General features: G+C 39.5%; 2 protein-coding genes across 6 annotated transcripts; both read right to left on the bottom strand.

Moving 5' to 3' along the window:
- Nucleotides 1-41,993: 41,993 nt before the first annotated feature.
- On the bottom strand, nt 41,994-61,713 carry GAS2L3 (growth arrest specific 2 like 3; the record flags this gene model as incomplete). Its single annotated transcript, XM_079714310.1, has 8 exons — nt 41,994-43,325; nt 45,102-45,209; nt 47,411-47,549; nt 48,260-48,323; nt 52,420-52,561; nt 54,820-54,935; nt 56,093-56,261; nt 61,690-61,713. The coding sequence occupies 8 exons, from the start codon at nt 61,711-61,713 to the stop codon at nt 41,994-41,996; spliced, it is 2,094 nt and encodes a 697-aa protein (XP_079570436.1).
- A 17,607-nt stretch (nt 61,714-79,320) lies between these two features.
- Nucleotides 79,321-134,736, bottom strand: NR1H4 (nuclear receptor subfamily 1 group H member 4; the record flags this gene model as incomplete). 5 transcript variants are annotated; one of them, XM_079715265.1, is made up of 9 exons in its annotated part: nt 79,321-79,559; nt 81,761-81,874; nt 89,541-89,687; nt 94,940-95,039; nt 95,365-95,463; nt 96,956-97,089; nt 99,022-99,174; nt 118,971-119,336; nt 134,475-134,736. In XM_079715265.1, 9 exons carry the CDS (start codon nt 134,551-134,553, stop codon nt 79,321-79,323), a joined length of 1,431 nt encoding a protein of 476 aa, XP_079571391.1. The 5 variants fall into 5 exon arrangements, with proteins under 5 accessions (XP_079571391.1, XP_079571394.1, XP_079571392.1 ...); XM_079715268.1 differs by having other exon boundaries at nt 99,034-99,174; nt 134,475-134,553; XM_079715266.1 differs by lacking the exon at nt 134,475-134,736 and adding an exon at nt 124,808-124,916.
- Nucleotides 134,737-144,179: the final 9,443 nt, after the last annotated feature.

Raw genomic sequence — 144,179 nt, 5'->3', positions numbered from 1 at the left:
TTTTGTCCAAATCCTCGTCTGTGTGTCCTGCATTGCCCTTGTCACCACAGACACTCTATTAAAGCCTCTCAGTCTTCCCTCCAGCACTTGCTCAAATTATAGCCCTCACTGTATCCACTGATTGCAGGAGGAAACATTAGTGTCCCTCCAACTTGCCTTGCAAGATGCTGCTTGCAGATTTGTGACAATGGAGCTTTCTCTCTCTCACACCCATGTGCTCTGGTCCTGCTTCTCTCTGCAGAACTACACTCCCTCTACTCCAGTGATGGTATTGTAAGCGTTCCGTCAGCTGGAGGAGAATTTGAAAATCTTTTTGGCCAGATCTCTCTGAAAATGGATCGCCCATCAAAAAGAAACAGGGCAGGGCTTCCCTGGTGGTGCAGTGGTTGAGGGTCCACCTGCCGATGCAGGAGACACCGGTTCGTGCCCCGGTCAGGGAAGATCCCACATGCCGTGGAGCAGCTGGGCCCGTGAGCCATGGCCGCTGAGCCTGTGCGTCCGGAGCCTGTGCTCCGCAATGGGAGAGGCCACAACAGTGAGAGGCCCGCATACCGCAAAAAAAAAAAAAAGAAAAGAAACAGGGAAGCCACGACACTTCTTTTTTTTTTTTTTTTTTTTTTTTATTAGTTTCTGCTTTATAACAAAGTGAATCAGTCATACATATACATCTGTTCCCACATCCCCTCCCTCATGCATCTCCCTCCCTCCCACCCTCCCCATCCCACCCCTCCAGGCGGTCACAAAGCACCGAGCTGATCTCCCTGTGCTCTGCGGCTGCTTCCCACTATCTATCTACCTTACGTTTGGTAGTGTATATATGTCCATGCCTCTCTTTCCCTTTGTCACAGCTTACCCTTCCCCTTCCCCATATCCTCAAGTCCATTCTCAAGTAGGTCTGTGTCTTTATTCCCGTTTTACCCCTAGGTTCTTCATGACATTTTTTTTTTTTTTAATTCCATATATATGTGTTAGCATACGGTATTTGTCTTTCTCTTTCTGACTTACTTCACTCTGTATGACAGACTCTAGGTCTATCCACCTCATTACAAATAGCTCAGTTTCGTTTCTTTTTATGGCTGAGTAATATTCCATTGTATATATGTGCCACATCTTCTTTATCCATTCATCCGATGATGGACACTTAGGTTGTTTCCAGCTCCGGGCTATTGTGAATAGAGCTGCAATGAACATTTTGGTACATGTCTCTTTTTGAATTATGGTTTTCTCAGGGTATATGCCTAGTAGTGGGATTGCTGGGTCATATGGTAGTTCTATTTTTAGTTTTTTAAGGAACCTCCATACTGTTCTCCATAGTGGCTGTACCAATTCACATTCCCACCAGCAGTGCAAGAGTGTTCCCTTTTCTCCACACCCTCTCCAGCATTTATTGTTTCTAGATTTCTTGATGATGGCCAGCCACGACACTTCTGATGAAGCTCCACTAACATCCCTCAGAGGCCATAGGTCAAGCGGTTACTCTTCAATCACTTCTTGCCCAAGGTCATCTTCTGGGCTCCCCAGGTGTTCTGCTTGCTCTGGAATGCTGTTATCCTAATTAGACCCAAAGCCCTACAACCCAGAGGTTAGGAAAGACAGTTGGAGACATCCTGCAGTTTGCCTGGAGTGTCTTCTTTCAGGCTCAGCTAAGTATATTTCAGAAGCGCGCTGGAGCTGGCTCATATGCGTTCACAAGGGCAGCCTGTTACATTTTCAGGAATTTCGCAGGTCAATTGTTGAATAATTGGTAGCTTGAAATTGGCCTGGTGGGAATATTTACACCAAGGAAATTGGAAAACACTAAAAATCAGTGTCCTTCCTCTCAGCCCCATCTGGTTAAATCTTTACCAGCACACTACTATTAGTAATAGTAACCTATGCAGTCTATATAGTAGATAAGCACACCGGTTTTAGAATCAGGCTGATTTGAACTAGAGTCCTAGCCTCACACTTATATTACTTAACTCTAGTTTCCCAAAGTAAAATTGAGATTAAAAAAAAAAAATACTACGTCATGTAACACTGATTTCCCATTCTTCGTGTTTCCACTTGGAAAACTTCCATTAGAGTCACACTCCTGGTTCTTCTCTGATCCCCAAGGGAGGAGTGACTTACATAATGGGTGAATTTAGTAGAAGAAGCTCAGCATGTGTGACTGCCGTTCTAGCAAATGGCACCAAATGTCATGGGCCAAGATAGTTGCTTGAGCATCTAAAGGTTCTGCACCAAATTCCAATGGTGGGGGTGGGGGGAGGTGTCCCCATACCACAGAGCAGTCCTTAGGCACCAGCTGAGTGGCCTACAATCCAGCTCAATTCTGACACTATCTACCAGAGAGAGCGTCAGATTCCACAGGTTAACGGCTCCATCCCACAGGACCGCCCTCCACATCCGATGCCAATAGCCAAGTCCAGATCCACACCAGTGCTTCTGACTGACTGGCTGTAAACCAGAGGTTCCCACAATCTCCTCCTTGGGCTCAATTAATCTGTTCACAGAACTCAGAGAAACATTTTACTTACCAGATAACCAGTTCATTATGAAAGGATATAGGGGACTTCCCTGGTGGTCCAGTGGTTAAGACTTCGCCTTCCAATGCAGGGGGTATGGGTTCGAGACCTGGTCGGGGAGTTAAGATCCCACATGTCTCAAGGCCAAAAAACCAAAACATAAAAAAAAAAAAAACCCAGAAGCAATATTGTAACAAATTCAATAAAGACTTTAAACATGGTCCACATGAAAAAATCTTAAAAAATAAAATAATATAAAATAAAAGGATGTAACTTAGGAACAGCCTAATGTAAGATATCAGGGCAAGGTATGGGGAAGGGGGATCAGAGCTTCCATGCTCTCTCCAAGCACGCTACTCTCCCAGCACCTCCACATATTCACCAACCTGGAAGCTCTCCGAGCCCTGTCCTTTTGGGTTTTTATGGAGCCTTCATTACATAGGCACGACGGATTAAATCATTGGACATTGGTGATTGATTCCAACCTCCAGCCCCTCTCCCCTCTCCTGAGGTCAGGGAAGTGGGACTGGAAGTTCCAACCCTTGCCCCCCATCCATAGGTGCCTCTAAAAGTCACCTCATTAATGTAACAAAGGACTTTTTTTATTGCTCTCATCACTTAGGAAATTCCAAGGGCTTTAGGAGCTCTTTGCCAGAAGCAAGAACAAAGACCAAGTATATATTTCTTATTATAAATCACAACATCACAGCATCCCTATCATGTACACAGCACAGCCAATGAGAGGGAGGCAGGCAGCGAGATGGGCATGCCTCCTTCCTTTCAGGATGCTTCCTAAACATTACACATGACACATGTATACATCCCATTGGCCAGAACTTAACCATATGGCCATCCCAACTGCAAAGGAAGCTGGGAATTTTTTTATTCCAGCCAGCCACAGGCACAGCTAAAAACCAGGATTTCTTGTAATATGGAAGAAATGAATAACAGATATTGGGAGGGAATTAATCATCTCTGCCACACCATATAAACATTAGAGACAGAGCTTTGCTCACAGTAAGCAGTCACCATAAGGGTTTGACGTTGAAAGGGGAGGTGCTAATTACAAACTTCTTCTAATTCCTTATTTTGCAAAAAGCTGGCACTGAATTTTTAAGAATCTGTACCTTTGCATCGTTCTTCCTATAAAATGAAGCTTTCCCTTGTATTCCTCTCCTTCTTTTCCACTAAGACATTTTCTAGGTGCCTTTCTTGACTCACCCCCTTCCAGCCTCTACTGGATCCTTTACTGCAGGGAGGGCCGGCCATGTGCTATTTGTGAGAACTGGGGTTGTAAACCTCTTTATACCTCTGTTTCCAAGATATAAATGGAGGTAATCATCTTATCTAACTTATAAAGTTGTTGTGAGGATTAAATGAGTTAGAACATGCAAAACACTTGAAACAGAGCCTGGTACACAGCAAGTACCATATACATTTTTTTTTTATTATACTTAACTCTGGCCCATATCACACGGTACTGTAGTTTTCTAAAGCGGGATTTTTGTCTTTTATCAAAAGAATGGTAACAAAATGATAGGTGTGGCCATCTTAATACTTTCTCCCAGGAGATTTTGAGGGTTATTCTTGTATAAGTCATCACCAATATGACATAAATGCGCTAAGCATGACTCAGAAAGTTCCTGGGATTACCTATGTCCATTTAAAATTCTGTAGCATTCTACTATGTCTTTATATAAAGAAAATTCATTCCTTTGTTCATTCAACAAACACTATGCTAGTATTAAAGATATGCTGAGGAACAAGACATTCTCCTTCCTTAAGAATCTCAGTTTACATTATCTATCTATCCGTCTATCTCTCTCTCTCTCTCTCTCTCTCTCTCTCTCTCATCTCTCTATCTAGTAATCATGTAACAGTGAGAAAGGGTCCATTTTGTAGAATCCTTCCTGTTGCAAATGACTGCAACCCAACTCAGACTAGTTTAAAGGACAGGGAGCATTTATTGGCTCATTCATTCATTTATTCAACAATAAATTGCTGAACTATCTAGAGGTAAATTTTTCAAACATTTCAAAGCTGGGTCTGCATGTTTAGAACTCTCTCTCTCTCTCTCTCTCTCTCCCACCCTTAGCTCCACTTTCCTCTGACAGGCTCTTTTCACATGGGCCAAAGACAGCCCCCAGCTTTGTCTGCTAGCTTAGCAACCTCAGCTGAAATACGGAGCCTCTTTCTCAACAGCTCTGCAAAAGTGCTGAGGCTGGTCCTCAGCGGTCCGGGTGAGTCATGTGTCCATCCCTGAGCCACTCGTGTGCCTCCGAACTGGGACTTCAAGCTCAAGCACCCACTCCCTGGTGGAGGTGGAGGTGGGATCAGTCCCACCCAAGCCTTATGGATGAAGAGTAGGAGGAGTGACTTCCTTAATGAAGAGTGGGGTGCTAATACCAAAAGAAGGGAGGCTGGACACTGGGAAGGCAAAAGCAGAAGACACACACAACTAGAGGTCAGCTCTTGAACCTAGACATGAGGTAGGGGAGGTGGCTTGAAAGAAAGCCTCAGGGAAGAGTTGATGCATGAAATTGGGTTTGAAGGGCCTTTGGAATTCAGCTGACAGATCAGGGATTTCAAAGCAAAGGGAAGACTGTGTATACAGACCTAAGCATGTGAGACCATGTGGCTTATTCAGAGGAAATGAGTAGGGTTAGGATATGACTTAAGGAGAAAACAGTGTGGCAGGGAAGATGGGCAAGCGTGAAGCCAGTGTGAAGGTCTTTGTGTGCCCAAACGAAGATAATTTGGGCCCGTGTGTCTTCACACTTAAGGAGATTTCCCCATGCTATTTCATTGACATTAAAGAAATGAATCTAACACAAAAGAAAACTGAAGACCGAAATGATAATTTCTCTTTGTATATCCATTGCCTGGCACATATGGGCCCAGTAAATGTTTATAGATCTGAAATGAAATGTCTTCTGAGCTAAATAAGATCATTTCTCTCCACCCTACCCACATAGCATAGTGCTGGTACATTTTAAGTGCTCAATAAGCATTAGCTATTATTTCTTCATGGTCATTAAGTCAATTTTTGATGATATATACTTAGCTTTCACCATTCCTCAGACTTTAGCTAATTTATTGTTACTTAATTCTCAGAAAACTTGAAATTAGAGTTGGAGATGCATTTAACTCAGCAACAACAACAACAACAACTTAATAGTGCTGTCTGGTGACTTAGAAAATAAGAAATATAAGTCAACTTTTGTATTTGAAAACTGTAAGATATAAGGGACCCAAAAACACCACACAGAGAGTGGGTCTGCAAGATTGGTAAGGATTATTTTTCATTTGAGTTAGACAAGGTCAGTTCACCCTTTGATGAGTTTCTCAATTAATCTCATTTCTTTGCTGGCTAGTCTTCCCACTTTCCCAGAGCCCCTAGGAATCTATAAAATAACAGATGATCATGCCAACCACTCCTCTCGGGGTTATTATTATTATATATGTATAATAACCACAGGGTTATGAAACTAGATGTCAACAAGAATCAATTAAAACATTGAAAGAGGGCTTCCCTGGTGGCGCAGTGGTTGAGAGTCCGCCTGCCGATGCAGGGGACACGGGTTTGTGCCCCCGGTCCAGGAAGATCCCACATGCCGCGGAGCGGCTAGGCCCGTGAGCCATGGCCGCTGAGCCTGCGCATCCGGAGCCTGTGCTCCGCAACGGGAGAGGCCACAACAGTGAGAGGCCCACGTACCGCAAAAAAAAAAAACAAAAAAAAAAACATTGAAAGAGTAATGGTGTAAAGAAATTGGAATTCCATCCCTAACCAGAATCCCCATCTGCCTGTGGCTTCCTCGCCGTGTGCAGTGGTTTGGGGGCAGAGAATTCTCTGGGCATATTTCCCACAGAGGCCTCTATGGGATGTTCCTGGTCCCCCTCTCGCCTGCCCCAGAACCTCAGTTTTGGGTTTGTCTCTCTCAGTCATTTTGAAACCTTATGTTCACACTTGATAGCCTTAATGGAGGGACAGAGGAGAAACCATTCACTGTTAATTCGATAAATATCTATCAAGAACCTACAACATGTCAGGAACGTTCTAGAAACTGGGGTTACAGAATCTCTGCCCTCATGGAGTTTTTATTCTCATGAAGGGAGACACATATTAAGCAAATAAATACATAAGGTGAGATGGTAATAGTATCCAATATATATAGGCAGAGATGGAGGGACAAGGGAGCAGGAAATGGGTGATCAGGGAAGGCATCCCTTTGAAGACGAAATCTGAACAAAGACCTGAAGGATATAAGGGAACAGCCATGCTGATCGTTGAGGGAAGACTGTTCCAGAAACTGCAACAGCAAGTACAAATGTCTTGAGGAGGAATGTATCTGGTGTGATAGAGGACGGCCAGAAACCCAGTGTGTCCAGGGCAGAAAGAAAAAAAGGGACAATAACAGGAGATTACATCAAAAGGGAACAGACACTGCAAGGTCCCTGTCAGGAGCTGGGAATATCCACAATTGTTTTTCTTTGTAGTCACCTTATGTGTCTCCTCTGTGTGCTGTCATTTCCTGCTTCTCTTACCTTTACTCAGCAGACATTGTCCTTTCTCTTTCTCAGGAATATTTGTCCTTCTTACTGCCCAGAATCCCACGCCTCCTTTTCTAAAGCAGCAAGGTGATTTTTTTTTTTTTTGGAAAGAGCATCTCTCCCATTGCTTCTGTCAATCAAAGTGCTCCCCACGGCTGCCTCAGCTCAACCAATCACACTGTCTGTCCCTGGAATTAGAGTCTTCACCAAGATGAACTGAGGCTTAATCAACTTGACTAGGGCTCCTCAAAAAGACTGTCCAGTAGCTTCTGGTCCCTGGTTCCCCAAAGCTGCCCTGGTGTCTGTCCTTTCTGGAACTGGACTATCTAGCTCTTCTTTCAATTCCATAATCTAACCAAGACTTTCCAGTAAATTTATTTTTAACTTAACAAAGCACCCCTAACTTATCATCAACCACCCTGGCTCTTCTTCCTGTCATGACTCATATCAGATGGTCCCCATTAATGCTAAGTTGTGGATTTGTGGGAACTTGTCCTTTCATAGCTAAAATAATTTGTCATTATAACACTAAATTTTCAATCTGAAGAAAATGTCAGCATTTGCCAACTGATTTATCAGGATAGTTGTTTTTCTAAGCAAAACCACTGTTTGCTATGATTTGACACATTAGGAAGAAAAAGTTACCACCACTACAAGGGATAGGATAAAAATAAATAAATTCTTAAAGAGAAGGAAGGGATTAGAACATCACAATGAAACACACAAACTCTGGAATCACACAGCTTGAGTCTGCAGCTCAGCTCTGCCATGTGGCAGCTCTTCAATCTTAGGCAAAGATTTATCTTTGGTTCCCCTAGAAGCAAACCCTGAGACAAGGACTCTAGTGCAAATATATGTCTCGGAAGTGATCCCAGGAAACACCAGTAGGGGAAGAGAGAGGGAAGGGGAGGGCGCCAATAGAAGGTTCTCTATCAATACAGGTAACTATGGGCCACCGGGTACAATCCTATGAGGAGTCTCTGAGAGCCAGCACAGAAAATGCCCCTCAGTTCTCTCCCACCCAAGGATCAGGGGAGCTGGGGTATTTAGACACCAACTCCAGCAGTCATTGGTTAAAGGGTGCTGGGGGGGCGGGGGTTTGTTGGCATCAGAATGGACATATTCCCCAGCACTTCTGGCCTCCTCCAGCGGCCAGGGAAACAGATGCAGACCCTGGCAGTGGAGAGCCAGCCAGTGTCCACTGAAATGGTGACACGGGAGGGAGTACTGACCGCTCCCACTACACTACTTAGCTCTGTAAGCAACAGGTTCCCCATGTGTAAAATAGCATAATAATAATAGCACCTCACAGGGTGGGTATGAAGATTAAATGAGATGATGTGTGTGTAACTGCGTGGCACATGAGTACCCAGAGAGTTTGTACATGTAGAACATCATGAAGGAGACAAAGAGGGAAGCACATGGAAAGCCCAAGAGGAATGATCAGGGAGAAATGGGCGGTGGTGAATGGGGAAAAAAAAAAAAAAAACTTTTATGAATTAAAACATACAAAACAGACTTTGTGAAAGAAGCAATATTCTCAGCACATTCCAGCAGCAAACAGGCTTTCTGCAAAGAATTTTCAAGAGATTTGCTTCTTGAGAGTCAGGAAGCAAGTCTGCAAAGCAAAACCCGCCATTCCCTGAAGGTTGGTAAATACAGAGGCTGGAAAGAGGAAAAAAGGGAAAGGATCTGTTTTTTCTGAAACTATGCTTCTACCTTACTCTCTTTACCCATGAGGAGGGTAATTAGTTCTTTCAATATGACAAGCACACACGTTTCTGCCTTTTCTAAGAAGGAAAGAAAATTAGTTCATAAAGGCATTTCTTTCTTTCCAGCAAGTCCTGTAGCTCCACGTCCATAGGTGAGGGGAGGGTTGGGTAGGGGGAGAAGAGAAACAGGAGACAATTCACCATTTGTGCCTCGGGAGGTACAAAGTGCTGGAGAGAAAACAAAGGGCCTTCAGCTGTGTGGAGGTGGGTTTGTTATTTTCTTTGGGTGTGGGAGAGAAGGCTAAGGAGACTTTTGAGCTGAGACCTGAAGGAAATCAATCAGCCATGCAAATGCCTGGAGAAGGGTATTAAATGGCAAGTACAAAGGCCCTGAGGCAGGAAAGTGCCTAGTGTGTTTGAAGCACACAAAGGAAGCCGCTGTGGCTGGAATGGATAGAACCTGGACACACCTGAAGATGCCTTCCCAGAGGCTGAGGTGGGTCTGAGGGAAGGAAAGGGCAGGGAGGGAAGTGGAGGGGAGGGGAGGGAAGTGGGGGAGGGAAGGGGAGGACAATGAACAAGACTAGTGACATGATCACACTCACATTTTAGCAGGATCCCCCTGGCTGCTGATTTGAGAACAGGCTGTCCAGAAGCAAGGGTGGACACAGGAAGCCCAGGGAGGGAGGTGTCGTGGTCTGAAAGCAGGTTGGAAAAGAATTTCCAGACACAAGGCAGAATGTAAAGAAGATGGAACTTATTAGAGGGAAGGGTCGCTGTTAGAACAGCGGTCCGACTTCCTAGCAGTCTGGGAAAGTCCAGCCTGAACATGTGCTATTGATCAGTTTTTATAGACAGAAAACAAAGGAATGGTCCAAGGTGAAAATTTCGTTTACTGATTGGTCGAGGCACATATACCTTCCTTATATAGGGTGGGAGTGGGACAGGCCAGATGCCTTTCCTTATTTGGGACAGGTCCCGTTGCCCAGGTGGGCATCACCCAGGTGGGCTCAGGAATTTCGTAACCATCGCAACATGGCGGGGAGGGAGCGTAAGAGTCTGGTAGGGGGTGTAACGCTGACACTTTTTCAGGCAGGGTCATCCTCTGTCCTTGGTTGTAATAATCCAGGTGAGTGATGATGTGGCTTGGACCAGGGTGGTCATGGTGGTGGTAAGAGCTATTCATATTCTGGATCTACTGTGAACAGTGGGTCAACAGAATTTGCAGATGAATTGGATGTGGGGTATGAGAGAGTAGAGAGGAATCAAGGGAGTCTCAACTTATTCAGTAAAACAACCTGTACTACGTGCCAGACACTGTCCTGGACGCTGCAAATGCAACAAAAGAACATTTCTGCCTTCATGAAGGGTTTTCTCTAGTGGGGGAAACTGACCATAAAAAATACAAATATTCAGTATGTTAGGTATGCTGGATGGTGGTGACGTGCTAACAAAACCAAAACAAGGATAGGGAATGTCAGGAGTAGGGATTGCAATTATAAAAGAGGGTTTCAGGAAGTCCTTGCTGAGAAGATAAGATCGGAATAAAGACCTGAAGGAGTGAACCGGGTGGTTATCCTGGGGAACAGCAGAGGAAACAACAAGTGCAAAGGCCCTGAGGGTTTAAGCACACTGATTTTGTGATGCCAATTAAGACATCAAAGAGGAGCTGTCAAGTAGGTAGCTGGATGCATATTATGGAGAAGACTTTCTCAGTGGTTCTCTTGGCTTTGGGCTCACCCTCTTCCAGGTAAGGTGACCAACTGTCCTGGTTTCCCTGGGACTGAAGGGTTTTCCAGGACACAGAACTTTCAGTGCTAAAAGCAGGACAGTCCTGGGTGCAAACAGTTGTTCACCCTAATTCCAGGTCATCCTGCATCTTTCTGTCAGAGGGATGCTTCTAAAATATAATCCTAAAAAATAGATCCTAAAAATCCTTCAGTTTTTCCTTCTAGCATGAAGGATCAAAGTTAAAGTTCTGTAGAACTCAGCAAAAAAGTCCCTCCCACACTGGCCTCAGCGTCTCTCCTGCCCCTTCTGCACCAGCAACCCATTATCTACCAGCTGCCCTCACAGCCAACACATCTTTCTCAACAACCATCCAGCACTATGGCATCATTGCTTCCTGAATAAGATGAGCTATTTTAAATCGCCCACCACTGGCTTTCATACATCCGTTCTCTTTGCCCATCCCATCCCCGCCTCCACTTCTCCGTGTCGCTAAAATACTTCTCTTGCTTAAGTCTCATTTCAAGGGCTACCTCCTGGAAGCCTTGCGGGTTGATATAGATAGTGTATCTGCACGTCCAAGGGGCTCGCTGTATCCTGCTAAGGGCTGAATCCAGGTGTGGTGGGTCCCAAATCTTATATAATTTGAGGATACTCTTTAAGAAAAATAATACATGGGCTTCCCTGGTGGCGCAGTGGTTGAGAGTCCGCCTGCCGATGCAGGGGATGCAGGTTCGTGCCCCGGTCCGGAAAGATGCCACATGCCACGGAGCGGCTGGGCCCGTGAGCCATGGCCGCTGAGCCTGCGTGTCCGGAGCCTGTGCTCCGCAACGGGAGAGGCCACAACAGTGAGAGGCCCACGTACCACAAAAAAAAAAAGAAAAAAAAAAGAAAAATAACACAAGATTTCAAATAGAGATTTAGGTATAAGAGTGAATATTTACTTAGAGGGGACACATACAAATGAGGAGTCCTGAGGCGTTGCAGTAAATTGCCCTCTGATCCCACTCTTTCCACCCCGTGTGGAAAATTGGAGGTTCCCTTGTCTATCTCCCTCCCTAGACTGTGAGACCCCTGGGGGCAGATAACTTACCTGCTATGTCTTTGCATCCCAAGTGCCTGGTATGTGGAAGCAGCTCAATGGATGTTTGTTGGCTGCCAAAATGAATGGTCAGGCTGGTGGTGACAAAGAACACTGGTCTGTGAGTCAGATCCTGGTTTTAGTGACACCTGCCAATGACCAGTTGTATCACCTGAAGATAAAGAACAAGGAACTTAACCTCCCAGATAATTAAAAGCCATTAGGTGACCTACCTGTGTGAAATGGCTAGGTAGACTGCCTGGCCAGAAGAGGCACTTAATAAATACATGTTTCTCCTCTTTTCTTACCCTTGGGTTCTGTTTCCCTTCCATCAGTCACAGGCCCCCAGGGCTGGGATACAAGCCAGGAAATGGGACCCACTCTCTGTGAATACATGAACTTGTTTAGCTCCGCTGTCTTACTTTTCAGAATGACAATCAGTGTTGCAGCTGAAATATTTTCCCTGCCGCTCATGAGTTAAGATTATTTAATTGATCTTTTAACCCTCCTACTTGTCTGCAGGTCAGCAGGAACATCCATAATGTGCCACTGTGCACTTGAACTCAGTCCAGGGTCCGTAAATAAGGATGGGAGAGTGCTGTTTCTGCTATTTAAGCCAATCAATGTTATTGTTTTAAAGGAACCAATTTCCTTCCTTGTAAACCCAAGTATATAATAAATAAATAATTCAGCATCCCTGAAATATTTATTATAGGCAGGTAGCATTCTGCTCTCTGAGAAAAGCAACTTGTCTAAGAATTGGATGCTGTTGGGTACCAGCGGCTCCAGTAATCATAGACTCTGTCTGTTGCTTTCCATCATTTGTCTACTGCTCAAAGCAACCTTGGGAGTTAGGAAGAGTGTCTCCATTTTAAAGATGAAGAAACACAAGAGTTATTAAATAAGTGTACAGAGCCTGTAAGTCCAGGAGACAGTATTGTAACTGGTCTCTTTCAGGCACACCTCTACTCTCTGTGCGGGGGAAGAATTACAGTCCACTTTATAAGTGTCAGCTCTTATAAAGGACAACAATCCCTGGGATTTCTTTCCAGATGAGCCATTCTGCTTCTCTGTACTGCCTGGATAGAACCAAGAATTTATTATACCATGCATCACATCTCATTCCCTGTCCCCGGGTCAACAGCCGGCATCCCAAACCAGTCTGTGGTCTCTAAGGCTGAGTCGTGTGTTCGGACTAATGAAGATCTTCAGATGACAGCCCTGTGCATTTCTTTTCAAAATCTCTGCTTTTGAGATGACCTAGCTCACCTTGGTGTTTGCTAAATGTTATTCAGGTGGCTGTTACAGTCAGTCACTGCTTTTTCTTGGATGGAAATCACCTGTTGTTGATGATGATGATGGTTAAAGCTATGATTAACCCAGTACTTATTACATGCCAAGGACTGTGCTGACAACTTTGCAAAACGTCATTTAATTCTTAGAAAAACCCTTTGAGGTGGATGTTAATGTCTTCTTTTTTTTTTTTTTTGCAGTAGGCAGGCCTCTCACTGTTGTGGCCTCTCCCGTTGCGGAGCACAGGCTCCGGACGCGCAAGCTCAGCGGCCATGGCTCACGGGCCCAGCCGCTCCGCGGCATGTGGGATCTTCCCAGACTGGGGCACGAACCCACGTCCCCCGCATCGGCAGGCGGACTCCCAACCACTGCACCACCAGGGAAGCCCAATGTCTTCATTTTTTAACTGAGATGCTTGAGGCCTAAGAAGTTGCAGAAAATAACTAGTTCTAAACCACACAGGTAATAAGTAACCAGCACAACCAGGATTCAAACTGGGGTCTCACCAATCATACAATGGATACCCTGAGCCACTATGACCTCCAGTGGGAGAAGAGTCGGTATTCGCCATTAACTAATGTAAGCTCTAGTCATATTTAGGAGATATCTTTATTTCTAGGCAAAGTGCATCCATTCACCTACCCACCCATCCACTCATCCATCCATCCATCCCTCCATACATTTCCTCACACAGACTATTCCTTTTGACTGGAATGTTGCTCTGATCGCCCCATAACTGTGGAGCTATCCCCCATCTCAACCCTCAAGTCTCATTTTTAAGTTTCACCTCCTCCTGGAAGTTTTCCTAGCCTGACATTGTGTCCCATCTCTGTGCCCTCATGGTGCTCTATTTATCCTACTCAGGGGTGGATCCAGATTTTGTGGGGCCTGAACTACAAGGTACAGTCAAGGAGAATGACTTCCAGGGTAGAAGCTCAAATTAAACAGGGCAACTAGACCTTAACTTCATTTCCTCTTTGAGTTTTGGGTTTTCTGGATATTCAGTGTAGCATAATCATAGCCCTTTAAAACTTAATGTTTAATCCAAGTGTTGGTGTTTTATTTTTCTAAAGTATCAAACCATTTCAGCTCTAGATAGACCAAGGTTCAAAGGATTTAACACTATAATTGCTCTGATTCAGGTTTAAGTTGCTGAGCCTTAGATTCAGCATCCCCACAGTTGCAGCCAATAGAAAAGTGAGAGCAAACAGTGTTGACCTAACCTGAGGCCCTAAATGCCAACACCTGTCATGATCATTTCAGTGGTTAGCTTAATTTGCAACGTGTGTTTATCAGATCTATTTCTGCGTATACAGACTTTGTTAAAATCAGATCACAATAAATATTATATTGTGTTAATAACCCATGCTGAAACTTAGAGATGTTTGCTTCTTACATACAATTAACAGGAACTCAGCAAATTAGTTATTATCCATATTTTACCTGTATGGAAACTGAATCTGAGAGGTGTGATCTCCTTAAGATCACACAAGCTAGTAAAAAGTAGAGCAAACCGAGTTATGATTACAAGTAAATGTCCTTTGTCCATACTGAATCTCCCAAGAACCAAATCATAAAACTAGACTTCATGGCTTCAGCAATCCTGTTAAAGATTTACACTTCTGCATGCAAATTAGTCTCACTAGAGAATGATAGATTGACATGATCCAAAGTAGTCAATATTTCTGCAAGTGGTCATTCCAAAGAGCCTGTATTGGACCTATGGAAGTATTACTCCCTTTCATTTACTTTGCTTTATTTTAATTATGGAATTTCCCCTCTGCTGCAACTGGTGAGTAGATGATGCCCTGAAATCTTATGTTGATTTAGATGGGATCATCTCTTTCGTTAATGTTTCAGCTCAAACCTTCTCCCGAGAATGTTTGCTTATAAATCCCTAGACATTTCTAGAGCTAATGTGAGACTCTTGGTCCTCAGAGGAATTTAAAGGAAAGCTATAAGTTGGTCATCAGAAGTCCCTTTGTGAGTTCCTGATGCTGTCTGGGGCACCAGGGCACCGGATCAGGCTTCCTCCTAATTCTGCTTCCCTGCCAATCAAGTGAAACAACCCGATGTCATCCTCGTTTCTACTCTTCTGTGGCACAAGCTGTTTATCATCAGAATAAGCAGACTTGGGCTTCCCTGGTGGCGCAGTGGTTAAGAATCTGCCTGCCAATGCAGGGAACACGGGTTCAAGCCCTGGTCTGGGAAGATCCCACATGCCGCGGAGCAACTAAGTCCATGCACCACAACTACTGAGCCTGTGCTCTATAGCCTGCAAGCCACAACTACGGAAGCCCGCGCGCCTAGAGCCCGTGCTCCACAACGGAAGAGGCCACCGCAGTGAGAAGCCCGTGCACCGCAAGGAAGAGTAGCCCCTGCTCGGCGCAACTGGAGAAAGCCCGCGCACAGCAATGAAGACCCAACGGAGCCAAAAACTAAAACAAACAAATTAATTAATTAAATAAATCTATTAAAGAAAAAAAAGAAGAAGAAGCAGACTTGAAACTATAGGTGGAGCCCATGGTCCCCTCTCTCCCTTCCACCCCAGGCCACACTTCTTGGGAGTTAAAGGGTAATAATGGGGTTACATTTACAGTAACAAATCATATTTCTCTACATCTCTCCCACTCCCCGGTCCCACCCTGTTTCCCCCAATTAGTTCTGGAAAGCCTGGGGCGGGGCCTCACGGACTCACCAGTACAGGATCCTGGGCATCTTCCTACCAGCCACCATTTCAGCCCCATTGTTGAAGTCTCTGCCCAGGTCGAACCCCAGGGAGCAGGCCCAGTGTGGTACTCCCTCTGGTGCCCAGTAGAGGGCACTGTTTCCCACCACACCACTGCCTGCCTTTGCTCCTGAGGCACTGGGGTCCAGGAGAGCTGTCTGCAGGCCCCTCCCTGTGGCGACCACAGCTGCCGCCATCCTTCACAGTCTCTGCGCTGGCCCTTCAGGTCTCACCATGATGCCGCAGCTGCTTCGCTAGAAGGAGGAAGCGCTCTTTCTGTGCCTTTTGGACCCTCCCCAGGGCATGGCCCAAAGCAGGGCCAACTTGGGTTCCAGACACTCAGAGACGTGTGAGAGCAGCTCTTGGGTTTCTACGGTGGCTTCTCCTCTCACTGGGAGGTGGCCTGCCCTGTACTCAAACCACTCCTGCCTCAGGCCGCGGGGACATTGTTCTTGGGCTGAATTTGTGTGCCTGCACCTCTGTCCTTAGCACCAGTTCTTCCCCAGGAGGACCTAATGGCCCTTCAAGCAAAGAGGATCCTGCTGGGGCTTCCCTGGTGGCGCAGTGGTTGAGGGTCTGCCTGGCGATGGAGGGGACACCGGTTCGTGCCCCGGTCCGGGAGGTTCCCACATGCCTCAGAGCAACTAAGCCCGTGTGCCATGGCCACTGAGCCTGCGCGTCCGGAGCCTGTGCTCGGCAACGTGAGAGGCCCGCCTACCGCAAAAAAAAAGAGGATCCTGCTGGGTCCACCCACCAGCCTTTTCCCGGTACAGGTGAATCCAAGTAGCAAAAAGAGGTGTGCTCAAAACACCTGCTTCCAGCCCTGGGGTTACCAGCACTCAACTCCAAAACATACAAGAACTTGTTGGGGTACTGGGTTGGTTGAATTCCACAAAGCAAGTCCAGCAGATTCTTCCCACTTGACACTGAAATTTTCAGGCATGAGAGGTCACTGCTGCACCCTTATCCCCACTCTAAATACACCATGGACTGGGTGGAAAGTCCACACTGGCCACAAACTCATGCCAGGGACAGCCATTCTGTGTCACCTCCACTGATCTTCCAGGCCTGAAATCAGCCAGGACATCTGTTAGCTCCTGCTTGAGGTGCCCCCTTCTTAGCAGTTGCTAAGGTACTTTAGAGCAAGAATCCAGAAGAATGCAGCAATTGTGAGAATCTTTGCAATTCTGGAATCCCTGCAATATGCCTGCGTTGTGATGGTACTTACATAAACCTCATGATTCCTTCTTGGAAATTTTGATTTTCTGAAAGACTGTTTGCAACTGGCCCCTTTGACAGCAACAAATACTGTGGGCTCTGATAGGACAAACTTCCTCCTGGAAACAGTTGCAGAAAGAGGATAAATGAGGCCAAAACAAATACACATGGTAGCCCCCCAAAACATACCAACTCCAATGTTTGTATTTCCCTGACCCTCGAGTTTCAACTCCAGCTCATGCGGGGAGTGCCTGCTGACAAAAATGTCAGTGCAGTTGCTATCTGTTAGCCTCACCCTTGGCTTCTCTCTCACCTGGAAAAATAATCTGACAAACACGGAATACCCTCAACACATATTCAATGCTCTGTTCATGTTGTTGCACTTATAGGACAAATGGGGAGAATATAACCAAGATGTTGACAGTGAGCAATGATTACTGCCTGAGCAAGCACTGTTCTCAGCGCAGTCTGGTTTAGTCTGGGTAGAGTGAGGGAAAATTCAAGGGCACAGAGCAAACGGCAGAAGCCTTGAGAGATGCCCTAGACTTTTGTACACATTTCTAGCAACCATCGATTCCCTAATATGAGCCAGGTGCTGTGAAGTGCTTACCCAGGTCCCCTCTTAATCTGCACAGCAGGTACCCTGAAGTGTGAATTATCATCCCTACTTATAGCCCAGGAAACTGGGGCTCTTTGGTGACTGGCCATGGCTTTGCCAATGGCAAAGAAAAAGATCCTTGAGATTCTGACCAAGTCCTTAAATCATGACTGCATTACTCAAAACTCAGTTGCAAGAGACAGAACCTCAACTCAAACTAGCTTACGGGGGTGGTGGGGGGAGGAATTTATAGATGATCCAACTTCAGGCATGGCTAGATCCAGGGACTAACATACGTCACATGGACTAACTCTGTCTCTTTTTATTGATCTTTTCTATCTCCACTTGCCACTGCTTCATTTTGTGTATGTGAATTTTCTTCTCCTGCAGAGTTTCCTCCATAAAACCAGGAAGATGACCATAAATGGTTCCAGCCAACATTACCATTTCTCTCACAATTCCAGAGGAAGAGAGAGACTTCCCTTTCAGAATCCATGTGTAATCTCTCAAAGAAGAGGCTGGCTCTGTTCAGGTCACGTCCTGCTTATCCTTAAACCAATCACTATGGTGGAGAGGTTAAGTCCCATGACTGACAGCCAACCAAGGCCACATGGAGAGGGAAGTTTGGTGGCCCACTGAAAGGAAGGTTGCTGTACAGACAACCCATGTGTTAATAGAACTACTAGGGACTTTAGTTAGATGTAATCCCTTATGAACTTGGATCTGCTGGTTTTCATGGTGTAATTTCCTTTTGTTTTACATGCTCTCCATTAGCTGTGGTATACTCATGGAAATGGGATCAGAATGACAAAGGAGGAAGCCCCAAGGTTTGCGTATGTGTTTTAAAATTAAAGAGCCAGTGATTACTGGTTTTCTTTCTAGAACAAAAAGTATGTTGTTAAAATAGAGTTGCTGAAATCTTTTAAAAACTGTTTTAAGAGAATGCAGCATCACCTTGTGGTGTTCTTGCCAAAAATGTTTAACCCAAATTTAATCATGAAGGAAGAATCAGACAAGTGCAAAAAACTGGCTTGGACTCTCCAAAAAAGTCAGTTTCATAAAAGACCACACACACACACACACACACACACACAAACACACACACTCTAAAAGGCTGAGGAACCACACCAGGTTAAAGTGACTCAAGAGTCATGACAATTAAATAATTAAATACAGTGTGAGATCTTTGATTAGATCCTGGATTTAAAAAAAAATTATAAGTGGCATTATTAAGACAATTTAGGAAGTTCAGTACTAAGATCTATATATTAGGTAATGATATCGTTTTCAATGTTGCATTTTCTGAGTGTGATTGTGGTTATGTAGAAGAATGTCCTTGGTCTTGGGAGAACAAGCTGAAGTATTTAGGGATAAAGAGTCAGGATAATGCAGCTAATTTTCAAATAGTTCAGGGGGAAAAAATGTACACATAGACAGGGAGAGATAGAGGTGAGAGAGATGATAGAGTGCGAGAGGGTGAGCATGTGGCCAAATGTTAAGAATTGGTGAATCTAGGTGAAAGGTATATGGGTGTCATTAAATATATTCTATTCTTATACTTTTTCTCTAGGTTTCAAACTTTTCCAAATCAAATATTGTTGAGAAGGGGGAAAAAATTTAGGTACAGCCTCATAACAATCTAAAATCTAACTCCCTCACCCATAATACAGTAAGTGAAGCCCGAAAAACTCACCGTGTAAATGCGGGGTCATTATTGCCAGGTTAGTTAAATGACAGGCCAGTTTTAACAGCCAGAGCTGCAAGAGCCATATCTGTTCACGTCCAGGCCGCTGAGGTTGGCGCCACCTGGTGGCAGTTGTCTGCTTCAGCTTAAATAAGGATGGGGACTGTTCTGGGTCCTCTATCAGTGGTGATTCCAGGAATCACTAGGAAGTAGCACCCATTTCCTTGACCCGATTCGGGAGAGTGGCCAGGAGTATTCTGGAAACAAGGAGACCATTTCGTGGGCAGGGGTCGAGGTGAAGGCAGTCTGGGTCCAGTCTATGTGGGAAGCGCTGGCGCCCGGAGGCTGCCTGGCTGTGACAGTGAACAGCAGGCTTAGCTGCTCTCTGCCTGCAATAAAGTCCCTGGTTATGGGAACCTAATGTCCATCCACGCAGTAGGGAAGTAGCTGGAAGAGTTTGACACAGCTCCGGGCTCAGAAGGGGGTATCATTTAGCCAGTGACAGCTAGGTCATATAGAATGTCACACCAGCAATTTCTAAAAATCAACAAACAATTTAGAAATTATTTGATGCATCGTTTTCACTATAACTTACATTGTTTAAAGCAGTTTTATTAGAGAACAAAAGGGAATGTATTTTTAAATTTTTATTTATATGCGAATTTATGTGACTGTTGTTTTAAACTATTTTTAATATCACGTGTGTGCACAGGTATGTTTTGAATAACCTATATATGTACATACACATGGGTATATATAAAAAATAAACACACACATATATACATACATAGACACCCAGGAAGTATTCTAGCTTGTTTTCTGAATGGAAAATTGGTTACATAGTAATACATGTACCCTTTCCCCACTGCTTCTTTTTTTTTTTAATGCTGTTAATCTTAATAGCATACATGGTGTAGTTTATTTAATAAATCATAAAATCTCAACCATAAAACCATAAATCTTAGCAAAATTTGCTAAGATTTATATCTTGCCTATTTTTAGAAAAGACTTGATGTGATTTATTATGCTAAATCACATAAAACAAGACAATGAAAAATATTTAGAAGACTGAAAAACCATCAAAAGAAGAGAAGAGCATGGGGTAAGCTAAATCATCCAAGTTTAGCTTTGGATTTCTTGGGGAACAAAAAGGAAACAAGATGGGCTGTTGCTTCTGGCTCTGCACCAGGGTCTAGTCTGGCTGGAAGGACTCCCAGGTGAGCAGGACAAATGGAGACAAGGAGTCGCTCAGTGGTAGCAGCTGGTGACAACAATACTAGAGGAGTAGCATTGTGAGGGCATGGTGAGAGGCCACACTCCAAAAGCCACAAGAGCGCTGTGAATGGGCCACCCAAGCCAAGAGGCCCAGAGCAAGGATTGGAACACCAACGAGACTAGGCAAGAGCATTCCTGAAGAACAGCTGGGATTGTTCCCATGGTTTGGGAGGGAAAGCAGTATTTTTAAGACCAGGGATGCAGAGGGCATAGAGATATCTCTTCACCCCATAAAAGAAACCTATGTTCATCTTTCATATAAAGGGCGTTTGAGTCACACGGCGACTCTGGATTTTCTATAAATGGCACAGAAATGTTCTTCCATGAATGCTTCTCCTAATACTCCTCTACAAAAGATAGGACCCATGGTTTTGAAAAGGCTGGATAAGAGCTAAATGCATTTTGTGAGAATTAATAGCATTTCTGCAAACCACTGAGAAGTTATTAAGAAATATAATGAGAAAGAGATTCCAGTTACAGTCGCAAGAAAAAAACATACTTGGGAGTAATTTCTATGAGAAATGTGTATGACCTCTTTAAAGATAATACAAAATTTTGCTTAAAGAGTTAAAATACTTGATTAATGGAAAGGTATACCATACTGGAAAACTAAATAGCATGTCAATTCTTTGCAGATTCATTCACAGATGAATTCCAAGAGAATCACTTTCGTGGGAAAAAAAGGAAAATATTTTAAAGTTCATGTGAAGCAGTAAACAAAGGTAAATATAGAATAACTTTCAAAAAGCAGTAGTAATGTCATTGGTGGTAAAAAGTCTTACATGGTAGAAGATTCTAAAGCAAAATTTGAAATAGTGTGGTAATCTTTCAACAACAGATCATTGGACTAGAATAAACATAGAAGATGGAGATCCTATTACATATAAGAAGTTAAATGATTTTTCACAAAGCCATCACCAAATAACGTAGAGGAGAGAATAATTCAACAAATGGTACTAAGATACGTGACTATCAATTTGGCAGAAAAATAATTATTTAGATTTTTATGTTACACATGTACCCCAGTAAGTTTCAAAAGGATTAAGTCTTTATATACAAAACTCAGACCATTTTTTTTAAAGTAAAATTAAATTAAATTAAAATTTATCAAACTTCTGGGGGCAGTGCAACTTTCCAAGCTTGGGAGTGATTGAAGAAGTCATGAGTGGGAGAGATTTTACTGCACACAGTTTTGAAACTTCTTCACATAAAAAATATAACCAAGGAAAAGACAGGTCAACTGGAAAAACTATCTATACAACAAGGACATAGGTAGCAGTTAATATTTTTTACCTTTAGGTAATAACATTTATGCACATTAGCAAGAAGACCACTATGATTGCTGGGGATAAAAATGAGCAAAGGACATTAAAAGGAGAAATTGTTCAGCCTCAGTAGTGTAGTCAAAGAAATAAGAAGGAAAAGAACCGCAAATTAGCATTTTTCACTAAGTGAGTAAAACTTTAGGGAAAACAGGTTACTACCCAGAGTTGGGGAAGGGAGAGAAGTGATGTGGAAGGTGTGCTCTGATCCCTCTGGTGGCGTAGGAAACCGAGAAAAGTTGTTTGAAAAGCAGTTGGTGATATTTACCAATAAATATAAAAACATGTTACCACTGATTAGTAATCCTAATAAAATTAATTTTATTTCTGACAAATAAAAATATTTTTAGATTAGTTGCACTAAAGTGTTTTTCTTTTGTTTGAAGCTACTAGCACATAATTAAAGTTGATGCACAAACTTTTTAGATATCAAGAAAAAATTCCCACTGCCAGAACCACTCTTCCCTACAGCCCGACATCTCTGTTCTCCATTATGAATGCATTTGCGGAGTATCCTGAGCCTGATGTTAAGTTAGAGTAACTAGTAAATCTCAAGGTGGCTTAGAATTCTTTCTTCCCTCAGTAATGTGACCAGTCTTTCATCTAACAAGTATTTATTGAGCACGATCTGTATGCACACACTGGGGAGGGGTTACATAGATTAGTAAGACTCAATTCGTGCCTGCAGGAAGTTTGGAGCCTGGCAGAGGAGTGTATATGTCATTTCAGGAGCATCCAGGCAAAAATCCAAAGTAGAAAAGAAAAAAATCACTATGAAAAGTACCAAATGCTTTACAACACTTCTGTTTTGAGATATCTACTGTATGCACATCACACCATCTTCAATGCAGGTTTCAAGAATGACATACAGTGCTAATCTCACATTACTTCATTAGTAAGTGAAAAAGCAACAGAAACTCCGTAGAGATAAGCATCCTGAGGTGACCATCCTCTTCAGAGGCTCAGAGGTGGTGAGCAAAAGGTGACCACACACACATGGACCACACACACTGGCAGTTCCAGGAGAGAAGCAGGAGAGGTGGGAAGATGCAGAGAGATACTGAACCTCTCCTTTCCCTCTGGGATTAGCTGTGTGATATCTATTTTGACCTGAGCAGGGATGTGTTTGGTGTTTTAACACATGAATCCACTATCCACAAGAACCAAGATCTGAAAATACACTTTCATAGGCTTGCCAGCCCTGGTCCAAAGTGGAGGGGCTTCTCATGGTAAATTCATCTTCATTCCCCACTCAGAAGTTTGCTAAACTTCTTTCTTCAGTAAGGAGCCACATTCTGCTTTTACCCATGTATTTGTGTACGTTTTATGTATAAAAAGGTGTCTAGTATATAGTAAGCACTTTAAAAAAAGGTTGTTTGGGTAAGGTTAATCCAGGCAGGCTGCACTGAAGAAGTGACTATCAAGGTTCTTTTTAAGGAAAGAAGCTCATGTATAAGGTTATTTTATAAAATTGATTTTTGCTATAAGCTTAATGCTTCACCTTAGTGTTCATTTCTGATGCTATTTCTTTGAACCACTGCATACTTGGTATGCATTGATTTTATTTCTGCTCCTAGAAACTTTAAGCCGTGAATAGAGGTTAATTTATTATATGGTCCACTGATTCTTCTCCTAAGAGAATGGGTTTCATTTTCAGCATTTCCATCTATCAATTGCTACTCATACTTAAATGGATTCTCCTAGCTAACTTCTGTTGATGTCTAATATATTTTCTTTTTTTTATAATTTTTTTTTGGCCGTGCCGCATGGCCTGCGGGGTGATCTTAGTTCCCCGACCAGGGATCAAACACATGGCCCCTGCAGTGGAAGCGCGGAGTCTTAACCAATAGACTGCCAAGCAAGTCCCTAATATATTTTCTGAGTTATGCAATATTCCTGTGGTTATTGTAGTATTTGGTCACGACTGTTTGCTCCCATACCTCATTCTTATTTTCAAACTCCCTAGGGTGTTGCAGACTATATGGGAGGTCTCCAATAAATAGTAACCCTATTCTTTGTCCAGGCTCTGAGCAAGATGAAAACTAAAATAATGAGTAAGGATAGAAGCCAAAATACCAATGTGATTCAAAATAGAAGCTAGATGGGAGGGTAGAGTTTAGGGTATTAACCAAATGGGCCTGTTGACTGGATTAGGCAAATTTAAGTACCAAATTCTGGGCAGAAATGAACTAGAAAATCTTCCCGACTCCCACTCAACCACCCATCTCCCCCATACCTCTTAGAATTGCAGAGTAGAGTAGATATTCTCTCTGGGCAGGCAAACTCCTTCACAAAAGGAATAAGGGGAGAATTCTTCCTAAATTTACCTGTCAAGTAAATTACTACCTCCCCGGGGTGGAGTGAGGAAAGGGAGAGAGGTCAGGAGTTAAACTGATTGAGTGTCCTTCATGGGAAGGAAACATCAGGAGACGAGAAAAAGGGTTCCCCACTAACAAGATGCACGTTGAGAGGCAATAACAAGAAATGGGAAGAGCAAGGAAATAAACATCAAAATATTTGGCATTAATCCTGATTTTCATATTTTCTAGCCATGAAAACTTAAACAAATAAGACCATCTCCCTGAGCCTCAGCTTTCTCATCTGTAAAATGGAGATAATATCTGTTCTTCTTACCCTCCAAAGTTTTTACAAGATGACATAAAATAATGCAACATTAAAAACTGTTAAGCATGATGTTATGGTATTAGCAGATAAAAACTTACACAAAATCCTAACCGAAAATCATAGGTCAAGAGTTTGACCTCTTTGTGGATGGTTTTTTTCTCTCAGCTCTCAAGCAGCGTGTGGCTACTGTTATGTTTCTTAAAAGGCTTCTAAGTTCCTTCACCTTCCTTCTGTGCAGTTCTTACTGTCACTCTAAGGTGACAAGAAATCCCCCAGGGACCTTCTGGACATTTCTGCCTCGGGCCCCCATCCAACTCCCCATACTGTGTGGGCCCTCTGCTTTCCCCCGGAGCCCCTGCAGATGACAGCTCAGAACTGGTTCGTCTAATGAAGCACAAGACTAGTTCCTAAGAGGCTTGTTATACCTGGTCCCTCACAATAGCTTGGTTCTCCCTAATATACAGGCAGGAAATCGGAGGCGAACTTGTTCCTCCTCCAAGGCCCTTATCTTCATGAGTAGCAGCAGCAACTTCTTGGTTGCTAAGCTGAACATCTGATCTGGGCTTCATTGCTGGTTCCTCCAGTGTCCTATTTAACTCTATAAACATGTTTTGATATATTTTTCTGCTTTATCTTTTCTTTCAATATTTGATTTTTAAAAGTCAGATAAATTGGTTTCCAGTCACAATAGAGAAGTAAGAGTACATGGAATCTTTTCATTCCAGCCCAGATACATTAAAATGATAGCTTATACAGTCTCAAATTTAAAAATCTATACTCACAATTTTTAAAAAAGTTATTGTGGGGCTTCCCTGGTGGCGCAGTGGTTGAGAGTCCGCCTGCCAATGCAGGGGACACGGGTTCGTGCCCTGGTCCGGGAAGATCCCACATGCCGCAGAGTAACTGGGCCCGTGAGCCACGGCCGCTGACCCTGCGCGTCCGGAGCCTGTGCTCCTTAACGGGAGAGGCCACAACAGTGAGAGGCCCACGTACCGCAAAAAAAAAAAAAAAAAAGTCATTGTAGAACAGGAAGAGTCATCTAGAGTAATGAGCAAGGGATGAGGCCACAAGCTTACAAACTCATGCAGTAACCCAAACTCAGGAAAGATACTAACAAACCAAACAAATAGAAAAGTTTATTAGCCAAAGAAATAGAAATATAGCAATCCCCAAAGGATTTTTACTTATGTTAAAATCTTAAAAGAGATAAAGGATGGAGGCTGTAATCAAGAGCAAAGAATTATGAAAAACTACTAATAAAATAAAATAGCAGAGAGTAAAATAGCAGATAGTCCAAATTACATCAGTAATCACAATAAATGTAGCTAGATTAAATTCACATAATAGACTTCTAGATTGAATGAAACAAGCAAAATATTTGCACGTGACACACCAAAGTGGAATCATTCCATTGCTTTTGAGCTGAGTGTGTATATATGCGTGTGTATATTATATGTGTGTTTTGCAAGGGAGAGAGGGTAGGTTAATTCAGTCTATACGCTCTTTGCAGAAGATTCTGGTGGCACATAAAAGTTTTTGTTGGTCCAAGTAGCACAATTTTAACTTTTGCATACATTCTTTTACAAGGCGTAATTCAATTAATTGAAATTTGTTTCATTGAAAGTTCATCTGAAATGTGCAAAATACTAATATAAAGCAGATCATAGTGGATATTCGAAAGAGTGGTGTCTATAAGAATGATTATAGACATATAGACTCCAAAATATCAGCTGGTTTATTCACTGCATGAGAAATAGGTCAACATTACCATTTTATTCTAAATAACAGCCATTAAAATCTTAGAGAAAATTTCACATATCACTGATTATTCATTTGACAATTTTAGCTAGAAGCTCTTCATTCTTTCCTGGGGCCTGTGTAAATCAATTGTAACAAACTGTGCAATTATCATTCTTGCAACTGACTGCTTGGGGCAGATTTAAATTCCATTTTGCAAGCGAGCAAAAAACTCTCCTTTGCTTCCTAAGCTCAAAAGCCAGAAAGCAGCTGAAAGATGGTCACTGCTTTGTTCTTGAAGGGGGCTAATTACAGAGTTGTCTGTCTGCCTAGAATGGGCTCTTGCAGCCAGTGTGTAAATAGGGACAATTAGAGCTCTTTTTTCAAGCAGACATTATTTCTAAATAAAGAAACAGAACTTCAGATTTTAATTATTCTCATAGGAATTGTAACATTAAACAGAACCTGACCATTTTTTCCCCCTGACAATTCAGTTCAATGTACATGACAATTCTGTCTCAAGAATGTTCTAATTTTAACATTTCTACAGATGGTTTGGTAGGAACGTGAAGTTTAGTCCTCCCTTCTTTCCTCACTAGATTTATTTTAATCCTACATCACAGTCAGTTTAAAATAATTTGCATAGTATTGAAATATGTATGTGTTTTGTTCCTGCACCTTCTTAGAATCATTATTTTTACATTTAAAAATATTCAACTAATCCATCATTTATTAAACCGTACACAGATTTTCCAAGCATTGCCCTTAATGCTTAGGAAACGTTTTCTTGCTTAGTCCTCCTACCTACATTAGGAGGGTTATTCTCAATTCACAGTTGAGGAAATTGAGGTGTGGTTACTTGACCAAGGTCACATAGCTAGTGAGTGGTGGAGCTGTGATTTAAATCTAGCTGACTTCCAGAGCCCTTTCCTGCCAGCAGAATTTAGAAAGCAGTACAAAACCGCCCCTCCTCCCATTAGGGAACTTGGCGAGGAAGACACCAGACATCAGGGGCCTTAGGAAACATGGTAGGAATTTTGGCTCTGTGTGTGTGTGTGTGTGTGTGTGTGTGTCAGTGTGTGTTTTTCTAGGGGAGGGAGCCCTGCAGTCTTGGAGTTTGGAAGGTTATGGGGATCTGGACTGGGAGAGGATAGTGGTGAGAGTGGTCTTGGCAGATTTTAGGTTATGGTCCAAGATCAAATGACTGACCTTTCTCCTAGATCTGCTAGGCTTGTGGAAAGATGACTGCTTTGAGATGCTCCTTCTTTTTCTCATTTATTTTTATTCTGTATCAGTGTTCTGAACCTGATCCCATTGCTTTACCTCACTGACTTTCCCCTCCTCTCTGTTCTGAGAGGATTTATTATCCACATGACACAAGTCAGTGGTTCATTATGTATTGTTTTAGACTCTGTTTATTTTTATTTTTATTTAATTTTTTTTTTTTTTTTTTGCGGTACGCGGGCCTCTCACTGTTGTGGCCTCTCCTGTCGCGGAGCACAGGCTCCGGACGCGCAGGCTCAGCGGCCATGGCTCACGGGCCCAGCCGCTCCACGGCATGTGGGATCTTCCCGGACCGGGGCATGAACCCGTGTCCCCTGCATCGGCAGGCGGACTCTCAACCACTGCGCCACCAGGGAAGCCCCTCTGTTTATTTTTTTTCAGAGTCATACACCTCTGCTCAGATGGAATCACCTGATCCCTCTCAATGACTCATTTGGTGGGAACAGCAAAACCAGGTGCTAGAATGTTCTCTAACCCACAAAACCCCTCTTGTGGGAAAGAAAAATTATATCATTTTGTTATTGTTCATTAAAAAATAATCAGTGTTTCTCTGTTTCTTTTTTACATCCAGACCTAGAATTCTGTGTAGCATATAGGCTTGAGATTTAAAAATTAACTGGGATACAAGGCGGGGTAGGCAGGTGCTAAAGAAAAAAAGAGGCAGGGGAGTCATTTTACAATTTAACTGTGATCTCAGTGTCTCTCCCTCTCTCTTTCACTTTTTCTTGGAAGGACAGTGTCACAGGTCAAGTTCTCCTGGAAAAAAGACTCTGAGATGGAGATCTGCATGCATCCTGTCTACCGGGGAGTGCTCTCAGGTCAACACCTGGAAGGGAAGGGAAGGAGGCAGGACCGGGTAGAAGAAGGTGGGCTGTGATGCTATCACAACAGACACTTCAGCTGACCCTGCAGGGAGCTCTGAAGCCTGGGTGGCCCTTCAGAAGGGTCCCAAAATGAGGAACGAGGAATGAGCCTTTACACCCATGTATCAAGCAGTCATTGACTGCAGGCTGCCCCCAGAAATGAAGTGTATCCATTCAAACAAAGCCAGTTAGGAATGGGGGAGGTTCAAAACTCAGGTGAGAGTAAGATGCTGAACCTGCCAGCACTCCAGGCAGCTGAAGGAGTGAGTGCTTCAGTCCTGAAAGCTGGGGGTTCATCCATTATAGGAGGTTTGGGAGGGGTTTTTTTTTCTTAATTATGAAATATTTAAGATGTACAAATGGAGAATAACATAACAAATACCCACATACCCATAATCCAGTTTATGAAACAGAACATTACAAATTCAGCTGAATTATACCTAGCGTAGCTTTACACAATCCCATTTCCTTCCCTACCTAAAGAAGTAACCCCCATTCTAAGCCTGATGTTTCTCTTCTTCAGGTAAGGCAACCAATTGTCTTGGTGTGCCTGAAAATGGAGGGTTTCCAGGATATGGAACTTTCAGTGGTAAAACAAATTTCCAGGCAAACTGAGATGGTTGGTCACCTTAACAGGCATATTTTATACTTTTACTATATTTATATCAATTCACAAATAATATATTGTATTATATTCTATGTTTAAACTTTATGTAAAGAGGATCCTTATGCATTATTATTCTACACCTTGCTTTTTAAAAATATTCAATATAACATTTGTGAGATTGAGTCATGTGGATAATTATAGCTCAAGTTCATTCATGTCACAGCTCCAGAAGATTCCACCACCGGGATACAACCACAATTTATTTATCCATTCTGCTGCTGGTGAGACATTTTGGTTGTTTCTAGCTGTTTGTTTCAAACTGTGCTACCATTTAGCACTATTGTTTCTGTCTCCAAGCACATGTCTGAGAACTTTCCTGTGTAGGAGTAGAATTACTGGACTGTCTTATACACCCATCTTCACTTTTACTAGATAACTGGAAAACTGCCCACCAACATGATTGGACTAATTTTCCCTCCCATTAGCTGTGTTTGAGGGTGGCTATTTCTCCACATCTTTACCAAAGTTTGGTATTATCAGACTTTGAAAATAAGTCTTTGAAAATAAGACTTTGAAATCTAAGGGATATGAAATTCTGTGTTGTTTTTTTTTAACAAAATTCTGTTTGAGGGCTTCCTTGGTGGCGCAGTGGTTAAGAGTCCGCCTGCCGATGCAGGGGACGTGGGTTTGTGCCCCGGTCTGGGAAGATTCCACATGCCGCAGAGCGGCTGGGCCCATGAGCCATGGCTGCTGAGCCTGCACGTCCGGAGCCTGTGCTCCGCAACGGGAGAGGCCACAGCGGCGACAGGCCCGCGTACCGCCAAAAAATAATAATAATAATAATAATTAATTAATTAATTAATTAATTTTTTAAAAAACATGTTTCCTCAAATGTCTGAAATCTCTTGTTTTTCTTTCAAGGTCCAGCTACTGCATTCGCTTCTTAGAGAAGCCTTCCCATGACACGTGGAGAGCTTACCACTCATTCCCAATGAACACCTCCATACACTCATGACATTGTGTCTGCAGGTTTGCTTACCAGTTTGCCTTCCTGCTAAAGAGTGAGTTTTTTGACGGCACGATCTCTGTCAAACCGTGGGTATAAACAGTACTTCTATTAGGGTCGACTCATATCTATTTTATTCAGCATTACCCAAAGCTGAGCACATATGTGCCAGTAATAAATCTTTGTTGAAATCATGGAAGATAGAAAGTACTTAATAAATGTTGAATGAATGCATGACTGAACAGGTTGCAAGTGTAAGGTCATGGCAGGGAAGCTGAACTAAATTTTACAACCACCTAGGGATTCATATTTTTTGACTCACTGCCTATTGATTAAAATTTGTAAAGCTAGCCACCTTCAGGAACCCAGTTTATATAATATTTAGTGTCCCCTTTGTGACATGCCTAATGTTGTATGGCTCACAGCCAGACCTTTAGTTGGCGTATCTGTGCTGTTGAAGATGATGATGATATACTTATTATTAAATAACAAGTATCCTCAGTTTGTGATTAAACAAATGGCAGTATCAAGGGGCTTAATCACTAACTCAGTCTCATCCCATAACTAAAGATACCGCATGCCACAATGAAGATCTCGCACGCGGCAACGAAGATCCCATGTGCCACAACTAAGACCCAGCGCAGCCAAATAAATAAATAAATATTAAAATTTTTAAAAAAAGATGTAAAATCTCCCAGTTTACTGCCCTCACCCAGGGACATTTTCCTTCTTAGATGACATTTCTTTTTTTGTGCACATTCCATTAATTTGCAAGCGAGGTCAAGCCATTTAACTTCAAATAAAGCCAGCCAGAGCATATGACCTTGAGATTTAAAACCACAAAATGAGAACAAAGTGAACAATCATTTTGTGTACTTTCTGGATACCACAGATCTCTTTTCAGATCAAACGTCATTACATGGGGTGTTCTCCTGCAACTTCAAAAGGAAAGGGAAACATCAGAAGAGCCCAACAAATTATTCATGTTGACATGCTCTAAAGCCTCGACTCAGTGCCCAGCTCATAGTAGGTCCTCACTTGACTGAATGAATGTTCATTACTATTTGTTGTTATTAAGCTCTCGTATATGGCTACTTTTGACAATCACTGTAGCTGTAAGATTCATTATGTTGTTGTGTGTAGCAGTAGCTATTGCTGTTGTACTACTCAATTTTAAGAATATACCACAATTAATCCACTTGTTAAAAAGCTCTCTCTCCTCCATTGGATTTCTTTTGCACTTCTGTCAAAAATTAATTGGGTGTATTTGTGTGGATGTATTTCTAAATTCTCTGCATTTGATCTACCATTACCACACTTTTTTTAAATTCATATTTTCCACAAATATTTACTGAGCATCTGTTAGGTGCTAAGTACTCTGTTAGGTACTGCAAAGAGAGTGGAGACTCGTTTTCTTGCTGTTTTTTTTGTTTGTTTTTCACTTTGTTTTTTTAGCTTCCATATATAAGAGAGATCAGATGGTACTTGTCTTTCTGTCTGACTTATTTCACTTATCATAATGCCCTCAAGATCCATCCATGTTGTTGCAAATGGCAAAATTTCCATCTATTTTATGGCTGAATAATATTCCGTAATTATAGATCATATATTTATATGGCACTTCTTTATCCATTCGTCCATTGATGGGCACTTAGGTTGCTTCCATATATGGGCTACTATAAATAATGCTGCTATGAAAGTTGGGGTGCATATATCTTTTCAAGGTAGCACTTTCATTTTTTTCAGTTATATACCCAGAAATAGAATTGCTGGATCATATGGTAACTCTATTTTTAATTTTTTGAGGAAGCTCCATACTGTGTTCCATAGTGGCTACACCAATTTACATTCCTACCAACCATGTACAAGGGTTCCCTTTTCTCCACATCATGGCCAACACTTATTTCTTGTCTTTTTGATAATAGCCATTCTAACAGGTGTGAGGTGATATCTCATCTTGATCTTGATTTGCATTTCCCTGATGATTAGTGATGTTGAGCATCTTTTCATGTGTCTGTTGGTCATCTACATGTCTTCTTTCGAGAAACATCTATTCAGCTCTTCTGCCCATTTATTAATTGGATTGTTTTTTGCTATTGAGTTGTATGAGCGCTTCATACATTTTGGCTGTTAACCCCTTATCAAATACATGATTTGCAAATATTTTCTCCCATTCAATAGGTTGCCTTTTCATTTCGTTAATGGTTTCCTTTGCTGTGCAGTTTTTACTTTGATGTAGTCCCACTTGTTTATTTTTGTTTTTCTTGCTTTTGGTTTCCTAATTTCTATTACCAGTATCAAAGATGGCAACTATACAAAAATTAGGAAAAAAGCAACTCTTTATTATGTTTGTAATTTTTTTTTTGCGGTACGCAGGCCTCTCACTGTTGTGGCCTCTCCCGTTGCGGAGCACAGGCTCCGGACACGCAGGCTCAATGGCCATGGCTCATGGGCCTAGCCACTCCGCAGCATGTGGGATCTTCCCAGACCAGGGCACGAACCTGTGTCCCCTGCATCAGCAGGCGGACTCTCAACCACTGCGCCACCAGGGAAGCCCTATGTTTGTAATTTTTATTCTTGAGAATTATTTCACTTTGTATCTTGATTTTGTTTGAAGAGAGTCCAAGCATTTCCTTCCTCTCTCTGACACCGTTATAGCTATAACTAAATTACCTTAACTCTTTCTTTTCCTTTGATAACTTTCCTTTTGCTTCCTGAACCAAGGCCAAATTCTTGAGCCAGGACTTTAGATTTTACATAGGATGGATCCTATTCCCTGCTGTTCCTCTGCAAGCACCTTACACTGTAGCCCAAAGGAACCCTCTGCTATTTCCATACATGTTCCAGACTTTGCTACCTTTGCTCACACAGATGCCTCCAGCTGGAATACTCTTTTGTGCTGGCTGCAGCCGGAGTGGCAGGATTCAGAACTTCAGCTATGGCTCAAGACAGACTCCACCACTTACTGTTGTGTGACTTTGAGTGAGGTACTTGTGCTGGTGACTCACCTGTTTGCTCTCAGACCCACCTCTTCGCTTTCCCCTTCAGGCTGTGTTTCCTAGACTCCAGCGTCAGCCAATGGAAGGCAGCAGTGGGCCACTAGAGGACAGGAGAAGGGGGAAGCCAGAGTGTCCCTCCTCTTCTCAGTGCAGTGGGCAGCATCTCTGGCAGCAGCTCCCTCTCCTCCTTGGCTGTAGCTCCCGCCAGACTGGCCTGCTGTGGTTTCAGCTTCCTAAGGTGGAAAGAGAGGGAAGGAGTCCCGAGGATCTCTGCTGAGCCCCGCACCCTGCTATTCCTGAAGCAGTAAGACACATCCGCTGCAATTCTCATTTATGCGAGCCAAGATATTCTCTTTTAAAACTTAAGCCATTTTGGCTTGAGTTTTTCTACCATTAGCAACAAATAATCTTTATTAATTTAATCCCTCAATTAATTTACCTTCTCACTCATAAAGTAAGTGAAGAAAACTATTCTTAAATCACTATAAAGCAGGGTAGAAAGTGCCATTTGCTGTAGTAGACAGAAGAGAGAGGGTGACTCCCATTGGGGCCTGTGGGGGGAATAGAGCCAAGGCATTTGGCCTTTATTCAGGTTGAAATGGAAGCCCAGGAAGGTTTTTGAGCAGTGGTGTGTCAGGATTCAAGTTGAGCTGTAGGCAGATTACTGTGGGCTCAGTGTGGGCCTGCAGGGCAACTACACAACTCCAGGGGGGGCCATTGACCTAGAATACACAATGAATGATGCTCCTAGAGCTGTACAATGTGCAGCCTTGAGCCATGCAGAGAGGCTGAAAGCGTGGTCAAAGAGCTATTGGGAGGCTATTGTCTTCCAGGAGAGAGGTGAGAAGGCCGTGAACTTGGGAAGTACCACAGAGAGGGGGATGGATTTGAGACACATTCTAAAATTATTTGAAAGATTCAATGTGAGGAGAGGAAGGGATGTCAACAGAAATAGGGGAGTTGGGAGGAAGAGTAGATTTGGTGGAGATGGAAATTTTCTTTTTAGGTAAGAGGTTTTGAGGTAGTAATGGGAGAAGGCTGATGGCTACTGACAGTGGAAGTGGGACTCAGGGAAACTGGGCTGAAAGTAAAGATCTGGAAATCATTCACACAGAACTGGAAGGAAGGGTGGGAGGGAGGGAGGGAGGGGGGAGGAAGGAAGGGAAGAAGAAAGGAAGAAAGAAGGAAAGAGAAAGAAAGAAAGAAAGAAAGGAAGGAAGGAAGGAAGGAAGGAAGGGGAAAGAAAGAGAGAGAGAAAGAGAAAGAGAAGGGAAGGGAGGGAGGGAGGAAGGAAGGAAGAAAGAAAAAGTTAGGAAGGAAGGAAGGAAGAGAAGGAGGGAAATACATTTTGTTAGAAGAGGGCCAAGGAATAAATGGTCCTTAGGGAGTAGCTACATGAAAAGGGCAGAGAGGGAACACAAGTCAGAACACAGGAGTGAGGGATCAGAGAATCATGAGCAAAATCAGAATCGTGTCACAAGGACCAAGGGAGGAATTTCAAAAAGGAGGGGCTGGCCATTCCCATGCCCCTCCTCCCTGCCACAGTAATCCCTGAAGTGTTTGTCAAGCTGGAGCTTCCATCAACCTGGGTCCCCAAGCAACTAAGATGAGCAGAGCCCTAGATGTCCCTGATGGACATCTAGCATGACTGAGAAGTAAAACCTTTGTTTCTATAAGCCATGAAGAGTGTTTTCTTTTTTGCAGCAAAGCCTAGCCCATCCTGACCAACATGTGGTGGCCACTTGGGGATGTGGGAGACAAAGAAGAGAGAAAGTGTGATTAGAGACTTGAGCATGTTTGTAGGATTAAGGGGGAAAGGCTGGGGAAAAGAGAGAAATTGGATGTAAGAGAAGGTAGAGCTGGTTAGCCTTGGCTCTGGAGGAGGCCAAGGGCTGTATTACTGCTGTGCACACCAGCATACCACAGATCAGACACACTGGATACACTGCCAACACACCTAACTAGGAGACACTTGTGACAGGCAATTTGTGACCAGCACACTTCTCTGCCCACTGAATCACTTCTGGAGAAAGCTCAAGAGCTGATGATCAAGTATTTGCTGAGATGATTAAGTGTCAGGCCTTCTAATTTAACACACAGAGGAATGGAAGAAACATCTCCTCAGTGCCTCAGTTTTCTCATCTATAAAATGGGGATAGTAATAGAGTCTACCTCACAGAGTTGTAAAAATTAAATAAGTTACTACACATAAAGCATTTAGAACAGCATCTGGCACAAAGTGAGTTCTATTTAAGTACGATTTCAGAACCCCTTCAGGTTTTAGGATAAGCTCTAAATATGGTGGTGAAATCTACTAATAGTTTTTTTTTTCTTTCCTGCAATCACTTAAACAGCAAGGAAGAATTATAAGGAACAGCAAAGTTCTGGTTTCCAAGGAGGCAAACAGGCATTGATGAATATATTTAACATCTCTACCAGCTGCAAAAATAGTGTTATTAAATAAAAATCAATCTTAATTTATCTTATGCAGCTGTGCCATTTCATCTAATAGGAATTTCTTAGGGAAAAATCAAAGACTCAGCACAGGTAAAAGCCCTTGAATACTTTCAAAGAGTCATTGAAAATCATACTGGGACAGAATTTCAGGGTTAGCAATGATTCTGGCTGAGAAAATACATTCTGGGCATCTCAGACGGTGTCTATAAAATACCAAAACCACCAACAGAAAAAGTCAAAAGATCTGTTGTTTTTTAACATGATTCCCAAGCACTGGTTTCACTGATAGTTTTAAAAAATTGATAAATCAATTGACTGTTTTGACACTGTAGTGTAAGGGCTGGAGAGGCTTCTTTAGAAATTGGGAAGCGAGGGTCTAGAACATTCTCTCTCCCACTCAGAAAAAGGCTTTGAAATATCCCAGAGTGGGCCAATTCAGGGAAAGCTGGTGAGTCTCCAAGATCCAGGGATAAAACAAACATTGCTGATTTGAACATTATTTATACCTGTCCTCAGTAACATCCATGTACTTGAGCATTTCCAGCCATCAAAAGTGCAGATTTGGATTTCGGAGGTCATATTGGCCTCAATAACCTTGAAAGAAAAGGTCAGTGCTGGAAATTGAAGGCTCCTTGATGCAAAGAGACCTCCCTAGGTAGCTCAGGCCAAATTCAACACAACTCTGGGCTTCTTTACCAAGAGAACTGGACAAATCAGTCATGCCTAGCCTTTTAAGGAAAACTGGCTGCAGCTTCTGCTAAGACAAGTGAACCAAGCTATTCCTTACATCAAGGTAGCCATGCTCTAGACCACGTGACCTATCTGTTCACCATGCTGGTTCATCAGGGGGATGGGTATATGGAGGGCAGCCAACCATTGGTTGACTAGTGACCTGTGCAGTGGCCTGGAGCAAAATACTGCCCCAAATAGAACAATGGTAATTAACTAAACCAATCAGATTCTCTCTGGAGACTTTGAACGGGTAAATGGTATCAGGTAGTTTTTGTTTGTTTGGTTGGTTGGTTGGCTGGGTTTTTTCAAAGATGCAAGAAAACCCACAAAGAGGATCAGAAGGTTGGAGGTTGGCTAGAGTATGTTCCTGGCAGAGCACCACAGTGAAGGGGGGGAACTCGGGCTGCAGAAGGGAGATGAGATTACCTGTCTCTAGAGCTCCCTGTGTTTCTCAATGACTCCAGTTCTGACTTCTGTGAGGCTCACTGAACAGATATTTCTGGGTTGCTGCCGGATTCCTATTGCCCTTTTTAGGTTCTGTGTATCCATTAAACAACACAGTACTAAAGAGAACTGAAGTGAATCTGTTTCTTGCAACCAAAAGAGCTGACCTAACACACCAGGTCTTCCCAGGACACCTATGGGTCCCTTGGGGCTACAGGCCAGCCAGGAAGATGCTGCAAAGGCCCAGAAGGTGCTGTTCTGAGTCATAGCAATGCATTTTACAGGGCAATTTTCCTGTCACCTGCTGAGGCAGTAGGAGGAGGCACTGAGATGTCAAATCCCAGGGAGCATCTGCTCGAAGCTGTGTTCCACCAACATGACTGAGGTGGCTGGAGGGAGACCAGCCTTCCCACAGGCAGCTGGTTTGAGATCCCACCTCGGTCTGTGGCACACTTGTTAAGGCCAAGGTGGAGCTTGTGGAGGGGTCAGGGTGGGAGTCAATCCCCACTGTCACAGGAAACATTCTAGAGTTAGAAGAGCATCCTTGTATTAGAGATGTGTGCTTCTTGATGGCTTATCCAGAGAAAGCTCAGATTTCTTTGTTTCCCATCCCTTGTTTAGGACTTGATTCTTTCTGCTCTATTTTCTGAGAAACAGTTGGTGGTGAATGACTCTTGTTCTTAAGGCTCAGATACAAATACAAGTTTTTCACTTTTTTCTATGGGCTCCTGATCCGAAGCAATGAGAAAAGACAGGCAGTTTTCACCAAGGTATCTTATCCCAGAAAGAACCGAGTGGGCTACAGTCAAAAAGAACATCATACTTTTTTTAACCACTTGAATGAAGACTGTCCTCTCCTGGAGAGCAGTGACCAGTCTTACTACTGTATCCCTAGCATCTAGCTTAGTGTCTGCCACAGACACTCAGAAAAATTGTTTGCTAAATGAGCAAATGAGTCAGTTGGTGTTTCAGTGCCTTGTGGTTGAGTAGATTGTTTTGGAATAATCATCAATACAGGTAATACAAGGAATCTGCTGGGCTAGACCCAATGCATTTAGGACCCACTGAAGGGGCCAGCACTCAGGGTAACTCACATAGCTCCCTGGGACCACTGCCTTGACTTCACTCTGCTGCTCACAGGTTGGTGTGACTTCAGTAGCTAACATGCTCTATCAACAAACTCCCTGGGCTGAGTTTCCTCATCTGTTCAATGTGAGGATTGAATAAGGCAGTAGCAGGACCCTTGCTAATCTAAGTCTATACATGATGCTCCGAGTATCTTCTCAAACCCCGAAAATAAATATTTTAAAACAAAAACCTGGATAGTAAGTTGGAAAGTTCCTAACATTTTTCTTCTGTAAAAGTGCAGCACTCTCTGTTATTTAATGTAATGGAAGAAATCCATAACTTCAAGGCCTCTCTTCTTACTGCCCTCTTCCCCTCTCCTGTCCATTCCCCTCCAGAAATAAGCAGGTCATATCTGCAGGCTTCTTCAAACTCTACCACAACATTTCCTCAGGAAAAAATCCTTTCACACACCATGCAATAAGTATTGTGCCTGGCAGAACACAGACAATTCAGAAATATTATATATTGTTTTATCATTGCCATCTCTCAAAACAAATCACTTCATCACCATACATACATCTTTTAAGATAAATCCCAGGTGTTTGCCGAGCATTTTTTAAATTAGTCAATTATCCTCACCAGTGGCTGTGACTAATCAAAAGTAGTGTCATCATATTCAGATATGCAAACTGGCTATAGCCACAGCCAACTTCAAGAATATATCACTATACCTCATGAACTGATACAAAAGTCTTGCTCAACCCAGAAAGGATTCCTGTGGTATTTCTAAACAATGTGAGAATTCAGGAATTTAGTTTTAAGTGACTACTGAAATACACTTTGTTACGTAACCTACATGAAGATAAATAAACCAAAAGGTTTAAAAAAAAAAAAAGGAAAGAAAAAAAAGAATCAACACCTACATCATTTTTTAATGTCTGTATGGTGTTCTATTTTATGGTCGTAACAATATTAATGATGTGCTATGACTAACATCCTTATAGCTAAATCTTTGCATGTATTATTTTTTCAAGATCGAGTCATATTGTGTTTTTCTACAAGAAAACATTATATTTATAGGAAAATAGCTAATTGAATAAAATATGTGTCTTTATATTTTCAGATTTACTGGCAAGTGTTTAATATTTTCCTAATATTCCCCAAAATTTCATAAAATGAACTTGTTTAAAATTTTTACATTCACAAATGATTAGGAAAATATAATAAGAATCTTGATTTTGTCTAAGTGGTGTTTTTGTTTTCATTTGGAAACATCACAGAAAATACATATTTAATTAACTGCTTTTTATAATTGCTCTGATCATGAATATAAGGATAAAATGAATATTTCAAGAATATTCTCACTGTATCAAAGTGTGAAATTAAAACAGAATTGCAGAAATTGGAAATTCCTACTGTCAGTAGCCTTCTGTGAACACAATACTTATGTGATCTATAGAATTCTGCTTTCATAACTTATAAATTATTTCTGTCATCAGAGATTATTAAATATGAGTCTAGCCTTACTGAGACAAACTTCTAGCAGATACAACAACTTGCGGAACAAATACCGTTATTAATGGCAAAACCTTGATAATCTCCTAGGAGCAGTGAAATAAATTCCACAGGTATCAGAAGGGCATTTTAAATAGCAATAAAATTAAAACTATCCTCAAATTATGAATGCTTCATATATGCAATTTCTGACATGAACCAAGTGATCAGAATGTATTCAGAACACACAAAAATGTAAAGTGAGGACTTGGTATATATGTTTAAACTTTAATACTTGAGAAAATATAAGTTAAAATCTGATACAAACACTGCTGGCACAAGAAAATATACACAAATCTGGATTCAAATGGAGTCAGTACATAAACCTGGATATGACTGTATCATGACAACTTGTAACTAAAGCCTTTTAAAGAAGTAACAGATTTTTGTATCAGATATATATTGCAGAAGGAACAGTAATTTCTTTTCTCAAAAAATTTCCCTTATCTATTAAGAATTGTTAACTCAGTGTGGAGAGGAAAGTTAGAGATCATCTAATTTATCAAAGCATTTTAAAGATATAAGCCTTAAACATCTACTGTAAGCTCAAACAATGCAAAAGTAACCAGCATTTCATTTTCCTCTGAAGATTTATTTGATATGTTAGTCACGTTAACAAATTATGAAACGAAAAATTAAAATATTTCATTCTTTTTTGAAAGTACACATTATTTCTTCTTCCAGGTACGTCAGTAATTTAAGCTTAATATTCATTTTACTAAACATTAAACAAAAAGGAACTTAAAATCTTGCACTACTATTAAGAAGAAATGATAATTTCTTTCTAACTTCAACAATGTACTTTTAAAATTGTGGAAAGAATTAGAAACACTAGGTCTTTAAGGGCATTTCAAAATATATTTGAAGAAAGTATCTTTCAGCCACTGCTTACTTTAAAAAAAAATTATTTTGGAAGAGTAAGCTATATATAAATAAAAATTCATCCAATGTGAATATAATTGGAGAAGTTCCCTGATCATGAATACTGGATAAAATGTGTATTTCAAGAATATTCTCACTGTATCAAAGTGTGAAATTATAACAGAGCTATAGGAGATGGAAATTCCTACCATCAGTAGCCTGATGAAGATAGGGCTATTTATGAATTAACTTACAATTTTTCAAAAAAATAAAACCAGTTCTTGGAACTGCCAGATGATACTTTTATTCCTGAAGTTACTGATACAGAATTGTTTGGTCTTACAAAGGAATAAACTCCTTCTTAAAGGTAAACTTATTCCTCTTTGAAAGATGCATTAAATATTTCTCATCACTAAAAATGTAAAGCTTCTGGTACTTCTTGAACACTGACTTCACTTTCCAAAGATGTAAATATTATCTCCCTCAATGCCCAGATCAACAGTGGAACTCAACTAAATATTTGGTGACTATCTCTTTTAAGAAGAGAAGCATCAATTATTTCAAAAACTAGCCTGCATACAGCTTTGATTTTAACTGTATTTCTCAGACAAAAGATAGCTTAGTTTTATACAAAAGTTTCTTGCTTTAAAATCTACAAACATCAGTAGTCAGCTTAAGATGCTTATTCTACGATTGCACATTTGTGTGAACCATTATTTTTCTTTAGAAAAAAGTTTAGTTTAAAATAGGGAAACACAGACCTCAATACTGAATATAATAATCTGTGATAGCTGATAATACTGTAAAGTTATTAAACACACCCCTAAAACTTCTGAAAGTACATTAACAATTTTTTAAATAGTCACAATCTATTAAAAAACATATTATTTATAAATATCATCCCAGATCGATAGAGTCTATATAGTCACTACATGATCTGGGTAAGTTCCTTGGAGAATCTGCCTACAGAACAGAAAACGCTTCATACATACTGTCCATTTGCCATTGGAAAACTGAAGGCAGCATGACTTTATTGAAGAAAATTAACATAATTGGAAAACTAATTAAAATTTGTATTATTGTGCTAAAGAAAAACAGTAATCACATGACAGAATTTTTATGTAGCATCACTTTAATATTCTTTAATATCACCTTAATTTTAAGATTGTTAAAACATAATTCTGATGTTAAACATTATTTTAATGTAAAAATTGATATCTGCACTCACAGAAAATTACATTATTAAAAAATATTTCTAATACGCTAAAAGCTACTAAATCATTGCACAATGTCCATCTAAAATATAAAGTGTACGTTCTTATAAATAATATGTGAAAAAATTTTTTTCCAAGTTTCAATTTATATTTCAATACTTTAATTTTATTTTTTTTACCAAAAATATTGGTAACAAAATATTACCAAGGTTAATAGAAGTCAGTTACAAAAATCAGTTCCTTCTGATTTGGAAAGCTTAAAAAAATTTTAAATAATAGCAATTCTACCAAACCCAGAGTAACAGTAAGCTAATCAGCAGCAGCCATTGGTACTTAGTATTGTTCCATCAGGCAATCCTGATCAGGGAACAAAACAAGATGTCTTTTGTAAGACAAGTGCCAAACCGTTGCTTTTAAACTAAAATGCAATAACTTATATTAAGAGCACCTCTGTTTCTATTAGCAGGTAATAACCTCCATATTTAACACATATTCAAAATACAGTAACTATAGTTATAAACCTAGTAGTGTTATTTGACTTTACATTTCCATTAATGGGCAGACATTAACAAAGATGTCATGGACTGAAAATCATATAAATGTCTATAACTAATAAGAGTCTCCCGGTGATTTTACCACTGTTCACCTTAAAAGGGTACTTTCTGGTGAATTCAGGTGTGTGAATTCTGATGAGTCCCCTCCTCGCCCCAACCTCTACCCCCATCTTATTGTACTTAATGTCTGAACCTATTTGGATAAACACAAATAGAAGAAACTTTTAAGGTGTGCAGCTAACACATTCACTCTCTTTCCTTCCTCTGTTCTCCTAGAATGACACATTATGTTTATTTTCTAGGTTTCTTACTTCCAGTCATAACAAAATAATGATCATCGTCTTCCTTCTTCTTTGCAGAAGGTTTTTTATCTCCACTAACTGCCTCCTTGCCAGAGGAGGGTGGCTTCCTGGTTGCAGCCGGGGCTTTGCCACTTTTGGGAGGACCTTTGGCTAAGCACTGGTTCTTGGTGGCAGTCTGTGCTGACTTTGGTTCAGGTTGTGCTTTGGCAGAAGACTGGGGAAGACTCACAATGGACAGCGGGGTACGGCCCGGGGACCTAGAGGAGCTGGGTCCTGTCTTCTGGGATGTGCTTTTATTCTGAGGCTGCTTTTTGGCAACTGAAACCATATTATCTTTTGACTTCTCTGCAGCTCTTGCAGGAGCAACTGAGGATACAGAAAGTGGCTGGTTTAAATTCAAGGCTGACTTAAGTTTCTGTGCTGGCATTGCCCCTGCTTGCGGAGCTCCAACACGTGGCTGAGACTGTGTTCTCAGACCCGTGGTTATCATTTTAGAACTGGATGTTGTCACTTTTGCAGGAGACTGGAAAGAAGGAGAAGGGTTAGGCCTCCCATGCAGATTTGCCTTAGGTGGCTTTGGACACTTTGATGATGAATTTAAATGTGCAGCTGAGTGAGAGACTGCATAATCCCTGGAAGACACATGATGGTGTTTCAAATGTTTTGGTTCAATTTTTCCAGAACACTTATTTGGCAAAAGTGTAGACTCAGGCACATCTCTTAACTTCTGGGCTGGAATAAGCTTGGCCTTAGGAGTACTGGGTGATGAGATACATTTTCTCAACGACTCAGATACACAAGGCGCAGTTCTTAATAAAGCTGGTGAAAAAGTGCTTTTACCTACTGGATTTAAAGAAGCAGATGAAGATGATGCATCATTTGAAGGAGACTGAGGTTTCTTTGTTACGCCCTTTGAAGATGTGAGTTTGAGATGAGAGGACACTGCTGGAGAATTTGGAAATTTAGAATGGACTGACCCACAGGCCAGATTGCCTCCTTTCAGGGAAGATGCTGGTGGCAACACACCTGGCAGACGTACCTGCTTCTCTTTGCTCCTTGGAATACCAACTGGTGTGCCAGGTTTTGAATTTTGTTTCTGAAACATGCTAACTGCTGACAAAGGATTCATTTCAGGAGGCTGAGGTGTTCTGGTGGACGAATCAGGCACACTTTCATTAGAAACTCCTTTTTGAAATGCTAGAATTTTCTGTTCTAGTGTAGCAAACTGTAATATTCGACAGGGGTCATATTTAAGCAAAAATCCTTGAAGAGTATCCCAGCCTCCACCGACACGGACCATGACATGTTTTCCATGAAGCATCTTTCCCCCAAAAGAAAGTAAAAAATAAAGCTGTAAAATTGTAAGGTGCAGTTACGGTTCATTAGCAGTCATAGTCTGTGATGTCTGTGACTATGAAATTCAGTGTATTTGCCAACAGCTTCACTATAAATTGCCAGTCTCTTTCTTGTATTACTAAAGTAACAAATTTAATTCATATTGAATCATGCAACTAACAACAGAGAATCCTCCAGTTTGTAAGGAAGATATTTACACATCCTAAAAATCCAAATTACTAATACGCAAAACTGCAAGGACTGAATATTGAAGGAAGAAAGGAAAAGGGAGAGTAAAGGAGGGGAGGAGAGAAACGAAGTCTCAGACTAAACAAAAACATAATTACGGAAGAAACATAAAAACTACCAAAACTTGTATGTTAGAATTTAACAAATTACTTTCATATGTATCATATCAATTTAATCTTTCAAAAACTTTGATATAATTTATTACTAGTTCTTCTTTGCAGATGAGAAAATTATGGCTCTGAGAGATTAAGGAAACTGTCCCAAACCACACAGCTTGGCCTGGCCTCAAATGCACCAGGCTGCCCAACCCAAAAGGTGTTTTTGTGTTGACAAGATATATCCTGGGTCTGCCAGCGCAGCCCAAGCTGGACGGACTCAGGCCCCTATTCATTCAGCAGACAAATCTGCACAGTTGTATGTGACTGCTCTGCAAATTTTAACTCTAAATCCCATGCTCTGTGCACTATCACTATATCATACTGCTTAAAAAAAGAAAGCTAATTAAAAGACAAAATGCATATACCTGTTTCTGTATGAGTTGAACAGGGTATGGGGAACTAATGATAATATATGAAATAAAAGAAAATATAGGTGGTAAAATTATATGTATATATATATATATATTTTTTTTTTTTTTTTTTTTTTTTTTTTTGCGGTACGTGGCCCTCTCACTGCTGTGGCCTCTCCCGTTGCAGAGCACAGGCTCCAGACGCGCAGGCTCAGCGGCCATGGCTCACGGGCCCAGCTGCTCTGCAGCATGTGGGATCCTCCCAGACCGGGACACGAACCCGTGTCCCCTACATCGGCAGGCGGACTCTCAACCACCGCGCCACCAGGGAAGCCTGGTAAAATTATATTTTTTATATACTTTTATATTACATTCCTAAATTGGGAATAAAACAGCTCTTGTATCTATAAGTGGACAGAATCATGAACAGGTAAACTTCAATCTCCTTATCAGCAAAGGGGACAATTAATCAATTGCAGATTGCAGATGGGACAAAGGAAGAAAATAAGCATGTATATTAGCATATTATTATAGATGCTGATGCTGTGCCAGTGAAAAAAAGGCTTCATACTTAAGACCCAAAGTCTATATTATTATCAACTGCAATGTTTCTATTTCTTTTTCTTCTTACTGACATTTAATCTTATTAGATGTTCTGGGTTTGCTTTTTTCTTCTTATGATGATAGAAAATTATTCCTCTTTAGGAAATCTAAAAAATGGAATAAGTTACCTGAGGTATTCAAAGATTTTTTTCCCCCAATTATATTCAATGTCCAAATAGTCTTAGCTTAATTAGTTGTTTGCTATGTTAAGCGTGTTTACCTAAACACATTACACACTCTTGAAAATATTCCATATATTTCCTCCTATACAGTGAAATTCTTCCATTAATAACATCCTCTATTCCAATTTTTTAAAAAGTAAAAGGGGAACAAACGAAGGTTGGTCAAGCAATAAATTCAATTTCAAAACAAGATTAAACAGGATGTAAACGGTGGACTTACTCTTATAAAAAGTATTTTATCTCCTAGTCGATACCGTCCTTCAGATAAGTACTCAATAGAAAATCGATGAGAACAACTACAAGGAGGGTCTTCAGCAATGTGTTTAACCTAAGATTAAAAATAAACAAGATTTAGTGCTTGTGACAAATACTATTTTGTTTAATGTTAAAATGCAAGGTTATTTGATAGTTGGGAAAATCAAAGATAAAAATTTAAAGACAGTTCAACTATTTATTATCTCTTCTCTTTTACTTGTTGTCATATATTGAGACTAGACATTAGCTAATCTAATAAAACCTAACAGTGAGGAAGTCTGGAGTCTCTCTCTCTCTCTCTGCCCAAGTGCAATCAGGCTCGTCGTGTACTCACTGATCACCGGAGGAGGTCTGTGAATGTGTACACAGTGAAGTCAATTCAAAACACATTCATTCAGTCATAGGAAACAGTTCGTTACTAAGCTTGAATTGTTTTAAGACTTGGATTAATATATCTGTCAAATCAAAGATGGACCAGTTAGATAAAGTTTAACCAGGAATTTTCACTTGTCCCTTAACACCATGTGAAAGTAATACTGTATGTATGGGGGAATATCCAGATTTGTTCCAAAGTTACTGTTAAAATAGGCAGAGATGCATTTATAGCTATTGGGCTGGGCAAAAAGTTCATTCAGGTTTTTCCGTAACATCTTACGAAAAACCCAAGCGAACTTTTTGGCCAATCCAATATTCACCCAAGACTAGGTAAATTCTAAAAATTTCAACTCAAGAGGCATTTTTCTAAAAGCACTCACTTTGTTTCAATAGTCTGCTAAGGAGATGAGAACTGAGGAGAAAAACCTACCTCTACTCCTCAAGGGGCTTACAGAATTTTTAACTGCAGTAAATATCTTAAAAATGGTAAAAACTGGAATAAAAATTAAAATTCAGAAATTATTTAAAACATGGAAATTAATATAAATTGATTAAATGAAAATATTTGCTGAGATATGTTTGATTTGAAAAAAAAAGTCACATATCAGCCACTATGGAAACCATTTTGTTTTCCTAAAATTATATTTTTGAAAAAGCAAGGCCATGTATATTTTTCTCAACTACTTGTCACACAGAGTATATCTAAACAAATTCACTTAATTGCACTTAGGCATGATGTTAAAGAAAGTCTCTTCAGATATACCCAATTTACCTGAGCACTAACAGAAATTTATGAGTGTCTTAATTATCTACACAAAATGGACACATGTGGATTCACCCAGGCCTGATCAGAAGGATCCTGATTTATCTCCCTACATCATTCATTTAACAAAATAACATGATCATAAACGGAACTGATTTTCATAAGCCATTCAATGAAGTTTATCTTGTTCACAGTCTGGTTATATGAGCACATATGTACACACATGCATACACACACATACATACCACATGCATAAGATAGCTAAAAAACATTCTGAACTTGGGTAAAGAATTTACATTTATTTGAACCATTTACAAGTTAGATAACAAAGTAATTTGAAAGGAGGTAATTATTTCAGTCATTATTTTCTATCCATTAAGGTTTCTTAGGTACACAGAATTGCAGTTGTATATTTCTTAACAGCACTCAAAATAATGAATCAGATAATTGTTCCTTAATTTGAAACACGACCATAAGATCTCAGCAGGTCACATATGTATAGGTGGATTCTGAATATATTCATATAGCACATATATATTTAAAGAAATGTGTTCCTTTTAGTTTTCGTAACAAGCTTGCAGGCATGAAAGGTCACTTATTTTCTTTGTTTAAAATATCCAAATACCACTTATATTCAGCAGTACAAATCAGCACTAACCCACAATCTAAATAAGTTGGTGAGCCTAAAAGGAGTAAGTGCTGTGAATAAAAAGTGTTCTCTTCTGGTTTTAGCTATTGTGTAATTAACATTTTAACATTAAAGGAAATACCTAAAGAAATTAAAATCATCTGTAAAGGTACTACCCTAATATCAATTATTTTCATTCTTCTTGTTCTGATACATACTTTTCACAAAATAAACATTTTTCTTGTTGCTATATAGTCTTCATAATGATTACAAAAAATGATTATTCTGCTAAAATAGTAACTCCTAATTTACCTAGCCATTGCCCAATTTGAGAGTATTTACATTGCTTCCAATTTTTCAGCCTTATAAATAATACTGCAGTAAATACTTTCATTCATGCTACTTTTTTTTTCCCTCTTCAAGTACAATAAAAATGAAAGAGGAACACTTCTGACGAACTATGAGATTCTGACACATCATAGTTGAAACAAAGTGTGCAATTACTTACAGCTTCGTGCAGCTCTTCATGCTGACAGCATGATTTTGGAATGCTGATGGAATCTTCAGGCCCAGAAGTATTAAGTAAGGTCTCTTCTAGCTCAATTTCTTTCTCAAATTTTACTAATACTGGTGGCTCAACCCCATAGCTGAAAACCAATCATGAGATCTCATCAAACAAGTGAAGTCTGAGCCAAGTACTTCCATGTATATCACAATAGTTTATCTTTTATTTTGAAATAGAGTCTGTATGACTCTCTTCTACCAGTTGTTTCACTGGGACATCTGGAAATGCTTTATAATGTCCCACAGATTGCCAAAAATTCAGATTATCATCTTTACATCATAGCATATATATATTTGGGTTACTGGATGCTCCCAATATTCAATCAGGGATCCTAAACGTACCTTTAAAAATCAGCTTGTTAAAAAGAACAAAAAACAAAAACCAAGTCATCTCATGAGTGAAGATGGGGTCGAGCTAGGTATGGAGGATACCAGGTTTCAGCCTTCTGGTCAGACCCTCTTTGTGTCCAAAGGACTTGCCTCGCCTTGAACTGCTTAAAGATTGCATGCTCTTACTCTACTTTTGATCTGAAAAATGTAAGTACCCACTTGTACAGTTTAATACTAAATGAAGGCAAGCTACATGAGCAAGCAGATGTTGACACATGACATGGCTCACGTGAACAGAACAAAGTTAATAAAGAAACAAAAAGAAAGAAAAAATAGTAAATTAAGTTACCTTTATTCCAATCAAAAATTATTTTCATTTATAGAAAATAGTGTTCTAGATAAAATAAAGCAGCTTAAAAAATGTTTATGACATTGAAATTCTGAAATATTGTGGAATACATACCTTGACACAATTCGACCAATTTCAAGAAGACAAAGATACACCTGTCTTGGATCTTTGTGCAAAACTGTGAAAAATAAGACCACATATTTTAGGGGGCAAATTAAATAGGCAAATATATTTATGGCATGAAAGAAGTAAAGTAAAAGAAAAGACAGTAGTGTTACTTATTTGGAAACTTAGAAAAGACTTTTACTTTTTCTACATATTATCATCTTCCCGAAATTAAAAAGAAAATAGTTAACAAGAAGATTAAAATTTACCATGGATGCTTACCTGTGTAGTATTTTAAGTCTAAAAAACTAAGAGCTTAGTAACATTAAATTATTAATATTTCAGATCTCTTAACAGGAGATATTATTGAAGAAACGTATCACTTCAATTTTATTCTAAACTATCTTTAGCACAGGACTATGTGTTAACAGCCTTCTTCAGCTCTTCCAAAAATAGAAGAGGAGAGAGCACTTCTCTACTCATTCTATGAGGCCTATATTACCCTGATATCAAAGTCAGAAAAAGACATCACAAGAAAACTAAAGATAAATATCCTTTATGAACACAGATGTAAAAAATTCTCAATGAAATACTGGCAAACTGAATCCAGCAGCAAGTGAGATTTATCCCAGAGATGCAAGGTTGGTTCAACGTATGAAAATCAATCAATATAATTCACCATATTGATAAAATAAAGGAAAAGAAATATACAATTATCTCAGTAGACACAGAAAATGCTTTTGACAATCAAACACCCTTTCATGACAAAAAAAAGACTCAACAAACTAGAAACAGAACTTTATAAATATGAAAATAGACATCTCTGGAAAACCCATAGCTAACATCATTATTAATGGTGAAAGACTGAATGTCTTCCTCGAGGCTAAGACCAGGGAAAAGAAGGATGTCCACTCTTACCACTTCTATTCAACATTGTACTTGAGGTTCTAGCCAGGGCATTTGGGCAAGAAAAATAAATAAAAGCCATCTAGATTGGAAAGGAAGAAGGAAAACTATATTTACAGGTGATATGGTCCTTTGTTTAGAAAACCCTAAAGAATCTACAAAAAAACTAATAGAGCTAATAAGCAAGTTCAGCAAAGTTGCAGGATATGAGATCAATATACAAAAGTCATTGCACTTTATATATTAGCAATAAACAATCTGAAATGTAATTAAGGAAATGATTACATTCACAATAGCTTCAAGAAGAATAAAGTACTTAGGAATAAATTTAACAAAAGAATTGTAAGACTTGTACACTGAAAACTATAAAATATTGTTGAAAGAAATTAAATAAGATATAAATAAATTGAAAGACATCCTATGTTCATGGATTGGAAGACATATATTGTTATTGTAATACTCTCCAAACTGACCTACAGATTCAGTGCAATCCCTATCAAAATTCCAAAAGCCTTTTTTTTTTTCCAGAAATGGACAAGCTGATGATAAAATTCATAAAGAACTGTAAGAAATATAGAATAGCCAAAACAACTTTTAAAATGCACAAAGTTGGAAGACTCATACTACCCAATTTGAAAACTACAGTAATCAGGACAGTGTTTACTGGCTTAAGGATAGACATACAGAGCAGTGGAATGAAAGTGTCCAGAAATAAACTCATATGTTTATGTCCAGTTGATTTTCAACAAGGGTGCCAAGACAACTCAAAGGGGAAAAAACAGTCTTTTCAACAAATGGTGCTAAGACAACTGGATATCTACATGCAAAAGAATGAATTTAGGCTCCTTCACACCGTATACAAAAAATAACTCAAAATGCATTAAAGACCAAAATGTAAAAGCTAAACCTATAAAAATCCTAGAAGGAAAAATAGGTGAAAATCTGTGTGATCTTGGATTAGGCAATGGTTTTTTAGATATGACACCAAAAGCACAAGCAATCAAAGAAAAGATAAACTGAACTTCATCAAAATTAAAAACTTTTATGCATCAAAGGACACTATCAAGAAAGTGAAAAGGCAACCCAAAGACCAGAAGAACATATTTGCAAATCATATATCTAATAAGGGCCTAATATCCAGAATAAAGAAAGAACTCTTACAAGTCTACAAAAAAAAGACAATTGACTCCCCCAAAAATGAGCAGATTTGAATGGACATTTCTGTAAAGAAGATATACAAATGGCCAATAAGCCCATGTAAAGATGCTCAACATCATTAGTCATTAGGGAAATGCAAATCAAAACCACAATGAGATACCACTTCACACCCACTAGGATGGTTATACAGTTGACCCTTGAACAACATGGTTTGAACTGTGTGGGTCCACTTACACATGGATTTTTTTCAATAAATACATACTACAGTACTATAAGATCTGTGGTTGGTTGAATCTGTGGATTCAGAACCATGGATACAAAGGGCTGACTGTAAAGTTATATCCAGATTTTTGACTGCAGGGTTAGGGGACCGCTACCCCTAGCTCCTGGATTGTTCAAGGGTCAGCTGTAATTTTAAAAAATAATAACAAGTGTTGACAACTATGTGAAGAAATTGGAACCTTTGCGCATTGCTAGTGGGAATGTAAAATGGTGTGGCCACTGTGAAAACAGTTTGGTAGTTCCTCAAACAGATAAACACAGAATTACCATATGACCCAATAATTCCACTCCTAGGTATATCCCTGAATTTAAAACATATGTTCACTCAAAAACTTGCATACAAATGTTCATAGCAGCATTATTAATAATAACCCCAAAATAGAAACAATCAAAGTGTCCATCAGCTGATAGTAGATTTAAAAAATGTGGTATATCCATACAACGAAATATCGTTCAGCCATAAAAAGGAATGAAGTACTGTTAGATGCTACAACATAAATGACCCATAATGCTAACTGAAAATAGCCAGACACAAAAGCTACATATTGCATGATTTTATTTATATGAAAAGTCCAAAGTATGCAAATCTATAGAGAAAGAAAGTAGACTGGTGGTTGCCAGAGGATGGAGATAGGGAGTAACTGGGTCCAACTGCTAACAGGTATGGGTTTTCTTTTTGGAGTGATGGAAATGTTCTGGAATTAATAAGTGGTGATATCTGCACAAATCGTGAGTATACTAAAAACCACTGAAATCTACATTTTGAAATGATAAATTTTATGTTATGTGAACATACCTCAATTTTTCTAAATGCTATGAATAAAAAGAAACCTAATATTCTTAATGATCAGCACACCTGGATTAAAGCAGGGTGCAAACTGGGGGGTAAAAGAGCAATCCATTAGTTTTAATTCTACACTGGATAAGAATATTCAGAGGCATACTAAACAGGTAACAGTGGGGAACAGCTACCTGTCTGCAGGCAACAGGGTGTGCATGGTCAATAGAAATATTTACAATATTAATAACTTAAAACAATAATGAAACCAACTAAAAAGTTGGTTTGCTTTTTATTATCACCATGAACCAGCAAATCTAAGCAATGTCAGTGACAAAATACTTCTCTCTACCAGGGCCGAATACTATTCCCATGACCCCTGCCCTTGGTATGCTACTGCTCTTATCAAAACATTATAAATTCTCTGTGTGTGTGTGTGCATGTGCATGCACACGCACACACACACATAAATACTTTGAGGAAATATATAGTCTAAAACTTAGATAGCTTTCACTTTGGTCACTGCACAGATGTTTCTGTTGACTTAAATGAAATGAGAAAATACATCAATAATTCTTCAATAGAGCATGACTTTTAAAAAGCATTAGCCCATTTAGATAACCAAATTGGCAGCTACTGTTTACGAGGTAAATCTAAACACCATGAACATACATCATTTGGCCTTCTGTTATTTCTGTAATTATCTAGTTAAAGAGAAATTACTAGTAATTTAGACTTGATAGAGTAATTCTTGATGAAAACATTAATTAGTTAAGCATCAGTCCAGAACCTTCCCATAGCCAACTCATTTAGGAAGTAAAATATGTCCAGGCCATTCTAGATATATAGGATCTAAAACATAAATGAAAAGCTTTTATCATACATTGATCTGGAATCTGATTCTCCAATTGTTTACATATATTTAGAGTATAAATGTTTTTAGTAAAATGAGATGTGGCATTTGAGTCCTTATTTGGAAAGAAAAATTAGAAGTGAGGCATACAAAAATATCCTAATAAACATTAAACACAACAACAACACTTACCTAAACCTTCAGATTCAAAGAGGTAAGTCTCATCAACCCCGATGTGCCTGCACCAGTGAAGGAAGTTCGCAGTATTGTCTCTAGCAAAGAACGAACCTGATGCAGCATCCTTCTTACAGGGCACTTTTCTCAATGGAAAATTCTGGAAAAGACAAAAGAATAATTTCAAACATGCATCAAGGATATTTTCATTAAATATCCATTTTAATATTACTAAATAAATGTTCAGTGCATTGAATGTAACTAAAAAGTGCATAGCACTAGAGGAAAAAGGCATCTTCAAAAATCATTTTATTTTGCTTTTCATTAAGCATATTCTAGAAAATGATTCCTAGGAAAACAGTCAGGTCAAAATTAGCAGTAAGATCACACAACTCTAACTTTTCTTTTTAAAATGACATGAGAGTCTTAGTTAAGATAAAAAATGACAGTCTAATAATTCCAAAGCACATCTTTATAGTATATCTCTCCAAACACAGTTCAATACAAACACAAAATTATTGCTATGTTAAAGGTTTACACAGTCTCAATTTTGCTAACTTCCTTATTTGCAGATTCATAAATATGGTTCTGAGTTTCTTGAGGAGACTTTCAAACAAGGAAGTAGTAGCCCATTCTTAATTAAAGTTCTTTGAAAATTGACAAGCTAAGTTTTAAAGAATCCTAATTTTTTATTTCCTGGACCAAAAGTATTCAGATAATCCTGCTGAGGCTGAGGGTTTGTTTGTTTTTTTTTTTAGAAATTATTCATCTCTTTTTTTTTGGCTGCATTGGGTCTTCATTGCTGTGCATGGGCTTTCTCTAGTTGTGGCCAGCGGGGGCTACTCTTCGTTGTGGTGCGCGGGCTTCTCATTGCAGTGGCTTCTCTTGTTGTGGAGCACGGGCTCTAGGCGTGCAGGCTTCAGTACTTGTGGCACGTGGGCTCAGTAGTTGTGGCTTGCGGGCTCTAGAGCGCAGGCTCAGTAGTTGTGGCACACAGGCTTAGTTGCTCTGTGGCATGGGGGATCTTCCCGGACCAGGGCTCAAACCTGCGTCCCCTGCAATGGCAGGCACATTCTTAACCACTGCACCACCAGGGAAGCCCGGCTGAGGGGTTTTTAGTTTTGTTTCAAATTTTTACTTGAATAAGAAATTCACACATATGATTTTTTAAAATGCAATGGGCACAGTAGAGTATAAGTCTTTCTCCTACCACTACCCCTCAGTTCCTTTCTCTCCCTGGAGAGAACCACACTATTACCAGTTCCTTATGTTGCTATTATTTTCTAGGATTACAATAACCTTGTGAGTTTTTCTAGTTGTATATAGGAAAAAAAATCAACACAGCCAAATACAAAGATGGTTAGTATCAACTGAAATCTTCTCATCCACATTTCAGTAAGACATCTCCATACACAAGTATATCTGTACCTACAGAATGCTACATAAACAGGCTATTCTGCAATCTGATTTGTGTATGTGTGCATGCACACTTAATGATAGGTTGCAGGCATCTTTTGGGGTAAAAAAAAATTAAAATAGTCATTTCTAATGAATAAATAATATTCTACTCTGTTTAGGTACCATAATTAATTTTAAACAACTTCTCTACTGATGAGCATTTAGATTGTTCTTAATTTTTTTTGCATAGTTGTTTTTGTGAATTTGTGGTTATTTTCTTAGAATAAATTCCTGGAATTAGAATTATGTTACGTATCAAAGGATGTGCTTTATTTTCAATGTGATATGTTACCCATTGTCCCCCAAGAAAGATTGTACTACTTTATATTTCCACCAGCACTATGTTAATATCTAGAATACACACTCACAGACACCAGATCCCATGAGTGAAAATACCCATATTTGATGAAAAGAGAGGAAATCTTATCTACCTCAAATCCCAACTTCAGGGTCAACGGTAGAAAAGTGTCTAAAAATAGTATTATTCATTCAACCAATATTTATGAATTTACCATGAAGACAATATATAAAGAATAAAAAGATGATGATAATAGCTCTTAACTGTGTGCCAGGAACCATCACAACCTCTTTTTTCTTTTTTCATTTAACTCTCACAGGAATCCTATAAGGAAGGTACTATTATTGTTCTCAAGAAGAACTAGCTATTTAGATATTTACTATGCACCAGGCATTATCTATATAAGCGAACCACTATCTATATATTATCTCATTTAATGCTGCTGAATCCTCAAAAATATATCCTACAAGGTAAATGTTAATATCTCCATTTTACAAGTGAGAATATTTTTTCAGATGCTCAAAAAGATTAAGTAAATTATCCCAAGATTTTACATATAGTTGCGTTGGAAGTTTACAACCTTGTAGAGATGATAAGAAATGTACATAAGCAAATCAATATGTACCAAGGTATTAAATCACTACTGTCAAACATTTTCTTACCACTGGTTCTTCAGAGTTGCATGTTTTCACCGTGTTTTGAAGAACATCAATCAGTTGGCATAACAGTACTCCATTATCAAGTTCTTCCAATAACCTTTCTGCCTTAACTTCAATACCTAAAAACATATTTCAAAGCTAAGAGCCTTCTAGAAACAGTAAATTCAAACAATATGGTTAAAGTTTAATTAAATGTAATCGGATTATAGCTGAAACACTAGACAAATATTAGATCAGACACCGAGCATTCACTCTTAGAAGGTACAGTTAAAACAGCAGATAATATCAAATTAAGAGAAAGTCAACTGAAACAAAAATATCTGTGGTGTAGAAGCACAGAAAAAATAAATGACATCTACTTTATTTCATTTAAAAACACCAAAGTGTTTTATATTTCAAGATCCACTATTAAGGTTAAGTTTTGATTCACTGCACATTACAACTGCTTGCACAAGAAAGATTCTCTATAAGTAAGATGGTCTTTGTTGCAATTTAAAAATTACAGATAACAATGTAACAAGCACTCAGAAAATATCAACTTTTCACCTCTAAAATCCCTTATTTGGAAGCATTATTACATAATAAACTTTAAAGAAATTATCCAAATCTTCAAACTGATATAAGAGTGAGTGTTTAGTGTGTTTTTAATTCTCTTCAAAGACCATAGATGAGCTTTATACATATATATTCCTTTTCACGAAAACCTTACAATGCTACATGAAATTCTGTTATTTAAAAGAGAATTTTTTCTAGGGAGAGAGTTCAGAGCACTCATGTCCTCTAACTGAGTAAAGAAATATGATGCCGTGCATTCTCCAAGCCGACATTTCCTCCTAGGTTTCATATACCTCTGCCCCTCGAAGTCTCAGAAACAGGAATCATTTTAACTACAACAGATATTGCATCCAGAATCTCATGCCTTACACAAGTTTAAGGAGAAAAAAAAATCAAAAAAATACAGACCCCCAAATTAGACCTATACACTTAAAAATTTTTTTAACATTAACAATTAAAATGTTGATTATTCACAGCTCTTATTACTGACCTCTTCCATTAAGCCTCAAACTTGCTTACTATTCAAGCCCCGAGGGTCAGGGTGAATCAGAATATCTTCCCAACTAGAATGTAAGCTTGGTGAGAACAATGACATCAAATATTTCCTTCACTAGAGGATTCCCCAGCCTCTGGAACTATCATTCCTTGACAAAGAGTAAGATTCTCAATAAACATTTACTGAATAAGAGATTACAATTTTGAGCATCTTTGCAAGCCTTACCTAATAAACCAGATAACCAGATTGACAGATCTTCTTGCATGGGCAACAGGGTAGCTTCGTGCCTCACAGCTATCCACTCATCATACTGACAAACATCAGCCAAACCTGGCCCGTGTCTGGGGGTCAGAGGACTCCGTGGACTTAGAGGCAGGTCTTCTCCAAACCACACCTAGAGAAAACACCAACCAAATGAATGGATGCAACCCTGTTAAAAGTCAGCATGCCTAACATTTATATTTAAATAATGAATTACAGACCATATTTAATATACACACATACAGAGCTGCAGCAGCTCACAGAAAGTTATCAAACTAGAAGCAAACTATTAGCCTAGATACTTGACACTTTCCGTATTCAATTCTGTGATAAATGTAAGTGAATCCCTAATTAATGAATGGATTCTACCATCAAACCGAGGGGATGAAAGTCAACAAATAATTTTTTTCTTTCACTTGTTAGCTGCATAAGTTTAACAAGTTACTTGACCAGAGTATCAGCATCTTGGCTGTAAAATGAATTAATAATACCTGCCTTATAAGATACATCTTTGTAGGGCTTCCCTGGTGGCGCAGAGGTTGAGAGTCCGCCTGCCGATGCAGGGGAAGCGGGTTCGTGCCCCGGTCTGGGAGGATCCCACATGCCGCGGAGCGGCTGGGCCCGTGAGCTATGGCCGCTGAGCCTGCGCGTCCGGAGCCTGTGCTCCGCAACGGGAAAGGCCACAACAGTGAGAGGCCCACATACCACAAAAAAAAAAAAAAAAAAAAAAAAAAAAAAAAAAAAAAAAAAGATACATCTTTGTAGAATCTAGCATTGGACCTAACAATATTTGTTGAATAATGGATAAATGAATGAATGCATAGTTGGCATTTTATAAACTTTAAATCATAATAACAGGGTTATCTAAAAAAAAATTCTAAATAATCTGGTCTGTCACTTGATTTTGCATGGCCCACAAGCTAAGAATGGTTTTCACATTTTAAAATGGTAGTTATGCAAGTACCTACATAATAGCTTTGATTCTGCCTACTGACTCACTAAGCTAAAAATGTTTACTACCTGGTCAATCCCTGGTTAAGAATAAAAACTGACAGAAACATGCTATCAAACCAACACTTGCAAAATTCTGAAATACATGTAGATATACTTTTAATATAAGATTAGTTAGAGAAAAGACTGTGTCAAATCTCAACTCAGGAAGGGGTATCAGAGCCCAAGTGAAGTGATAAAGGGGTCCTCACAGGAGGGCAGCTTGAAATGGAGGGTCAGAGCTTGAGTGAGGTGACCGGGCATCCACGCATGGCAACGGCCCTGTGCAGCATCAGACCCTGAGCAGGATAAAGAGGGTGTCCGCTGGGGACAACGGGGGAACATCCCAGTGCAGGGTGTCAGAGCCCAACCTAGCAGAGAAGGGCATCAGCTCAGGGAGGGGTGGCAGCAACAAAGGGAGATGGGTTACAGACACGGGGATATATCCAATGGGAGCCAGGTTTCTCACTGCCAAAGAAAAGAGGTACAACTATGGACTGAGAGAAAACTAGAATGAACCCTATGGTGCTGGAATCGAGTAAGTTTTACCAGAAAGCAAAGAAGTGCTCAAAGAATGATGGGGACATGCAAAGGACACAGAAGTCAGCTTGAAGGGACTTCTGCTGGCTAAATCAAGAAGAATTTGAGCATCAAAATAATGACATAAGTGAATTATAACACACTGAATAAAATGGACAACTCTGAGTCCACATAGATACAAATAAATCAATAAACTGGAATTTTGATGAGGAATGAGATTTCCATATACTTTCAAAGTACTTCCCCAGAAATACCTACTACAAAGAGAAAAAAAGAGTAATTTCACAGTAGAGAAACTCATCAGGCAGCAACTTAACCAAGTGACACAGGTGAACATGATCAACAACGGGATGAATCAAAATCATATGCACCTGACAGAATACAAGGAGACAACACAACATCCCTCTGTGATAGTCCTGCCAAGATGCATAACCTGAATCTAGTCATGAGAAAACATCAGGCAAATCTAAATTGAGGGACATTCTACAAAATAATTGGTCTGTAATACTCAAAAGTGTCAAGGTCATTAAAGAAAGCAAATACTAATAAAGACTAAGGGACACGACAACTAAACGCAACAGGTGATTCTGAACTGGACATTATTGGGACAACTGACAAATAGTTGAATGTGGTCTGAGTATTAGATAGTAGTTCCGTACCAACGCTAATATCCTGATTCTGATGATTTCATTGTGGCTGTATAGGAGGGAGTCCTTGCACACGATAAATGCACTAAAGTACCAGAGGTAACGGGACATTAGATTTGCAACCTACTCTCAAATGGTTCAGCAAACAAATATCTCTACTCTACACTTAACAACCACTTTGCAAGTTTGTGATTGCTTTAAAATAAAATTTTAAAAAGTTTTTTAAAAAAGAGGCATTAAGTATAGGTAATACCAAGTGAATCTAGTTCTGTCTTGATTTTTCAATGTAGATAATTTCCCCCCCTGAAATATATTAAACTTACTGAGGTTTATTTGAGGCAAGTGTTACTATACCAAATCAAAAGCCATAACAACACCATTGTTAATCCAGACAAACATAGAGGGGGAAAAAAAGAGCTGCTTCCAATCTCCTATGATGAGAAATAAACACATTTTTTAAAAATCTCACAGGCAAAGAAAGACAATGAATATATACCACAAGAGGCAAGCAGGAGTAGCAAAACTTAATAAAAGACTAAGACTTTTAGTCTTAGTCTAAGACTAAAGAGACTAAGAGAAACATTGTTATTCGAGGGGCATTATTTCAGAAACTGAGGGTAGAGACTGGGGAATGAACTCCTAAATACATGAGGATCCCATAAAGTTTTTGGAAAAAAACAAGATGTTATTTCCCCAAATTCTCTTAGAATTACTTCAAAGGGAGTACAGCAAAGATATAATATCTAAATCTTCCCTTCATAAGCATGTTGTGCTTCTGTAATCCCAGGACTCAGTATAAGACCTACCTCATGATAAGCAGTCAAAAAAATTAGTTGAATACTTGAGGAACAGATACTACCAAATGACTCTTTGTACCATCAAAATCAAGATGCATCTTACAATAAATGGTATTTTACAGTCAACAGAATGTTATTTGTCCTTTAACCATTTGGCTGAGCTGACAAAAGGCAGAGAAGATGCAAATGTTTGTCAAGGGGGCTTCCCTGGTGGCGCAGTGGTTGAGAGTCCGCCTGCCAATGCAGGGGACACGGGTTCGTGCCCCGGTCTGGGAAGATCCCACATGCCACAGAGCGGCTGGGCTGCGCAGCCTGCGTGTCCGGAGCCTCTGTTCCACAACGGGAGAGGTCACAACAGTGAGAGGCCCACGTACCGCAAAAAAAAAAAAAAAAGTTTGTCAAGGAAAGATGTACATTATCTAGGAAGGTGGTTTTGAAAATATCATGTATGAAAATGGAGAAGCTAAAATTAACAAAAGTCATTCTAAGTTCTTGCCACATTAGGGGGAAGAGTACTTGGATTTTCCTATTATTGCAAGCAGAAAACTACAAAAACCTGGGCTAGTCAGTAGCATATTAATGTTGTTAAAAGCTAGATGTTAATAACAAAACCTGCATGTATAAAGACAGTTCTCAATCATGCTGAAAGCTGTCATATTGCAGAGATTCCTAACCATAGGCAGTCTACAGAAGAACTTGAATCAGTGTATAAACTTAACTTACATTTAGGCAAAAATTTAGGCCTACGTACAAATGGGCCTTTTCTCAGAGAGAGAGAGTTCATAGTTTCTGTTAGATTCTGGAAAGGGTCTGTGACCCAAAAGAGATTAGGAACTACCTAGTTCATTGATTTTTAGACTGTAAGTCTATTTACTAATCAGAATCAGGGACATAAAAAAGGGGCAAGGAAGACCTTCATGGATTAAACGAATAAGAAACCAGCTATCTACTGGGTGTCTCCTCTCTGCAAGGCACTTATGAAAAACGAAGCCTTATTAGCAAACAGGTGAAAATCTGAGGAAGTTCTCACATTCACCAGGGAGAGAAGCAAAAACTTTTGTGAGGGATGTCAAGGGTACTCTTGGAGAAGAATCAATAGGGACAGATCTGTGGAATCTAGGTCAGAGACAGGTTCGTGGAACTATAAGACAACACTATGAAAAAATATCACCAATTTAAGAAAGTATTAATGGCCATTAGGAGAGAAATGAGAAAAACATCGTCAATGTGGCAATGATTAAAAAGCACTTTATAAGGAATAGAGAAAATATAATCAACATGAAACTGATGACATTTCTGAGACTTGGATAAAAAGAAATGAATAGAAGTAATCAGATGAAAAATGGTTTTGAGAAATAAGGAGTTCTGAGCATACTCAATGTGGATTAGAGAGGACCCAAAGGGGAAGAATAAGACCTTTTGGGAGACTGCCATGGACTCCCAAGTCCCCAAAGGAAAACAGTACAAAAGAACTCTTTATTAGTAGAGTAGGAGGATATAGCTGCACAGCATAGGAGGGAGAAAGCAACATCCCATTCAGAATTGTTCTTAACCATTTTATAAATAAGTTATCTTCTCTAGGCTATCACACACTGCTATCTTGATAAGCCTTCCTTCTTAATTAAAAAAAAAAACTTTCACGACACAGTTATAATCTCCAGCTTTACATCCGGATAATTTTGTTGTACCAATGATACAACCAAAGTTCTGAAGTGCCTACTATGTAACAACACATTCCAGGAGGCACTTGGCTCATGTTATCTCATTGATTCCTCACAACTACCCTGAAAAATACGCGCTATTATCCTCACCTCAGAGGCAAGGGAGCGGGGACTCAGAGAGGTAAAATAACTTGCCAGGACCTCACAAGCAGAGTGGCAGAACAAAAATCAGACACAAAATCTGACTGACTCTAAAATTCTCACTTTCAAAGGCAAATTTTTTTATCAGCTGCTTACATCTTCCTAGGTAGACCTTCAAGGTGATTTTTATCTTTAAGTTAAAATTCAGTCATGTTCTATTTATGTCAAAAGAAAGAAAACTTTTAAAGGATCTAAGAATAAATACCAACTCTGGAAATCATTCAAATGTAAGATTATTCTGGTTTGTCTTATTACCTCCATCTTGCTTCCCCTCACCAAAAAACTAACAAAAAAAACCACTCTAAATTTTAAGCTTTAATGCCACATTATCTACAGGCATTAAACGTGTACAATTATCTAAAATTAAGAATTTATATTTGTTTTCATTGAAAGCTCTTTTAACTACAAACATATACTAAATTGTAATGAGAAGAAAATCACAAACTATTCCAATTCTTTTCCCAGGGTAGTACAAATACGATGAACCCACCAATCCTAAGGTATTTTTGATTCTTACAAATATGCAGTATAAATGAAAGCTTAATATTAAAGTCTTTTCAGAACTAGAAAGTGAAAATATAGTACTCCTGTTATTAAATTTGATGCTTAAAAAACCAGTAAAATGGAAAATTTTTGTGATAATTTTAGTTTTTTTCTAACTATTGTAATCTTATTATATTAATCTCATTAACTTAAATATATATTTTCCCAAGAAAACCACTTACTTGAATTGCAGGCAGCATGGTCATCTATGCTGAAATGATGTTGCTGCTCTGAAAATAAAACAAAACATTAATATGCAGACAATGGTAGCTTTCCTACTCCCCCAAACCCTCAAATTACAAGGAATCTGCTTTATTCTCCTATCTGACTGAAAACCTAATACTTTTCTATTTGGAATAATTTGACCATAGGAGAAGGCAATCATACTCCTAATTTCTTACTTCATAAAAGTACTCCTCATTTGAAAGAGGAAAATCTGAAACACACTTTAATATGTAGTTTCTGGCACTAATATCAAAGTAATTCTTGAAGCATCTGACTAGTAAAATAAAACTAACAATAAAACTTAGCTTACCTTAAAAGTGCCCCAGAATTTCCCCCTGTAAACACACTGTAAATATAATGTAAATACAAATATCACAATAACTGATACTGAAAGTCAAGTATCTCTCATCTGATCTTTACAAAGAGATAAGTTCATCCGAACTTTGTATAAATTCTCAAGTTTAACCATAAGCTTCTTCCACCAGATGACAAGGTAATAAAGAAAAATATCAATTTTAACTATGAAACAATACTCAATGCCTTTCCTTAATAATTTTCCATAAGTTATTTTCTCCATGAGGTGCTAAAGACCAAAAAAAAAAAAAAAAGCAATTTGAACTCTAAGGGACTATTCTTGAAACATACAAGAAAAAAAAACACAACTTGAAGTTAGATTAATACAATTCTTTAATGTATTTTCAGAGGAAAGAAAGTGAAGAGTTTGAAAACACTCAGAATAATAGACTATATAAAACCTAGGATTTTAGATTGCTTATAGCAGCATAATATACTAGTCTATTTTTTATTGTAAACCACCATTAAAATATTCTAAGAAAAAACAGAAAATGGCTTATAAGGCTATCAATTTCCAAGGAAAAGTTACTTTCTCCCCTAAGTTATACCAAACATACCTCAGGTACAGTGCCAACTACACATCCCACTTTCCTCTCAGGAACATTTCTTCCAGTACCAAAGCTGAACTGGAGCTAAACCTAACTGAAAAGTCTGATGTTACACATCACATTGTCTTCGCAAGAAGGCAAAGGACAGCAGAATGTCCTTGATGTCATTTTTCCTTCTCTCTACCCTAGCAAAAGGCCAAAGTACAATTGAGCATTACTAATGAGTTTGTTATGCTTCCCACGAGCTAACTCAGAGGGGAATACGTTTTCCTTTAGCATAAATAACCCTTTGTCCCCAACAAAGATCCACAGTAAGAAGCTTCCGAGACCATTTTAAAAAAATACAGCAAAGAAGCTGCTCCCATTAAAATAAGGAGTCCCACATAATCAGACAAGAGCTTGAACAGCTGGAACTGCCAACCCCAAACAAAAGAAGGCCTGAATTATAAGGCGTGTGCAAATCAAGAACAGCGACACAGTCACAAAGAAGCTATCACAAGAATGTTTAGTAGTTGCAGTTTTTATGGAAAATTCAACAAAATTAGTTTTATGAAAGAAATGAAGAATTTGTGCACAACCTTCAATCACTGAACTTTAGCAGAGAGTCTATTTTATATATAGATATATATTTATATATCTCTATATATAAATATATATATATAAATATATCTTCCCCCACATCATTCTTATGTAATAGAAAGAACTACTTTAAAGATAACAAAAAATTAACCACCTGGATTACCTTTAAAAAGAAGTTATTTAATAAATGGTACTCAGATAAGTTATAATATATCTTCATATGTGAAAAACTATCAGGTACACAAATATATGCTTTTATTGGAAAACTTTTATAAACTGATGAGATTGTATCGGTCAATCATCATTAATTCCTGAGTATTTACTGTGTTCCAGATCATAAGAGCAAGTTATTCATACTTTCTAGTCATTCACTATTCTCTTTCCAAATCATTTTTGTCTCAAGCATTGAATCCCAAAAGCAGCTTCTTGTCTACAGTTGGCCCAGTCCCCAATCTGCATCACAATCCCAATTCTTGCTTCTTACTCAGTTTATTACCTGCTTTCCTCTTATCTGTCTTTCCCTAAAAGTTTCAGTCTCTACATTTTTTTTCCCACATAAACCAATTATACTGAATCAGCAACTCTTCATTTCTGGATCTGCACCTTGATTAGCAATTTATTGGCTTTTTTTGGTTTCTGTTTTTGTCTGTCTTTTTGGAGAAGACTACTTTAATTCTGTGCCATCTTGAGAAAGTCTTTTCCCTTGGATTTGGGGAAAAAAAAAAGAGCTCTCAAATGACCAAGTCCAAACTATTTGCTAACCCTGCTTTAACAAGACAAACAGCTTAGGCAGAGATCACAAGTGAATACTATACTTAATTTTTTCAATCTGGAGAAAATGTTAGAAGCACAGAGTGCACTTATCCACCTGAAACTTAAACAGAATTTGGGCCTAGCCCACTTAGAAACAGTTTCAGCCATGAGGTCCTCAAGATTATTTATGGTAAGGCTCTTCATACCAGTTTGACTTCAGATCATGATGGGAAAAAAATGCCAGCCCGTGGAGCTGCTCCTTTGTTCCACAGCTGTAGGTTCTGAAACTGAGTATATTTTAATTCCTCACTCACATTATAAAATGTGGTGGGGAGAGCACAAGGTGGCATGTCTCAGTCCTGGTACAAATTGGGGGCTGACTTGGAAAAGAATGGCAAAAAAGCAAAGAAATAAAGTAAGTTTCCTCAGAAAAATAACAACATTAACTGCCACTGCAACACATATACATTCAGCACCCAGCCGACAGATTACTGCCAAGACACATACGCTGCAGGGATATGATAAATGCCCCAGTTGGCGCAGTGGTTACTGCTGAGGAAGGGAAGGAGATGAGATTAGGATGGAATGCACAGAGGCCTTTCAACTGAACCGGTAAGATTTTAGTTCAAGATAAGCAGTGAGAACACAGGTATTATTATTATGGTCTGTATGCCCTTCTGTGTGTCAAAAAAACATTTCATAATTTTTAGTGTTTCATTTAGAAAAACAGTTAAAGAAGATATCCTGATTTGTTCAGGGGAATAAAAAACAACTTTCTCAGCTTTAAAATTTTGAGTTAAATATATCCTAATTGCCTAGAAGAAAAAATAGAAATGCTGTATCCATACCAAACATATTTCATATTTTTTAATGTATACTAAAATAAATCACCATAAAGGCACCACTGGGGTAGTAGAAAGTAGCAGACCCATCTGCTTTGAGTTCCAGATGATCTTGGGATAGTTCACTTCTCTGAGCCTCATGTGTTCTCATTTGTAAAATGGGATACCACCACCTCCCTTGTCTGCTTGTTGTAAAGATTAAATGAGGTGATACAAATAAAGTACCTGACACATAGCTAGCACTTAACAAATGAGTTGTTATGATGATACTATGATAGGACATAATTATAGTTCATTTAACATAATTCATCAAATTAAAAAGAGGTAAGAAAACAAAGCTAATACTGAGAAATCATTAAATGTAATTCGGAAAGCTTCTTTTACTAACATAAAAATAAATACGGTTGTAAGTGAACATAAAAACTTTAAAATACCAACATCCATACTCAAATATGAATTTGTAACATAGAAGTCTCTTGCTAGAATAAGTCTTAAGATTGTGTCACACATAGGCCCTTTGCTCCATTCAGACTGTCTCCTCACCATCCACCATCCATTCTATTGGTTTCACTCATTTCTGTGGCTCTATCACTGTTCAAGCTATATGTTTGTCCAAGCAGTGTCCACTCCTTCATTTATTAAACAATCATTTATTCACACCCTTTATTAAACTGGGCACCGCAGGCAACAGACGCAGTGATGAACATAACAGACGTGATACTCTCATGGAGCTACTACATTCATTTGTGTATGTAGTGAATACACAAGGTTAAATCATGGTAATTGTTTTGAAAGAAAAAACAGAGAGACAGCAGGGGCCTACTTTAAGACTTTGAGTGATTTAGAAATGGTTTTGCTGGAGGAAAAACATGAACTTGAAGAATGGTGGGAATTAGCCAGGGAGAGAGACAGGGAAGAGTTCTATGCATAGAGAATAATTTTTGCAAAGACTCTGTACAGAAGGGGAGAGAGTTTGGCGCATTCTGAGAACTGAAAGAAGCCAGTATGGCTGAAGTGTGGAGCAGGTGTGGTTAGGATAGGGTTGGAAAGTCAGGCAGTAGCCCCACCACGTGACGCCATACTGAGGAAAGTAGATTTTATTCTAATTGCAGTGGGAAGCCATGGAAGAGTTTTGTGGGGGTTTTTTGTCTTGTTTTTTGTTTTTGCAGTACGTGGGCCTCTCACCATTGTGGCCTCTCCCGTTGCGGAGCACAGCCTCCAGACACGCAGGCTCAGCGGCCATGGCTCACGGGCCCAGCCGCTCCACGGCATGTGGGATCCTCCCGGACCGGGGCACGATCCTGTGTCCCCTGCATTGGCAGGCGGACTCTCAACCACTGAGCCACCAGGGAAGCCCACCATGGAAGAGTTTTAACCAAGGGAGAGACATAAACATTTCATAGTTTAACAGAGCTCCCTGAGGGGGACAGAGAAACATGGGAGTGAAATAGTGATGGGTTTAACAGAGAAAGGGGGAAGAAAACAGAAGGAGAAGTGGGTAGAGAGGTGGGAAAAAGAATTAGCGGAAACACTGAGAGAAGGGGAAGCATAGAGGGGTAGGAACAGTGAAAGCAAAGGAAACTGAGCACACAGGAAGTGAGATGGAGAGTAGCCTGGAAGGGGAAGAGGAGGGGATCCACTGCAGCAGTTCAGTGACCAATGATGGTGACTGGGCAGGGATGCTGACAAAGTATCCACCGGAGAAAAGTGGATGGCTTTGACATCTATTTTGGAGTTAGAATCAAGACTTAATAATGGTTAGAGATGGAGGGTGAAGGCGAGGGAGGTAAGGGCAGAGTGAAGCGTCAGGAACAACTCTTGGGTTTCTGGCTTAAGCAGTTGAGCAAATGGATAGTGGCAGCATTTACTGCGATGAAGATGATGGGAGTCTGAACAGACTGAAGCGGGGAACCCAGCAGAGACAGGGCAAAAGTGCTATGTTTTGGTTATGTCTAATTTGAGAAGCCTTTAAAGACATTCAAGCGGAAATGTCAGGTTGGCAGTTGGAAATACTAACCTAGAGCTAAGAAGAAAGATCAGGAGGAGATAGAAATTGCCAGCAATCCTTGAGGGATAAAACCACTGGAAAGAATGAGATCATCCGAGAAAGAAATGGAGAAAGCAGTGACAAGGATCTAGGAACAAGTCCTGGAAAAAACCAACATTTAGACAAGAGAGAAAGAGTCAGCAAAGGAGATAGAGTCCTCACCTCGACTAATCCAGGTTTACAACTCTTCTGATTTACCTCCTCCCAGGAGCCCTTCCTGATTGGCCTGAATTAATTCTGCCTACATCTGTAGCTCTTGAATTCACATAGCATTTCTCTCAACTACCTGTCCTTACAGTGCTTTATACTATTTTTTCGTTGTTTCTGTACATTGCTTGACCAAGTATATTTTAAGTTCCTGGACTGCTGTCGGAAGTAGTGTTGAGAGAAGTATTCAAGCTGAAAGTTTAGGAAACACTTCTGGTGGGAGATATGTGAACATCTCTAGGAAAAACCAGGTAGGTGAAATGTGACAGCAAAGCTTGGAAATAGCCATACAGCAGACACATGTCTTACAGGAGACTTTTTTGGGGTATTATTTATTATTTTTCACTTTTATTTATTATGTGACCTGATAAATAATTTTGCCTCTCACCAAAAATGTCCAAGGTGAAATATGTGGAGTGGTTACTAGTCAAGGTACCAGCAGGTTAAGTGAGCTGCCTGATATACCAGAGGAATCACTAAGAAAAAAATGACTAAAACTGGTGTATTTGGCAGAGGGTCCAAGTGAACGGGACAGAAGAGCTGTGCCAGTGCGCAAGGACTCTGGGAGCAATGTGCTACTCAGGAATTCATAGGGTTGCCCTACTGGACAGGTACATTTTTATTACGGCTTTTAAATAAATTCCACTGTGGTAGACCACATAATGGTCCCCAAAGATGTCTATGTACTAAACCCCAAAACCTGTGAATATACTGCCTTCGTGGGCAAAATGGATCTTGCTGATTGAGTAAATTAAGGGCCTAAGGAGATGGGAGATTATCCTGGTGAGCCCAATGAAATCACCAGAGTCCTTATAAGAGGGATGCAGAAAGGTCACAGCCAGAGAAGGGGATGTGAGAAGAGAAGCAGAGAGAGTGAAAGAGATGTCATGACACAAGAGGCAGAGAAAGAGAGAGGCTGGAGCTGTTACGCTGCTGGCTTGGAGAGGAAGGAGCCAGGAAACGCAGGTGCCCGCTAGAGGCTGGAAAAGGGGAAGAAAAGAGCTACCCCCCCACCCCCAACCCTTAAAATGGATGCAGCCCTACTAATGTCTTTTTCTTTTTTTTAGCTCATTTCAGAATTTTGACCTCCCAACTGTAAAATACATTTATGTTGTTTTAAACAACCAAGTTTGCGGTTATTTGTTCTAGCAGTAATAGGAAACTAATACACATCTTAAGTGAAGAAAGGAAGATATTCCCAAAGGGTCAAGACGTTTGACCTAGAGAAAGCGATATGTATCCAAACATGGTTAGAAGACGTAGCAAGGCCAATGCATTGAAGCAACGAGTAAAGGACACCAGCTGTATATAGTATACTTAAAAAAAAAAAAAGATGCAAAATTTACAGGTAAAAGCCATTGTGAGTGCTATCGTCATCAACAATGGCCCTGCCTTTGCACATCTGAGATCATTCATTCACTCATTCATTTAAATATTTACAAAGGCTCCTAGCGCTTACTGTCTCAGGAAACAGCACCCACACTCACCAAGTTCCAGGTCATGTGGACTCCTTCCTCTCTCACAGCTCCGCCCCAGGCTCCTACCCTACCTCAGCCAGAGCAATCAGTGGCCATATCTCGTTGTTTCTACCTTTACATTTTCTCTTCAATACCCATGGCCACTCCTTTAGTTCAAGCCACCACCATCCTTTTCCAGGTTTACTGAAACAGCCTCCAACCAGTCGCCCTCTCTCTACCCTTTCATGCCTCCAACCTGTTCTTCATGTACTGCAGCCAGAGTGAGCCTTCACAAACTCTCATCTAAGGATGTTACCACTTCCCTGCTTAAAACCCTTAATGGCTCTCCAGTGCCTTCAGGATGAAGCCTAAACTCCTTGAGGAAGCCATCAAAGCCTTACAGGACCCCCTCGGCCACCTCTGACCCTTACACTCCAGCCATGTTGAACTTCTTTTGGCCCGTGGAGCACGCTGCTCTCTCATCTCTGTGATCCGTCTACATGGAACGCTCCCCCTCCTCCTCTTTCAGACTCACTCCTACCCTTCAGATTCAACTGCTCTAAAAAGCCTCCGTGAACCTCCTCCCCTGTTTAGGTTGTACAGCAATATAGGCTTCTATTTTGCTGTACTCTATACTTAAAAAAAAAAAAAGATTCGTAAGGGGGTAAGCTTCTCCATCTCTTCCACTTGTATGGAGAACTCAGTGCTAAATTTAGCCCTGGAATTACTCCTAAACAATAAGTGTTGTATTTATTACTAAAGGAAATATGAAACAATAATGTAATAAATCTGTGGTATATTCCTTTAAGGTAAAGGTAGCTTCCAAAGCAGATGAAGATTTTTAAGAGAAAGAAATAAGATTCTTACTACGTAATAAAACATCACATGTTATCTGCAAAATATAAAGGCTCTTCATTTGTTGGGAGTCTTTACTTTTTTATTTGAAAATTTCCTTTTGCAATGTTTGGCAGAGATCCAACCTGAATAATTTTATTTTGTATTAGACAGAATTATTTGTCATAAAATTTTGTGGGATATAAAAATTTTTTTTTAAACTTAAAATCCGTTTGCCTTTATATATGATAGACTAAAAGACTCTGGAAAACATACATATACAGTAACAAAGAAATGTAAAAACAACATTAAAAAAAGAATAAGAGCTGTATGTACTGATGTGAAAAGATGTCTATTATATGTCATGCAACCAAAAGCAATCTGCAGTACAATATTTAAGTATGTTACTGGGATCACAGTGTTTTCTAAACTCTGTGTGTGTGTGTGTGTGTGTGTGTGTGTGTGAAAAAGAAGAACTCCTGAACAAAGTTAAATAATTTTTTTCAAGAGCCAATTTTTTTTTTTTTTTTGCGGTACGCGGGCCTCTCACTGTTGTGGCCGCTCCCGTTGCGGAGCACAGGCTCCGGACACGCAGGCTCAGCGGCCACGGCTCACGGGCCCAGCCGCTCCACGGCATGTGGGATCCTCCCGGACCGGGGCACGAACCCGTGTCCCCTGCATCGGCAGGCGGACTCTCAAGCACTGCGCCACCAGGGAAGCCCCAAGAGCAAATTTTATTTTGGGGATCAAAAATATTAACAAGTCATCCATCAAGGGAAAACAAAAGTCATAATGTTTAAAATTCCATATAAAGTGAGTCCTTCACCATAGCTTATACTTTCTTACAAAAAAGTTTATGTTTTGTGAGAGTAGGCAGAAGTCTCTATCAGCACTTCAGCAATATCTAACATATAACTGATGGTTTTAATACTGTAAATCCCCGTGACACTTTCAGCAGCAAAAACAAAACTGCATTTAATGTCTCTGCTACATTTCATACATTATAGGTCTTTGTACATTAGTAATTCACTTATGAAATACATGGCAACATTCTGTTAAAACCACCTACTCTGTAACAACGTAATAACATGATAAAGCTTTATGGGTTTTTAGAAGGAGAAACACTAAAGAGATACAATTATAATTATTGCCTGCATCTTATAAACATTACTCCTTAGGCATTTCTCTATGGCAGTTACATTTCAACTAAAATAGGGAAATGCAAAGTGAGACAACAGACTGACAGACTCAAGTTTCCTAGTCTCTCAAATTCTATGTACACTACATGGTTCATTAAGGATGTAAAGGTATATCTGATATCAAAGTATAGGAAGCAACAAATAATAGGAAGAAAGTAAAACACACATACATAGACATACATACACAGCCATGTTACTGTAAGAAAGCAAAACATAACAATACACATTAACCTTAATCCTTTACTTTCCTCATCAACAGCCAGACTGAAAAAACTTATTGAAATGACTGAACTTTCATTCTTATCTCCAAACTTAAATTGAGATTGACAGGAAAGAAAAAAAAAGAGTGCTGCTTAGTAAAAAGTACAGTAGATGAGCAAAAACTGAATGGGAAAATATAAATTAGGAAACATTACTTCTGATCTGACCAATCATCCAAACATCACTGGACTCATTTAGTTTTTTTAGTATAATAGCAGGTATACTGTTGACATTATTCCCTTATCACACACTTTGATTTACCATCACAAGTTACTTCTCACTATTTTTTAATGAAGTATTCAAAATAAACTGATACCCAGAGCAGAAATGAACCTGGGCCACACATACAACTCTGCAGAAAAATTGCTTATAGCTGGGAATATAAATGCAAGAGTAGTGTGATTTAAAAAAAAAAAAAAAAAGAGGCTGGACACTGAAGACAGTCTAGACTGAATTCTGGGTGGGCCATAGTAGCTTAATTCCTTTCTCTGAGCTTCAGTTTAATCTATAACATGGAGAAAACACCAAGGAGACTGCAGGGTTATTAAGAGGTTTAACAATAATATAAGTAAAGCACCTAGAACACTACCTGCCACATTCTAGGTAATAATGCGTTATAAACAGTAGTGAGTGTTTAGTATGTGCCAGAAATAATTTTAAGTGCTTTACATGGACTTACTTAATCAACGAATGATAGCTACCATGACCTCTGGCACTGCCTTCACCTTCTGCTCCTCTCTGCCCTTTGGGGATAGCTTGAAACTTTTAATCCAAATTAAACAGCATAGAAATAATACAAGCCATGTGTCAGGCACTGTACTATGGATTATTTCACTTGATCTTCACAACGACCTTCACATCAATAAGGTAGGAACTATTTATTATTAACCTTCGTTTGCACAGTATGAAAATTAGGCTTAGAAAGATTAAGTAACTTGCCTAAGGTCACACACATAGTAAAGTGTGACTTCAGAGCCCCCATGTTTAGAAATTCTGCTACATTAAAAGAAATATTACTTATAATTCATTAATATCAAAATAGCAGAGACCCCCACTATTCAAAATCTGTGGGTTTTTAATGAATTTTTGAAAGAGATGAGTCAGACAGGCAACATGTATCAGGATTCTACACCAGACGACTATCACCAGTTTCCACTTTTTCATTCAAATCCATTCCAATCTCCTCCCAAAGGGAATCTGAGGTGGTGAGAATTCTAATTTCTAATTAAGTCCCAATGAGGTAATCAGACAGCAGTTCACAAACTGCTTATCTTCTGAGAGAGTAGGTATGAGCACTCTCCACACAAGTGAAGCAAAACCCAAACTCTGACCTAGACGGGGCCTGCAAAAAAAAAAAAATCTCTTCCCTTAATAACGACTCAACTCCACCAGACGTACCACAAAGCACTCTAAATCCATAAGACTCAATCCCGTGGTTCAAAAAGATTAGCTAGGAACCAGGAATGACTGCATGGTCAAGCACTCTCTCCAAAACTTTCCTCCGACTTCCAAGGCAATCTACAAACCTCCCCGTTACGCAGCCTTTCAAACCGAGACGTGTGGGTGGGGAAAGCATCGAACAGAGCCTCCAGTTATTCGGGACATGGGCCTTGCAACGACTGGAGGGAACAAATAGGGAAGAAACTGTAAACTGTGCCAGAGTGCAAAATGACTAAGTGTCACTCTCCTTCCAAGGTCAGTGACTTCATCACTTCTTCCTGAGGGAGACACTAAGGAATCAAGTGACCCTATATGTGCTAGGTGCTTGGAAATGAAGGTGCCCCTTGAGAGCCTAAACTAGCCCCAGGCTCTGATCCCTCCTTGGAGTCTAAAGCAGAGCGGCAGCGGGTCGCTACCTCTCCCCTAACCTAGCACACCCACACCTGCCGTCCCCGGCCCCAGCACACCTGTGGCCCCTCGCACCGCACCCGGGTGGCCATGGGAAGGCAGGCATAACTTCACCTTGACGGCCCCGGGGACCAATCAGAGCACGGGACTCCCGCAGCGGGCCAATCGCACAGCGTCTTGGATCCCGCAGCTCGGGGCCCCAACCGAACCACCGCTTCCCCTCCGCGGAGCGCTCGGGGCTCCTCAAGCGCAAGCTGAGGCGCGGCAGCCCCGAGAAGGCAAGTAAGAGTTCGCGAGGAAAGAGGAGGCAAACAGGGAAGTACTCACCCGCCCAGGCGCAGGAGGCTCACCGCTCCCTGTGGGGCAACATCTCGCTCAATCTGTGCCTGGCCTGCACGCCCCTGCCCAACCGCCGCCGCAGCCGCCGCCTCTGCCTCTGCCTCGAGCTTTCGCAGCGGTTCGCCGCCGCCTGTTTCGAAGGAACCAATCAGAAGGCGGATAGGGGGCGTGGCTGGAGGCCCCGCCCCCAGGCCGCCGGGGAGCAGGAGACCCGCGCGCCTCTCGGTCGCGGGGCGCCTAGCCTTTCTCCGCCTGGCGTCTCACAACTCTGGGGGGCCAAGCTCCTTTTCTCACAGAAAATGGCTTGGTCACAGAGTACGTCCTCTCATCTGGCCCCTCAGCGACAGCAACAAACCCTTTTTGTCCCGATTAGCAGGAGAGGTGAATCCACTTCTCCAAGCATCCCGGAACAGTGCGCGGTAGAGGTGCTCTGAGTTTTATCCTGTTCTGTTAAGAGCCCCTCCCAATTCTAAATCCACCCGCGATATGGCTGTACTGAGGGCGCTACGGTTTCCGGATACAAACTGTCACCCTGCAGGAATGGGAGTCCTGTGAGGGGTGTGGGGAGAGGGATGGAGAGAAATCCTGTAGCTGCAGGCCACAACTGAAAGCGGAAAGAGGATGTTGGCTTTTCCTTGAGGAAACTCCGGAGCAGGGTCTGGGGGAGGGGAGGAGAAGGCGTAACCTCAACGCAATGAGAGCTGCGGACTAGCTCCCAGAGTTGAAGTATGGAGACTGGTCTTGAATGTAACAAGAGGTAGGTCTGTGATCACTAATTGTGGCTTATTATGGGGGGCAAAATCGGTGCCGAAAGCCTGGAAGGCCAGGCCTTTCCCCTCTTCTTAGTTTTATTTTGTCACATCGTGTTGCCTCTGTGGGCCTCAGTTTCCCATCTGTAAAGTGGAATTGCCTGGAATGATGTTCCCCAGCATTTATTCCTTCATTCACCTATCAAAAACAATGAGGAGGTACTGTTGCTCGCTGAAGAGACAAAAGTGAAGACGACAGCCCCTGCCTTCAAGTGCCCAGAAGCGTGGTAAAGACTCAGTGGAAACCAGTGGAAGTCTGCGAAAAGAGGGAACACCTAACAGTCTTGGAGGGTGATGGTCAGAGGTTTGAAAGGACTTGAATTCTGAAGGAAGAATAAGAATCTGCCAAGAGAGAGGATAATTTGGAGTAAGGAGTGCTTTCTAGACAGAGAGAACAACAAGCTTCCAGGGATGTGAGAGCAGTTGTTCTGGGAATAGTAGTTCTGAATGATTAAAGTTTAGGGATTCAGAGGTAGATCAGGCTGGAGGAGTAAGCACAGATGAAAACCCTCATAGGTACTAAGGAATTTAGATTCTTTCTTGCAGGCAATTGTGATTGATTTGTGTTTCAGGAAAAGAAAAAGAATTCATTTTTGAGGATTTTTGAAGAAAGGAGTAAGACTGGCAGCAATTCTAAAAATTAAAAGATGATAATTACATAAACTAGCTCAGAAGGGAGGGTGAGAAAGAGGTGTCTGGAGATATTCAAGAGGCTGATTTATCTGGACTTGGTATCATGTGACAGCGATGCCGCTCTAAGGAACACAGGGAAAACAACTGTGGGGGAAGAATAATGCATTTTGGTGTGGGGTTGTGTTCACTTTGAAATGTGAGAGGAACGTGCAGGTTGAGGTGTTCAGAAGATGGTTGGAAAGTTAGGTCTGAAGCTGGTTAAATTAGTTTGTGAAAGATACAGATTTGAGAAGTCAATTCGACAAATACTGTTAAGCACTTTCTCTGCACCAGACTCCATCCTAAGCACTGGGGTCCTGCTCTCACAGAGCTTACCTTCTGGGTTAAGCAGGTGAAGATGGTCATCCAAAAGTTGACATTTAAGTGGTCATTGAACCTGATGCCCAAGAGTGGTTGCTCCATTTTTTTACTGATGTCTACCCCAGAACACTTTGCTGCCCATGACTGCTATAGATTCATTTTCACAGGACCTGTTGTTCAAATCAACCTATGTTTTATAGTGTTTCTATTTAAAACTAAAGGGCAGGACTTCCCTGGTGGTGCAGTGGTTAAGAATCCGCCTGCCATTGCAGGGGACATGGGTTCGAGCCCTGGTCCGGGAAGATCCCACATGCCATGGAGCCACTAAGCCCACGTGCCGCAACTACTGAACCCACACGCCTAGAGCCCGTGCTCTGCAACAAGAGAAGCCACCACAATGAGAAGCCCATGCACCGCAATGAAGAGTAGGCCCCGCTCGCCGCAACCAGAGAAAGCCCGCACAGCAACAAAGACCCAACGCAGCAAAAATTATTTTAAAAAAAAACAAAAAACTAAAGGACAATTTTCCATACCATTTCATTTAGCCAAATTTCAAGTGGAGTTCTGGTTTTAAATTGGATTTGTTGAGCCCTGATATCAAAATATGTACACTTCTCTACAGAACCTTAAGAATAAGTATATTGTGTCACACGGATCTTGTTTGATGAGCCAGTAGTTAACATTTCTTTTATTTTTTCTTACATGCATACTGTGTAACTAAACATTTGAATACCACTTATTAAAAATGGAAACTATGCTATATGAAGTATGTACACATTCTCATTCAAATACACACGCACACCACTTAATATTTCTCTAAGCCATTTGCTGAAACTTTGGCAGCAGGGTATTTTTATGGTTGCTTTCTTTTTATTTTCATTGTCTGTTCGGTTTGTCTTGGTAACTCCTCTAAAAGATACAAGACATTGTGATGGAAAGTGAATCCGAAGTCAGGAAATCTGTGCAAATCATTTCTCTTCTCTAAGCCCATCTTCCTCACTGGTTAAATGTGGGGATTGGGTAAGGAGCTCCCTTCTAGATTCTTTGATTCTTGTTGCTTTTCCCTTATGTGTGAAAAAGAGAAAAGTTCCCCTTGTTGCTCCCTCAACCTCACTTTTACATGAATTCCCAGTTAGTACCCTGCCCCCTAAGCACACTCACCATCTTACCTACCTTGATTTTAACACGGCAATTAGTAATTGAGGTTTCACCTAATGAGCTGCAATCTACTTTCATGTGTACATTTTCTAATTGGTGGTTAGGTTAATAGCAATGTTTTAGATGTTCTCACTTGAAATTGGCATGATTGTAACATGCAAAGCAAGACTCACCAGTTTGCTTCCATCAGATAATAAAGTATTTTAGTTCTGACTTTCCCGAGATTGTGATTATGTGCCCTCTTTAAGAAAGCACCATGCGTGGAGATCTAAATTTTTCAAGTTATTACATTAGGGCTATTCGTTCATCGGACTAAACATCTCTACCGAATACAAAAGAGTCTCTTATATAACCTGTGAATATTGAAATATGATTTTTTTTCCCCACAGCTCTTCAAGAATTCTCTATTGCTTGAAGTTTACTGTAGTTGTTGGAGAATTTTTTTTCTTTTGATTGGTTTATTAGTTGTTTTTGTCCTGCATTTTGTAGTTACTGCTGTTGTTTTTAATGCTTTGACATTATTGACTATCAATCTATGGATTGTGCCTTGTATGAACTGCTGGATGAAATTTTGGGACAATAGAGATCTTGATTCATTCACAATTAAACTACTCATTCAGCAGATGATCTGAGAGCCAACTGCATTTAAAACAAGACTAAGTTCTATTATAAAGGAATGTTATTGATTTACATTAACAAATATCTGTAATTCAATTATATAAAATTGTATGATAACAACAGTTGTGATCAATACTAAAATATTATATCTATATAGTGAGTTGAATAGTGTTCCCTCCAAAATTCATGTCCACCTAGAACCTCAGAATGTGCCCTCATTTGGAAATAAGATATTTGCAGATGATTCTCTCTTCAGGTTTGTTAATTTGCTAGTATGGCTCACAGGACTCAGGAAAGCAGTTCACTTACCATTACCAGTTTATTATAAAGGTTACATCTCAGGAACAGTCAAATGGAAGAGACATAGGACATAGAGAGGAGGGCACGGAGCTTCCATGCTCTGGCACATCACCCTCCTAGTACCCTGATGTGTTCACCAACCCAGAAGCTCTCCAAATCTCATCATTTAGGGTTTTTTTTTTTTAATTGGAAGTTCCATTACATAGACATGAAGGATTAAATCATTGGCCATTGCTAATTGACCTCGATCTCTGGGTTCCTCTCCCCTCTCTGGAGGTTGAGGAATGGGACTGAGAGTTCTAACCCTCTAATCACATGGTTGGTTCCTCTGGCAGCCATCCCCCATCCTGAAGCATCTAGGGGCCCACCAAGAGTCACTTTTTTTTTTTGGCCACGCTAAGTGGCATGTGGTATCTTAGTTCCCCAAACAGAGATCAAACCCATGCCCCCTGCAGTAGAAACGCAGAGCCCTAACCACTGGACCACCAGGGAATTCCCAAGAGTCACCTTATTAGCATAAACTCAGGTGTGGTTGAAAGGGTCTTGTTATGAATAATGAAAGATGCTCCTATTGCTCAGGAAATGCCAAGCGATTTAGAAGCTCTCTGTCAGAAACTGGGGACAAAGACCAAATATATATTTCTCATTATATCACAATTCATTTTCCACATAAGAAGCATTATTACTTGCTATTATAAGGTCTTAACCACTTGCATAAATCCAGACCTAGAGGATTAACTCCTAGCTCTGTCTACAGTGCCCCCTTTGTTCCCGCTCATTTCCCACCACCTTCCCCACAGATGCCTTATGACCTGGAAACCCCAAACTACACTCAGTTCCCCAAACTGGACCTACTCCCTCAGGCATTCAGAAATTTACTTCTCTGTCTTAAATGTCCTTTCCTTACCACCCTCTTCCCTGGTGGGTCTGCAATTTCCCATTTGCTCTTCATTCATCAGCTAAATCCCTTTAGTTGGTGGGTACTGAGATCTTCATTTTGCAGTGGTGAAACTGTGGCTTACAAAGGTATGTGCACCCTCCCTCTCTTGCCCAGGTTACTTGTGGTCTTTTAACATCTGCACAACTCCCTTTTCTCCCTTCTTTTGCTCCTGCCACCCCTTTCACCTTGAATCCCCTCCCCTCTTACCCTGACCCATGGAGTCCTGACTATCCTTCCAAGCCCAGGGGAAATGCCACCTCCTCCTTGAGATTTTCCCAGGTGAGCCCACAGCACTTTGCTCTTCTTTGTAAGCCCCTCCAGGCAGTTACTGTGTCTTAATCATCTTTGTATCTCCTATGGAGATTAGCAACAATATCTTACCTAGTGGGGACTCAAGTCTTTTTTGTTGTAGCAAATGGAATCCAGCTAATGTTAGCCCCAACTCCATTTTCTACTGACTAGCCATTTTTAGGACTTCAGGGTTGCCCTAATATTTTAATATGAAAACCTCTTTGCTTGCTAAGCAAGCTCCATTTTGGCTGATTTCAGGAGAAAGGGACATAATAAGCCCATTACTTATAGGTGTTTTATTGTATTCACCAAAGGAAAATAGGGAGAAGAATGCAACAGTATAACAATGAAGGAAGGAAATGAACTAATTCCTGCCTTGGGGGAAGTATACAACAGCTGTGCACCCAGCTGAAGGAGTGTTTTCCAAAAACAAAACAAACAAAAAATGATTAATTATATGCACTAAAGCCAATAGTGAGCACTTTTAAGAGACTAAATGGAATGTCTCATCACTGGAGTTATCTGCGTACTCTGAATTTGTAAATGCTGCCACAAGACCCTAACTAAGGAAAGAGATTGCTTGAGGGAATGTTTTATGTGAGAATAATTAACTTTTCTGTATGCTATTCTCTTTGAACTTCAAAGAATATGAAATGATCAGGGAGCTATGGAAAATGAATGAATATTCACCAGGGCTTCCAGGGATGAGAAAAGCACAATTTATGTCCTAAGAGTTTACCCTTTTGGAAATTACCCCCTCAGATTCAATAGGATGCTATTCATCATTTAAAGAAATAAGTTGTATATTTTTCAAATTTTGTTCCCAAAGAAAAGCCTGTTGCCATTATGTTCAGTTTATTGCCCAAATTGAACACAACCTTTTAATAAAATATATGCAGTAAGCTAAGATGAAGAGCAAAATGAGATTTTCCCTATTTCAACAGATAGACTTGAAGTAATGATTAATTTAATTAGGCAAACAGGGCATACCAATTTGAATGAAAGATTCCCTGAAGCCTTGTAGAATACAATGTAGAGAAAGTATTTCAACCTAGCCCCACATTTACAATTGTGGAGGTTATATAACTACCACATAAATATTGATGAGAATTCTTGCATAAAACCAGGTACAAATGAAATAAAGGAAAGTTATATATAGGATTTATATTATGAGGAGAATGAAGAGCTAGACCCTGCCCCTGCAATGCCCATCACTGCACATCCCAGATTTCACAGAGAAGCGGGGTAAACTTGTGGTCATTCACTCTCCATGACATAAGCATCTCTGCGTGGTGATGGTTGAATGTCCGCAACTCAGTCAGGCGACCCAGAAGACAGGCAAAATGTTGAGGATTTTCAGGCTGATGAATCTTACACAACTTTTGTAGCACATCAAGCAGTGGTTCCTGAAGCTTCTCTACTGCCTCTCTGTCCTTTATGTATTGTCTGTCTGTTTAGAAGTTTAAAATAAAATGACAAAAAAAGTGGAAAAGTAATAATTTGGCATAATTGCAGTTATGTGAACGTTTTTGAAGTGTAAGTTATAAATGTACACTTAAAATGTACAAATTAAGTATTCAAATTGATGAATTTTTACACACACGTGTTTAGACTCATGCAATCACAACTAGATCAAGCTATAAGACCTTTACTGCCCCCCAGAGGCCTCCCTAAATTCTCCTTCCAATCAATGTGTACCAGAAAGACTCCATACTGAATCTATCCCTTTAGCTCTAACCCTTGTGTTCTGTTGCTTGTGCTTAGTCATGCTGGCTCTGTGCCTTTTGTGAAAGAATGTTGCCTAGAGCCTGAAATGTACAAGATATCCCATTCTCAAGGTTCTGACCTTTAAAGGTATAACACTTTTCCATTCATATAGAGATAAAAAGTTGCAGAACAGAGAATAACATTTATCTCGTTGGAGGTTTATAGGAACATTGTGACCACACATACATGGACAGCTGCAAGAATGAAGGATTCCAGCATCAGGAAGTTTGCAGCAACCAGCCATACCCTCTTCCCTTTTAGTAGAAAAGAAGCCTGAATTCTGACTCGGGTAAGATGGCTCTTTGGGACACTAGTCCACCATCTTCTTAGTCTGCTGGCTTTCCAAATAAAGTTGCTATTCCCTGTGCCAACACCTCATCTCTTGATTTATTGGCCCATCATGCAGGGAGCAGTACGAGGTCGGACTAGGTAATGAACGCACTCAAGGTAAACTCTATGATGGGCATAAGTATCATTTCTGGTGGGTATATTCTGGAATTGCTGGGTTATAGGGTATAAATGTGTGTAACTTTAGTATGTACCACTGAAAAGTTTTTCTTTTTTAAATTATAATTTCTTATGGTAAAACAAACTAACACCTAGCTTCTGCCTCAATATCATGTATAAAAGTGGTGTAAGGCTGGGCTTCCCTGGTGGCGCAGTGGTTGAGAGTCCGCCTGCCGATGCAGGGAACACGGGTTCGTGCCCCAGTCCGGGAAGATCCCACATGCCACAGAGCGGCTGGGCCCGTGAACCATGGCCGCTGAGCCTGTGTGTCCACAGCCTGTGCTCTGCAACGGGAGAGGCCACAACAGTGAGAGGCCCGCGTACCGCAAAAAAAAAAAAAAAAAAAGTGGTTTAAGGCTATCATTGTAATTAAGCTTTACAAATCATGAACATGGCATCACTTACTCCCAAATAATTAATCAAAAATATAGACAAATTTTATGTACAAAGGTATTCATTTCAACGTTTTTAAAACAACAGCAACAACAAATCTGGAAACATCCTGAATATCAAAACATGGTAACATGTTTTGATGTAACTGTACATCACACAATAGAATATGATGTACATATTACAACAAACTTTTACCAATATAATTATTTAATGACATGGGAAAAGTACACTTAAAGACAGTATGTTCTTTTTTTTTTTTTTTTTTTTTTTTCCGGTACGCGGGCCTCTCACGGTTGTGGCCTCTCCCGTTGCGGAGCACAGGCTCCGGACGCGCAGGCTCAGCGGCCATGGCTCACGGGCTCAGCCGCTCCGCGGCATGTGGGATCTTCCCAGACCGGGGCACGAAGCCGTGTCCCCTGCATCGGCAGGCGGACTCTCAACCACTGCGCCACCAGGGAAGCCCAAAGACAGTATGTTCTTTATTATGTTAAAAGTATATGATTTATGTCCTTGCTCAAACTTCAACCCCTTAAAAAATCCTTCCCTGACCACTGATTATAACAGCATTTTGCTGCCACTTTCTTTCCTTATACCCATATCTTTATATTTTTTGTAGTATTACCACCTCCTGAAAATTATTTGTATTCATTTCTTTATTTACTGTCTTTCTCACCCTACTAGAATGTAAGCTCCATGTAGCTGTATCCTGCCTGTTTCTTTGCTGCTATATCCCACAATGTCTAGAGACATGTTTAGTGCATATAAGGTGTTCAGAATGAAATCACTGAATGAATATGATGTTTAGAAAAAGGCTGAGAACAACTACACTGAAATGTTAACAATGGTTCAATTTGACTGGTGGAATTATATGCCATTTTACTTTCTCTTTATGTTTTTTATCCAAGATTTTCCTTAATATTACTACTATACTTGAGGGGAAAACCAACAAATGGCATAAAAATAAAAATGTAACATTGAAATTACCTGGAGAGAGAATAACAATTGCTGTGAGCAGAGCATACTCTTCTTGAGTCATTTTCAATTCTGCAACACTTTTATAAAAACTAAACATAGGTGTTATATATTCATCAGAGATACCTATGGGGGAAAGTTGAAAAATTGCAGAGGCATAGTAAAATTTTTGAATGACTGAAAAGTGTAAAATTACAACATTATATATATTTACATACATGTTAATATTTATACCCATATGCAGACATTTGATAAACGTCCCAGCCACACTTAAATAATGACTATATATTAAATGTCCCAGCCAAAGGTGAGGCATTGCAAAGAAGATCAGTTAAAATCCTCAAAATATAACCTAATCAGTGATTTGTATGTCTTTGATTTTGGCAGTGCCTTTGTTTTAGTCACTACTGTGTAACAATAAATGATAATGTTCTCGAATTGCCAAAAGAATCTCTGAACTTCACCATGTTCTAGATGGGCTTTAGTTAATCTTTTTAACATTACTATCTATAATCAAGACAAAGACAGCATCTTAACCAACAAAAAATTATTGTTCTTCAGTCCAGAAATATAAACTCTACTTAATACATTGGCTAGAATTCTTATCAGAGTTCTGATCTCTCTCTGAAGTACCAAACCTGTTTATCCATTGCCTATTAGGCAATGGTACTGGGCCCTTCTCTTCAAACTCAGTGTGTCCAAAATCAAAGACACCATGTATAGAACTATATTCCCCATCTTCCTCCAAATCCACTCCTTTCCTGATGTTCCCATTTTCAGTGATTGGTATCCTCACCCATCCAATTTGTTGCCACCTGACAACCAAGATTCAGCCTTCCTCTAACTCAGTCCAGTGCCTGGATTGAGTCAAGTCCTGCATATTTGACCAGCTAACTCTCACTTGGTGCTCCCTCCCCTCTTCACTGCATCTGGTTGACCTAGTTTAAGTCTTTCTTTCTTTTCATCTGGATTACTCCAATTGCCTCCTTACTGGTCTTCCTGTCTTCAGTGTGGTCCTCTTTAAACCATTCTAGAATCACCTTTCTAAAATTCAAACCACACCCTGACTCCCCAATTCTTACAAACCTTCAAAAACTCTCCATGGCTTTTGGCATAATTGTTCTTCCTTTTTACATAGGAAACTCCTGGACCCGTCCCCTGCCTCTCCCACCACCCAATACTCACCCACATGATAGCAATAGGAGTTCACATTTAGTGAGTACTCATTATGTACTAGGTACTGTTCTAAGCACTTCTTATGCTGGAACTCATTTAATCTTTCTAACACTCCATGAGATAGGTACAGAGAGGTTATGTAACTTGACCAAAGACACACAGCTGGTGAGAAGTGGAACCAGGATTCAAACCAAAGCTAGTAGGCTCCAGAGTCCTGGCTCTTAGTTGCGACTAAGGGGTACTATCTTTCTATCACACAGCCTATACTCCAGCCATGTTCAGTCACTTGGAGTTCCCTAAACAATTCTTATTGCCCAGTTTTGTACATGTTCTCTCTACTTGGAATATCTTCCTTCTCCTTTATAACTTACTCCTCTTCATAATTTAAGATTCCTTTGTGCCACTTCCTCCAATCATTCAACAGCTATTAGTTTGGTGCCTGCTCTGTGCATGGCTCCACTCCAGAAAAGCTTTGACTGGGGAATTGTGCAGACAGAAAAAAAAAAAAGAAAAAAAGGTGTGTTGTGACTTATGGATGAATTAAGATGAGAATGAGTTTCCCAGAATTGGTCCACACTAGAATAGACTACTCTATTCCATCCCAAACCCGACCTAAAAGCCTTAGAGCTTCAGTTGAAACACACCAGAATAAAGTTGGATTCCAGATGCTAAAGAGTATAATTATCATCTAATATTATACTTCACAGGATCAGAAAGCCTGAATCCTCACCTTTAGATGAATCTAAAGAATCTTCTCAAACAGAATCCTTGGCCTTTCTCTCTTTAGTCAAAGTAGCACACTTTCTTCTCCTTTGACGTTTAATCGGCCCCAGTTGGCTCTCTTAACGACAGTGTCTTTGTTGAGCAACTTGGGGATGATACCATGTGGAAGATTGCCCTTTATCCAGCTGTTACAGACTGAACTGAATACCCATGACCAAACTAGATACAACTTAAAATGCAGAGGGTTGGAGTATGTGAGGCTGGGACTACTAGTCCCGGTTTCCAACAAACATAGTGGTTAAGAGGTAGTAAGCCTGAGTTTAAAAGCTGACCTATGACTTGATCTCGGGCACATTACTTAAACTCTTTAAGCCTCAGTTTCCTCATCTGTGAAATGTGAGTTATATCAATAGTATTATATGAGATAATATATGTAGAGTTCTTAGCACCATGCCTGGCTCATAGTAAACCCTCAATAAATGTTAGAGCAAATAATCATAAAAAGAACTATTAATGTTGCTATTCAGGAGAATTGGGTCAACACATTAGTTCCATCTTAACCTTCGATTAAGCTCATGTACTTTTGTGCTTACAAAGCTACATTTTTGTTTCTGTTTTGTTTTTGCATTCTGCAGTTTGCTAGGGATGAATACAAATTGGCTGATCAGTGATTTGCCTCAGTATTTTTCTAAGTATTAAAGCTAAGCTAAGATCTGTATTTGTTAATAAAGCTATTCTTTTTCATCTTCAAAAAATGGCAGTCTTCAATAGTTGGGTATTACACCCATTAATTGTGGTTACCTAAAATAATAATTCACAACTGTGTCATTATTTTAAATAGTATATAAGGGTTTGGAGATAAGATTAAAGGCAACAGATTTGAAAATATTTATGAAATTATCTTGACTACCTAATTTTCTATTTTATTTCTTTTTCTAAATCCTCTCTCACCCTCCAAAGATGATACCTCCATTAGCTATCTAATTGCAATTGATAATTTTTTGAAAAAAAAAAAACAGGTTAAAATGTTTATTACAACTGTTTGTCTTGTGCATATTGTAAAGAACAACAGTGAATATAGAGAAAATGTAGAAAATAAATAATAGAAGAGTTTAAAAATTTTTTCCTACAGGATAGATAAAATATAAACCTGCTTTTGGAATTAGAGTCAATAATCAGAATTAATCACAGCAACATAAACAAAGGGTGTTTAAAGTGTTTATGAGCCAGCAATTTCTAACATAAGAAATGTAACAATAGCATCATCCGGAAGGGGCAGTCTTTTCCTGTTTTCCTGTTTACTCCTCCTTTCTGAAACTTACTCTTAAGTCCAATTAGTTGATTTTTGGTCACAAGAGGGGGCTATTTTCTAACTTAATCACAAAGACTACCATGGAAATGTTCAGTTGTAAAAAACCATTGTTTCTGCCCCTCTGTTTCTTGTTTGCCTTAAAAAAAAAAAAGAGGTCTGTGATTGATAAATTAATTGTCCAGTGATAAGAAATATTCTCTGAGAGAATAACCAAGTGATAGAATTAACACTATGCTCTTTTATGTTATTTTAATTGGGGGCAAAAATAAAGCCAAGGTGTGTATGTGTGTGTATTATACACAAGTGCACATATACAAGGCATCCTTATTCGGCTAGGATACCCTACCCATGTTTCAGGGCCAAGTTCAAATTTTGCTATCTCTGTGGAGCTTTACCTGTCACGGTGAAGCAGAATTACTTGCTCCCTTCTCTATGTTCAATTCTATTGCACGTCTCACAATTCATATCTCTCCCTCCCATTAGAGTGTGAAATACCACACACAGTTTATGAGAGCAGGAGTCAACTGCCGTATTCCCAATGCAGACTGCCTGACCAATAAAGATGTTTCTTATTCCTCTCTGTATCCTTAGTAACTAGCATTCTGCTGGAGACAGAGTAGGAGATTAATAAATGCTTGTTAAATTAGGCAATGTTACGTTTTGTTTGTTCCTAGCGATGAAGGTTACATAGCTGTGAGATGTGCTAGGGGAAAGGATGCCATTCAGACAATGGACACATTCTCTTGGTACTAAGAGATTGGACCTTGGCCTCTGTTTCAATTGCTAACCTCCACTCAGTGAGTCATTTGTACCATACTGTTGGCCTTGAGTAAAAGGCTGCCATTACATTAGCAATTCAAAAAATAACTGCTTTCAATGTAAAATATTTAAGATATTTAATAAATAGCATACTTTCCAGTAGTCCTACTGGCTAAAATTTATCTTAGGATAATGATGCTTAAGAGTTGCCAGGATTTGGACTGTCAAGTTTCAGATTCATCTCAACCAAATTCACCAATTTTTTTTTTTTTTTTTTTTGCTGTACGCGGGCCTCTCACTGCTGTGGCCTCTCCCGTTGCGGAGCACAGGCTCCGGATGCGCAGGCCCAGCGGCCATGGCTCACGGGCCCAGCCACTCCACGGCATGTGGGATCCTCCCGGACCGGGGCGCAAACCCGTGTCCCCTGCATTGGCAGGCGGACTCCCAACCACTGCACCACCAGAGAAGCCCCCAAATTCACCAATTTTTGTGTGCCTCATCTGTGCCAGGCACTGTGATGGTGCTGGGAATAGTCCTCAAACAGTTTACAGATTAATGGATAAGGCAGATACATAAATAAATACATAATGTCCTAAACTGGACAAGTACAGAAGCCTTGGGGAATACTGCTGAGGGGCAATGGAAATACTGTCGCTTTTATTACTTTAATAATCTCTTTTACTTTGAAGAGGTTTCTTCCTATAATTTGACTCCCATATTTGTCCATGCCAAAATTACCATGTGACAACTTTAGAAAAGCAACATGAGAGTCGGTAAGAATTCTAATTCTTAAATTAAACTTTCTCATAAATATTGTCATTTGTTTCTGTACATTTCCAACCTTTCTTTCAAAGACTGTCTATGAACTGATAATCAGCTTATATGGGCTTCATTAGAGAATTTAGTTCTTATTGTTTTCATTTTGCACAAGTTGCCAAGGCTAAAGCAGAAAAATCATATATATTTAAAGAGCAGAAAAAATAAGCCCAATGTATTATGTACAGTATATTTTACTATCTACTACAACTTCATCACTCTAATAAGCATCTCTCCTTCCTCTGACCTCATTGTCTTTATTCATTTTATCATTTGCTTAAAAGCAATTTCAAATTGCTAGCTGCTGCTTATGCTTTCTCACTCAACCAAAAGGCAGGAACCATGTCTTACTGGGTCTTAATATTCCCTACCAGCTGACAGTTGGGCAAATATTATATCTTAGCGAGTGACAGGTGCAATGTGTAGAAATAGTACTGGGCTTTGAGTGGAACACCTGTGTTCACCTCCTGGCAGTCTACTGATTAGCTGTATGACCTTGGGCAGGTCACCTAGCCTATCTAAGCCTGTTTCCCCATCTATAAGATAGGAACAGAGCGCTCTCATTTAGGGGCCATTGGAAATACTGAGGAGATGATGCATGTAAAAGCAAACCATTGTAAAATCACAAGGTGTACTTTCATCCTGATAAACACTTACTGAATTGAATATGTCACTCATGTCTGTTGCGGGGAATCAAAAAAGGCCGAAAAATACTATAAATTTCAGAGGTTATTTGTATTTGAAGTGAACATAGAACAAGTTGTTCTGTTAAGTCTGTGAGAAGTTATTGCTAATTTCCTTAATGCTAAAACGTAAACTCATTCAGTGTTAGCAAGCCCTTTTCAGTTCTATCATATTTTATGGTATCGTATGATTATTCCTATATTTATTAAAAATTCCAGCTTATAAATGAATTTTGCATAATACCACATTAGGAATAAAAAAATTGATGCACTAGAATTATGTAGAGACAACTCAGCCACAGGTTGTATCAGATATGTGTTCTGAAGTCTCAATTAATATAAATAAACCCTGTAACCCTCACTAAGTAAATGTGTCTCAGGAGACAGTATCTTTCTATATATGATGGGATTTGATAAAAGCAAACAAAAGAGTATGAATTTGAAGAACAAGAAAGAAATTTCACATGATTTTCTTTAAAGAGTTCTGTAGGCTTAAACAGGGTAACTTTGAAATGTTATGTTATTCTGGAATTAAATGTACAGTAGAAATAAGAATGTGTTATATTTATATAAAAATAAAAGTTATTCTGAAAGGTCATCTTGCAAGATCAGGTTTTTCTGTGGTGTGGGGAAGAGGCAATGTTCTGAAAACCCACTGGAAGAAGCAAATTCGTAAATATTAATAAATGGAAGCATCATTATAGATAATAAAATACAAAGCAGCATGTGAGTTTGGATGGTTTTTATTGTCACAATATGTGGTTGATGTTTGGGTAAAGTATCTTATTATGAGCTGGAGGCATGCATTTTATTCATACAGATTGTGTTCTGGAAAACTTCATTCTTGAACTCTTCTGAAACTTGCAGTATCACAAGTTCTGAAACTTATGCTCTCAAGCAAGGTTTTTTCTTTTTGATCACTACATATTTTTAACCTGCAAGACCCTCATGTTTTCTCACTTAGTTATTGCATTGGTCTCTTTATAGAGACGTGCCTCTTAATTCCTCCAAACCTTCCTTCACATTACTGCTAGAAAGATCTTCCACAGTACGGCTATGGTCATATCATATTTGCTCAGAATATTACCAAGAATCCCCATTATATAAGAACTAAAGCTACTTTTGTGGCATTTGCCGTCTTTAATAATCTAGTACTCACTACATTTTCAGCTCCACAAATATTATTTTCCAGCAATATCAAGGCTTCTGTGAGTCCTATACACAGATGCTCTCTCATTTCTCCACATCTTTGCACCTGCAATTTCTATATTATTATGTTATAATGGCTATATCTCTTGGAATGCCTTTCTCAGAGTTTTGTGGCTTGACAAGTTCTTAACTTGTTCTTGACAAGTTCCATGGTTCGACTGTCAACTTTGTATGCCTTTTGTGACTCACCAAGTAGATTCACAGGAAGGCAGGCACATCTTTATGCTTCAATTTCATTTTATATACACATTCCTTATAGTCCCTATTACACTGCACATTGATTTAGAATCACTTGCTTGTACACCTTCCCCACTAGTCTGTGAGTTCCTGGAGGACAAAGACCATACATTGTCATCTCCATACCCTCCCTGTCACAGTATTTCTCCACAGTAAGTTAAATTGTGTTATTCATTCATTATTTCATTTTTATCTCTTGAGGGGCAGTAGAGTATAGTGGTTAATATATATGGCTTCTGAAGTCAGGCTTCATGTCTGTCTCTGGAAAAGTTATTTAACCACTCTCTGTCTCAGTTTTCTCATCTATAAAATGGGAATAATACCAGAACTTATAGGATTTTTGTGAGGATTTGATGAACTAATACATATAAAGTATTCAGAACAGTGTCTGAAACCTAATAAATTATGTATAGATGTTGCTATTAGTATTATTTCTTATTTTGCTTTGCATCGAGATGGATAATAGTTTGATACATAGTCATACATACCTGAAGATTTTGAATAAATGAATCTTTTTCTAGACTGAATAATCCCAGCTCCTATATGCTATTTTAAAAATCAGACTAATATTCCAATCTTTAAAAAATTTCTCCTTTGGTCCTTCATCTTAATGCAGTGAAAAGAGTATTTTTGGTATTTTGCTATTACAACAAGAATTTTTGAACCAAGTCACTAGATTCTCATCTATTCTTTTTAGTGTCATTCTCTATGCTAGTCACAATGGGCATATAACTGCATTAGACAGTGTCATCTTTAGTGCCATTTCTAGTCACAGTGGGCATATAACTGCATAAGATAGGCAAGAGGCCTGCCTTCATGGGATGTACAAATTCTTACTTGCAGGAACAAACTTTTTACCATTAGCCAAATTACTTACCGCTCTTTCGAATTCTCTCTTCCAATAGGTCAGCATGTCCAGCTGGAAGTTTCTTACTGAAAATCTCAGCTGAACGGAGAAACATAGCTTCAACTGCAGACCCTTTCAGCAAAGCAATCTGATCTTCATGGTCCAATGTCTGAAACCCTGAGTGAAGATGATAATCAAATCAGTATCAAAAATTGTGAATGTTGTATAACAATATTTCATCATCACCATCATCCCCATTGATAAAACCTTTCCATAAAGTGATTTTGTAATTGTTTTAAGATTGAGCAGTTAAACTGAGTCAATAAGTATCTACTGTACTCCCCCAAATAGAAGCTGACTTTTATCTTCATTGAGCAGGATTTATTTAACAAGTCCAGACTAAAGAGGATATCAAGTCCATACTGAATATGTATACTTATATACTATGGAAGAGACAGGCTGATTCAGATGAAATATTGGAGATAAAGTAGATTCTCTTTGAGCCATTATTTTAGTCATATCTTGTCACATCAGAGAGGGTCAGAGAGGGTCAACTCTGCACAATGGAAGCATCCACAAGCCAGAAAACATTTTACATGTATTCAGAGGTTTAAATGAATATTTGACCAACTCATGAGTCTTTAATCAATGTGAAGAATGGGTAGCATTCCACCCTGCCCGCCAAAAAACTAATCAGGGCCATGCTGAGGATTCTGCTGTGAGCTCAGCGCTGCGCATGTGGGGTAGGGAAAATCAGAGACATGTGGGAAAAAACTGATGACCTGAAGAAATATAAAATTGCCCAGAAAATCCAAAGTCCTTATGCAGGCTTATATGCTATAGTCCCCAGCAGCCTCTCTGACCTCACTTTCTCCTTCATCACCTCCTCCTCAGTTATTGTGCTCCAGCCACACAGACCGCTGGCTCTGTGGTGAACACACAAGTCTGATTTTGCCTCAGGGCGTATTCTCTTCCCCAGCTATCCCCATGCCCCACTCTCTCAGTGTATGCAGGCCTCTGCTTCAAGGTGACCCTCCCTACCTAAAATAGCACTCCCCAGCACTCACTAGTCCCTACCTGCTTTATTTTCATTCATAAAACTTACTACTGGGCTTCCCTGGTGGCACAGTGGTTGAGAGTCCGCCTGCCAATGCAGGGGACACAGGTTCGTGCCCCGGTCTGGGAAGATCCCACAGGCCGCGGAGCGGCTGGGCCCGTGAGCCATGGCCGCTGAGCTTGCGCGTCTGGAGCCTGTGCTCCGCAACGGGAGAGGCCACAACAGTGAGAGGCCCGCGAACCGCAAAAAAAAAACAAAAAACAAAAAACAAAAAAAAATCTTACTACTGCCTGACATGATATTATAAGTTTAGTTTCTTATTTGTTAATTATCTGCCACTTCTCCTGGAGTATAAACTTCTTGGGGACAGAGACTTTGCCTGTTTTATTCACTTCTGTATCCCAAGTGCCTGACATATAATAGGTATCCAAGAATTATTTGTTGAATAATGACTATTCAGCAAGTTAATAATAACTAAATGAATGAATGGGAAACAAACACAAATTTACATGCATATATGTACACACAGACACATAGACACATAAAACACAAATAGAGATAAACTAATGCCATCAGGGTCTAAATGCCCTAGAAGAACATTAAATAACAATGGAGTTCAGAGAAGAGAGTAATGCTAAGGATTAAAAGTCACTACCTTGATAGTAGGCATTCAAAAATACTTGCTCAATGAATAAATGAATGAACTGAAGAACTGAAAACATAGCAAGAGTCCATTAATGGTGATTACTTAAATAAATTATGGTAGAGCCATAGGAGGGCAGTATAAAATAAGGTCTCTAAAATCAGATTGCCTAGAATAAAATTCTGTCTCTGACACTTACTATCTTTGTGGTCTTGGGAAACGTACTCAATCTCTTAGTGTCTCAGTTTCCTCATCTCCAAAATAGGGATTATAAGAGAACCCACCCCTTAGGATTGGCAGAAGTATTAATGAGGCAATCATATTAAATGCTTATACAGTTCTTGACATACAGCAAATACTTAAATAATGTTAACTATTATTATTACAATGTAATACTATGCAACTGTTAAAAGCATGAGGCTGATTTACATATATGGGAAGGTGTTAAAGAAAAAAAGATACCCCAAAACAAATATGTACTATATAATCTCACTTACATGTTTAAAAACAATCTATGTATGTGTATGTGTGTATAGATTAAAATATATGAAAGAAATCAAACCAGACTTCTGTCAATAGTTGCTTATAATAAAGATGATACGGATGGCTGTGAAGGGGACTTTAACTTTCTGGTCCATAAATTTCTGCATTGTTTGAATTGCATGACTGAATTACTTACAGTGGGTACCAATTTATTTGGAGTTTTTGTATACAAAACTTTAAAAATGGGGTGAAAATTTCCTTCTTTTCCTGCCTGCTGAGCCTGCCTTCCGAGATGGTCCAGCTCTCTGAGGCATGATTTTAAGGATGTTTGGAAAGGCCTCTGGTAGGACTTTTTTTTTTTTTTAATTCAAACAGAAAGTCACCAAAATTATAATCATCCTCATCAGTTCACTCAGTCCCATGTAATTAATTTTTTATCTTGATCTTTTGTTAGCACTTTTATGAATTCATCAGTTTTCCATTAGAGTTCTGAAAATGCTTATTCATTCAGTTCAGCAGTATCTGGTAGGACTTTTTATCAAAGTCCATTGATCTTCTAAATTCAACCCCTATGTTGATAAGCAAATATTTAAGTCCCTTTCTATAATTTGCATTTTTCCCCAAGTATAAAATCAGATCGTGAGAGTAAAGAACAGGCTTTTTCAATCTATACTCCCTGTCTCCCTCTACCCAAGATTCTGAATCGCTCTCTTAGAAGGTATGCCCCTTTGTTTCTCTTCCTAAAATATAACCTAGAAACTTAAATCAGTCCTAAGTCTCATTTTCACCTCAGTGTCACAAATGCCTGATCAATGAGAGCAGCAGAACATCTTCTCTAAGTAGCAGCTCTGCATTGACCATCTCTTTTCCTGTTGATAATGAATAACCTTCCCCTGTTCTGAGAACTTGAGTCTTTTTTTATGACTCTTCAAAAAGTCACTACCTTAGAGAACCTAAGAACTCCTTTGAGGGCAGGAGCCATGCTGAGTCTCCAGCACCCTGGACAGTGCCTGGCACAGGTTATGCTCAATGAACTGCTGAAAGGAGTGACTCAGCTGGGTCTTTCACAAAACACCCTTTCATATTGGTATTATATATCACTATTATTACTATATATAATAATGTTGTCATTTCTATAATTATTGTTAAAAGACATTTTTTTCTTTCTCAAGGTTTTCTTGCCTTTTATTTCCGGTTGCATTTAAATTTTTTTCCTTCTACTTTACTCGTTAAACATGCATTCATTGTACTCTTTCTCTCCCTCAGGAAATAGGTTAGGCACTGGAAATGAAGAAGTGTGTAAGATATTGCCATTGCTTTCAGATAAGTTACCTTCTTATGAATAAGATACTTTTTCGCCTTCAATTATTTCCTGATTCAATACCAACTGACCATTTGAACTGAAAAACCTTTTCCCATAAACAACCAAGAACATCATATTCTCCCTTTCCCAGTTCTCCCCCCACAGTTATCACTCTTGTGTAATCTTTTTTTAATCATGATTGTCTTCAGCCAAATTAGCATATAACAAATTAAGTTTCTCTTTCATTGTTAATAAATAAATGAGAGAATATTAATGTTTCAATGATAACAAGAACTTTCTCCCCACATCTTATGACTTTTATATAAGCTTATGTCTATCCATGACACATTTAATAAAATAATAGCATAATGCTGACAAAAGAAAGCAAATTAAACTGTCTAATTAAAATCCTACATCAGAAGTCACCTTCTGTAATTTAATATTACAGTGTTATGCTGCTATACAAGATATTTATTATTCTCTACTAGACCATGGATTCTAATGTACTAAAATATTTTAAAAACACTGAAACAACTTAAACCTATTGGCTTATAGAGCAATGATAATGTGGCTGAAAGAATGGGGGAGGAGTGGCACTGGGAGACAAGAACCTTGAATTCCACTTTCTGTACTGGCACCATCTAAATGACTATGGATAAGTCCCTCTCCCCCATCCCATACATACACTTGTTCATCAAGCCCTACCAATCTTTGAATGTCTCTTCATTTTGTTTCCTCTTCTCTCTCCCACTGCTATTGCTTTATTTCAAGCCCTCTACCTGGACTGGTGCAGTAGCATACTAACTGATCCTCCCCGCCTGCAGTCCCTCCTCATTCAAATCCATCTTATACAAACACAATAAAGCCATATATCTATAACATAAATCTCCTTATGTTCCTCTCAAAAAGAAAAAAAAAAGCCACCAAAAACTTCTTACCATCCAGGGCATCCTTATCAGTCTGATACCAACTTGCCTTATGTCTAGCCAAGGAGCCCACCACAGACATTATTCTATAGCTACACTGAATCTTCTCTTCCATTTCTAATAATCCTATTCTTGCTCATGCCTCATTACCTTTTCACAAGCAGATCTCTCGACTTGGAATGCCCCTTCTCTTTCATACCACCAGGAAAAATCATTTTTTCTTTTACACTCAAATATGATTCTTTCTGAAGCCTCCCTGTCTTTCTCAGATACAATTAGGAATCATTTTCTCTCTGTTCAACAGCACCTTGTATACATGGTTTTTGGGTTTTTTTTTTTTAAATTTTAACCTTTAATCACTCTCCTTGATGGTAATTGCTAGGTACCTAGCATAGAGTACTTTTCAAAAAATGCTTATTAAATGAATAAATGGATGAATGACAACTTTGGAAAGTCTCAATTTTTTAATCTATCAATTTGAAGAATTATTATAATTTAAAATATCCTATCTGGCTCTAATATTTTGTGTCTATAGTAATTAGACACATTAATTTAAAGCAGATGTGGGGGACTTCCCTGGTGGTGCAGTGGTTAAGAATCCGCCTGCCAATGCAGGGAAAATGGGTTCAAGCCCTGGCCTGGGAAGATCCCACATGCCACGGAGCAACTAAACCTGTGCACCACAACTACTGAGCCCACGTACCACAACTACTGAAGCCCACACGCCTAGAGCCTGTGCTCCGCAACAAGAGAAGCCACCACAATGAGAAGCCCGTGCACCGCACGGAAGAGTAGCCCAGGACTGCCACAGCTAGAGAAAGCCCGCGCACGGTAACAAAGACCCAACGCAGCCAAAAATAAAATAAATAAATAAATAAAATTTAAAAAATAAGTAAATAAATAAAAAGCTATAAAGCAGATGTGGCATTATTCCCTTTTTACAATGAACAGACCTGCCTCTCAATGTCACAAGAATATTGTACAGTGTAGTAGAAAAGTAACTACATGTAAAAATACCTGGAAGTTTTTTTGTGAATTCTACGAGAATCTGTACGTGACTGGTAGCCATTTCAGTTAAAATGAGAAAATTTTCTTCTGCACTGAATTCTTCTTTTAACTGAATTTTAAGAAAAAAGCAAACGATAAGTAGATAGAAGGAGAAATCAATATAATATTGTTATACTATAGAACCATATTTAGATAATAACTTTTAAGACCCAGCTCAAATTTTTCAGATCCTTGGAGAACAATTACTATTACCAAGCTAGGTATGAGACTCCTTACTCTTTGTTTAATGCTGCAAAAAGTTTAAATGTACAACTTAAATTATAAGTCCTAATCATTTTAAATAACATATTCATATATAAATTTGACCCCCACGGTAGGAAAAGCTCCAGAAAATATTAACTTTAAACCCATGTATTTTCAGATATTGTACATACAATTTTATTTGTTATTTCCTGAGGCATCCTCTGCTTGCTGTATGAATCCATAATATAATGAAGAAGATTCTGTTGATCTGGGGTGAGTTCAGTTTTCTCCTACACTGGCAAAAAAATGAAAGGTGTCAGGGAAGCTGGTTATAAGGCATGTTTCCCATGTGTACTCTCATCTGGAGTAAACCACTAGGAGAAATTGTTGAAAAAAGCCCTAAATATGGCAGAAACTGTGCATGCACTCTGTTATAATGTGTAATTGCTTTCTCTAGTTCCTTGGGCAAGCCACATCACATTTCACTAAATTTGTCCCAAGTGGGTAATTTTCCTATCTATAAAACAGGGATAACAAAATATTCCTTTCATGTATTTCTTGCGAATAAATAATAATCAGGATATGAAGCCTATCAGGCCTACTACCATAGCAGAGTTGAGTAGTTCTCATAGAGACCATGTGGCCAAGGCCTAAAATATCTGGCCCTTCACAGAAATGTTGCCAACCCCAAAGTAGTGAGTCATCAATCTGGACAATTCAGACCACAAACACCTCTTTCCCCCTGATTAGCATCTTTTGGTGAGTGTGAATAATAGTGTCGACTTGTTGCTTCCTTTACCGAAGTGTTATTGATGAAGCACTATGACAAAGTAATACAGCTGACCCTTGAACAACACAAGGTTTGAACTGCATGGGTCCACTTATACACAGATTTCTTTTACTAAACATGTTCTACGGCACTACAGAATCTGTGGTTGGTTGAATTCACAGGGGCAGAACTGAGGTTACGGGAGGGCCAGACTGTGAAATTATATGTGGATTTTCGACTGCCTGAGGGTGGACATCCCTAACTACCCCACCAAGTTGTTCAAAGGTCAACTGTACTTTTTACATAAAATTATTTTTTTCTGAAATGAACACAAAATAACATATTTGCAAAACTAAACATGGATGAAATTTTCTTTGTCAGTAGTATAATAAATATTGAGAAGGGTGTGACAATCAATCATGGATTATTGGTTTTTCAACTAATGGCAAATTAAAATTCCTCCAAATGTTCTGTGAATTATCACAACATGTTTGGCTAAGCATCCAAGATGCTGTTCCTCTATTTTGTCCTGAGTCACTCAAAGGATTTCTTGAGTAATTTGTGACCTCAGGGAGAAGGGCCTTTCTCTATTGACCCACAGATGTGTATTCACCCTGTTTTACCCCTTGATAAGGACTAATCCACAAACCCCTATTGAGTCCACATTGAGTCTGAGCCTTCCTTCTCATTGACAGGGAAAAAAATGTCATCGACACTCATTTTAAAGCCCAAACCATTCCCACTGGTTACCTCTGGGAAGCAGGAGGAGAATGGGATCAGGGAGATGGAGAACTTTCACTTATTTTACTTCATCCATGTTTACGTAACTGCTATCCTTTGAATTTTTACATGGAAGCATGTATTACTCTCTTGACTAAAAAGCACTTGATGCACACTTGAAATGAAATTCTGCTTGTGGCTGTGGCCCTGGTGTGAAAGCTCCCCGCCCAAGTCACAACATCCTAGAAGCTCAGTGGCCGCCGGCTATGGTGGACGCGCTGGCCCGTCATTACCCTGCATGACTTAGTTGTCGAGGTCACTTGTCGCAAGTCACGTCCTTCACTGTCTTCATTAATGGTCTGATCTGCGTGCTGCTTCACGTTTTTCCTCAGTCTTTTAGATTTACACTGAATGTCAGTTAACAAGCCTGAAAACATAAAGAGAGAGTCTTCGCCATCCAAGGAAAGTCCTGTTGGGTTTGTGGTCCCAAGGCAGCTGAGGTGTGGTCGGCTTAAAAGGTCTCCTTTGCCATTTAGCACAGAGCTAATTCTAGCCCCACTGACACTTTAAGACTTGGTCTTGAACAAGAAATGTATCTCCTGTGAGCCTCAGTTTCTTCCTTGGTAAAATGAGAATAATATTTAACCCACAGAGTTATCTGTAGATTAAATATCATTAGGTCATTTTTTAAAATGAGCTTTCTGCAAAGAATTTGTAACACCAGAGCATTGTACAAATGTAAGGTATTCAATAAAAAAGGTGAATGACACTCACCCTCTTCCTGGCCTAGGGGGCCTTGAAAGCTAGTGTTTCAAAACATAGGATTAATATTGTTTTCCATCGATGTTTACATAACTGTACTGTAAGAAGTAGATCCAATTTCACATTAAACACAAATGTAAATGTGTTGAGTAAAATGATGTCAACATCCTTTAGGGAAAAATTTTAAAGTCCTGTTAATTTTCAGAACTGTATAAATTATTAAGAATATAGTTACAGATGAAAATAACTCCAGGGGACTTTGAAATTTTCTTTTGAATAATCATACAATATCATCATAAATTTACACTTAAACAGAACTACTAAAATAATGAAGAACAATCTCCCATGCTCCTATTTAACTTCCTTATTCTCTCAATGTTAATGAAACGAAGTTCCAAGAGTTTCTTTGTCCAGGGCATTTATTTTATAGGATCATACAAAAGCTCTTATATCTGTTACCAGATAAGTTTGTGTTTTCATAAATAACATTATAGACTCTTGTAGGTGGAGTCATGAAAAATGTCCTCAGGACTTTGCTGGAACAGGTTCATATTTAAGTGATGAGGAACATGAACCACCCAGGATCGAAGTAAGTGTTTCCACTGCAAGATTGGATTCCAGCCACAGCCCCTACCGCAGTCTCTTGTTTCATATACGCGAAGAAGAGATTGTGATCGGGCACTATAAAATTTTCATCCATCCAGAGCTGGATTATTTACACTGACCTATTTCTCCCCCCCTCCTGCACGCGTTTTTTCTTTAGGTCCATCCCAGTTGCCTGCAGTTGGGGAACAATAGAACTGGAGTCACCTTCCAAAGGCTTTTATTTCATGTGGCATTCCCTCTCTGAATGTTTTCATCCCCTTGGTGACGTTCGCTTGTCTATTTGTGTTTTGAGCAGGAATAGGACATATCTCAGAATCTGAGTGGTCTGTAGAATTTGCAGAATGAAAAATTAATATGTTATGTACGAACATGCATTCCAAATTTTGATGAAGATTATGGTTTCTCACAAAGCCAGCAGTTAATACAGTGTCTCTTTATCTGATTGAAGGACCGAATTATATTAAAACTCGGAGTAGTTAATTTCCTGTGTAAACCTATACAAATTGGTTCAAAGCCGCACTAAGAGAAAAAGGAGTCTTAATAAAATGACTAGGTTTAAAACTCTATTTAGACAATTCACAGGCAGTTACACCTTATAGAACATTCTTAATTTTCCCCACAACTGAATTTTTATGCTGATTAAACAATAAATAAGAAGGAGATTAAATCATATTTGGAGGAAACATTTAGACTGTCATTCTTTGTAGCTTATTAAAACATGTTATTTTGACTGTATGTTAACGCCATTTCACTTCACGTATAATTCAGGGCAACAATGGACACCAAAGCACAGCTGTTTCTTTCAGGTGCATAAAATGCTCTTTAGCCGACAGTTTCGACAATTTCAGTGGTTCATTACCCTTTTCAAGAACTTAGACGGCTTAGTAAGTTTCTTCTTTAATATGTGACGTACAACTCTAATCATGTGAGTTACCTGACATCTGCCTCCTTAAGAGATTTTTAGTGGAATTTACTTGCTTGTTGCGAATACCTGTATACATACATTCAGCCAACATTCCCATCTCTTTGCATTTCCTTAGTCGACACTCCTGGCACTTCCTTCGCATGTACATGTCCATCACACAGTTGCCCCCGTTTTTACACTTGTACACAGCATTTTTGGTAATGCTTCTCCTGAAGAAACCTGGGGAAGAAACACAGAAAGAAGTAAGAGGCTCCTAACAACACACTTGGATTGAGAGATGCCAGAGCATTTTTCTCATGAACCCCTGCGGGGCACCCAGGCCATCCTTGACCATATCCGTGACAAATGTACTTTTGGCTGCGCTGCACGGTCCCGATGGCTGCTGTTGTTAATTATTTATTTCTCAAAAATAAAGACACATTTGAATTATAGCCTCTCTTTGGAAAAATCTTGGTTTGTTTTAAAAGATAGATTACTTTCATTAGTGTATCTTTGCTGGGAGACCATTATGTACTAATGAGCTCTAGGTGCTGGTGGTACAGGGGTGAATAAGTTATCACTGCCCTCTTACAGTTTACACGTTGGTTGAGAACAAAGAGAGGCAAACAACCAAACTAGTGAAATTCCGTGTTCCTGGGCTGTGCTGAGGCAGAGAGGCTGACTGAATGATCAGTTCTGGATGCAGAGGTCAGACTCGGAAGTGAGCATTGAGGTTTCAATTCAGTACTTAATATACGCAGCTTGGTATAATAATAAACATGCCAACCTTCCTTTAAAATAAACATCTCCCTGGAGAGGATGCAGCCACAGCTACAGCCGCTACAGTTCAGCTGCCTGGAGGTGGGGAGGGGACTGACTGGCCTCCTTTCTGCTTCTCCTCTTCCTCCTCCACCCATAGACCTGGATGACCATGGTTCCTGACACTTCCGGAGTCGACGTGGAGTTGTGAATAAGGATTGGGCTGGGGGAGGCAGGGGAAGAAATGACAGGAAAGAGCTTACTTGCCTGGTGTTGTTAGAAGCTGGTTTGTATCTAGCAAGTTTTGGAAACTGACTCTTTCTCCCTTGGTTTGGGTTCTTTTGAGAACTCCTCCCATCACTGGGATACTTTCCTCTGCAGTTCCTTGTTGAGGGCAAATACGTCTCTCTTCTAGCCCATGGCTTGCATCTCCTTCAGCATCTTGGAATTTGGCAATTCACCCGCATCCTCTTTCTTCTGAGGTCCCTCCACTCCATGGGCTCAACCCCACGCTAGTTTTCTCTGCTCCAACAAACTCAGAGAAAATTGCTCCCACCTACCTATGAGCAGTCAGCCACCCACCCTCTTGCCCTTTCAACTTCTCAGGTGAAAGTCAGACGCCAATCTTCAGTGTCCCTCAGCTGCAGGGAATACACGTCAATCTCCTTGAGTGATCCTACTGAAGACCCTTCCATTGGGCCTGGGGCAGCAGGGCCTCCTTACTGTACAGATTTCATCTGGGGAAGGGGGACACCTTTTTCTAATTCTCACAAAAGTCCCATACTTTCCAGCGGTGGCCCCCAGGGGCAGACAGCCACACCCCACCCCACCCCTTTGCAATGGGAATGTGGGATTCCTAGCACACTAATCACATGTTCCAAAAGCTTTAAAGATCACTCTCTAATTTCCAACTCCTACTCACTTCATACCCTCAAAGTAAGCGAGGTATTTAACTAGTTCTTAACTACCCACTGCAAGATGAACTCACTTTGGAATGTAGCCTCTATTGTCTTCATGCCTTTGCCAAAATTGAGACAGCAGTGTCCTTCCTATTTTAACAGCCTGTTGGAATAATAGCTGACATCTACTAAGCACCCACTCCCTGTTGTTCTAACCACTTCACCTGCATTTAGTTATTTAATCTCCATATCAATTTTATGATGAAGATAATATTATGTGTCCCCATGTTACAGATGAAAAAAAAGGCACAGAGAGGTTAAGTATTTTGGCCATGATAACATGGTTAATAATTGGACTAAAAAGATTCAAATCCAGGCAGTCATGCACCAAAGCCCACGCTCTTAACCACTATGCTATAATTGCCCTCCTTGCATCACAAGAGAGTAGAATAAGTTAATCTTAAATACCTACTATCTGAAAGCTGCATCAGAGAATGCAAGGGAGATACCAAGATGAAGAAAACATTCCTTGTCCCTCAGAGCTTCCAACTTAGGGGGAAGACAAAGAAGTAAAATCACAACACAATAAAAACGTAGAGTGATAGGATAGCTAATTAAGTAATAAATTATTGGAATGTAGATGAAAAAGTGATCATTTCATGGCCACACTAAATGCTTGTGAAGGATGTGCCACATTAAAGGGAGACAGCAATTCCATCATAGACTTGGAGATTTGCACATTTGTTATGACAATTTTCCAAGCAGAAGGCAATAAAAATTGTCCTAGTAAAATAAGTATAATATGACAATTTCCCATCAGCTAAAAGTCTAGTGTCTCGAGGAAAAGGCATTATATGGGCTGGGAATGGCCCTGATTAATTCCAAGTAGGGGGAATCACAGAAGAACTCATGAAGGAAGTAGAATTTGAGCTGGACCTCAGAGAATAAGTAGGATTTTGAAACATGGACTTTGAGGGAGGAAGGACAGTCTGGGAAATGAGCAAATGCACGAAGTTATGGAAATTCCAAGGAAGGGTAGATAATCCATCTTGATGGGAGGGTAGAGTGTGGGGAGAATTAGTGGGAGCTTGATGAGGGCATGCAGTGGGACAGAATATGGTTAAATGCCCTTGAACTCCAAGCAAAGAAGTTGAATCTTTATATCAAGTAGAGAGAGAGAGAAGCCTTTAAAGGGTTTTGGCAGGGGAGGGTCTAACCTAACCTGCATGTTGGGAAGACTCCTTGGGGCAAGGTCAAGAAAGGTGGGACAGGGAGACCAGAGACTGGAGGCAAGAGGCTGTTATGGCCAGAGGGTGACTGATGCCTGACCTATATGGGGGGTGGAGGGGAGGAAACAGAGGAACATTCAGGACTTGATAACTAACTCAATAAGAAAACAGGCTGAAGAAAAAGTTAGAGATGTCAAGGTTAAAAAAGTCATAGACTTGCTTTTGAATTTGTGAGCTGGTATAACTTTCAGTAGGAATGGTATTACCATTTTCCTAAATGTCAAATCCAACCACATAAAGTCTAAAAAAAGACTGTGCTTCAGATCAGTGTTGATATTGGGAGTGCAAACACCACATCATGCAATTCAAAAGAAACTACAGACAAAAAAAGAAAGAAAGAAAAGAAAAGAAAAAAGAATTTTTTCCTGATACCAAATGATTGATCTCAATGACCACTTTAGCTTACTTGAGTCAATCTTCCCACTAATTTCAGCCCCTCCCAGGAACAATTCCCTCTAAAACCATGATAGATATTGATAGCTCAATAATGAACTGAAATAAAATTCCTTATTCCAGGATGAGTCAAAGGAACAGTGTTAGGACAATTCTGCAGGATTTTTTGCTGTGGTATTAACTGAGAAAGGAATCGTTATCATCTCAATAGCTGAATTAATTAGCTTTCACTGTGAGGTGGCAACACAATATTATCATTCTATCATTTAAATAAGGCTACGTATACTGTATTTATATTTATGCAAATCAATCCATACACATACCTCTGCCTCTATCTTGTGCATATTCAACAATGCCCATATCAGAAAAGTCATTTGAAAATGAATGGAAAGGACATTCACTGAGGAACAGAGGCTCCCTGGTAATTGAAGATGAATAGACAGGGCTGGCATTGCCCTCAGGGGAGTGTGTAGCGCTAGGGGGCTTCCTGGGGTGGCAGGCGAATAAGCTATAGGATGGTAAAATGGATCCCTCAGTTATGCAGAATATTGGACATCCTGCTTTTCTGCTTCTTTATACAGATAGAACCCATACCATACCCTACTCCCAGCTCATACATACATACGTGCCCACACAGACACACATGCACATATTGGACCCCAGGGACTGGCCACACATTACTTCGAAATCAATAAAATGTTGGTTGATGTTTAAACCTCTAAGTGTCTCCTGACTTTTTAAACAGCAACAAACACATAGGACTGAGGAATTAGTTATCTTAACATCCAACATGGCCTAAAGAAAGTCAGCTTTTAGTTCTGCCTCAGCAGACCATAGAATAAAAAGGACTCCACCACCCACTTTTACAGGACTTATTTTGTAGCAGGCACTTTTAAACACTTTGCATATGGCGTTTCACTTAACACTAATAACAATCCTATGAGGTAGACCTATTCTTTTTTTTTTTGCGGTACGCGGGCCTTTCACTGTTGCCGCCTCTTCCGTTGCGGAGCACAGGCTCCGGACGTGCAGGCTCAGCGGCCATGGCTCACGGGCCCAGCCGCTCTGTGGCATGTGGGATCTTCCCAGACCGGGGCATGAACCCGCGTCCTGTGCATCGGTAGGCGGACTCCCAACCACTGCGCCACCAGGGAAGCCCAAGGTAGACCTATTCTTATCTCTCTCTTATAGGAAAGGAGACTGAGTTACACAGAAATTAAGTAATTTGCTCAAGGTCCTACAGATAGTAAATGGTAGAGCTCAGATTTGAACGCTGATAGGCTCAGTTCCATATTCTACGCTCTTAACCACTATATTATGCTGTCCTTCTAGTTAGGAGATTACATTCCTAAAAATTGTCTTTTGACATTAATCTCCTCAAATCCCATTTTGCATGTGAAGTGCTCCACAGTTTCATCCCTATCTCCAAAACTTCTTCAGAAACATCCTATTCTCCCTCCCCACTCCAGATGTCTGCTCCACCTCTGTCTCACTGGTAGAAAACTGCAAAGTAGCACAAACTAGAGAACAGCTGCCAATACTAAACCAGGTAAGCTTTGGTCTCCATCACACAATTTCTTAGACTTTAGGATCTCAAGTCCTCTCTTTGAGTTGCTTGCTGAAATTTTTAGAACTCAATAATAGACTCCTGATCACCTGGCAGGAGCTGTTTTAGATCGTTGTTTTTGAAAAAGCAAACTCTCAAACTTTTGAGATGCAGTTGATAAAAATTATTCTTGACTATTTAGTTCTTGTTAATGTTGCTTTTAAGGTTTTTTCCCCCTTTATCTGTTAGGGAGCCACAAAAAAATGTCTACCTGATTTTCCAACACTTACTTTTATCACTATAATTTCTAATTTTTTTTTCTTAAATAAGTTTAAAAAGAACTGACTTGAATTATTTTTGGAAGTTGCCTAATGTCACTCCAAAGTAGGCAAATCAACAAACAACTTAGTAGTCAAAGGGCATTCATCAAACTTCTATCCTCCCTCTGGAAAAAAAAAAAATACTGTGAAATAAAACTTCATTAAAACAACATAGTCTGGGCTTCCCTGGTGGCGCAGTGGTTGAGAGTCCGCCTGCCAGTGCAGGGCACACTGGTTCGTGCCCCAGTCCGGGAGGATCCCACGTGCCGCAGAGCGGCTGGGCCCGTGAGCCATGGCCGCTGAGCCTGCGCGTCCGGAGCCTGTGCTCCGCAACGGGAGAGGCCACAGCAGTGAGAGGCCCGCGTACCGCAAAACAAAACAAAACAAAACAAAACATAGTCTATAAAAATGTTTGAATACTACTCTGTCAGTGTATCAAAAATGTTGATGAATCTCAGAGAGACAGATACCAGAGTAAATTTATGAAGAAACATGGCCCAAGACAGGTGCAGAAGAATGCAGGAGTAGGAGCAATGGGGAAGTTCCAAGTTCAGATACAAGGAGATGCAGGTGGCCCTGAAGCGCTGAGAGGGAGCATCCTGTTAAGCCAGGAGTTGGCTAACTACAGCCTAAGGACAAATTTGGCTCCCTGCATATTTCTGTATGGCCCACAACCTGAGAGTGGGTTTTACGTATTTTAATGTTTTCAAAAAATCAAAAGAATATTTGTGATATGTAAAAATTACATGACATTTAAATGTCAGCATCCATAAATAAAGTTTTATTGAAACAAAACCAAGATCTTCATTTATATATCTGCTTTTGCACTACAATGGCAGAGTCAAAGAGCTGAGACAGAGACATTAATACTTGCAAAGCCTGAAATATTGACTCTCTGGTCCTTTACAGAAAAAGTTTGCCAACCCCTGTGCTAAGCCAGGGATAGCATGCAGTCTCAAACAATGGATATGAGCCAGTGAGGGAGGGAAATGCCCAGGAGGAACAGGGAGTCCCCAAGCCCAGAAGACACGGACCAGAACATTCTGTCTAACAACACATCTTGTCCTCCCTCCTGATGGGTAAAAGCAGGCTTCAGAAACACAAAGAGCATCCTTAGAGAGGTGGGCAAGGAATCTCCTTGTCTACTCAATGAGATTACTCTTTCTAGACTCATTTGGGAATTGCCTTTGCAGGCATGTGCCCTGGAGGCAGCTCTGAGTCTGTTTCTCCTTTTGCCTTAACCTATTAACAGAAAGTACAGGATCAAGGTGTAAGACGTTGCCAGGTACCATGTGGATAAGTTGATTGGCACAAGCTACAGGTTAATGGTTTTTAACATCTTTCTTACAAAGATAAAAAATTATTTATCAGCTCAACCACATAACTGAACTGGGAAAGAAAACAAACCTACCTCATTTTAGCAACATAAATAAACATAATCACTTTTAACAATTTTTAAAAGGTCAGTTTGATTATTTGGCCTAATGATTTTGAATAACCAAAAAACAAATCACCTCCCACTCAAGCTCAGAATTAAAGGCATTGTAGTTAGCTGTAATTAATCACAATGATGATGATAATAATAAAGAAGACAGAACCCCTCTCATCCTCTATGTCAGCTCAAGTATCACCACTTTATCTATAGCATACCCTTCATGTGCTCTAGCCATGTTTTTTCCATTCTGTTTTACATTCTTCACATCACTTATCTGTATCTAAAATTGTCTTATAACTTATTGAAGAGTTCATTCTTTTCTATGGACCAAAATTCAATAGATATAAAAGAATAGAGAGTAAAATATCTCCTTCCCACATTTGTCCCCAGGACACCCAGTCGTCCTTCCCACTGACAACCAATCTTATTTACTTTTTAATTTTAAAATTATCTCCTTTAATTCTTTTTTTTTGTTGTTACTTTTTATTGCAGTATAGCTGCTTTACAATGTTGTGTTAGTTTCTGCTGTACAGCTATACATATATATATATATCCCCTCTTTTTTGGATTTCCTTCCCATTTAGGTCACCACAGGGCATTGAGTAGAGTTCCCTGTGCTATACAGTAGGTTCTCATTAGTTATCTATTTTATACATAGTAGTGTATATATGTCAATCCCAATCTCCCAGTTCATCCCACCCCCACTTCCCCCCTTGGTATCCATACGTTTGTTCTCTACATCTGTGTCTCTATTTCTGCTTTGAAAATAAGTTTATCTGAATCATTTTTCTAGATTGCACATATAAGCAATATTATACGATATTTGTTTTTCTCTTTTTGACTTACTTCACTCTGTATGACAGTCTCTAGGTCCACAGACGTCTCTGCAAATGGCACAATTTTGTTCCTTTTAATGACTGAGTAATATTTCATTGTGTATATGTATCACATCTATCTCCTTTAATTCTTTTGATTCTGTTGAATTTGATTAAACCCAACACTTCACCTACTCCAGGCCTACACTTGAGTAGCCTCAATGTGCCAGGAAGAAACACACAACCATACTAATAGTTTTATGTGTTCCTGACAGCAAATCTGGGGTGGGGTTTCCATACTGCAGGCAATCATGTCATGTCCCTAGTCAGCACCCTCTCCCGTCCTGGACTTTGTTACAACTTTTCCGTCTCAACCTCTCAACACCACTTCTCCACCTCTGACTCTCAGCTAGCGACTGAGCTTTTTATTTGACTGAGAAAATCGAACATATCAGAAGAGAATTCCCACGTGCACCACCATGAAATCCATCAGTCTATCTGTATCTGCACCACATAATCTGCCTTCCTTCCTTTTACTAAAGATGGACTGGTCCCCTTCTAAACAAACCCCACCTTAAAATAAAGCTCTCCCTTGACCCCCACCCTTCCATCCATTGGCCTGCTTCTCTGCTCCTCTTCATGATAAGACTTCTTGAAAGAGTAGTCCATATTGGCTGTCTCTACTTGATCTCCTCCCTTTTCTCTTAAACCCATGCTGATCAGGCTCTACCCCCACCATGCCACTGAAAAGGATCCTCCACTTTGCTTCAATTCTCAGTGCTTCCCTTCATTGAACCACCAGCAGTGTTTGACATAGTTATGTGCTTCTCCCCTCTTGAGTCAATCTCTTTCACTGGCCTTCATGAGTCCACTCTCTTGGTTCTCCTTCTTTCTCACTGGTCCCTCTTTCTCATTCTCCTTTTTAGGTCATCTTCATCTTCCCAACCTCTAAATATTCCAGCACTCCAGGGCTAAGTCCTCAGTCCTCTAACTAAATTGAATCCTTATGTGATCTCATCAACCCCTTTGGCTTTAAATGTAGCTTAAGCACATTGATATACTAAGACCTCTCAAATTTATATCTCTAGCCCAGGTCTCTTTAATGAACCCTGATGCACAAACCTAACCACCTACTCATCTTCTCTGCTTGGATATCTCACAGGCACCTTAACCTTAACCTGTCCAGAATGGATCTTCTGCTTTTACATCCCTGATCCTGCTCCTCCCCAGTTTTCCCCTTTCAGTAGATCTCACACCCGTCTCCCTGTTGCTAGGACCAAAATTCTTGGAGTCATTTTTGTATCTTCTCTTTCTCTCCCATTCCACATCCAAACCATCAGCAAGTCACATTTTATTTTCTTCTGTCAAACTTTGTTTTATTCACTGTTATACACTTAGGCCAAGAGTGGTCCTGTACCTACCAGGCACCCAATGAATAGTTGTTGAATGAATGAAGGGAGAGAGTCTACACACTATTAACAGTAATCTCATTAGCTTAAGTAGGTTAAAAATTAAATGTTCAATAATAACACATGATTGTATGGTGTACCTCTGAGGTGAACAGTTTTCTAAACTTCAAATAGATCACCAATCAAAACATACCTTTGGCTGGGACGAAGTGAGAGAGTGGCACAGACATATATACACTACCAAATGTAAAATAGCTAGCTAGTGGGAAGCAGCCGCATAGCACAGGGAGATCAGCTCGGTGCTTTGTGTCCACCTAGAGGGGTGGGATAGGGAGGATGGGAGGGAGACGCAAGAGGGAGGAGATATGGGAATATATGTATATGTATAACTGACTCACTTTGTTATAAAGCAGAAATGAACACACCATTATAAAGCAATTATATTTCAATAAAGAAGTTAAAAACAAAGAAACAAAAAAAAATAACTGCTCCTTAGCCTCTCCCTGCATCTTTCAAATGAGGTTCTCAAAGTATATCTTTTAAATCTCACATGTAACACAATTAGAAATGAAGATATCTAGATGCCTTGTTTTTCTCTCTGATTAACTATATGATTTGAGGTATCCAATGTTTAATGGTTTGTATTTTGCAAATAAAAATCCAGAACCTACACTCTCCTTTACACTTACCTGACATTTTATAATAAAAAAATATTATATTAGTTGACAATGTGCATCCTATATTTCCCAGAATGGTTATAGACACAGCTCATCTAAGCCTGAGCAAAATTAAAAGTCAGTATAATAGACTGACTTTATTTCATATTTGAGGTTTAAAATTTTTTCCATATTTACTCATATTTTGTTAAAATGTGTGATAATAAACAAACAAGATCTTGTCTGTAAATGTATAAGTTTCTATATTTGATGCTGTTCTTTATTTTTAAAAATATGACAGATGTTTCTCATTTCTATGTGTGGAAGGAACTGATAACCTTAGTTATTAGACGATGTTTTATTTTGTACACGGTGAATGTTGTTCACTAATTTATAGTTATGACTGCTTTTGGAAAGTATGTTGGTGGAAAACACCAGGAGACCATTCTGTCAAACAACCAATGGGTTTGGATTTGCCATCATCTAGGCTTTGTTTGTTTTTTCTGTGTTAGTGTTTTTCCCAACAGAACTGACTTTTAAAACACTGACTTTCCTTGTATGTACTTTAGTGCTGACTGTCTTTGGAAAGCCACTGACAGCAGGATAAAGGGCAGGATGGTACAGAGGAAAAAGTGTAGTTCAAGAGTCCTGCAGATTTGAGTACCAGTTCTAATGCATTCTTTCATAGCTGTGAGATCTGGGTGAATTTCTGAGTGTTGGTATTTTTATTTGGAAAAAGGAGGTGATAATACTATCTCAAGGAGCCACTATAAGGATAAATGAAATAAAGAGTCTCCAGTGGAAACTGTCCAGCCCATAACTGAGAATCATTATTTTCTCCAGTTTGTCTGAGTCCATAAATGTGTAATTTTTCAACAATTTTAGGAATTTTAATGTAAAGGATGATTTATCAAGTGATTCATGTGTGATTTATACTTGGTCCTATTGTTTTGGGGTTTGGGGGTGTTGTTTTGTTGTCTTTTGTTTTTCTATCCCACCCCAAGAGGGTAGCCATCTTTTTATGCTCACTTGCTAAGACAAAAGCTGAAGTTCTTTACCTCTAGATAAAGATAACTCTAGGATAGGGCTTTTGTTTTCAACCCCTCATTGAAACGGTTATACTGCATCATATCAAAGATGATGGAGGTGGAGGTCAATGCTTTTAGAGTTGGGGGAGCAGAGGCAGATTAGCTGGAAAGAGGTTTGGGGAACTTCACCAGAGCCTGAGGATGGGATGAGTCTCACAGGTTCTCTGAGTATTGGACCAGCACCCATAAAGAGCTTCTAGAGAGGTGACAAATCTCTAATGGGATAGCTCTGAGCTGAGGACAGGAAGGTACTAATAACCATGACCTTGGAAACCCTGAGATAAAATAACCATATCAAAAGGTGGCTGAGTTGTCCACTCTCAAGGGATCAATTCAAAGGTGAACAAGGAGCATATCAACTAATACCAAAATATTCTACCCTGTGTAAGACCCCTGAGATTTGTGCATGTTCCTGGGGAAAAGAGCATCCCCAAATATATCCCCAGTGGAATTTCTCATCAGCCAGGGGGATTATGAGCCTGGGAAAGATTAAATTTGATTACAGAAATATAGAAATATGATATGTCTTACACTTAGTCCTACCTGTTTCAGTAACAAAGTGTTTCTGAAATGCTACACATAAAGTACATCTAAAATACAGAGGTGGCTATCAAAGGAAAAATGTAGAAATGAACTAAATGAAAATGAAAATACAACTCATCAAAATTTGTGGGATATAGCAAAAGCAGTACTCAGAGGAAAAATTCATAGCATTAACTGAATACATTAGAAAAGAAATACATAAAATCCAATAATCTAAACTTCCACCTTAGGAAACTAGAAAAGAGAGCAAATTAAATCTAAAGTAAGCTGAAGAGGAGAAATAATAAAAGTTAGAGCAGGATCAATGAAATTGAAAATAGGAATACAACAGAGAAAATCAATGAAACCAAAGCTGGTTCTCCAAAAAGATCAATAAAATTGAAAAATATCTAGCAAGGCTAACCAATAAAAAGAGAGAAGACACAAATTACTAGTATCAGAACTAAGAGAGCCATTACTACTAATTCCATGGATATGAAAAGCATAATAAAGGAATATTATTTTAAAAATTGTATGCCTTCTCTATATCTTTAATTCTGTGTTTGTAAGGAGGGGAGATGGTTCTGTGGAAATAAAGCCTATCCAAATGATCAAAAAACAAAATGCAAAACACAAAAACACAAAACCACTAGTGGTTATCAGTGGTTGCCTCTGGGGAGCAGGACTTGGGGCAGAAATGGTTGGGCAGGGGCTTTTCTACCATTTGACTTTTTTGTTGTTTGTTTGTTTCCGCTTTATAACAAAGTGAATCAGTCATACATATACATCTGTTCCCACATCCCTTCCCTCTTGCGTCTCCCTCCCTCCCACCCTCCCTATCCCACCCCTCCAGGCAGTCACAAAGCACCCAGCTGATCTCCCTGTGCTATGTGGCTGCTTCCCACTGTCTATCTACCGTACGTTTGGTACTGTATATATGTCCATACCATTTGACTTTTGAATGACATGTACTCATTACTTTGACAAAACGTTCAAGTGACGAAGTCGTCTAAAGGAGTTGAAAGCAAAAATCTGTGGACACCCTCACCCCTACTGGGTATCCTTGGGAGATTGAGGGCAAGGGTACATCTGCAGGGGTTGGGCTTTTCAGGCCTTTAACAGCTGTTTAAACTCCCAGGTAGGCAAACTCCCAGGAGCTGGAGGCTTATACTGACTAGTGGCCTCTAGTCACTACTTTCCTATTTATATATTGCTTATATATTTAGTTTAAACATTCTTTCTTATTTAAATCTAATTTCTATTGTCTTCAGTTTGTCTTATATCATTGCTCTATATTTATTTGAAATATCAACTTTCATTCATTGGAAATCACCCTTCTATTGCTTCCTTTTTCTGTATGTTCTTTTAGATACCATTTTATTGCTTTTGTATTTTTAATCTTTTTTGTTTGTTTGTTTTACTGGTTTCTCTTTTTGTCTATTTTAGCTCAATTATGTAAACTGTTTTCCTACTTTGCTTTAAAATGGTGAAAGTGAGAGCAGGAATTTTGTTTTGTTCACCACTGTATCGCGTAGGCTTAGAATAGTGGCTGGCATATAGTTGGTACTTAATAATATTTACTGGAAAAAATTGAATTAATTAATTCAAACTCCCAGCAGCTAGAGGCTTAATTAGTTAACTAATAGGAAGAGAGATAGTTTTGAAAATAGTGTACGATCCAAATTAAGGGGGCTGGATGAAGAGAAAAATAACAATGATAAAATAATAGGAATTCATCAACAAAACAACAATAGCGAATGTTTTATGAGCACTCAAGGTGTGCCAGGTACAGAGCTGGAGGTTTTAAAAACAATGTCTCTATTCACAAACAAATCAACGGACAAAGGATTAATCTCCAAAATATATAAACAGCTCATGCAGCTCAATAGTAAAGAAACAAACAACACAATCCAAAAATGGGCAGAAGACCTAAATAGAGATTTCTCCAAAGAAGACATACAGATGGCCAAGAAGCACATGAAAAGCTGCTCAACATCACTAATTATTAGAGAAATGCAAGTCAAAACTACAATGAGGTATCACCTCACACCAGTTAGAATGGGCATCATCAGAAAATCCACAAACAACAAATGCTGGAGAGGGTGTGGAGAAAAGGGAACCCTCTTGCACTGTTGGTGGGAATGTAAATTGATACAGCCACTATGGAGAACAGTATGGAGGTTCCTTAAAAAACTAAAAATAGAATTACCATATGATCCAGCAATCCCACTCCTGGGCATATACCCTGAGAAAACCATAATTCAAAAAGACACATGCACCCCATATTCATTGCGGCACTATTTATAATAAGCCAGGTCATGGAAGCAACCTAAATGCCCATTAACAGATGAATGGATAAAGAAGAGGTGGTACATATATACAATGGAATATTACTCAGCCATAAAAAGGAATGAAATTGAGTCATTTGTTGAGATGTGGATGGATCTAGAGATTGTCATACAGAGTGAAATAAGTCAGAAAGAGAAAAACAAATATCGTATATTAACGCATGTATGTGGAACCTAGAAAAATGGTACAGATGAACCAGTTTGCAGGGCAGAAGTTGAGACACAGATGTAGAGAATAAACATATGGACACCAAGGGAGGAAAACCACGGTGGGGTGGGGATGGTGGTATGCTGAATTGGGCGATTGGGATTGACATGTATACACTGATGTGTATAAAATTGATGACTAATAAGAACCTGCAGTATAAAAAAACAAACAAACAAACAAAAAAAACAACTAATACTAAACTTTCTTTGGGTTATTTGTATGGAAATATGTTAATATAAATGTTTCAGACATTACATGAAATTTCTAAAAATCTTATATGTTCTGGTATAATATTATAAGTCATAATTCTAGTTATTACTTTAAAATGTATATCTCAGAAATAACTAAATTTCCTTGTCAACTGCATTATTATGAACTTTCATCAAATCTTTAACCGTGGTCATTTTTAAGTCTTTTGTCATTTAGAGACAGTTCTGGGTGTACTCTGATGCTTTCACAAAAATATTCCTATAAAAGGGTTTCATCTTCAAGGAATTCATGGAAAAGACTCTGACAACTACAGGTTTCTGGTAACTGACTATACTGCTGAACTGAATGAATAAGCATTTTCAGAACTCTAATGGAAAACTGATGAATTCATAAAAGTGCTAACAAAAGATCAAGATAAAAAAAATTAATTACATGGGACTGAGTGAACTGATGAGGATGATTATAATTTTTGTGACTTTCTGTTTGAATAAATAAAAAAAAAAATCTCACAAGGACTCAGAGGCAAAAAATATACAACTCAATTTTCACTGCAAAGTAAAGGAGCTGTTACAGTGGAGGATTACTGGAATGAATGTCAATATTATGACATAGTATGAGTGTGTTTCGTGTTTGGTAGTTGCAATCATTGTTCATTTACAATGCTTGGAGTCAGTTTATTTATCTCTTGTAAAAATAAAATACAGTGTGTGTGTGTGAGTTGTGAAAAAAAAGGAAACAAAAAAAAAATAAAAGAACAACAAAAAAAAACACAAAAAAACACCAATGTCTCATTTTTTCTTCATGACAACCCAGTCATAATAGTAATAATAGCAGACATTTATTGAGGTCTTCCTATTGGCAAAGACTATGTTAATCGCTTTACACACATTACCTTATTTAAATCTACCTCAAAGGGTTTTCTTGAAGATGAAATGAGTTAGTACATGTAAAGTCTCCTTATAAAGCCTGCACAAAATAATCACTTGATGTATGCTATCTATCTGTCTATCATGATCACATTGCCATCATCTCACCCTCCTCCTCATCTTTATTATTATTATCCTCATTTTACAGGTAAGAAGTCTGAAGTCCAGAGACATTAAGTAACTTGGAAGAGAATCAGCTGGGGTTGGAATCTAGGTTATCTGCCTTCAGAGTCCTACTCTTCCCAAGACTTTTATAACAAAAGTCTTCCAATGCAGTGAAATCGTTTAATCCCCACCCCTTGAATCACACTCTAAGATAATTTGACCTATAGAGTTCATTGGGATCATTATTAAATTTTATAAAATCAGACCTCAAAATCAAATAGGATTTCAGTAAGTTTATAAGTAAGTCAGGGCACCTCAGCTCTAACCCATAAACCAAAGGCCCGTTGGAAACTCTCTACATCTACCCTACATGTCACAATTGTTTCAATAATTCTAGAATCTTTTCTAAAACTTCAGAACTAAGTCTAATGCTGGTTCACTATCTTATATAAAAATATGTTCCAAAGGATGAAAAGTCCCCCATTTGCTCATAAAATGCCTTTTAAACGTTCCACCATTCTCTCCTGGCATGGAGACGGTTGTGAGTGGCATTGACATTGACCTATTTGGGAATGCAGCCATTTGAAATATCCAGTCAGATGCAGATCAGTTTTGTCAGTTGAGCTTTGAGGTTTGAATCAAAATTCATCCAGACCTTAGCATATTTCCATATGCTCCACACTGATAACTGAGGGGGAGGGACAGCTCTTGATTTAATCTAGTACCGAGCAAATGGTTATCATTGTCACTTGGCATTATGCTTGTGTTCGGCAGTTGTTATTTTTTTTAAAAATCAAAATTTATTTCATTGATGCCATAAATACCTATATCAAATAAAACCTTAAGAAAAATTAAAGTATTTCTAACAGAAACAGAGACCAGTGAAATCAGGAAGTTTAACCGTGATCTTTGTTTTATTTTTAAGTTTAAAAAAATTGGGACTTCCCTGGTGCCGCAGTGGTTAAGAATCTGCCTCCCAAAGCAGGGGACACGGGTTCAATTCCTGGTCAGGGAACTAGATACCACATGCATGCCTCAAGTAAGAGTTCGCATGCCACAACTAAGGAAACTGCCAGCTGCAACTAGGAGCCTGCCTGCCGCAACTAAGACACAGAGCAACCAAAAAAAAAAAAATTTCTCGTGGGTATGTATGAGTGTGTCTGTGTGTGTTTAAGGTATTACATTCATGAAAGATCTGCAGTGAAGTCCTAAGGCAAGAGAACTACCAGGATCTTTACATAAAAAAATCTAATTTAATCCTCACAAGAACCCTGTAAAAAATAGATATTATTCCTAATTCACAGATTGGCAGCTTAGAGAAGTTACATATTCTGTCAACTGAGGTTGGCTAGTTGGATTCGTGCATCCTCTACTGTGAAGGCAGGACAGTTGAACACAATCTTTCCCAGACTCCCTTGCCGCTAAATGTGGATACAATTTAAGCTCTGCCAAACAGATGCCCTTGTAAGATATTTGAAAAGTGGAAGTGAAGAAAGAGCTGTGCTTCTGTTGTTTCTGCTGGCAAGCAGGATCATGGTTTTGCTGTGGCAGCATCTTGTTTTCCAGTTGTTAGTTTCCAGGGCACTGAGAGACTAGACACAGGGTATTCATCTTCTGTATGTACAGATTTAGCAGGTACACCATGGCTCTGGAGCCAGTAATTGCAGTGAAGGCAACTTCCTGATCCCTAAAGGTCAACTAAGGTGCCGTCTTCCTGGAGTCAATAACTCTTATGTTAGCTTCCTGATCCCCCATCTTCTTGAATAACAACTGCCCCGGCAAAGGAGTTCTGCAGTGTGGCTTGGAGCATCGTCTTGGAGACTCAGCATAGAACCTGTTCCTCTGCCCTTCCAAGTTCTCCTGTACTGATTCTTCTCTGCTTGAAATTTGGTTTCTGCTTTACTTTGTTGAACTTTGACTAATCAATATATTAAGGAACTTGCTTAGTCAGCCAAGAGGTATAGAGCCTAGATTCAATTCATGCCTGTCAAATCCCAGAGCTCATACTCCCTCTGATGGAAAGTTATGGCGTGAAATTCATTTTGTATCTGGTAAGCGTAGATACCCAAGGGGTGTGGTGGGTGGGGGGGATGAAGTTGGCCAAGCTTTTAGGCCTGCCTGGCCCAGAGGCACTGGTTCTTTGGCTTGAACTCTACCCTATTCTGTGCACTTCCTCCCCATTTACTAAGCCAGAATGATTTTCATTTGTTTTCTCGAGAGAACATCTAAAAAGCACAAAGGAGCCAATTATTGGCTTTTCAGTCACCAAAGCCTAAGCCCCAAGATCCCAGACACTAACAAAATTTCCCCAGATTGGGAGAGGCAGACAAGCAAAGAGTTAAGTTTGTTAAGTACATGAGAAGGTCCTGAACTCTGTCTCTCCCACCCCCTAATCCTCAGACTGAGTCCTGGGATTGGGTTTGCAGAAAGTTTATGGGAACTCCACATCATTGGGAAATCCTAGAACAGAGGGATTCTTGTGCTCTTTCCTGGGGAGAGTCAGAGGAGGCCCTTGGGGTTCCCTGCATCCCACAAGGCACAGGAACGGATGACGTGGCCATGTGGTTTCCCTGGGCAACCAGGCATTCCAGGTGACAATGCAGGAGCATCAGGAGCCCTCCCATCTGAGCAGCAGGGAAGCAGGTGGGGCCAGATGGGAAGCAGGAGTGTGCTCAGGATGCCAGGATAGCACCTCAGAGACCTTTCCCACTGGTGAGCGAAGACCAGAGAGAACAGCCCTCAACAGATGCTGGACTATGTTAACAGCACCAAGAACCAGAGCCCCACCTCCAGGGCCCAAAAAACTCAGTAGATTCATCCTGAATTGATGAAATAAAGTTTCCACCAGGGCTTGAAATTGGATTAAATCCATTTATACAAAAAAGGTTATTTTTCTTGCATATATACCCTGAGTGCTGTGCTCTCTCACTGCATAGTTTCCAGTTAATTCTGATACTGACCATCGAGAGTTATTGGTCTAGAACAGGGATCAGCAAATTACAGCTAGGCCCTGGGCCAAATTCAGCCCACTGCCTGTTTTTTATTGTCCTGCCTAGTTTTGTAGGCTAAGTAAAGCCACTCTTACGTGGCTGAGTTTGCAGAGTTGCGTAATCGCAACAAGGCCGCTATGGTGCAAAGCCTACAGTATTTACTATCCGTCTCTTTACAGAAAAAAAATGCCAAACCCTGATGTAGAACATGGGACCTGCCTGGCTCTATCTCATCTGCTCTTGCACTCTTGTCCTTCTGCTGTCATCATGGGAGCAAAGTCTCAAATCAAAATCAAAGAAAAAGCTCTGCCTTTCTCTGCTCTTAAAAATATACTTACGCTCAGATCCAGCTTTTCCTCCCTGAGCTCCCCAGAGGACCGGTTCTCCTTAGACCAGTTTTCTATCCCCTGGTCTCCTGACCCTGCATTTGCCTAGTAGCTTCCTAGCTTTGACTTCTATTTTCTATCCTTTATGGGCTTCTCATCCTCTGCCTGTCTTTGGGTCGCCGTTTCTTAGCATTGTCCATGGCACTCTGGTCTCCCTCTACTCACCTGGCCACGCCCCGGAATTCTCAGGAGGACCAGGTTTCACTCCAGCGTTCGCCTGTAAGGAGGTGAGCTGGCCCAGGTTACTAACTTTAAGGTTTTATCCCCTTGGCTTGGATAATACCGATACCTTGACATCTAAATGGAGCACTTGATTCTCTTCCTTTGGCCACCAAGTCAGTCAATATTAGCCTTGAACAAATAGCTCAGAGAGCAGAATGATCACTTGGTGGTTAATAATAGAGTCTCTGGGGTTAGATTTAGAAGCAGGAGATTTGAAGCTACACCCCTTCTTAGCTAGGAAGCGATGAGCATGGATTTTCATTATGGCATTCCAAATTTACTATGCTTTTATTTATTTACACATTTACTATGTACCAGACACTGTGTTAGATGCTATGAGTATTAACAGAGCTGAAGAAGACACAATCTATGTCTTTAAAGAATTTATACGTTAACTTTTACCCATATGGGCTTGGCTCTCCACAAAAAGGATAAGAGTATTTTAAAGGCCATAAATGAGATCTTTGAAATTTTCTTTATAGATCTGTTTTAATTTTTAAATTTGCAGCATAAATACTACTTTGTTTTTTAAAAATCTAATGAAATCACACCAAGTTTTAAAGAGCTGACTAATATAATTTTAGACAATCTGATCACTTGAACTTTCAAAGGTTTGAAATGTCCTAGAGCTATTCTTATGTGGCTGGGTCCTCTGTTTATTTTTATGGCAATCATTGGCATCTGAGAACACCAAACTGGCTCGCCATTCAACAGATTCTGCTCCGGGGACAGCTCTTTATCAGCTTTCAAAGTCCTGGAAGCTAACAGAGTGCCTAATACATGGTAGGCATCCCATGAATATTTGTTGAAAGAACAAATGCAAAAATAAATAGATGAACCTACTAGTCCATTATGTTCTTTCCTCTGAAATTTTACAAACTTATCATCTGTGTCCTTATCGGGAGAATGATCACATAGGGCTTTATATTGAGTCATTTTCATGTTTCATGTGTTATACCTTATCCATCCTAAATGGATTACAATTTCATTGATTTCCCCTACAGAATTGCTCACAGATCTATTTTCCTGCTAAGTGAAATATTTGTTGAATATAGGCTATCATTACTTCCTTTTTGTTTTCTTTTGTTTGTTTTTCTTCCTCCGTCTCTTTCTCAATTAACTAGAGTACATGAAAGTGTATATTAAAATATTTATTGAATAAAATCTTATTCTCCTTGACCTTAATTTTAAAAGAGATGAGTTCAGCAATTTCTCTTTCTTTTAAAAAACAACACAAACAAACAAAACCCACAATCATAAATTCCTTCTAACTATGTGTGAGGTTGTGAATAGGAAAAAGTTTACTTATATCCAAGCTAAATACTCTAATAAGCTTTCCCTAGAAATCTATGACATCCCAATGAAGGAGAAGATGTAGGAAGAAGTAAGAGCAGAGGAGGAGAAAATGGGAAGTTATTTGGGAAAAGGGAAGAATCCAGTTTGAGGGATTTCAACAACCAGTAGAGAAAAACTTTAGTAAGGAGAAAATTGCCAACCAAAAGAGGCTTACCTTTGCACCCCTCACAGGTCAGTGCATTATAGTGGTAACCGGATGCTCTGTCTCCACAAACAACACATAGCTCATCCCCTTTTATTCTCCCTGCTGATGCACCCAGTCGGGCCTTCTTTGTCACAGGAATCTCCACTACCTCAGTCTCTCCCTGGTAGAGAGTCTCAGCAGGCATTCGCCTGAGTTCATATATTCCAGGAGAGTACCACTCTTCAGGCTGCTGGGGATAGAAACCCAGGTTGGAATAATAGGAAGTTGAGGAAATCTGTGGTTGAACTTGGGGAAACTGAATGTTGTTGTATTGTGAGTATGGTTCCACTTCTAGATTCTGTCCCAGAGGACCTGCTGCTTGTTCTGTTAGTACACCTGAACAAAAGTGATAACAAAACTGGAATCAATGTCATCATTCTATAAATAAGAGAGGCAGTTTAGCATATGGTTAGGAGTACAGGCTCTAAGGAAAGATTGAAATATTTGAATATTTACATTAAAATTTTAATATAAAATTAACTTTTTTACCGTAAAAGAACTATTAACAGATTAAATGACAAAATTAAAAGCTCAGAAAGATATCTGCAACATAGAGGACAGACAAAACACTCATATCATTCATATGTAAAGAGCTTTCGCAAACCAATAAAAAAACATTCAACATGGAGAAAAGGAAAACAAACAAGAATGTTTAAAAGGAAAAGAAAAAAAGGAAAGTTAAAAAAACTATTCAACATGGAAAACATTCAACAATCCACAGAAAACAAAGATAAAGGACAGGCATATATACAAATGCTATCTTTTGTCATTTCTGTCTTACAAAATCCTATAAAGTGGGTAACGGTATTATCCCAACTTAAAATTGAGTAGTCAGAGGCACAGAGTAATTAGGCAACTTTATTCCTACACACCTAAGTAGCTGAGATTTGGACTTTGAGTCTGACTTCAAAGCCCATGTGCTGAATTGCTCCTCTCTGCGATAATTTCAAATGTGTGATGCTTTAAAGCTTTCCTCTTCCTCCCTCTGTACTTGAGTTTGTTAGTTCCTTCAATGCCTACGCTTTCAGGCAACCTATAGCTAGGTCTGCAAGACTCTGCATGATCTTACCCTTTCTTTCTTTTCCAGCCATTTCCCATGTTCCGACTTCCTTAAATATGCCTTGCTGCTTCCAGACTCAGGACCTTTCCCACATGCTGCTTCCTGAGCCTGGAACTTTCCTCAACAGCCATCCCCTCCAAGAACATTATCTCACTATTCTCCAATTATCTCTAAATTTCCCTTTAAGTATAGCTTCTCTTGGGAAGTCTTCCCTAAACCTAGGTCCCTGGGTGCCTGAACCCAGTTGTATAGTGCTTACCTACCCTTCATGGGCCTCCCTTTACTTATCTGTAAAGAGAAGACTCCATGCTGCATGATGTTATAGTGCTTCTTTATGTCTAAAACCTCTATAAGTGTATGACCAACAGTTTATGGGCATTAGAATTCAGGGCCTTTCTACAATGCAAAGTGGAAAATATGTATGTTAAATGTTTGTTTAAAATAAAATGCTTTCTGCATTGATACAGGCAATCACTGATGGAATACAAAGGATACAATATCTGCAAAATCAATTTTGTTTCTTTCATGCCCAACTTATCCATATAAAACCAGCACTGAGTCAGTATATCTGACAGTCAAAAAATTTTGGCAGTGGGGCTTTGTCTTATGACTGCAAAATGGAAAAATATAAAAATATGGAATTATTATAGAAAAAACAGAAGCTAAAATATGAGCAAAATCTTGATCTATTTAATAACTAAATATGGTTAAAATTTCTGGAGTGAATACAACTGAAAAGAGCTAAAAGCGTTAAAATCATTAGTTTTGTCTAGATTTTATCCTCCAACCCATCTTACCCTCACTCAATTTCCCATCCCCACACCCAGCCCCAGTTTCTCTCCATCTACAGGTCTAGTAAAGTTAAGCAACTTGCCTGAAGTCACATAATCAATTAATGACAGAATCTGGATTCTGTAGAATCTAAGGAAATGTGTAGTTGTTTTCTCCTCACAAGAAAATTCCAAGATCTCTGAGCATTATTTCAACAAATCTTTTAATAATCAAGAGACACAATGGAGTCCCAACTCAAGTCAAATCATGTTATCAATATCTGGAATCATCTCAATTAAAATGGAACGCTTTCACAAAGACATCAATTCTACTATATGAAAACAACACAAAACAGGGTAAGAATATGAGATCAGTACACAATATTATTAAATAATGCCTCTATTCCCAAAGCACATCCACTTCTAGTATTTCACAGTGTTCCCACCAAATTTCCACAGAGTAGAGGCGATAAATATACAGGCAACTTACAATAAAAACCCCCAGCATGGACAACATCCTCCAAAATGGTGGGACAAGAATAACTTCCATGAACTGACTGTGAGACCTTGAACAACTGCCTAACATTTTTCTGTTTCTTCTGTAAAATGGGGCTACTAACGTCCAGCCTTGCTATCTCATAAGGTAATTCTGAGTATAAGATACAGTTTCTGAGAAAAAGTTTTGATAAGTGGAGTGCCATAAAAAGACATGTTTGTTTCCTAAAGAACCTAGCAAAATCTTGATTGTAATGATAGTTAGTTAGTAAATATTAATACACATCAGTCTGTTTTGATGCTATAAGTTATAGGATACTTCTTTCACTTATAAATATATTGAACACTTACAATTTTCCTGACACTGTCCTAGGTTCCGAGGACACAACAGTGAACAAGACAGATAGAAAACAGATAGAAGAGGCCCCAGACTTTCTCTTGTTTGTGTGTTTGGGGTGAAGAGGGGTGGGAGTATGTCAAGGGCTGGGATAAAACCAAGTAAACAAATACAGAATTTTCTGACAGAGCATAAGATGTGGAGAGGGCAAAGGTAGGTCAACTTTAGAGTGCACTTTCGGAAAAGGTAAATTCATTTCTATTTTAATACAATTTATGAGTGATTTTTTAAAGAAGCAGTTTATCAAGAAATAGGAGAATTTGGATTTCTTTATAAGATAAATTCTCCATGGGAGTTTAGGGAAGAGTTCTTAAATGCGAACACTTGAATGGACTCTAGGAGAGGCTGAGACCCCCTGTAAAGGGAAGCAACATTTTTCTGGGTAGAGGGTCATTTGGCAGCATTTAATAGTTTCTCTAAACGAGTACCATCAAAGGGAAATTTCTGAGATGCAAGCATTCTATACCTTTCAACATGGTAGCCGCTAACCAAATGGAATATTGAACATTTGAAACACGGCTAGTAATAATGAGGAAATGAATTTTTCATTTTATGTAACTTTAAATAATTAAAATTTAAAATTAAATAGCTACATGTGGCTAATGACTGCCATATCTGACAGCGCAGCTCTAAGGAGTTTGTGACCAGAACCACTGTGTACCCAAATGGGAGAATCAGTTTCATGTACAAAGGATGGCACTTCTTCATAAACCCACAGTTAGTTTCTGATGAGCCTGATAAAGGGTTCAGATTATATCCAGTTTTTCAGCCCTGGCACAACACTGATTCTAGTAAATGTTTCATGAATGTTTGTTGAAATGTTTCATGAATGGAAAAATTGCCTTCTCGGCCTTCCTTTATTTCCCAATCCATGGTTTCTTAACAGATGATATGACTTGGTTTATGAAGTTGTGTGCTGTTCCTGGTGCCAGGCCTTTGTAATGTTGGTGCCTCTCCCCACCTGGTTTGTCAACCCATCACCTCCTCTGTGAGGCCTGTCCCAGTTTTCCTAGGTAGAATTAATCCCTCCTACCCTCTGTACACACTTCTACTGCAGCACTCAGAAACATGTACCATCATTTTTGTTGGTTTACAGGCTTATCTTTCATACTATATCATTTGAGGTGGTAGGACATACTCGTCACAAGCACTTCTGTGTAGACAAATCTGGATTCAGTTCGCCTGCAACTTGCTAGATGTATGAACTTGGGAAAGACATTGAACTTCTTTAAGCTTCTGTTCCTTCCTCTATAAAGCCGGGATAATATAATACACTATTATGTATAAAATAGATAACTAATGAGAACCTACTGTACAGCACAGGGAACTCTACTCAATGCTCTGTGGTGACCTAAATGGAAAGGAAATCCAAAAAAGAGGGGCTATATGCACACCTATAGCTGATTCACTGCTGTACAGCAGAAACTAACACAACATTGTAAATCAGCTATACTTCAATAAAAATTTTTTAAAGAAAAGCTGGGATAATATAGTAATTGAAACAAAATATAGTATCTAGATGAAAGGTTGCAATAAAGATAAACTAAGACAAAGAATGTAAACTGCATAGTACCTAAGCATAAACATTCAATACATTTTTGTTGTTGTGGTTAGTCTGTGAACTCCTGGGGAATACATTAGATTACTATATATTACATTCCCTTTTCTCCTTCATTCCTGGCACCTTACAAAAAGCCTGACACAGTGTTAATCTTTAATAAATGTTTATTAAATTGAAACGATGGAAAATTTACTTCCGCAGCCTTCCAACTAATTTCCATCTCTAAATACAGTGTCAGGGGCTTCCCTGGTGGCGCAGTGGTTAAGAATCCACCTGCCAATGCAAGGGACACGGGTTCGAACCCCGGTCCGGGAAGATCCCACATGCCGCGGAGCAAATAAGCCCGTGAACCACAACTACAGAGCTGGCGCTCTAGAGCCCGCGAGCCACAACTACTGAGCCTGCGTGCCACAACTTCTGAAGCCCGCTCGCCTAGAGCCCGTGCTCTGCAACAAGAGAAGCCACTGCAATGAGAAAATGAGAAGCCCGCGCACCGTAAGGAAGAGTAGCCCCCGCTCGCCACAACTAGAGAAAGCCCACATGCAGCAACAAAGACCCAATGCAGCCAAAATAAATAAATTTATTTAAAAAAAATACAGTGTCAGTCATTTTTAAACAACACATTTAAACAAAATAACATGCTGCCAAGTCTACAACCAGAAATATGTTCAAAATTGTAATTATTATAAAAATGATTTGAGTTTCTCTTTTAGCTGGAAATTCAAAAGGTAAGATTCTATTCTGAAAAAAAATATTAAAACAGACAACATTATATTATACTGTTTATGTTTTAATTATAATCTATATTTTACTTCAGAGAAAACAAAGCGGGCTTAAAGGTAACTCTTATCTGATTTTCCATTGACTATTGGGAGAAATCTACTGTGAAATTAGTTCAGTAAATTAATGTTTTTTGATCTCTTTTTATTTTTCTCATCATAACGCATAGTATGAAATAAATCTTATATCATTACCCCATATACACTTATACATATGTATAAATAATTGAAACAAAATTTCCGTGAAATAACACTTATCCTTACCTCTTGACGGGCACTGACATGTCTATTGTATTCCTTTTCTATTCTATTCTAAATTTTTAATGCTGGTCACAAGTCACAAAATAGATATCATGACCCACTGGGATCTGAGACTTGCCATTTTAAAAACACTGCATGAAATCATGTACTTTAAAAGGTTTTTTCAAGTGTCCAAGGCATTAATGCTAGAACTGCCTACTGTTTAACTTGGAAGAATGGTGCTAATTTTACACACTATCCAGTGAAGAATTATAGGGGAAACACACTTAGATTTAGTCTCAGTGAGATACACACCTGCCTGGAACCCTACAGAAATCACACCACCCCAGCTTCTCACCCCAGTCTTCTGGTTCTGACCGAGTCATCTTTGACAGAGATCTGTTACTGGAATCTCAAGTTACTGGAATCTCAAGCAAAAGTGCCCCATGTTTCCTCAGTCCAGTTGCAGAAGCCCCACCGCCAGCATCTGCGAACCTCCGCCTACCTTTAGCAGGCTTCATGCTCATAATTTCCATGGCAAATCCCAACGACGTGCAGCTGTGACAAGGACTAATTTGACCTGGATTTTCTAACTCCGGAAACTGCATTACCATTCTTAGCTTACTCACAGCAACTGAAAATGAGACTAGGTAAGGAGTGACAGAGGCCAGAGGTTGTGGGGTTTACTGATTAACTTCATTACCGAGCAGAATATTTGTAAATGTTTATGAGAAAAGTCCTCGATGCCAAATTGCCTAGTAAGCTGGAAACCAGTCTCTTAGATAAACATTTTTGGGGAGCACGTTCCAATTTAGGAATTTTTAGAGGACAGATTTTTGTTCAGTGGCTCTAAAAGTGGATTTGGGGGTCAAATGCCATGTTCTACGTCTTGACATTCGTTCCTCTCAAAAGGATACAGATTGGTATAATTTTGTAATGTCAGGAAGCATTAAAGCATAATACTTAACAGCGTGAGGTAAACTAATCTGGGTTTATATCCAGTGTTATGGGTGGAAGTGTGTCCCCTCCTAATCCCATAGGACGGGTGTCCTTATACAAATGGGAAATTTGTATTTCAGAGACAGAAACTCATAGAGAAAAGACAATGTGAAGATACACAAGGAAAAAGTCATCTACAAGCCAGGAAGAGAGGCCAGGAACAGGTCCTTCCCTCTCAGCCTTCAGAAAGAACCCGCCCAGCTAACACCTTGATTTCGGACTTCTAGCCTCCAGAATGGTAAAACAATACATTTCTGTCATTTAAGCCACCCAGTCTGTGGTATTTTATTACAGCAGCCTTAGCAAACTAATACATGTAGGCTCCCTTGGCACTCACTAGCTCTGTGGACCATGGACAAATTCCTGAACCATTTTCTTTTCTTTTTTTAACATCTTTATTGGAGTATAATTGCTTTACAGTGTTGTGTTAGTTGCTGCTATATAACAAAGTGAATCAGCTATACATATACATATATCCACATAACCCCTTCCTCTTGTGTCTCCCTCCCACCCTTCTTATCCCACCCCTCTAGGTGGTCACAGAGCACAAGCTGATCTCCCTGTGCTATGCGGCTGCTTCCCACAAGCTGTCTATTTTACATCTGGTAGTGTATATATGTCCGTGCCACTCTCACTTCATCTCAGCTTACCCTTACCCCTCCCCGTGTCCTCAAGTCCATTCTCTATGTCTGCGCTTTATTGCTGTCCTGCCCCTAGCTGAACCATTTTCTGCCTCAATTTCCTCATCTGTAAAATGGGGCTGATAATCATGCAACCTCAGAGTTATTATGAGGATTAAATAAAATAATATTTATTAAATGCTTAGCAGAGTGTGTGGCTACCCACCATCATTATACTGATATTATAATTATTTAGCCTTGGACTCTTGTTGTAGGGTGGCTTGCTTCCTGAGCAGGAATAATTTCTGCAGCATAACTTGTGGATACCAAGCTTGTGACTGTTGGGTATTTTTTGGAAGGGAGGGCTTCAGAATAGGACTCAGTAGGTCCAGGGTTGAGCTTAGGGATAATGCAACCAGACACACTGTGTCACCTTAGGACAGTCTCTCAGCTTCTGCGGACTTCATGTGTCTACATCAACAGATGGTAAAACGGAGATCATAATTCCTGCGCTACTCCCCTCATGGACCCGTTGTGAAGATAAAATAACATAATAAGTGTGAAAGCAGTTTTAAAAGGCAAATGTGATCTATATAAACGTGGTCATCACTGCTAAGCCATTTCTACAGCCTTTACGGGTTTACAAGGTGGTTCTACATGCATTATCTCATCTGATCCTTACTTGCACCCTTTGAGGAAGGTATAATTTATGATGCCCACTATCTTTTACCCTATTTTACAGACATGGAAGGTCAACTCAGTGAAGTTAAATGATTTGTCTAAAGTCACCCAGCTATTAAGGGATGAAGCAAAGGCTTTAACCAAGGTCTTCTCACTCAAAACCTTGTGGTAGAAAAACTGAAGTACACTTGCCCTAATTGTCAAGAAAAAGGAAAGAGTGCTGGTTCCTAGGTGTATTTCAGCTTTGATTGCTCAACCAAGAATCAGCCTTTGCAAAGCTGTTCGCAGTCCTCCGTTTACTTCTGACCTCATTCTCCGCTCCTCACAACCCAAGAGCTAGACTTGCCTTGAGGGACTCTAAGCTGGAAGAGCTACCCAAAGGCTAAGAACCAGGACAAACTACCTCTGAATTTTATATGTCAAGAATTCTCTACTGAGGTTTTCACTGGTCAAACAGATGAGCCTGTCTGTTGCCCTCAGAAACTTCAATACTAAAAACGAAATGAGCAGGATCATTTAGCTGATCCAGGAAACCCTTGTTGCTGAGTGAAATTCACACAGGATGTTCTCATAACAAGACTGATTGAATCCCTTTGCTTCTTTTGCAGTGAGGACCAACTGCTTCGTGCTATTTTTTTTTTCCCAAGGTACATTTTTCCCCTACAGGTCTGTGCTATTTGAAACAGTAGCCACTAACTATATATGGCTACTTAAATTTAAGTTAATTTAAATTATGTAAAATTAGAATCAGTTCCTCAGTTACACTAGTCCCATTTTAAGCATCAGTAGCCATGTGTGATTAGTGGTTACTGCATTAGACAAAGGAAATCTAGAACATTTTTATCACCACAGAAAGTTCTATTGGACAGCACTGTTGTAGACGGTACTTGGGGCAATGTGAATAAAATGCCAGTCACAGCAAGGAGGGGCATTAGATATGTTAGTATAAAAAATAGGGAAGTCCCAGCGCAAATGCTGGCAATGCTGTTCTGAGAACTATCCCTGAGAATAGACTTGACTAACAGACTTTGAGTGAAATAATCTCACTGGAAAGACCTTCTCCACTGAGAAGGTGAACAGGAGTGTTCTCTTAACCTGAATCCATAATCATCCAATTCCGATTCCTTGTCCTGACTATATTTTGGTTGTCTATTTACTATCTATGGAAATTCAGCAGATTCTTTAACATTTTTAAATCTCCATTTTCTCAGCAGTAAAAGGGGAATAGTAATGGTATCTACCTTATAGGAGTGTTATGAGAATTAATATTAATGGCAAATAGTTACAGAGTACTTACAATGTGCCAGGCATTCTTCTGAGAATTCTATTAAATAAGACAAGCAACTTGCACAAAGTTAAAGAATTTGCCTAAGATCACATACCAGTAAATGGCAGAGATGGGATTGAATGAGAGTCCACTAACAAATGTAAAATGTGCTTAGCATGATGCCTGACATATAGAAAGCACTCAAGAAATGGTAGCTGTTATGATCACAAATTTTTTTTATCACTGTAAATGTATAAATTTGCAGTCTGTTTTCATAGTCAACCTTTCTCAGTTTTGGTTATTCTGAGAGCCCCTGAGACCTGTTTCTTAACCTGCAAGGTTGAGAACCAGGCTCTGGATGGCAATGGATTTGCCCACTAGCTGGCCAACATGCATCTCATTGCATGCATTTTCCAAACTATGCATGCCCTATCTAAAAGAAGCAGTAATTTATGTTGTCATAAGGAAAGGCTCTTCTGATATTTCTTTTCCTTCTCCCATTTCTTAACCTCATTAACAAGAGCACCAGATCTGAGAATCCTGGGAGATCAAAAACCAAAGCCACAGGTAATTGGTAAAAAATCTTAGAGACTGCTTCAATCTGTGGAAGAGATATGGATAAGAAATGGTAGTGACAAAATATATTATTATTATTATTTTTTTTTTTTTTGCGGGCCTCTCACTGCTGTGGCCTCTCCCGTTACGGAGCACAGACTCCGGACACGCAGGCTCAGCAGCCATGGCTCATGGGCCCAGCTGCTCCGCGGCATGTGGGATCTTCCCGGACCAGGGCACGAACCCGTGTCCCCTGCATCGGCAGGCGGACTCTCAACCACTGCGCCACCAGGGAAGCCCATGACAAAATATTTAAATTATGCTAAAGCAACCTTCCATTTTGTCTGAGACAGTGGTATCTTTCCATCTTCTGGAAACTTTTGGCTTTGATTGACCCATCAAGTCAGAACTACATTCACTTGTGTTAAACTCAGTGAGATGGGAAAAGACTTGAAATCAAATGTCAGAAATATTACACAACACTGCAGCTCAAGACCTTTAATTGTATTTTAAAACATCCAGCTGATTCTGTACCATCTGAAAGATTCTTTTAATTTAAGCAAAAGACATAGGCAAGAACCAGATTCCGGGCTTCCCTGGTGGCGCAGTGGTTGAGAGTCCGCCTGCGGATGCAGGGGACACGGGTTCGTGCCCCGGTCTGGGAAGATACCACATGCCGCGGAGCGGCTGGGCCCGTGAGCCATGGCCGCTGAGCCTGCGCGTCCGGAGCCTGTGCTCCGCAACGGGAGAGGCCACAACAGCGAGAGGCCCGCATACCGCAAAAAAAAAAAAAAAAAAAGAACCAGATTCCAATAAAAATAAAGCTACCCAGAGAAAATGATCATCAACAGCTGAGAAAAGCATAACGTTATGAGAAGTAGCTAAAGGAAATGAAGTGGGAATGAATAGGATTATATAGAATCTGCCCTCCTGCCCCTTGCTAGGCCTCATTCAGAATGGGGCTTTGGAAAGACTACTAGAAACAATAATAAAAATTATACAAAAACGTGGATTCCATAGCTGTTGTTAGCAATGCTGTAATGCCAAGGTGAGATAGAACATGTGTTTTTTTCTTAGAGCACCCAGAAATTTAGTTCCATATTGTTGGGTTTTGTTGGCTCCTTGAAAATTCTTAGCACTCAACAATGATAAGATTAACAGAACTTCCTCCCTTTAATAAGTAGAGTGGTGTTTATCATTCTAACAATTTAAATAATAACAACTACATTTCAAACCCTGGAGTAGCGATACTGCTTTATGATGCCTTGAGATTTACAGAACACTTTCCACACAGCCATTCAATCCTCCAACAAACTGTGAAGTGAATGTCATTATTCTTCCCATTTTACAGGGGAGAAAACTGAAGTTCAGAGAGTCTCAGCTGCCTCTGAGACTTTATTTCTTTCAATTTCATTGCTTATTTCCACTCACATTCATTGAACGTTTCCCAGTATCACCAAGCTAAAGGAACTGGACCCATTGTACTGGAAACATTTGGTACGGGAACATAAGATTGTACCTTTTCTTGCTTATTCTGTGCTATTATTAGAATGCTTTTCTATTTACTGAGTCTTTAAAATTCTGTGATTTTTTTTCTTTAGTTCTTAAACCACAGTTTGCTTAAAGGATACATAGATTTTAATTAACATGCCACATTCTACCTATTCACTATGTTAAACCATGGGAAGCTGTGGACTTTGTCATTATTACCTTTTATTATGCACTAATTGCATAAGAACCTGCCTTCTTCATTCATCAGAGAAGCCTTTATTAACCCACTAAATTAATCTTTGACCAAGTTTCCCGGCTTTCAGGATCTCCCAAAGGAAAGCAGGCTTGTCTCTCTTAGGTCACCACGTCCTTCCATCCTGCGTTCTGCATGTGGATTGAGTTACCAATGAGCTAGATTCCCATCTGGATTTGTTAGGGATGTGGCAGCAGAATAAGTTAAAAGGACCTCACAAGGTCACTCCAGCCCCATCTCTGTAATTCTTTCTTTCTTTCTTTTTTTTTTTTGGCAGTACGTGGGCCTCTCACTGCTGTGGCCTCTCCCGTTGCGGAGCACAGGCTCCGGACGCGCAGGCTCAGCGGCCATGGCTCACGGGCCTAGCGGCTCTACGGCATGTGGGATCTTCCCGGACCGGGGCAGGAACCCGTGTCCCCTGCATCGGCAGGCGGACTCCCAACCACTGCACCACCAGAGGAGCCCATCATCTCTGTAATTCTATTCTAAGTTTCTTTCCTTCTTTTCTACAAGGGCCAGCCTAAGAAAACAGAGCTATAGAGCAAATCTCCACCTTTTCCCCTCACCTACCACCCCACCCATCTTAGCTTTCCTTTAAACATTCCAATTGATTTTGGGGGGAAATCACATTAATACTGTGTGGCAGCCCCTCTGGTGATGATGCACATCCTTGGACCCACCTCTCATGTCAGCTGCAGCTGTAGCAGATAATCACGTGCAAGCTCAGACTCACTTCCCATTGGCACTCTGCTGCACATCTCTTTGCTTTCTCCCCAGAGCTTCTCCAATGCCACAGGAGACCACTTGGCTTGATTCCATTGGGAGCAGCAGAAGCACAGCCCAGAAGTGCAGGGAAGTTAATGCCCCCAAGGGCGACCCTCAACCAATGGGAGCCAGAGGTCAGTTAATAACTGCCCCCATGCCCGGTGCCTCAGTGGACACTTCTTTCAGCTTCTCCCAGTGGAATCAAGCTCTCCTTCCCCACAGCAGCGATCTTCATAATTCATCTCGTCTTGGTTTTCCCTCCTTCCCTGTCTCATCACCCCAGTCCTTTGCTTCTGCTCCCTGGGATGACTTCTCACATAAACTGCCTGCACACAAGTCATTGCCTCAGACTCTGCTTTTCAGGGTAACCATTTATATGGGTGGAGCTGCTTCCCCTTCTTGAGCAAAGCCTTTAGAGAGTGAGGGGTCCACAGCCCTCTCTAGAAGCAGCTGAAAGACCTCACTCAAGAGGTCATTAGTGTCTCCACAGCCCATTAGTGAGTGCCCATCAGTATTTGTTGAGTAATCTTTATGTCACCTTCTCCATGTCTTAAATTAAATCCCAGTGTCTTGGGATTTAATTATGGCCTTTAGAGTAACCTGCAGGAAGGGGGACCATGCCCAGGATCACCTTGAAAGTCATGTCATGTCAGGTGAGTACCACTGGGTCCAAGTCACCACCTCCTGACACGAAAACTGTAGCAATTTGTGGACTCAAATGCTAATTCTAGGTTGTCCTAGAATTCCCAGCCTAATAATCTCCTTTTACCAGTGCTGATTAATGGAAATATGGGGTCCAGAGCCAGTTCTCTAGACTCTTTCGACTTGCCTAAATAAAAACAAGAAGACAAGCCCCTTCCAAGTCATTCTAGACTCTGGGCCTTTGCATTTGCTATTTCTTCCACCTAGAATGTTCTCTTTGGCTCTGTCTTTCTCCGCTCAGTTGTCAACTCCCCAGAGGCCTCCCCTGACCACACCAGTTAGAGCAGCCTCATTCTTCCAGTCACTATGACATCACCCTGTTTTGTTGTTTCCATAGCACTTACCACTACCTGATATTATTTCATTTACTCATTGCTTTGCCTGTTTCTTTTCCTGTCTTCTTCCCTGCTTTATTCCAACATCCAGCATATGGCCAGTGTTCAATGTTTGGTTGGAAGAAATTATAGCCATCCATATGCAATACAGTAAACCTCACTTGCCCTTGTTATAACAACATGATGGCTATTTTTGATTACAGTTAGACCACTGGAAAAGAGTACAGCTCTCTGGCTAATTGAGCCCATGAGTTAACACTTCTGAATCTCGGGCACATCTCAGGATCTAGGAGTGGTGAGTTAGGCACCGTGGGCTGCTCATCCATGAGCCACAGTCCTTTCCCTGGTGCTCTGTGCCCTAAGCTCAGGGTGGGAGGCCCATAGAATCCATCAGTGTCATCAGGACATAAAAGAAGATGGGCAGGAGGAATAAAGGGGTCAAAATACTCTTTGTCCTCCCCTTTGGTGGACCTTTAGTGCAGGTATGTTTTCCCCTGGGGGAAAGAGGCATGGGGAAAAAAGTGCTTAGACCTGGCTCTAGAACTTAATGGGGAAGAAGAAAAGGAGTCCCAATGGTCACATGGCTCTGATTAGTTTCCCAAGAGAGGTGGACCAGATGAAGATTTGAGGAAACTGCTCCAGCTGGGAATAACAGCTATGCATTGCAGCTTATGCATCTTGTGCTATATATTCTAAGAAACCTTAAAAGAAGTGTTAGGAAACTGTATAAGAATGTGGTCCAGCAAAGGAGGGATGAGGGAACAGCACCACTGAAAGAAAGCATGGACCACGGTGCTTCCTTAGCAATCATTTTCAGATGCTTCTAACTTGACAGCTCCTTCACAATTTTTTCTCTATCTACTTACATCTATTTCACCTCATGACAACTGAGGTCAACTTTCAACCTGATGGGCTTGCTTAAAGTGGGCTAGTTTGTAAGAAAGATCTTACCCTTTGCTCTTGATGTATATACAAATTAGAGCTGAATGGATTTGTTTAATAATGATGACACCAGAGTTTAGATTTGGAGATCTTAAGATGCAGTCATAAAATTTCAGAGCAGGAAATGGAGTTTATATGTGAAAAAAATCATCTCAAGTGTAATTTTCTTTAGTCTGTGATATGCACCTACAGTCCTAATCATCCTATGAATTCTGATGAGTAGATCACAAATTATAAAGATGTCCATACATTGATTTTTTTAAGGACCCATAGAAGGGTAGGCCAGGAGCAAATGGTCAAGTGTCCAGACATGGAGGTAGGTGTCCCACTGACCCTGACTGTATCCACAGGATGAAGAGAAGCCAACTGGAAGGAATAAGATGTAGCAAGTATGTCTGAGAACTAGCATTGCAAAAATAATAACTTCTGCCTTTGATCTCTCTGAGAGTTACTGATAAACATCTCTTTTTCCCCTAAACCTCTTTTCTCCTTCCCTCTATTATTTATTATTTGATTCTTATTTATCAAGTACATACTAGGATTAATGAAATACAGTCACTGTCCTTAGATACTCTTATACTGAATGGCGGCTGGTAGACATGTAAATAGATAATAAAATAATGACCCCTCCTTGGAAATGACCTGATAAACCATTGCACACTAATGCTAATGACTAGTAGGTAATCATATAACCTATTGATTAATGTCTCCCAGGGATTTCTGCAAGCAAATAGGGAATCGTGCCTTAACACATTGAATTTTGTGAATTTCAAGTGTTTGCATTTTTCACTATCATCATCAATCATGGTTGATATATTAATATAGAGTGAAAAACTGGGAGCATCCAAGGCTCCCAGCAGAGTTATAAGGCAGAAGGGAATTATTTTAAGCGTGGCAGAAAGCTGCCCTGCCCCACCCAAAATATTGCTCCTGCTGGCATTTTGCTGATGTTCTCACTTCAGACTCTTTATAATGAGATGTTATTTTATAAATGCATAAAGTGGAGCAATAGATCATTTTATGGTATCATCTAGTTACAGATCTACTGAAAACAACTTAGTACAATTTGTCCTCAATCCAGCTTAAATGACTAATCCTGACACTGTGCCATATTTCCCCCAGCACCAGAAGAATGGTGGAAAGGAAACCTATTGCAGAGCTATAACCTAAGTAAGCTCAGACTTTAATAGGTATAATATTAAACCATAAGAATCTTGATTTCATAATTTAGTACAGGCTATAATAATATGAGAATTAGCCCTAGAACAGGAATGCATTTCTACTCCCAGCTCTGTTAATTATCTAGCCTCATGGCCTTGGACAAGTCACAAAGCTCCCTGAGTCTTGCAGTCCTCATCTATAAAAAAGAAAACCATTAGGTTCAATGAATCCAAGGTCCGATTTACCTCTAACCCTGCATAGTAGTTAACATCTATTGAGTACTTAGAAGGAACAAAAAAATTTTCTGGACTCTCTGTTGGACTTAGTCAGGTTTTTTTTTCTTATGTATGTCCAAACTGCAGTTTGTTTTTGCTAATATTCAAATGAACTTGACAACTTACCAAATAAATTGTCAGAAAGAGAAAATTCATCTGTGGCAGGTAAGTGGGAGTGTTCAATGAGATTCATTTTTGATCCCATCCAAACTTTTCTGTTTGAGAATGTATCTTCGTTATGGTGGTCTTCAAAAAAATCCCCTGAAAGGTAAATAAATACATAGAGTGTTTGGGGAGGGTAGGGAGGTGATTATGAAAGAGAGGGGGAGAGAGAGAGCAAGCTAATTTTAAAAAGCACATATGGCTCCCTTTGTAGACATTTTATCATAGCTTTTCTGTACATATCTTTCCTCAACATTTACCATTTTTACACCTCATTTGGACTTACAAATATCTAAGATATATGCTTTCAAAATAGATACTCTCTAATTTATCTGGGAAAACACCATATGTTTTCATTTGTTTCAGCACTTGGGAGATTTGGGCAAGATATGATGATATTTTAGTTATGTCTTTAATTCTTTTACATGCAGAAAAAACAGAAACAGATATAAAAGCCTTGATTAAAATGGGATGAATTGATGATTTATTATCTTAAATTTTATTCTAAAGTTGAACAGGTCTTTGCAAAGACACAAAAGTGGTTCAAGACAACTTCCTTCCTTCCTTCTTTCTTAAGTTGAGTAGGCATCATATTAGCAGATAAAAAATTCAAAAAGTGTTCACCCAAGATCATCTTTAATTTCGCCTTTTAGAGAAAATTTCAGGGGCTTGCATTTTCACTCTCATGGTCTACCTTGGTCATATATTTAACTAGGGTAAAAGAAATTATGGTAAAAAAAAATGTGGTAAATCTCACCAAAATGTCTGAAGTTTCATCCTGAGGAGATGTCCAGAATGCATCCAAAAATCCAAGAGATGCAGTGTTCACTTCTAGCTATATCTCTAGGTCTTGTTTTCTTCTTTCCTTCCTTCCTTCCTTCTTTCTTTCCTTCCTTCCCTCCCTCCTTCCTTCCTTCCTTTCTTCCTTCCTTCCAATGTCTCCTACCTCCCTGAAAAAGTAATGAGAAAAGTTGAATAATGAAAATGTATGCTATCAGAACCTTTTTCCAAGGCTGTTTTCTGAGGATGATTTTTTAAACCTTTCATCCTATCTCCACCAAGAAATCATTTCGTTTACAAATGCCTACTTATACTTGCTACTCAGAAAAAGAATACAGGGTTTTTTTTGGACAAATATTTATTTCATTAGAACTTCCCTACTATTCATGTCTCTATTTCTTTCTCCCTCACTCAGCAAAATGTTCCAGCTCAAGCAGAAGTGACAGCTCAAGCAGACATCTGGCTGATGGTAAGGTAATACACCAGACTACATTTGCTGCGTTCATTCATTTATTCATGTTTTCAACAAATATTTATTGAGGACTTACTCTGAACTAACCTCTGTGTTGGATCTTTGGAAATAAAATGGTTAAAGGAAAAAAAATCATCCAAAATCTATGACATCAAGCTTAATGAGGAATAAAGACATTAAAAAACAATCACAGGAATACATAGATGATTACGTATTAACTTAAAAGCTGTTGATGAAGGCAAAGATGAGGATGCTCTAATGGGGAGAGGCTGGGTGTGAAAAGGAGTTGAGGTAGAGAAGTAGCTGGAGGAAAATGTGGTTTTGAGGGCAATTTTTAAAGGTAGGCAATACTAGGTCACATCTAGAATACACCAGAGAAGTTGAAGAAATGAGAGAGAGAGCAGCTCCTGTGAAACGATACAAGCTGTGTCCACTGTGGGAATGCAAACGTATCTGGGTCCATCTGGGAACCAATGGCCTGGCCCTACCAAAGTCTACTGTCCAGTAAGCCAAGGGGCTTTTTAGGAGAAAACCCATCCTAAAGTCAGAAGGAACCAGGAACCATGATCTTCACCTCGAAGTAAAGCCTCAGTCCTTAGAGGAATGTGTAATTCTCAATGTGGCACAGTGTTTGACCGACCCAAACGAGATTCAAGAGGCCTTCTTGCCACCCTGAGGTGAGGAGGGAAAGGGCTATAAATAAATATGAGTCTGGAAGTACTGAAGTGTAAGATAGATCTCCCAAAAGAATGCAACAAGTGGGAGAGAGCTCATTTCAACTCCACCCTCACCCTCAAACAACTCTGCCATGTATCACAGTGGAGCTTTGACTCCAAGAGGACTCCAGGCCTTTCTGGGGCAATTGTGAAACAGCAGTACCACTCCAGGTATCACCATAACCTGTGGAGATGTGCCCAGCAGAGGAACCGTGACCACTGGTTGGGCACTGCTCTCCCCCATGGACACAAAAAGTAGTGGAAGAAGTGGCCAGAGTAGACTTGATTATGAAAAAACATAAAGAGACCCCAGGGCATTCCTGAAATACCTGCAGGGGGAGGAGGCCTCTGATAGGGAACTGGAGGTCCTGAGGAACAAGCCAGTAAAAGTTCAGTTGTCACTATTGATGGGACCTCATTCATACTTATAAGCTAGCTGAGAACTAGGGAAATTCAACTTTCACAATGTGCATATGAATTGTATAGGTATCTATTCAATGTGTATATTTTAATATATATATGAATTATGTATAACAATTGTGTATATGTGTCTGCATATCATATAATAAGTAGGTTGAAAAGCTCCCCCAAACTTAGGCAATTATTGTTTTAAATAGTTACCCTTATCTTTGGAGTATAAAATTCAACAGTTTCCCATAACAATAATTTCCAGGAATCCACAAATGAGCAAAGTCAGGAATTTTTCCTAATATTCAATCCAAAGTTACCCTCTGTCATTTAAGACATATTTGCTCTGGTCTTTAAAAAACAATAGGAGATTTCAGCTCTGTGACTCTTACTTCGGGTTTCCCTCTGTGCTTTTTCTCACATTTGTCTTTTTTAACTTTCCATCCTGGTCACCAAGCTCCCCCACACTTCCACAGCACATTACAACTCTCTAATATTTTCCATGTATGCTCATTTTCATTCTGGATTCTTATATTTTCCTCTATATATTCATATAAACTTGGCATCTTTAATTCAAGTAACTGGCACACAATAGGCCCCTAAGAAACGTTGGCTCAATCAAATGATCTGTATTAATTGTTTCTACTGCTTAGTTCTGCCAAACTCTCTGACACTCGGCATGCTCTTCCTGGAGAAATGGCACAAGACTAGGATTTCATTCTCCTATTGGCCAAAGGGACAAAATGTACCAGTTTCTCGCCTGAATGAAAGTCCAATTCTCCTAATTCTGCATCATTTGGGTTATTACCCCTGGCTGGAGATCCCCTATGTGGGTGTCCCTGATTAGCCAATAACAAAAAGCCCTCCAGAATTCAGACAGTTGACCGAGTCTGCTCAAATCAGGTCTGTTGGTTTATGATTGCTGAAGGGGTTTAGTAAAAAGGAAACTCTTTCATTTTTGAAATGGTAACACAAGCACATGGTAAGCAATTCAAACAGTACACTGAAAAATAAGTCTTCCTTTTAGCTCTGTCATGCATTTCCCTTACCAACCGCCATAGCTGGTTTCTTGTGTATCCTTCTGATACTATGCCCTCTCTTAGCATAAAGGGCCCCATACCTTAAACTGGAGTCTGGCACACTATTGCCTGCAGGCCAAAGCTGGCCCGCCACCTGGTTTTGTAAAGCCAGTGAGCTAAGAATGGTTTTACATTTTCAAATAGTTGGGAAAAAATCAGAAGAAAAATATTTCATGACATGTGAAAATTACATGAAATTCATATTTAAGTGTTTATAAATAAAGTTTTATTGGCCCACAGCCACATCCATTTGTTTCTGGACTATCTATGGCTTCTTTCTCAGTGGCAGAGTTGAGTATTTGCAACACACACTGTATGACCCACAAAGCCAAGATTTACCATCTAGCCTTTGCAGAAAAAGTTTAATTCCTGCCTTAAACAAATAACAGAAGAAATTCAAAAAACAAAACAAAACAAAACAAAGTAACATCATAGGTAAACTATGAATAACTGTAGTGAGTACCTTGGAGATATAAATCAACTTAATTATATACATCCCATGATAGTAGGGTCTTCTTTACCTCTTAACAGCTCCTTCCTGGGTTTGGCAGCTTTAGCCTTAATTGCCTTAAGTGATTTAAATGAGCACCTACTATGTCCCAAGCATTTGGCAAGTGTTTCCACTTATGTTATTTCTTTCATGAGGGTTACTTCTGTGTCCTTTCTCTAATACTCTTCACCACCTTTTTAGGGGAAGAAATGCAATAGGAGAATAACTCCCTGCAAGTTCTAAGGAAGATCTTAGCTCTGGAGTCTTTCTTTCCCCTTTGAATCCTCCCTTTCATATAAGGAGTCATTTTATAGGTTCAGAATAAGCAATGGGTATTCTCTACTCTAGTGGCCTTTGAATTTTTTTCGTTTTCCCCCCTAAACAAAGTTTTAAAAAACACTAGGCTCCCTCAACACATTTTTGGGTTGACATCTAAAGTTTTTCACTGAAAAATAAAATAGTTGCAAAAAATGTAATTTCTGACATATTGCAAAAATTGGCATTTTTACATGTCATTACATTACTCAGATCTATTCAATTAAATCTAAATACCACAGCAACTTAATATCCTTCTTCATCCTTCTAAGAAATACAAGAAAATGTTCTTTAAAATTTGGAAAAATTTTTAACCATTCCTGCCCTTTTTTGAGTTCCCATTTCATTCCACTTTACTGCAGAATTTTACCCTAATGTAGCACATTTTAATGGTTGAATGTCTATTATTGATCATTCTATCATACTTTTCTATGACTAAATTTTGTATATAAATTTGGATTTTAAAAATTTCTAATGACTTTAAGATTTTAAGTATTTAGATAAAAATTTTTCTGGATTAAGTTTATTATTAGCTATTATTATTAATGCTTATTAGACTTTCTCTACAAATAGGGTGGTTCACTCTCTCCCGTGCCACAGTACGAGTGGAGAAAGCAGTTTGGTATGGAGGAAAGAGCGTGCAGACAGAAGACAGGATTGTTGGGCAACAGCCCTAGCCAGCACTGGCAGAGCACATGCACTAGGGGAAGAACACCTTCTTAGAAATACAGGTAAATGTTCTGATTAAATAATGAACTTGAGCAACTGCAGACAGAGAGCCTAAGAATTCTCTGGAGTTAGTAATAAAAGCCTAGCTAGCAGGAAGCCATCATTTCTATTCAGGTGAATTCACGTATGTGTTAACACACAAAGTATTAAGTTTGGAATCAGAGCAGATAAAGAAAAATACCTTCTCTAACTTCATGCACTGTTTTCCTGAAAATTTGTTAACATTTATTTTCCAAATGAAAGTATTTTTAAAATAAAAGGGTCATTGCAGAAAATTCAGACAATACAGAAAAGCATTTACAAAATGCCAGATGGCATTCTGTAATTTTGTTCCAATTTACACTCCCACCAGCAGTGGATAAGAGTGACTGTCTCACCACAACTTCATTGGCGTTACCTCCTCCCACTTTCAACAATCTATTCTAATTTGCCAGTGACAAATCCTATCTCACTGTATTAAATTGCATTTCCTTGAATATGAGTGAAATTGAAAAAAATTTTTATATTGTCTATATGTGATAGTTTCTTTCCATTTTTTATGTCCTTTGCCATTTTTCTATGGAAGTGTTCTTTTTTTTTAAATTGACTTAGAGGAGTTCTTTGTATATTGAATGTGTTAGCATTCTGGTATATTTACTACAAACATTTTCATTTGTCTTTTAATTATTTTTACTTGAAAAGATTTGCATTGTATGTAGTTAAATATATTAGATTTTTTTAAAGCTTACTTTTATTGCTTTTTATTTTTAGTTTTTAGTACAGGGTGAATTTTGTCAGAATTGCTTGTTGAATACTTTTCCCCTTTCCCATTGATTTATAATTTTTCTTTTATTGAGACTGATTTAGTTTTCCATTGATCATACAGTTACATCTGTTTCAACATCATGTTTTCCTGTTATTGTTCATTCTTTTTCAACATTTTCTAAGGTATTCTTACTTTCTCATTCTCTGTGATAAACTATCACATCTTGTATCACATTTAATAAAAAAGGTTTCTTTGGGAGTTTGATATGGTACCAAACCCCTATATATTTAGGTAGGAAGATTTATATCTTTATAACATTCAGTTTTGCCTTTCAGGGGCAAGGTATGTCTCCATTTATTCAAATATATTTTTATAACTCTCAATTTTGTAGATTTTTTTCCATTTATTTCCCAACTTCTCCATGGATGCATTCCCTGTCATTTATCTTCCCCCTCCTCATGTGGTCATTAATGATTTAACTTCATCTGTTGTCTTCTCCACTATATTGTAAACTCCTAGAAGGCAGGAATCATAGCTTACATTACTTTTGTATCCCCCCATCGCAGCTAGCAGTGTTATGCATACGCAGAAACAATAGCTGTGATCTAGTACAGATGTCAAGGGGGATGAAGCATGGGACTTCCCTGGTGGTCCAGTGGTTAAGACTCCGCATTTCCAATGCAGGAGGTGCAGGTTCAATCCCTGATTGGGGAACTAAGATCCCACATGTCACATGGCACGGCCAAAAAAAATTCGGGGCGGGGAGGCAATGAGGCATGAGAAGATTAGAAAGGAGAGGGAAAGAATGGGAATTTGGGATTAGCAGAGGCAAACTATTTATATAGAATGGATTAACAACAAGGTCCTACTGTACAGCACAGGGAACTATATTCAATATCCTGTGACAAACCATAATGGAAAAGAATATGAAAAAGAATATGTGTGTGTGTTTGTGTGTGTGTGTAACTGAGTCACTTTGCTGTATGGAAGAAATTAACACAACATTGTAAATCAACTATACTTCAATAAAATTTTTTTTAAAAAAGGAACATTAGAATGGAGAACAAGTCCTGACCTTTCATAGCTTCACGTATGACCTGCAACTATTCACTTAACACCCTGACCCCATACTACACCCTGAGCCTCAGCTGCATGTTTAAAAATCTAAATAATAGGACTGCTGTAAAGATTAAAAGGTAACACTTCATAAATGTTCATATATATAGGGTGACATATACAAAATTTTTACTGCATTGTTTCCAATAGTAAAAAGCTGGAAACATCATAAATGTCAATCAACAAGAGGTTGGGTACAATAAAGAAATAATATATGCATTATGCTGTAAGTATATTATATTCGTAAGTGCTATACAGCACTTAAAATGAACGAACTAAGTATTCATATAGATAAACTGAGAAACTTCATATTGAGCAAAAGAATTAGGTTGCAGAATAATACAGACAGTTTGATAAAATGTATATAAATTTAAAGATATGCAAAACAATGCTACATATTACTACTGATACCCTAATGCAAGGGTCAGCAAACTATGATCCACAGGCCAAAGCCAGCCCACCCAGGACCAAATTTGCCCTTTTGTTTACATATTGTCTATGGCTGTTTTCACTCAACAATGGCAGAGTTAGGTAGTTGCAACACAGTCCACGTGGTCTGCAAAGCCTAAAATGTTCACTCTGTGGCCTTTATAGAAAAAGCTTGTGGGACTTCCCTGGTGGTCCAGTGGTAAAGAATCCGCCTTCCAATGCAGGGGACGGGGGTTTGGTCCCTGGCCAGGGAAATAAGATCCCACATGCCGTGGGGCAACTAAGCCCACGCACCACAGCTACAGAGCCCATGCGCCCTGGAGCCTGTGTGCCACAACTAAAGAAAACCTGTGCACCACAACTAGAGAGAAGCCCACGCACCGCAACGAAAGATCCCACATGCCTCAACCTAGATCCCGCGTGCAGCAACTAAATCCTGACACAGCCAAAAATAAATAAATAAATAAATAAATAATTTGTTTTTAAAAAAACTTGTGATCCCTGTCTAACCTATAGAGACATGTGTGGAAGTGTTGAACCCACATTCAGAACAGTGGTCCAGAATGACTGGGCGGGTACACAGGGAATTTCCATAGCATCTGTAATGCTCTCCTTAAACTAGGGGGTAATTACAACGAAGCTGATGATATTACTCAGTTTTGCATGTTGGAAATATTTCATAATAAAAAAGATTGAATGAAATTCTATATGTGAAAATGTTCCTCATCTATAAAGATATGCAAACTCCTACAGGAATTCTCTGTTTCTTCCATACTCTTACACACACACACACACACACACACACACACACACACACTCTCTCTTGAGGCTTTGAAGAGGAAGTAATTCCTTCCCATAAAATGTCTGGGGACTCAAACTGTGGTCAGTGAGGTGCTGTTGGAAATTTTGAGTGGCACAATGAAATCTATGTTCAAGAAGATTACTCTTAGCAGAAGGCAGGATGAGGAGGGCAAGCAGTGAAAGAGGAGGAAGAGTCAGGAAATTCTCATTCAGGAAGTGAGATGATTAGCAGGGTGGTTTCTGTAGAGATGGAAAGGAAGAGACCTGAATACAGTGTACAAAGAGGAGGAGGAAGGAGAGAAAGCAGGCTGATGATATGAAGTTTAAGCCTTGAGTATGGGTGGAAGCAGGGACAAAATGTTTATTTTACTTTTGTTTATTTGTACTATGGTGTAATGTAAGCCATAACTTAAGACCCAGGATTAATTTCAGAAGTGGTAAGCACTGTTTGTTTTTAATGTGATAAGACACAGAGTGACTGGTAGCTTGGACTCCTACTCTCTGGTTATCAATTTGTACTTGTTTAGATACTGTGTGTCACAGGGAGTTCATGGTGTATGGAGTTCCTCTGATTTAGCACAAACCATTTGCAAGAGACCTTGGAAAGACCCTGCTCCAATTAAATAGCCTTGACTCTGATTTTGAAGAATCTCAGCTCTCAGAAGATGAAGATAAAAACCAGTTACTTGCGCTGGTACCCTATGAACTCTCCACGCCCAAAGTCACCATTCATGGTGACATTTTTCTCAGATGAACCCAGTTGTTGGTGGCAAAGCATACATTTTGTTGGATATCTATGTAGTCCATTCATATAGGGCAGGAAAAAAGTAAACTTTTTCTAGCCATCATAATTTCATGCCCAGGGGAAGCCCTGGATCCAGCCCAAGGCTGGAAGAATGTTCCTAAGGGAAAAGAGAAAGGAGCGCTAGAAAAAACAGTTTTACCTTTCCAGGGATTTGGTCTTCCCAGAAGCAATCAAACTGAAGTATCGGGGTGGCCAAAAAGTTCATTCGGGTTTTCTGTACGATGTTATGAAATTTTTGGCCAACCCAATAATTCTTTACAGGGCAAAAATACAGATTTAAGAAAATAGATCCTTTCTGATGTGCAGAGAGATTTAAAGGACAACGTGTGGCCAGTAGTGCCCACATGTCAGACGTGATGTCCTCCAAACAATATGGTCATTTTGATCGCATTATTCTGAGGGTGGTACCCTATAGGAACTAGATGGCCTTTACTGCTATCATAGTAAACTTTACATTTTTTGTGGAGATAGATTAAAATAATATCTACCATTTTATGAGTGCTTACTATGTGGATAGATTAAAATAATATCTACCATTTTATGAGTGCTTACTATGTGGCAGCTTTCATGCTATGTTATCTCATTTAATCTATAATAAACTAAGCAGGTATTCATATACACACATTATAAATGAGAAAACTGAGGCTCAAAGAGATTAAGCAACTTTTCCAAGGTCACGCCACTAGTAAGAAGCAGAGTAGGGATGTAAACCCACCAGCTGACTCTAAATTCATGCTTTCTCACACAATGCTCCCACTGAGAGTGTCACTCACTGCTCACCAAT

This window comes from Hyperoodon ampullatus (assembly GCF_949752795.1).
Source record: "Hyperoodon ampullatus genome assembly, chromosome: 11".
NCBI lineage: Eukaryota > Metazoa > Chordata > Mammalia > Artiodactyla > Ziphiidae > Hyperoodon > Hyperoodon ampullatus.
Note: the sequence above shows the minus strand (reverse complement) of the source record. Positions and strands in the feature narration are given on the sequence as shown.